The sequence below is a fragment of the Lonchura striata genome, chromosome 5 (genome assembly GCF_050655825.1).
Source record: "Lonchura striata isolate lonStrDom1 chromosome 5, ASM5065582v1, whole genome shotgun sequence".
NCBI lineage: Eukaryota > Metazoa > Chordata > Aves > Passeriformes > Estrildidae > Lonchura > Lonchura striata.
Genome location: NC_140707.1, coordinates 57853320 through 57974554, shown reverse-complemented (window position 1 = coordinate 57974554; position 121235 = coordinate 57853320). Strand labels below are relative to the sequence as shown.

Genomic DNA, 121235 nt, shown 5'->3' with positions numbered 1-121235 from the left:
TCAAACTGATACACAACTCATTCCAAATAATGGCTTGATCCAGGCAATACTCCCTAGAACACACAGAATGTGGGGCCTTCTGTCACTCAGTTCACCAGGGTCCAGATTTCACCAAAAAGCTAACATGTGCAGGCACACGTCCTATTTGGGTCCTGAAATTTTAGATTTTCAACAATATATATGAGAATGTTTCACATCTACTAATCATCTGAGAAAAAAACCAGAAAGCACTCTTGTTTATATAATTTATTGATAGTGTACATATTTTTATATAGTGCATTATAATACTGACTGTTATAATCTTTATAAATGCTGAGTTAACTATTTTTTAAAATTCTCACAACAAAAATAATCAAATATCATGCCAACATTTTGTAACAAATTATCACATTAAATCCATTTGGATTTCATGACATGTTTATCTGTACAATGGACCCCATATCACAGAGCATTCACAGTGCATAAGGTCACAGTCATTGAAAAAATAAGTAACATGAGAGATTTCTGTTATTTACAGTTTACAAACCCATCCCTTTCTGTTTTCAAAGTAAGCAGTTCTAGAAAGTATTATTTTCATAATATTTAAAGAGGTATTGCACCTCTTAAGGGTGCACTGCAAATGCCTGCAAGTATGAAACACAGGTTTTTAAAAGATTCAGAAGTTATTCTAGTGACCATAAATTATTTCAAAGAATTTCTTGCAATGGAAGAGATACCGTGAGCCAAATTCTATGCTCAGTTCCACCGATACTAATTTGTGCCAACTACCAGGACACTAAGGAACACTGGCACCACTCCCAAGAACATGAAGGCAAGAATTTGGTCATAACTTTGCTGCAGTAACAGCCATTTGAAACACAGGTGTTGCTGGGGAAGCAGATTTATAAGTTTTCTTTGCATACATAACTGGTATATGAATAAAGGCCATAATCTTTCTGCAAAAAACCTCTGAAAGGAAGCATCTCAGTTGTTCATAATCTTTCTAGAGATTATATTTGTCTGGTTTTCTCATGTTCTGATACCTTTAGAATTTGTTACCATGCCTAGTGCTACAAACCAATCTTTTTATTTGTCGTTCAAGTTTATCAAGACCATCTCAGTGATAGAACAGCAACGATTGCCTACATTCTTTGTGCAAGTGAAAAAAGAAAAACAGAATTAAATTCCAACTGGCAATTCTTCTACAAAAATATCCAAATGGCATTAATTTCCCATAATTATTCATTTCTTTCAGACAGTGCACAGTATGGGAGCAAGCAGAACCATGTGATGAACAAATTGCCACAATCACTACACATCCTGGCCTGTGGAGAAGCAGCCACACACATCTCACGTGTCAGGAGAGGCACGTACAGGACTTCACAGACTTCTCTGGGGATAAACCATCAGGACCTCACATGTGGGAAAATGTGAGAAAAGTGCTCAAGTTCTTCAAAAGGAGGCTTTTAAATATGTACATGGTAGGTCAGAAAGTGGAATGCACACATCAGTTGAATGACATTCCCTTCTTCAGCAGGACATTGATCACTTGCATACAGACTTTTCCAAATGGTTCAATGGAATAACAACAAGTTTGGTACAGAATTTCTGGAACTAAATACTGTCATTTACCTCTGTAATCATCACATAAATCCCACCATCTAGCAAAATGAAAAATGTGGCATTCAGACTCATGGAACTAGAAAGAAAATTGTGCAGCAAATGCACCAGCTGCAGATATTTTCTTTTGAATGTTTAAACACAAAAAACAGAGAGATCTGATGCTTGCAATGACAGAACATTATGCTCCAAGGTGATGTACTTCAATTCGGAAGATTCTTTGGTTTCACCTGGCTATCAAGAGTTATTTTAGTGTCTGTTTCATATTACATAACATCTGATTTTTCCTTGGCATGAATAACCAGACAGTAGTTCTACAGCTTAAACAACTTTACCAAAACCAACTAACAGTGGGTCACAAGTAAGTGGCATTAAAATTGCAAGAAATCCAAGAAAGGAAGACAATGAAATTCATGAGGCATTTGTACACCTAGAGCAAACATATAATAGGAACAAGCGTAATTAAAGCAGAGTCACAAGGGAAATCAAAGACAAAATAGAATCTTCTCTATAATTGCTAAGTATTAGATTAGTAAAGACCTTTGCCATTTGTTTACATGTTGACAGAAAGTTTACAAATATAATCTAAAACCAGGAGCTATCTTTGTTTGTTACAGCTGCAGCAAGCATATAAAAACAAAATAAAATTGGCACACCAAAGACTGAGCCAGGAGAAAGATGGTTGACTATGCTGTACCTGTTGGGAAGACTTCAGGTGTTCTTCCAGGCTAGACTCAGCCCAGAGAGAAGCCCTTAGACCATCAAAGAGACATTGGGATAACCATACCTGGAGCTTCTTAGATTTAGACATGCAGATCCTGAGCTTGAAATCTTTACTCAAGCAATACCTCATAATGCAGTACAATTATTATGGTAAATAAATGGAATCAAACACTGCTGAACATAATGGAAACATTCCCAGTTCCTTGCTGCAGACAGGATTACACTCATTGGTCTGTGTGGGACTGTGCTACTCCAGGGGAACTGCAGCTCAAAAGAGCTGCTAAAAGCCCTCCTTGGCCAGCTGTAACTCAGTTTTGATCTGCTCATGCACAAGGGCAGATGAACAGTTGAGAAGTCCGAGACAAGGAACAAGTTCTCTTATTTACAAGGGTGGAAATCTAAAGTAGTATCAGCAGAGTAGAAGTCCACAGATTCTGGTCAAACCTTTTAATTTGAGAAAGAAATAAAATCTTTAGACTACAAAAGCAATAGAACATGGAAAGAACTGACTATGATAAGAAACCCAGAAACCATGCTCCACTGTCATCTTAGGACACAATCCAGCAAGGCACTTGGATAGATGCTTAGCTTTAAAACAGAATCAAAGCTATTGAAGTTAAGCTTTGCTGGATATGGGATATCTTTTTCTGAGTTGTGTTACTTTTCAGTGTTAGTATGCTGGCAAATTTCAGATCACACTAACAGTTTTCTCTCTCACATACACCAGCTTTCTTTTCACTCTTGAGCTGAACATTAACTTACAGAACATTGTGACATACATTCCAAACTCAGCCAGCTAACTTTTGCAATGGTTAATGAAACAAAATACCTGCAAAATTTTATAGATACAATCCAAACAGCTGCACTATAGACCTGTGATAACAATGGAGAGCCAAGCACAATTAATTCCTTTTCTTGACTAGAAAATGGCAACATTTTAATAGCTTCCTGACCACACAAGCTCATGTTTGTTTGGTTGGTTTTTTGTTTTGTTTTTTTTTTTTTAATACATGTGAAAGGCACTCGTCTGCTATTACTCAGCAATAGCCTCCTGAATTACTGATACATTCTGATGTGGGTTTATCTGCAATCAAACAATTTGTCAATCATATATTTCTTGGACCATTCAGTTTACCCATGGCTTAGTGTATAACTATTTATTTTAGCATATGGACAAGGACTACTTAGGAGCTTCTTAAAAGTACTTCATATGATTATGTGTCACCAAAGCCCTGACACAGCATCTCATAATTCTTTGGCAAACAATACATCCTTGGTCATGTGGTAGTGTCAAAGGAGAATCCTACTAATGTTATCTATAATGATAAGCACGGCATGATACATGTCTCATAGCAGTAGATGCAGATGAGAACACCCCATGAAATGCAGCATTAGAATTCAATACAAATTGTCCTTAAGTGAGTTTATGTTTCAGGGAGAGCTGTAGATGACAGGAACCAGCCACATATTGTAAGGGTTGTTCTGGATTCTGAGACTTTTTCTGCTAAAATACAAGACTGGCTTTCTGGAGCAGGTGATATTCAGATTGTGATATTCAGATTCAGCAGGGGATAGGCAGAGTAATTTTAAATGATGTGTGAAAGATTTAGGGAATTAGCAAACAAAATTCGTGTATATTTGGGCAGAAAGTCAGCTGCTATGGAAAAAAAATGGTGCCCATACTCTTCTAATGTTTCCTGGCTCAGAAATATGAAGGTAAAATACAATTTTCTAGATCTGGCACTATAAACTTTGATGCCCTCATTCCTGCCAACTCAGTTGATCACTATGCATTCAAAACCAGACTTTGGAACTACTCTTCTATTAAGTAAAGACAATTGAGCTGCCTGAACTGTGCATAGGAGAGCAAATATTTGCTTGCAGAGAGTTCTCCAAGACCATAAAAACAGAATATAGGAAAAACTCAATTACTCAGCCTCCCTCTCTGCTCCTTTCAGTCCCATATTTAAGTCATCACCAGATTTTCAGCAGTAAACTGTCCTCCTGAAAGACAGCAAGGGAGAGAGGAATACTAGGGAGTGATATTCCTACAGTGGTGCAGCAGTATGCTGCATTTTCAAAGCCTTTCTGCAACAGAAGACTCCAAGGTGAACATGAATTTCATCTCCTCAGCTTTATACTGCACCAAAAACGTTGTGAATGCCTGGAAAAGGGGTCATTGGCATACTTGAGATAAAATGTGTTTACTGCCATTCTTGACTATTTAATAAAGCGTTTTAGCAATGCTGTCATTGTGTTAATCTTTAGTTCTTAGCTTAATCACATGAGCATTTAATTAAGGTAAGAAACCCTAAATGGATACTAATACTGACATTTGTAACAAAATGAAAAGCAAATAACAAATGTGTTGCTCTTTTTCTCTTTAGACTTACATTGAATGGACACAATTCTTAAAAAAAAAAAAAAAAAACAACACCAGCAGCAGCATACACTCTTTAATTTATTCTAAAATAATTTTAAAAATCATTTTAGTTGTAAACTCATTGCCTGGTGTAAACAGTATTCTGCATGTCAGCTGGCTAAACATAATTATTTGTCATATATGTCAAAAGAAGGAACTTTCTGAGTAAGTGCTTATTTGCTAAGTTTTTATAATATATTCTCAGTGACAATTTTTTATATTTAGTCTTAATGGAAAATATGAATACATTTAAAAACACATCAACTGTTAGTTGATAGGTTTGGTTTGGTTTATAAACATTAAAAAATTTTAAAAATCTAAGTATAAAGGTAACTGTGCTTCTTTAGAAACTTTATGTGATCATTCACATACAGCTTCAAAATATTTTTAAAGTTTAGTAGCAATTCAAAATATGCTGTCTCAGTGATTTACAATTATATCACTGCTAAATTGTGGAATGTTACCCGCCTATTCTAGTACTCTGGGCTGGATCTTTCTGTCAATTATAGCCAGAGTAATTATTTATTTCAGATTTGTGCTGGTGGAAAGGATATCAAAACTTGGCTTCTACTCAGGGTTAAAAAGAAGTACATCATGCTTCAAAATTTGCATGCAATCAAATCAAGGACCATATTCTCTTGACAGACTTGCTTTTTTCAGGGTGACTCTTATCTGCACTGCTCTGTGTCAGACATTCATCTTCATTAAGCTTCTGAGAATAAGAAAAAATGGTGAAGAATACACCAGCTTCTTGACTGATGAAATAAGTTTCTTCTTCTCACCAATCAAACTGAATCAAACCAAATCATAATCAGGGTGGGTTTTGTTGTCAGAAAGTCTGGATTATGTTCAGCTACTACTCCCAGCTGTTAACAATAACTGATAGTTACTGAGCACCCAGTTATATTTTATTTCTTTAGCTTCTTCTAAATGTACACAATGGGCTTACAACGGCCAATGAAAAGTTTTTTTTTTTTTTTTGTGGTGTAATATTCCACAAATGTCAGTTTATATCTATGTATACAGCATTCCTCATTAACAATAAAACATATTTTTCAAGTATGAATTTCTGCATGTAAATTCTCTTCTTCAATATGCAGTTACTCTGACTTCTAGTGTGCATCAACACAAGTGATACAACATACAACCATTTCCTCTTCTTTCTCTGCCACATTGTTCATTGAACAGAGTGATAAATATCCAACATTGCCATCAAAAACTGTCAGTGCAGCTTCTCTACAAGCAGAGCACTTGAAGGAGGAAATGATCCTCAACAGTGCATGCCATGATATGTGCCTTGGACTTTCTGGTCCTGTAGTTTAAATATTCTGACTGAGCCAAGAAAGGTTCTGAACTTGCCTCTTATCCTTCCATGGAAAGTAAATGTCAAAACCAAAAGAACTATAAAGATTTTTCTCCCATCCTCTTGCTAACCCTCGTGGTGGTGGTTGATTGTCTGCAGAAGGAGAAAGAAAGCCACAACAGAATTCCCAGAAATGGGTCCTTTTAGAGTTCTGTGTAAGATCCATGTAGCTTTATGATGGAGCAGCAATATCCAAAGATGAGGAAAATGCTTTGGTTGCCTTCAGCTAGCATGTTAAAAAAAAGGTATGCTCTCCTTCCATATAGGTAAAAGTGCTCGTTAGCTGATTAAGCAGGAATGACACTCAAATTATTGATGGAAAGAAGGCAAGAATCTGAAATGCCTCCTGTCATTTACAGCATGTGTCATCAGAAGAATTTCAGTGTCTCTCCTTGTGGTTTAAAGTTCTTCTCGGCACATAGGGAAGTTGACAAAGGTGAAGACATTGAACTCTATCATTATAGATAAACACAGGAAAATAGCATAAAGAAGCAATACGTAGATGCCTAACTTCCTGTCAAGTTTCCACTTATTTACATGGATTCCAAACACCTGCAAGCAAACAGAGTGTCAGTTAATAAAGTTCTGAAGGAGACTTTTGGAAACAACCATTATAAGCTAAAAATGAGAGTCTTTTGAATTAGAAGTCTTACAGGAAATAAAAAATATATTCTTAATATTTTATAGCTCAGAAGGCAACATACCCTGTTGACTTGGCTCTGAGTGGCAGTTGTCCTACGACTGTTTTACAAAATATTCAATGAACTAAACTAAGTGTTCCTCTGCAAATCCTGTATGTCCCAGTAGTACACCAGCACCTAATGCCCGTTCTTTCAACAGCTTCAAAAGAGGTGCTGTACCTGCTTATTTGCTGAGCTCCAGAACTAAGGGGTTACAAGTTACAGGTAGCAAAGCAACAAAGTCCTCATGAGGGCACCTGTTTTCCACAGTGTTTAGTGCCTCTGAATTATTATTTATTTTGCTCAAAACATTCCTCTGAGTTTGCTCAAAACTTTCCTCTGAGTTTGCTGTAGGAGGGTCTGTGCAAATCAGGGTACTCAGCAATAAAAAATGAGACTGTAAAAATGCCTCAAACTCAGGTGATCTGGCTTCTGCTAAGAAAAGACTCTTCAGAAAAGCTTGAAGGGCTAGCACAGTAATGCCTCTGCATAATCCTCCCACCTTTTCCCCAATGCACTGATTAACAATACGCATGCAGCAACACCAGATAACAAATGTGTACAGAACACCGGTGCTGCTTCACAGGCACTGTGCAGTAGGGCAGGCTGGGGATAAGGAATGAAAAGAACACGTTCTCACACCTTATAGATCAGATAGATTAGGAAGTTAGCAGCAGAGTGAACAGCCCTGGCCATTCCATCACTTAAGGCATGCACAGGTGATGTGAAGCTTTAAGGCTTAGTCATGCAACAGTGTGAAATCTCCAGTGGTAACCACCTCCTCTACAAAGCCTCCACAGGCAATCAGTGAAAGATGTTAGTGTAAGTGGATATTTTTATACCTTTTTGATTCCTTATACCTGATTTGATTCTTCCTACAGAGCGTTCCCTGGGAGTCAAGCAGGAACAAACCTTAAGTACCAGCAAAATTGACTTTTCAAACAGAATTATTGTTTCACCTTTACAAGTCATGTGTTAGAGGGGTGTCTTATACTGAGTCAGATTTAGCATGTCTCTTCCATGTCCTGGGGTTCAGTCCTCACAGACTAGTCTTCACTAAGTGTTTAGGCTACAGCACTTGATTTTGGCTGGTTTTGGAAACCAGAGACAAGGGCAAAGGTGATGAAGCACAACAGGTCTTGTCTCAGCCTAGAGACAGGCTGGGGGTATGGACACAGGACCACAGAAGTACTGTTGGATTCAAAAATTTCAACACTGCCACTGAAATCCATGGGACCTACACATATCCAACATCTTTTGCACCAAATGCTAGATTGCAGTCCTCACTGAGGATGATGGTAGCTCTTCCACTCATGGTATTGCTAGAAGAAATCAATGCAAAGTATTTCTATTTTATCCTTCTGTAACATGTAAATACCTAACAAGTATTTTCAAATTGAAATACTTGTAGATGCTCTAATACTTACAGTAAGTGCCACTGATCCTAGCAAAAGTGCAACTGAATAAACCAATCCTTTGCTGTTTATTCTAACCTGTGGAAATCAGAAAATACTTTTAAAAATGCTGGCCATATAACTGTACTTTGGAGATCAAGAATCAATTTACTGATTTAAAGTCCACCTTTATTAATTTAAAGTCCAGGCTTTGAACAGTGCCTTACATATTTTAAACTATGCAAATCCGTGACAGATGTATCCTAATGAAGAATGGGAAGATTAAGGAATCAAACCAAATGTAAAGTAATCCCATCTCCATTAAAAAAAGAAGTGAGCATTTATAACGGATTTCATGTAAAAAATCCTCAGAAGAGAGAGATATGCTGTTATTCTGGTCTTACAAAAATGCTAAGGTACATGGAGAGAAGTTTACTGTGTAGCAAGAAAACGAAAGAGCCATGAACCATCCATGGAATAATTTTCTGCTAAACAATGTAATGTACTCCAGCTGACAAACTGGAACTCTTTGCAGCTTGTGGAAGAATAATTGCTTTCTTAACTGGGTTCCTTGGTAAAGCAATAACCCCTTATTTAGCAACTAATAACATGATCAACAGGTTGGTTTTAAATTTGTTCTATTTGCATGCTTTCTTTTCAGGATTTTTTAAAAACAGAATAAAAGTGCAAATGTAAGATTTTCCAAGTATACATACAGTTGATCCATAATCAATCGCCATGGTCTGCAAACCCCATGGAACACCAAGTCCCACCAGAATGTCAAAGACATTGCTCCCAACTGTATTGGATACTGCCATGTCACCAAGGCCTGCAGAGAAAAAAAATCAAAAAACAACTCTTTGATAAAATCAAAGTATATGGCCATTACTCAGTGCACTGGAGGAAACTAAAGGGGAATGATCTGCATTGATCCAATCCTCCTTGAACTGGCCAGAATATCTGAGGTAGTGAGGTAGGGAGACAATTTTCATAACAATGGCCTGGCTTCTGAAAAAAAAGTGCAACAATTGCTCACTCCAACTACACCTTCCTTGTGCCTTGCAAAGCCTTTATAGGGTGTGTGGGAGCCATGCAGCACCCAAGGTCTATGCCAAAGTCTTGCTCTAGGTAGACTGCAGCCACAGGGAGCCTGAAGATTATGTACTGGATTTAGTATGTGGATATGTGACCTTTCTCTCATGTGAGTGAAAAGAGATCCTGAAAACAACCAACCAGATAATAGTCAAAGATCTTATGAACTTCCACGGGGCTTAATCAGTAATAATTTCACTTCAAAACCAGTAAAATACTACAGGAAAGGAAAAGAAAGGTAAATAGTGGCAAAGTAGTAAGTATTATTCAAAATCTACTTCTAATGTTCACCAGTGACTGGCATCTCATTCTGCACCAGTCTCAATGGATATGAGGAAGGCAAAATTCTTTCTGTCCCTGCTACCTTCCCTTAGACCTAACTGGCCTAACTATTCAATCACTTCCACTAAGTGACTACTGGAAAGGAAGGAAATGAAAAGGAAGAGGAACTCTGACATAAATGGAATGTGTCCCAAATATAGTTTCAGAGTAAACAGAGTAGAGACAGACAGTACCATACCATAAATACATGATCTATAAGGTAATGCTTTGGATCCAATGATGGTAGTGTCCATCTATACCTGTCTGTGAACAACTGTCCATTCTGTCTGTGAACAACTCTCTTGAATTCAAGCACTGCAGAGTCCCTGTACTGTCTTTAAGGGCATTGGACCCCTTTTTGTCAATCTAGTGTTTACATTAATTTTCAGAGCAAACAATTGTTGCAGTATTTTTGTCTAGTACAACAGAAGAACTAATCTAAAGAAGTAGTCTTTTAATTTAAAAATGTAACATTTTTCTCGTTCTTGAAAAAACTTTTCACTTAAATTAATACATATGCAAAATTAATTTAGTAGGAAGGTGGTTCCATAATAATTCTGAAGCTTTTGTTGTACTGTTTTTGTGAGAATATTCTGCACACAACAAATAATGAAACATGGAAAATTATATACTTCGAATATATAGCACTTTTCAAGCAAGCAACATTTAACAGCACTACTCCTATTTCAGATTACATTGAGTACTTATTTTATCATTGAAAAGCCCTTGTTGTTTGCCCAATGATGTCTGCAGGACATGTGGATGTCTGCTGATGTCTGTGGAGATCTGATTAAAAAAAAAAAAAAAGCTATAGGAATTGAAATAGTGGAAAAGAATAAAATTAGGTCTTTTTCTTATTCTACTGCTGGGCAGAGGATCACACTGTCAGCTCTAATGCTTTTCAACAACGGAAAGGGATGCTGCTACCGGTGTTTTACAAATAAAAAAATGAAACATAACAAAATATAAACAAAATTTAAAGATAAATAAGAAAGCCTTTGACAATTTCAAATGGACAGCTGAGGAGGATGTAGATGTCAGTAATCCAAAACTCTTTCCAGTGCAGCTATTCATATGTTCCAGTGGGAAAGAGATCTGCATTTGAATGAGAACTCTGCCTGGAGCAACAACACTTCTGCCAGATCCTCTCAAATCACTTCACTTCCTTGGATTTGAGAAGTCTTCTAGAAATCAGTACAAGTCCTACATAGAGAAGTGCTTGTCAGTATATATTCTTCAAAGTAGTTTTTATTAGCTGATATTCTAGTTTTGTCTATGACTTTTGTCTTTTTACCCTGACTCATACATTCCATGCATGGGACATCTGAGGCTGAATTACCTTCCAGAACACTAGAATGCCCCATCCCAATAAGCAAAAGATAGTTTTTGGTTCACAATAATTAGCAAACTGTTTTGGCTTTTAATGAGGTTCTGAAACAGTGAAAATTAAAATAAAATTATAAAATTGCATTGACAATCAGTGTGTATGAAGGAAGCAAATCACAGAGCAATATGTAACATTGCAGCTACGCTTCAGCAGACACAGTACCTTGCCTTGCTACTATCAAGCTGGCCATGCAGTCTGGGACACTTGTTCCTGCAGCCAGGAAAGTAATGCCCATGATCACATCTGGTATCCCAAGGGTGTATCCAATCACAGTCACCTGAACAAGGAGGAAGGCAGATTAGCTTATCATATTTGGAGAGTCTCCTCATTCCAATACAGTTGTGGCATACTCTTAACTTTGATTTCTGGTGTGACTCTAACAGGAATAGACTCAGAATACTTATCCATTTCTGCAAATTAAATACTTGTGGAATAACCAGCCTAAAACCAAGCCTGTGCAAAGGAAAAGTCTTTGGGTCTTATTATTCAACATTCTATGGACAAACAAAATCTCCATTTCCTGTTGTACTAACACGACATACTGCTGTTTTAAGAAGATACAGTAAAATCAGTGGATTTGGGTTTTTTTTGTTTCCACAAATAGCAAGATTCTCATTGGTTCTATTCTTAAAAGGACTGCAACCAATATTATATTGTAATAAAGTGGCAGAGATATAAAGAACTTATTATAACCTAACACATGAAGAAGGAACTAGTTTCTTATGTGACTTCTCATATAATCCTGAAGTGAGCATGTCTGGTTATACTGTCCCCTGATACTCCAGATGCATCTTGAAAAGAGTTTAAGAAATCTCTGAAGATTGCAGCAGAGCTCTTAGAAAGGACAGGGAACTGTATTTTAACTGTATCCAAAGAGGGCTGAAAAAACATCAAGAAAAGGCAGCTGAAAAGGAAACAGGCTTGTGAGAGTGAGAAGACTGAACCAGGGTCAGACAGTTGTTTCCCTGCTGAGACTGCTAAGGATGGAAGTCTTCTAGGCTATGTGCTGTTTTCTTGAAATAGTTTGCCATTCTATCACATGAGGGAAATTGGACCCTACACTTAAGAAAAGGTGTATTTTAGGAACTCAACTGACACACCTTATCTTCAGGGGCTAGCAGAGGCCCGGGAATAGAAGTCAGCATGATTCTCTTGCTCAGACTGGTAACAAGGTACTATGGCCCAGCTGCCTCTTAAAGCAGAATGGGCTGCACCCTTAATGAGCACTTCTCTCATTTGTGAAGGGAATATCTATATATGGAACCAAGCTACAGAGAATGACCTTCCAAAGGACATATAATATGATACAAATGTGTGGCTTTGGCTGGCAAATTAATTTCTTAGGCACGGTCTATGTTAGAGGATTGTTTTACAATGCAAAAAATATATAGAAAGTTGCAAAAAGTATACAGAAAGCACAGTCTTTCATGAGAGGAAACATAAAGTGATTTTCAAATGCCTGACAGGCAATTGAGAGAAGTAGAGATGTTCTCCACTACCTTCATGTACTGTATTGTGCCCTATACAGTAAAGACCCAATTATTTCTGCAGAAAAAAAAAAGGCAGCAAAAAGATAAAATTATAATAATCATTGTATGAGCTGGAGAGACTGCACTACAATTACATGCCTTTTTTTGACAAATACACAGAAGATTTTTACATACTTTGAGATGCACATTTCACTCAGTATGAAATCCTGCTACATACACTTACCATCCACACCATGAAGTAGGAGAACAAGGCAATCCAGAGAGTGGACAAGATGAATGTCAACATGAAGAACTTCTCCCAGCGTGGTTTGCTGCAGTTTGGAATTGTGGTAAACAGCAAGAATATCAATGGCCATGTCAAAAGCCATTTAATTTTGTTCACTATTCCATCTGCAGGACAAAGGAAAGAAACAGTTGAGCTTTCCCATCATTATCCCAGGCTCAGTTACACCTCTTTGAGCAGAGCAGATGATCCCAGAAGGATGTTCACAATTGTGCATGACAGCTCATTTTCCAGGGTACCTTTCAACTATACTTGGCCTTGTCACTTTCAGCCAAGTTCTGCATGCTCATCCAGAATCTTCTTATAGTTACGTCTGCCAAGATCTATGAAAATCCATGGAAGAATTACAATGATTTAAAATCACAGCTGATATTAAAAGCAAAATTAAGTCACGTTGTTGCTCTTTTAAATGTATTACTACAAATCCAGAATTTAAAAAAACCCCAACAACAAAACCAACCAACCAAAAAACCCTCTCATCTTAATAGAAATATCAAAATCCAAGTGGTGAAAATAACTTGTACATTCTGTGCAACAACAGAAAACAGAGGCACATGAACATGGCAATTTTTTTAATATGCCTTATTGTTCTAACTTGGACAGAAGTTGAAATAAACTGATGCTTAAAATATCTAGATATGTTTAGTCTATCTGCATATAACACCACCTTGAAATGGTAAAAGAAAACTTCTGGAAAAAGAAACAAGGGAGTGACCTCCCTTGTGCAGCTCTCCAATATCAACTGGTGCAAAATACCCAAGAACTGTCATTGCTGAAGACTGGTACACACCTTGTCATTTGTTTAAAATTTACAGTATTACAAAAGTAATCTCAATACATAAAACAGAATTATTTTATAACTGGGCCATAAGTAAATGAAATACTATTTATACAGTTAATGAAGCATCCTTCAAGCAGGATGACAAATTTGTCTATCAGGCTAAGTGAAAGTATCACAACCAACATCGTGGCCATTTTGGCTTGGGTTTTCTTTACATTGTGTTTCCATTCAAGTAGGGGTTTGCATCATTAACTCACGATGCTGTGCTTGATATCAACTAAAATATGCTGTTTTGAAAAAAATCATCGATCACATTGAAGGAAATCAACAGGTACATCTTCCAGGGAAGTTATTAGGTACGTTATAAAGAACAGTTACTAACCAGCTCCTATCAATTTCACCAGTAATTTTCTTTCAGCAAAGACTTTGGGATTTAAGATGTGTTTAACAGGAATTTTTGTTAGTGATTTTAATTGGATTGAACTCTTGACCAATGTGCACCAGGATGATATAAAATTTAATATTTAACATTTAAAAATCAAAAATACTTTTATAATTTATGAGGCTGCTTACTAGTCTAATTTAACTTGTTGAGTCTAAATATCTTTATTAATTAACTTTTGTATATATTCTAGAACTATATTTTCTTGCTTGGGTTAAGAAACAGCTTTCTAACTTGAGATTTTCTTGTGAATTTTGAGATGTCATCAACTCATCAGGAAATCTTAGACTAAGCTTTGCTCTTTAGTCCCATTTATAGCTTCTGGCTGTGGAATTTCTAATGCATAAAACTACTGAAGTGTCCCAGGGTCATTTCTAATTCTAGACTTTTACATGTCACTGAGGATCTATCACAGATTTTACAGGAAAGACCTTTTTCTCCCTGCTTACATATAGTTATCTTTCTACCTGTTCTGTCCAGGAAATTATACTTCTTGGCTCACTTCTCTCTTTAATTGTTAACAAGGCTGTAAATATTCTGTGAAACATCCTAGTAGTTTATGCCTCCTCCTGTTTAATTTGTTACAGTCTGGATTACTAAAAGATCCCTAGATAGTTAATTTTTACTCTGTGTACTGAAGTTGCTAAGCTTGGTTCATAGTCCAACAAGTCAGCATGGCCTAGGCCAGTAACATCTTCAGCACATAATCCCAAATGCAGGGTCAGTGGATGACTGAAAAAAATGTGGATCCAATTCTGATCTGTTTGGGTATAATCTGACTGACTTTGGTGCTGCTACACATAGGCAGTGCCATTTCTCTTTTCAGTAACATAAAGAAAAGAAACAGAATTGCCTTAAGAACAAATAGAGCCTCTGCTGGGGAATACATCTTGTCTGGGATCCTGTTTAGTATCCTGAATTACTCAAACAAATGCTTAACTGAGAATGCATAGTGCCATACCACTGGCGCAGCTATGTTTGTTCATTTCCAAGAAAACCTAATTACACGTGGAGGAGGGCTTGCCTTTCCATTATCTTTGATGAGTTTGAATGGATGTGTGTCAGATTAAAATTCCTGGCTCTATTAGTGGTGATGTTTTACCCACACAATGTCTGGAGTTGAAGCTGCTTAGTTAGATGGTTTGTGGGAGTGACATTTGTATTCATTACAGGCTTGAGACTTTGGGGAAGAGCCGTGTGTAATTCTGGGGTTTGCTGGGTTAACAAGAGAAGTCGAGTGGCCATTTGCAGTTAGCCTGGGATAGCTCTGAACCACCACGGCCAAAGCAGCTTACTTGACACATTCTACATGCTCTTCTGTTTTGTGTTTTCGCTTTCTAGCTTTTTATAAACTTTAATATAAAGCCTTAAGTACATCTGGCCTTGGTTTTACCTCAGGCCTTTTCATTCAGCTCCTACTCTTGTGGGTCATGGAACTTGTGTGACACGTAGGGCTAAAGAAGTCTACTCTTATGCTGTCACTTGGCAGTTTTTGAAGACTTTCAAATATATTTAGCAGCAACCTCAATAAAGTGAGACTTTATTTTCTCAGGAAACAGATGACTTTATTCATTTCACCTGGCTTAGATGAATGCACAATCAATACACAGCTAGAAGATGCAAAGTATTTTTTTTTATGTATTTTGAAAGTACTTTTGCTGTTCTGTTGTTTTGGTTTGGACCACCCATTCTAAAATAATAAAAATATTTAATGATAAAGATGTTACAGTTAAGTATGTTTATGGCTCATAACAAATTGTTTTACGACTGTTGAATAGCTCCCTAGTACCTCTACAAGGAAGAAAATTTTCATTCCCATTTAGGCCATTATTCAATACACAGCTGTTCTGTCCCATTACAAGAACCCAGTGCAGCTGTTTTAACAGTGGTACCACCCACTCCTGTGAGCCCTGGGTTTAAAGGCTCCTGCAGCAACCCACACAACCAAGGAAAGCTGTATTTTGCACAACCCCCTGCATAAATGAAAGTATATTGCTTTATTACAGAAAGCAACACTGGTCTACATTCTGTTCACAACACTCTACTGTAAAACGAGAAGATGTGGAGTTTTTTGCAAGGAGTTGTTTTCACTGCTTCATACATCCATTTTTTTCTGTTTCCACAGATATTTGGAAGCCAAGCACTCCAAGTATTTCAGAGAGGTATCATTACAAAAGAGCTTGATTACAATGTTTCTGAAAATGAAGTGGCAGCTCTACAACAAAGAGCTCTGCTAATTTTCAACACATTCCTGGGCTAGTCATCTTTCCAGATGTTATGTACAAATTAATTACTTTCACATACAGATAGTGTGTACTGATGAACAAAGCCAGCAACACATATTACAGCACTGAGAAGAAACAAGTATTTCCTTAAGGAGCTAAACAAAGCACTTCTTACAGAAAAAAGAGTCCTACTTGCAGCACTCTCAGAGGACTGAGGGGGGCTCAGTATAAAAGTGTGAAATGACATTTGTGTTTACCTTTAGATCAGAAGTGTATTCTTGAAGTAAAGGCACTGATTGACCTCACTTAGTGTTTTCTGGTTTGCAATTTTAGTCTGCAACATGAAGCAGCCTTGAATCACAGCAGTAACATTCCCTTGGTATAAAGCTGAACCAGAGGCACAAAATTAAAAGTGTTCCAAGTAATGATGGGCATTTTATCCATACGACCAAGCTAGAGCTAGTCTGAAACAGAACTTCTAAAGGCACATAGTGCAGACAGCCCACATGTCCTAGTAAATAAGCTGCATAGAAAACACTTTTTCAAGTTTAAACAGAGTGGAGTCTGTAACTACACCATCAAGAATCACACCTAAGTTGTTATAGTTAGTTAAATTTGACAGCTTTTCCACTTAGTTTTCCCTTTAAAAGCATGTCATCCAAGCACAGATCTCAGCTCCATACATTAGTTACTTCAGAACATGCCTAAACCTACCCAAGTGAAAGAAGAATCTCCTTACACAAAGCAATGACAATCTGACTGATCTAAAAAAAATTATAACATCCCTGGAAAGCATGAATCTAATTGGCACACAGGAGCCTCATAACTGTATCTTTGTGAATTCATATAAATCTCTTAAGGTAACTTGAAAACTGGGAAAAGTATTCTCTAACTGAAATGAGAAAGGCTTCCTGAAGTTTACTATCCATTGCTATTTTTCCAGGGATTTTTTGTTGATGGTAAACTTAGAGTAAAAATGAGTCACATCCAGGCTCACCTGAAAGATTATTGCTGCAAACATTTTTCATGCTTCACTTAATAATTGTTAAAGTTTTTTTAATTCCTTATTTATATTTTATAATATCTCTATCATTTTTCATTTGGGAAGGACAAAACTCAACCAACCAAACAAAAAAACCCAACTTGTTTTTTCTCCAATTAAAAATTACTTTCCAAACACCTGTCCCCTTGGTTCTAATTAATCTTTGTATTTACAAAGATGAATTTACACCCACGTATTATTATCAATATCAAGTCAATTCTCAACCCAAAAATGTTTAAAAGTAACACATATGCCTCTACACTAGGAACTTTGTAATAACCCATACAGGAAGTAAATTTCTTTTCATCAGAGTTCAGACTGATTGGAGAACTTCAATATAAGTAAATTAGACAATCTGAGAATTTAATTAATTTCTAGTAATTTCCAGTATCCAAAACACAACAGAGAAATACAATTTTTTTCACAAGTATGGTACACTATATAGAAAAAAAACTGAAACAGATACAACAAACTAGACCTATTGTGAATTTTCCATCAGAATGATTTTCCACAGAAAAATGTCTGTTGCAAAAGAATAAAAAAAACTGTTAGAAAATGGCTTTCAATTTTTCATTAGGAAAATTAACATAGCAGCTGACTCTCCACCTTCTTGGAAAATTCTTAGTGATTTCAGCTCTGCAAATTATCCTGTAAATTGTGGAAGCAAGAGATTCTCTGTATGAGCACTCTAGAAAAAGGCTATGCAGTGTGTAAAACAGTATCCAAAGAGGCTTAGTCTCTATCATCCTTCCAAGTGGGCAGCAGACAAAATATTTTTATTGCAGTTGTCCTGCAACAGACCTTCGGAAACCTTTTTTTCCTTTGGAAAATACCAAGGTTTTACTTCTCATCCTCATCCAAAACAGACTATTTTTCAACCTACTGATACTCTTCTCGGAAGTTTCATTTTCCATAATACAAGTTCCAAATTCCAGACCATGAAATCTGTCCAAAACAACTCAGATTTCTATTTTCAGCCTGTGCCTTTACCACACTTTGAATATTTGGATTTATGCCAATAATCTTCTCTTAAATACACATTTTTGGTACAGAGAATTTGCTCCAGTATGCAGAAACGAGCTTTTCTCTCAGAGTTACAATAGGTTTACACAAGACAACATTCAAGAAAAGTAAGATGTAACTGAACAGAGGTACTCCCCATATCTTGTTACACTTGGTTGGATTTTGGCCTGGTTTATTCTGTATGTTTTAATCTTGCTGTCTAACAAAGATCTACAGCCTGCTGAGTGTTCAAGTGGTGCACTGGGTTTGCCTTGTCCACCGTGTTTCCAATGAAGGAAGACATCAAGTGGAGTAGGAGCCAGGTTCAAAGTAAGTAAAAGGTTCTTCACAGAATCATGAAGCTCCTTCTCAAAGGATGTTATGGGTTCACTGATTCACTGACAATCAGACATTAGGATTAGGTTAATGAAGAAGAAACAAACTAAGGAACTTTAGATCAAAATTTTGCATCCAGACCAGGAAGCTCCTTGAGGAGAAAACAGCTGAACAATAACTTGTCCTGTCCCACTCTTCCCCAGGCTTCTTCATGAAATTGTGGCTGGAGTCAGAATATTGAGATAAATGTTTGTTTTGACCAAGTACAGACATTTTACATGGTTTTAGTAGATACTGTTCTTTTTTTTTTTTTTTTTTTTTTTGCTTCTATCCTACACGTTATCTTTGTATTTTGGATCCAAACAAAAATGGATAGGATTGCTAATCTCCTTTATTGCCATCTTATTTTAGCTCAAGGAATTATTATTCCTGTTTTAGCTAACACCATCATGACTTATATAAAGCAGCCATGCTCCAATTCTGTAAGAGAAGTAGTTCTTCATTCCTGTGAAATGATCAGGAGCTGAGATCACCGAGTATTTTAAAGGGTGCTGAACATGTGACAATGGAAGGGATTTAAGCATCCATTAAGAGCTGCACAGAAGTGTTTTTCTGAGTCTGGGCTCTAAAAGACCACTGAGCTATGCAAGGGCTTTAACACACCATTTTGTTGTCAACATATGCCTGCCCAGTTATGTCCTATTTTATTCTGATCTGTGGGGTGTTTTTTTAAACTTTAAGACCTGTTTTTAAACAACTGTAGAGTAATCAAATTGTAAAGCTTCAAATGAGCCTTTCTCCTGGGAGATGATCAAAAGTCTGAAGGTTAGGTCAGGAAAGACATTCCTCTTTTAAAAAGAATGTGTTTTTCCCACACAGAAACCAAAGGCAAAGGCTGTTTGAATGATATCATATGCAGCTCCCACAAAAACTGTATGTTGTCTCCTTTTTCAGGATGGGCCTGAACCACACCCACACTTGGGAGCAAATCTCTCTGGATGTCTGACAAAGGGGATATATGCTGAAACAGCTTGAGGCTGTTTTCATGTAACAACTATATTCTCTATTTCTGCTTGCTAAAGCCCTACACTTATTGCTGAGCACTCCTGTTGACAGAGGATAAAAAAAGAACAAAATGCAACAGATGCATTTTGAGATGACAAATAATAACTGTGAATCACTCAGAGATAAAACTTTATACTTCATTTACTTCTGTTTCAGAAAAAAAAACCCAAAGTTGTTCTTGCAAAAGTCTCTAGAATATGCAATCTCAAGAAAGAAAGTGAAATCCTGAATTAGGCTACAAAATGTGACTAGAAAAGAGCACAAAAAAGGGGGTTGGGCCAACTCACAGCCACTGCAGTTGCAGCTCCTAAAGTACAAGAGTGGATTTTTTTACCTAGGACGCCACAACCAATTGAATTGAAAAATCGTATTGAAAACTGAAAGCCTATTCTTCAGAGAACACTTTCTAGTACTGAAAAAATACATGATCTCCTGATCTTTAGAAAATGTATGTGCCTTATTCTCAGACTGAAAATAAATCAAAGAAAACCAAAGTGGATTCTTGGAAACTCTCTGCAAACTACCTTTTCCCTGAAGCCAGTTTTAAATGTCTGGATTTTTTTAGGCTATTGATTGTGCCACAGTACTTAAACAACAACAAAGCATGATGCTGGGTCCTCATATTTTCACCAAACTTATTAAAGGGGTGGTTTTGAAAACGTAATAAAAGAATTCTCAGTTAGAATATATGAGTTGAGCAATGAGAATCCAACCAGTCAACTCCAGACAACAGGAGTGACAATACCTGAAGGTAATTATGAGGATTTTATACAATCAGTTATTCACTTTTACATAGCTGTCTTGAGCTCATGTTGAACTTTTGCTCCATTCAGTATGAACTGAATGACCAGTGGTTCCACTCTGGCCTGTTAAACTTTATCTTTAAAGTCTTTTTCAAAAATGCAGAAAAAATGCATTTAAAGAAGACCAGTGACATAATTAATAACTCCCTCTTTAGTTCAAAGTATTTTATCTATTGTGAATGTCACACACTTAGGAAGCTATAATATGAAATTTACCTATGTTTTCTTCATAAAAAAGCTGCCTGGAAAGTAAGAAGAAATGCATGATTGCACTACCCTAATCAAAACTTGTATCCAAAAACTTGTATCCAAAAACCATCTCAGTTTAGAAGTCTTCTTTGCCAACACATGCAAGGGTAGTCAAGATTTGGAAGAGAGTGCTCGTGGAAGCAGTGGAATCACTGCCAATGGCAGCACAGATGTGGTGCTCAGTACCTTGGTTAGTGGTGGACATGGCAGTGTTGGGTTAACACCTGCACTAGATAATCTCAGAGATTTTTTCCAACCTTAATAATTCCAGGATTCAATTATGTTTAGATTGTTTGGGGAGACATTTTTCCTTTTTAGAAGTTGTTTATTAGTTTCTGTTGTTATTACTATTATTATTATTACTACTACTCTTGTCATTAACATGCTCAGGTGCACAAGCATATTGCTGACTTGGATCCTGCTAGTTTGCCACAAAATAAAAGTATTTTTTCACTATCTCATGAATGAACAGAAGCTCATCTAATGGGCCTATCTTCAGTGAATTAGTTTGCTTCCATTCCTCACTCCAATCCATAACTGGTGACTATAAGAAGCTAGCTAGGGGGAGCACACTAACACAGGAAAACATACATTATCATCTAGTCTTCACACAATATGCTTCAATGTTTGTTCAATCACAAACATCTCTTTTACAATGACAGCGAATGAAGAAATGGAATTGCTAAGAAGTTAGATATAACATGGAAAATGCTTCTTTTTCACTGGATGTGGTATTTATCCATGCCAAGCAATACTTAGGTTAAACAGTAATTATGTGACAAACCACATGTCTGTGAGGGCTGATCTAATCTCTGCTGTGTAATCTCCAAAGCATTTGGGCAGAAATCAACCTGCAATGTGCCAAGGGCACCAGCGTTGAGAGGTTGGTTATACATAGCCCTTTACACCAAAGAATTAAAAAAAAAAATTCCTTTACACCAAAAAATTTTAAAAGGTGAATACTATTGCATACAGCTATTCTAACAATTTTAAACACTCATTCTCTCTCTCCTTTTTGTCCAAGAAGCCTCCCCCACTACAGTCATTAAAACAATTTCAATGTACACCAACGTGCTTCTGGCTTAGCAATTTCCAGCAAGTCATTGTTAATTGTTGACTTCAAAATGACTTGTGCTGCAGTGCTCATGAGGTCATTCTGACATGTTTCAATATAAACTTCCCTTTCCTGTTTCCCTTCACCTCTGGCAAATCAGCACTTCTACCACGGCCGTCCATGATGACTGGAAAACACTTTCCTAAGATCTGCTTTTAGCCACCAAGCCTCCACCTCAGTTTTACTGCCAGCAAATCCACCCTTCAGACAGTCAAACCAATTCCTTTCCTCCTCTTTCCCCACAGGCTGTCTTTCTTACAACCCAGCATTTGGCATTTAAAATATCTTCTTTTTCAGTACTATAAACATCTAGAAAGTAGTAGTGCCTTACCTGGCACTGAAAATGGAGTTAGACTGTCCTGTTCATTTTCCTCCTCTTGGTTCCCCACAGGGATGTTTCCATTTTCAATATTCTCTTGTCTCCTGTTCTGAAGAGCTTTGCTTGAGCCATTGGCAGATTGGATTAACCGCTGGCGCTGCAGTGTCAAAACACAAAACTGCCATAGTTCAGGAAGTATTTACTTTGTGACATCTGAGTTTTGCTCTCTGTCCAGCCCCAGTGACATGAGCCATGAAGTTTCTCCTCAAAGTTTTCCTTTCAGTCAACAACAAACCTGTCAGTGGCCTACCTGTCTTCAGCAGGCATCAGCCTTCACCAGGTTAACCATCCACTTCAAAATTACTGGCAGGAGTCTTTCAAGCCATGATGGAGAATGTTGTAACACTTATTGTTCCACCCATGTTTGCACCAATGTGGTATTCTAAAGCACTTCTCACTCAACAGCTCCCACTCATACCAGCAATAGCACCATAATTAAATGGTAACACTCAAGACACCTCTGCACAATTAAGAGTTGGCTTATGAATGACTCATTATCTAGGAGCTCTCCTTCTCAGATCCAACTCTTCTCCCTCCCTCTCAACTCCATACACTGAGGTAAATTTGAACTTCCTATTTTTAATTTCAAAAGCAAGACTAATCCTTCTTGCCCTTGTCCAAGTATATGAAGCTCATAATTGGCCCTGCAGAAATGTATAAGAATTGCTGCAGTTCCAACACACAGTAAAACAATTACAAGTATAGGTTTTAAACATCAGTTTATATACCCACTCATGCACTGGAGAATGTTAGATGCAACAGTAAGTTCTTACTTTTATAAAAAAATAATTATTTTAATTCATTAGATGAGGTAATGCAGGGTTGGTAAGTGTTCTCTTTTCCTGACAAACTATCAACTCCTGAAAAGTGCTCTGAAACGCCTTGAAAAATAAGGTAACTGCACAAACTGCAAAAAAAAATTCTGAAAGTAGTATCAACATACTCTAGTGAAAAAGAGAAAAAAATCCTATGTGAATACTTTGCAAAACTTGTGAATATATAAGTGAGAATACGTAAGACCATATATCCAAAATGCTCAAGTTTAGAGAATGTTTTTTTGCAGATGTTGAAAGGGCCAAGTATCAGCTTCCTACCCACACAGCCATTAAGAATTTTTCACTGATCAATGAATTGACTTCAAGGATTACAGAGTCAACTGTTGCCATGTGCCTGGTCTGATCTTCTACTCCTGACCATAACATCTTTCACTATTCTACTGTCAAACTGAATTTTTGTTAAAAAGGTATTAATGGTGCTTGCTTTTATTATGGAATTCATAAGGCTGGCTAAACACATGAACTGTGTTATGATGTTGAAAACTATTTACTAGCTCTCAGATTTGATATTGCGGGAGCAAACTATAAAATTCTGCCTTCATAAAACCCAAGGTAGGTAGGCTAAAGATTTTACCCCTAGTGCTCCAGCAAGTTCGGAACAGCCACACTTGCCAAGTCACTTCAGCTGCAGGGTATGCAACAAGCAATATACGCTCATGACAATATATCAAGTAAGAGATAACTGAAACTGTCCAGGGCAAATTCCACTCATGACAATATTTTGGTCCATTTTTACTTTGAGTTGACAACTACAGTGAATACCAAATAGGAAGGCAAATCTCTGAAGGAATCCTGAAGTGTTAATAATACAAGAGCAGTTTTAAAAATTTTTGGTTGTCTTGTCAATTATCCTAACCACTTTTGTAATAATCCAAACCAATTACTCTGCTATAGATATAATCTAAATGTGCACATTTGCACACACACACACTGAAGTAAACATCTTCTGTCAGAGAGGTAAGGTAGTCCCTCCGATTTGACTGCCCTCCCGTTAAAACAGGCAACATCATCAGCTGGGAATCAATCTTCAAATCTGTTCTCATATAGCTGCTTGAGAAAGACATAGTTCTCTCCCAACCGTAGGAACATGGGAGAATCTAAATTCCAACATCACTATGAGCACAGCTCTTTGGTAACCCCTCTGCCTCATGGTCATTTTCTGTTTTCCTAATGAACGTACCTCATTAATGATGAGTCTGCTTGCCATCCGCATTCTGGTGCGTGGTCCAAACTTATTTGTGATCATAATCCGTAATCCAGCTTCAGGGAACCGGTATTTGGGAGGACTGGAGCAGATTATCTCATCCACCATCACAACACTGTTTTTGCCATACTGCTGGATCCCCTTCACTAATGATCACAAGGGACAGAGTTAGCAGTGCAACTGACCCACCATGTGTCCCACCATCCAGAGTCAGGTCTTTCCAGGCTCAGGTGGGGGAAACATTTATCTGAATGCCAGAATTTATGAGTGACTTTAATATTTCTGCAGCCTGGCAAATCTCCTCATCAGTTGTGCTCTGTGTTTAGATCACATGCTGGAAAAGGATTTCCCTCTACTAAGGCAGCCACCAAGTCACTGTCAGATTAGTGGGAGCAGTTTTCCCCCAGCTGTTCATGCTGTAGTACCAGTTGTCTTTGCTTATGTCCCACTAGAGTTTTGTACCCTTTTTCTAGAAGTTTGCACTGTGGCAGTGTAGAAAGCACTCCTGAAACCTCTAAAGCTATTCCATTGGATCAAGGTGCTGCACATTCAGAAGGCCCTAATGTTGTGCTCACTCCTGGAAATCTTCACTTTACCTTCACAGAATATTACCAGTATCTCCCACATGAAAACATTTGAAATTATGACAAGAATTTTCAAGAACAAATCTACGGTTCTAACTAACTAACAAAGTAAGCCTTTGTTAATATAAAGGATTCTGTACCAAGTTTAAGATTACAAAGTTAAAAAATTTCTACCATGTTAAGAACACGTAGAGACAAAATTTTATTGGGAATCAACACAAGTACAGGCAAGGACTTTAGGAGATCACCAACAAACCAATATTCTCACAAATGCTACAGACTACACATAGCAAGCACAGCAAGGCTCAGCAGACAGGAGACATACCCATGTGGTGTTAGAAAGCAGGGCAGGAAATACATACATGACCATAATAAATATTAATTATTACATATAATAATATGTACAGAAAAAAAAATCTTTACAGCTTGTTTTCTGCTTTGCTTAGCTTGGCCTCCCCCTCTCCCTCCCCTTTTGCATTGTTACTTACATTAGGAAGAGGAGGAGAATTTAGGAGGTAGAAGTGAAAGATAATTAGTGCATGGTTCCAGTCAGGAAGCAAAGGAAATCTAAGAAAACATTCAACTCAAACAATGGAATTAAAATGGATCTGTTCTAAACATACAGAAGCCTATATTGTTACTCTTTTGCATTGTTACAGTGTTGAATATTTTTGTTTTTCAGGAAGACTGGATTCCTGCATGCATCTAAGTCACATCATGCAATAAAGGCTTTGCCGTCTCAAGCATCTTCTAGCACATTTGCAGTTGAAGAAACACATTCTCCATAATGATTCAACAAGAAAAACCAGCAAGCCTGTAAATCACCAATAAACATCTGTAACTTTCACCCTTCCAAGCATTTGAGTGTCTTGCCTTGCTTCACTAAAATCTGTTCAGTGAGTACACTGGGGTCACCTGAAGTGTCATAAATGTAAGATCTCTGGTTTCACAAAGAAATGTGTCTTCCTCAAAGAATCCACTCTGGAGTCGTGCTTGCAGCTTATGATCTCTAATACAGAATAGAACTAACAGTATTTTTTTGCTAAATGTAAGGGAGCAATTATCCTCCTCTATTTCAACATCTAAACCAAATTAGCCTTGCTGAGTACTGTGGCTGATGATGCAAATAAGGAGCACATCCACTCCAGTGACTCTTGGAGTGTAGCAGCTTTTCTGTGCAGGAATATACAGCCAGACAGGTTTCCTAGTAATCAGCCCTCACAATCAGGACTCAACCACATAAACTTAACATTTGCTTTAGTTAAGGAAAAATAAATATTTGACAGCAATGGTAGTAAGGACAAAAAGGTTCCAGTCTCATCAGATTAACTGTTCCCAAGTGAGTTCCTCCAGAGAATTAACTAAAATGCTTCATCTTACAGTGACATGAAAAACATGGGAGCACTGAAGTTACTCGGAAACTGTTTTCTTAGAGCCCTATGAAGACAGTGAGCAAACAAACATTCAGCTTTGAGAAAAGTACCATAATAAAAAACTCAGCGCTGCTGTAGAATCCCTTGTACTAAATATGTATTTAAGTACTGCAGCTATTCTGACTTACTGTGGCACATTGCTCTTATTATTTTCATTATTTTCAGTTTGACTCCCTATGCCTGTAAAGAAACCCACATATCTTAGCCCCATATAGTATGGACCCCATCTAAAAGTTGTCTTAAGAAACGTGAAAAGGAGAAAAGCCTTTTACACTTCTACTTTGGACAATCCTTAAAAAAAAACTCTACTGACAACAGCTTTTCTTTCCAACAAACTCATTGCTCACTATCAAAGGTTCATCACCAACAACCCTGACAAAATCAACAGAAAGCTTTCGATGACTTTAGCTCTGAAACCCAGTCCTTCAGAAACCCACTTTTGCCCAAGTTTCTGGTTTCAGGCAGGGGTCAAACCATGCCACCTGGTGGAAATTTGGGTCAACACAATGAAAGTCAAGGGTAATACACATTTGTGCTTTGAAAATTGGAGCAGTATTTACAAAGTACATCTAGTTTGCCTTTACCTGTGTGTGCACAACTCATCCTTGAAATGAAATTTTTCTTATGGTGAAAATCTCTCCTTTTTCTTTCTGAAACTTGAGTGATGAAATGTTTTATATTGTACCACTGGAAGCTCTTGAAAGTCATGAACTTTGCAAGCATAAGGGAGGTTTTTTGGTGGATCCTAAAACTGCTAACCAGTGCAAGGCAGAGGCCAGCCCCAATTCTCTCCTTGCTGTTAGCAGTGCTCCTTTCTGAAAGCTGCTGCTGGGGGAAATGCAGCTCAGCTTGTGAAGCCAGCATGTGCCAACTAAGAGGGAGTCACTGATGGGTCATGGCATATTTTGAGAGAACAGGAGGGAAGAAGATGGAGGCAGCCATGTGATAGTTTTCTAGGACAGCATCTTGACACATAAAGCAGTCAGACTAACACTGCCATCCTCCCCTCCCACTGCTCACTCCAAATCCTTAATCTCTTCTTTCTGTACTTTTTCAGGCATGTTTGCCTGTGACAGTATCTACAGTATCTACACTCTGGCTCTTTGAGCAATTGTCCCTCCAATGCACGTATTTGTGTAATGGGTGCTGGAGAAGGCAAAGGGAATCTGACTGAAACTGCAGTATCAGTGCATCTTTGAGGCAAAATCAGAAAATAAATCTGACGTGGACAGTTGCTAGTGGAGCTTTATTGCTTCTTTTCTGCATGTTCTTCACAAGCATTCAATAATCTACACATTTCCTTGAAAAGGGAACAGATGGACAGGCAAGCAGCCTGTGCGATTGTGTCTTTACCACAAGGGCTAGAGAGGAGAGCCTGCTGGGAGATGACATCAGAACCCAACAAATTCCTTAAAACTAAAATCCACTAATATCAGTGGTGTTTAACTGGATTACCCTCTTCTCACTTGAATACAGGAAGTATCTGCAGAACCTTGCATGGACACAAATCCACATCCAAGTTACAGACCTCACTGTATCAGAGTCAATGCTCCCAAAAGTTCAGTATAAAATTAGATGGAAGTATTTCAAAGTCACCATCATTTAATCATGCTATAATGTCCTATGAGAAATAATTTTAAATGAGTATTGTCTAAACACCTTATCTAGGACCAGAGCAGCAGTATGCTGTCACTGAATAAACCTATACCTACAGGTATAGCTACCTGTATACCTGTAACTTAAAGAAATCCCAGCCTAAACACTAAAAGCAGAAAAGAGTGGGATTGTCTGAGTCTGTTCTAAATTCCTGTTTGGCATTATTTGTTATTACATGGGGGTCTTTCAAATGCTACTGACATTGCTGATGAGCTCAGCCTCCTAGAATGGGAGATGTGTGCAAAGAACAAAGTGAGGAGACCTCACTTATTAAGAGCAGCCCAACTGCTTACTAAATTACATGGTTTGTGCTTTGAAAGGGGAAGAATTTTACTCTACAGAGAAAAGGGAGAATGGAAGAGAAGAGAGGTAAGACAAATATAAAAACAGGCTTAGAAAGCAAGCCAAAAATACCCAGATATTTTTGCTTACTTTCAGTACCACAAGCTGGATATCATCTTCTTTCCTTTATGACAAAAACACAAATAGCAAAGAACCTGCATTTTTGAATTTTACATCTGTGTCTGGTGAGGTATACAGAGTATTTAGGCATGTGAAAACCAGTCTTCTGAGGATCTGAACTCAACATGTAACCCCTCGTGCCCACAGATCTGCCCATGTAATTCCCTTCAACATGCACATCTCAACTTCTCAATCCAAACTAATTTTTGAAGTGAAAATTGTTTTCTTCTTGGCAAAAAAACTGTATTTCTTTCACAATGTTGTAGATCATCACAGAACAGGAGATAAAAAGGGAGCAAAATTGCCAATGTGCAAAGCAGCTTTTTTCAGAATATAGAAAAAAAAAAAACAAAACTTTTTCTAATGTGGCAATCTGACTGCTGAATTATCAAGTTAACCCTGCTTACAATTGAATACTGACATTGTTTTGATCTGCATAAAATAAATAAAAAGGATATCCTGTGAACTACTGTTTTTCCAAGTCCTGTCTGCTCAGCCTTACCTTTCCATAGTAATGGAATGGATGGGTCATCACAACTAGAGGCATAACATTTATTACCATCTTCCAGCTCATTGTTGACTGTGTCACCATTTCCAACATTCTTGCTTTTAAGGCTGAAGAAATTTTGCATCCTCACATTGTACCTGAAAGTGCAAAGAAAAGGTCTCTAAAAAGGTTGGATTTTTATATTTTCTTCACAAACTTTCAAACTATCTGAGAACAACTTATGCAGGCAAGCAGGAAAGCCTAGATGCATGTTCTCTGACAATTAATAAGGAGTGAAGAGAAAGGACTGTCCAACTCAGTGGCAAGCTGATAGGAAAGCAAGGACTGCACCTATCTCTCATGACCTACAGCGAACTGTAAAAAGGCACTAGAGCAGATTTAGTGAAGGTAAAACAAGGGAGCTGTTGATTTTGGAGCCAGGACACTCACTATAGAGCAGCTTCTTTCCTCCTGCATCAGCTCACAATTCACCTTACTGTTTCCTTCAGTACTGTGTTCCCTGTGGGAGGGTTCTTGAGCATTTCTGAGACTGCTCACCATACCCTTCTAAAGACAGAATATATCTATTTTAGCACTAGGGTGGGATCGAAGAGGGCTGTCAATGAGCTCTGCTAAGACTTGATGTAGGAGAAAAGGGAGTTCCAACAGGGTGATTTGTGAGGGATATAAGTCTAAGCAACTTGCAATAGAAGGATGGACTCACAGACACTAGCAGTAACAGTCAGACCTCTGACTCTCCTGTCAGAGGCAGTGACACAACAGAAAAAGACATCAGTAAACAACTAAGATGAGATGGTCTGAAGATAAATACATGCTTAGCACTCTATCTAATGTTATTTGACCTCGTTCTCCAGGGAGTATATAATATGTGTAAGAGCTGACATGATAAGTGTTTACAATCCAAAGCGCCCTGCAAACTTTTTGTATACCTTTGTATAAATAAGATTTTTCTCAACTTTTTCTAAAAGCTACTTTACCTCTGTGCACTATGAAAAGGATGCATGAAAGTATTTGCTGCTGATTAAGCACAAACATAGAATTAAAGTGGTAAAGCATAAAAGTCAACAGATCTAACACAGAAACACGACTGGCTGTACTGCTCTCAGGGAGGAAGGCCAAGGACAAAACAAGACCAAAAGAATGATGGTTAGTTAACATCTAAAGGGTACAGCAAGGAGAAGTACTTACTTCATGATAAGTATGTAGAATGAATACATAATGATGAGTACAAGGCTTTCCCACCTCAAAAAGACAGAAAGAAGTGTTAGAAGGCCATTCAAACAGCTGTATGCTTTACAAGTTTTATGTAGGAGTGTGCCTTAAACATCTGGTACAAGTCACATTTGTGCACACAGGACTCACATCATTAAGATTAGATGGTGTCTCAGCAGTATGAGAGAGGAAGCAGACTCTCAAGTTTTGATAAACATGCAAATAAAATGCAATGCATGTATTTCAGAAATGTGCTATACAGACTGAAACCATAGCTACCCTCTGAGGATCATAACACCAAGGCCTTTTGCAATTCAGTGCTGAAGCACTGGCCAGGAACTTTGAGAGCACTGTTTCTAACAGTGCTGTGATCTTCCTCTAGGATTCACACTGGAGTGTTCATTGGAACACCTGGCATCTCATAAATGTTAAAAATCAGAATCCAAGCAGAAGAGTTTTGGTTACCCTCTCTGCACATGGGAATCTTCAGGCCTTACACAGAGCCTATGTACTTCCTTAATCTTTCCTGGCTCTTACATTTTCTTTTTGTTCTCTGTGACCATCATAAAAACTAAGCCCAAACAAAATACAGAGGATTTCAATCCAGCTCATACTCTCAGTGTGTAGAATGAAAGTCAATTGCACTGCAACTCTATTTTCTAGTGAGCCTTGTGGCAAATACAGGAGTGCATGGAATAATTTATACAACTTACCATTCTATTTTCTCATCATATATGAACTAGAAGAAGGAAAAAAAGGAAACATAAATTTCTCTGATCTATCTCAAAAACTGTCAAATTTCTTCAGAATATATCAGCCACATCTAGACAGACCTACCCAAGTTTTGACCCGTTCTAACCAGAACTTCCACTGTATGGACTGTGCCCCTCACAAAATACAAACCTTGTGAACAAGGTCTGGGTCTCTGCCAGTGGCTGTTTTAAGAACTATTAAGGAAAATGGTGCAAGCATGTTAAAGACAGGCAGATACGTACTAATATACCCACATGCTATCCTGTGCAAATGACAGTAAAGTCACTTATTCCAAAACAATTTAACTCTGGAGTCCTTTTAGCAGCTAGACTGGCTGTAGCAGAGCAGGCAGCCATTTTACTTCTTTTGGGTCAAGTGGTTATACACATTTTGTTCCACCCTGTGCAACTGCTGTTACTGAATACACAGCTAGTGATCCACTTGCATTACAAAATACAGACTAATGGATTTTTCCCTGCCTTGCCACCAGACACGTTAAATGTGTACATTCAACAACTACTACACTGCTCTTGATGAAGAAAGTGGTATCTCACCTGTGCTCTACCTGGAAAAACTTACCCAGAATTGAAAATAAAATTATTGTGTAGAAGCAAGAAACAGCCACCTTCTCTATTTAAAACAGATGTGTAGCTCAAAATTTTTCACTTCCACAACAAGCAGTCTCTTAGGTCTGAGGAGAGTGTTATCTGCACTGTGTATCTAGTATCCTACTCATCTGCAGACCTTTACAAACCCTAGGTACAAAATGAATGGACATTGATGGACATGGTGGGCACATATTCCATGGCGATGTATGAAATTTTCATATTTATACAACACTGTGGAGCTCAGTTCTCACTTCCAGATGCCACTAGAACTAGCTAGGAAAATAATTATTTGCCAGTTTGTATCAATAGTGAGCAGGCTGGTCCTCCAAAAATTCAAGCACTGAAACACAGTAAGTGATAAGAGAGCTACTTACCACAATAAGTACGATGACAGATATTGTGTAGTATACAGAATCCCGGAACACTGCCCACTGGGTGAGACAAACCACCTGAAAAACACCACACCTTCAGCCAAGAAAAATATGGGATTTCAAAAACAAACAAATAAAAAAGCCCCTATCTTAAAATAACTTAGGTATGTAAGCAGAGTAATTATTATTATTATTAGCAACAATTCTGAAACCAAATGCAGTTTCATGCTACCATGAAGATGTATCAGTCTGTTAGACAATGGATCTATAATAAACATCAGTAATAAAAATCATATAGAAACTTCCATTATTGAAATGCATTTCTTACTAATGATACTTGATTTGGTTATAATTTCAACTGTAAAGTAAAATTCATTGTACTGCAGCAAATCAATTGTTCCTTGTTCCTTTTATTTGTGGATATATTTGACTTACTACCTGAAAAGATATGATAAACAGTTTAACCATCTATTGAGTAAATGGAGCAAATCTCATGCTTGTGCCCCAGATTCATTGACTGTCATCAGTACCAGGAAGGATCAGCACATGCCAATGATCAGTTGACTATAAAGACATTATTGTATGAAGAGGAACCAGTTTCCTCTGTATGCTACATGTTCAGAGTGCTGACACTACAGCTGAACTTTTTGGAAACATTCACTGTTTGTAAAGCATTTGTAAATTCTTTCCAATCTTTGAAGTTTTTCACAATGTCATCTTTGTCTGTGATTTTGTCCTTTTTTTAAATATATGCTTATGGAAACCCCTAAATTGTAAGCAACTGAACTCTGTAAAGACAAGTATCTTACTAACCTGTCCTGCAAACAGTCCACAGACACCAACAATGCAGAGGATGTTGAAAACTGCTGAACCAACAATGGTTCCAACTCCTACATCTCCATGAGTGATAAATACACCTGCAGAGGGAGAAAATTATACATAACTACATCTGTCATTTAATTTAGGTCTACTCGTGAAGTAGAGATTGTTTCAAAGATTAGCCAAAACACATTTCATAATTAAGGCTCACTTCTCTGTGTATGAATTTGTGTTTTTAGTCTAGCTAACAGCTCCCCATCTGTGGATTAGAACCTCTACATATATAATTTTAGTAAATGATTTCTTAACTAGTTAGTTCAACAGTTTGACAGCTTAGTCTTCAGCTGTGTCACATCCCTCAGCCTGCTGGCCACACTGCTTCTGGTGCAGCCCAGGATATAGTTGGTTTTCTGGGCTGCAAGTGCACACTGGCTGCACAGTGACAGATCATGATGAGCTCATCATCCAACACCCCCAAGTCTTTCTCCTCAGGGCTGCTCTTAATCTATTTCCAAATATATTAAATTACTTCTCAAGGGACTTCAATAAATCTCTTCTTTTGTGTCCTGTGTTCAGAATCAGACATTCTGCTCTGTGTTTTGAGAAAAGACTCACAGTTTCATGAGATATTTTGAGTAGTTAATGATACCATGAACCACAGACTAGCTGACAGCTGCAATCGCTGATTATAAATTGTCAGAAGAATGGGTACCTGTGCTTGATCTGCTGCTGATTTTTTAACAGCAGATCTCAAAAAAGCTTGTGTGTGGGCTCCATACCTATAACAGATGCAAAGAGTTCTGGGGTGGAGCTCCCTGCTGCCATGAATGTGGCTCCAGCAACATCTTCACTCAAATGTAGTTTCTAGAAGAAAACAATTGGCAATTTCAGCACTGCTGTTGTATTTACATTGTGGAGCTCTACAGTTATATATGTAAATGAATAGCCAATTGTGGCTTACATGGAGCTGATTAAAGTATCTCTGCAGATTCAAAAGAATTGTAAACATCTCAAATTGTTTTAATTAATTTACTTCTGTAACTCTAAACACAGTCATTCAATTCCCCAACTCTTAGGGCTTCTAAGATTCAAAAATGAAAACCTGTAACAGAAAAATACAACCTTTGTGAATAAATCCTATGAACAGCAGGCTTGATTCTGGCTTCACTTTTCAACTGTGTTAATCAAAAGTGAGTCCGCTGACACAGATAAAATTAGTCCAGTTAGACACAGAGAGGGTGTGTGGTGGAGAGATCTATTTTTCTGATCTATTTTTATTATTAGAGCTATTAAGCTCTAATAGGATATAGGTAACTTAGAGTTCTCAGACCAGCAAAAACACGTGCAGGTCCACAAGTGGGTTGTATCAATTTAGCAGTCTGAAGATCTTTCCCTTGAACTATAAACATGGTTTTTTATGGAAGAGTTTTTTCCTTTTTGAGAGTCTCTAAGATCATCTTTAGTATACTATTTTTCTTTCAAGGATAGAAAATTAACTAGTGACAAAAGGAGAAGTAAAAAATCTTGTATTTTTCAAGCAGTTTGCCTGAAAACATTTTAAGCTGATAATAATGGCATCCTACACGTCTTGACAAAACATAAACACAAATATGATCTACTACCAGTCATACTGCTGCAGGAACTCAAACCTAAGTGTTCTGTCTGAACTCTTGGTAGCTGTTTAAATGTTCAGCAGGAATGTGAGATAAAATGCAAATATTTTATGAAGGATCAGTAACCAGTAATTGGTACAACCAACTGGTATAACTTAAATATAGTATCTAATGTGCATGCTGAATACTGAACATCTGGAAAGGGACAGAAAATATCCCAACTGAGTATTTAATTACTCCCTTATTATTCTATTTGTTCTGCTGATGAGTGTAAGCTTACAACTCTGAGTAACACCAACAGGTATTTAGTACATTTAGCAACAGGAAAAGAGACTTTTAAACTAGTTAGAGAAAAAAAAAAAAACAGGAGTTTTTCAGAAAATGTTCACTCTTATTTTTGTTTAAAAGCAAAGGAGATGAGATTTTCATTTCATGTTTAAAAAGGAGTTACAATCTACATTTGTATTATGTATTTATTTTGTTCACCAATATCATACTCACCACAACATTTACATGCCATGTATTAATTCTACTCTGTCACAATCAACTAAATTAGAATCCTAAATGCAATTTTGTAAAGCCTTCTCAAAAACTAAAGGCATTATGTTACTTTTTTTTTTGCATATAAAATCTGTATTCTGATTCCATATACAGGGTACATAATTTTCTTAAGGATTTTCTCTTTTTTTCATTTTATACTAGGATCACATATACTTCCTCTCTCCTGACACAGTGGTAGATGTGCAAGAAGATTTGCATAGCCACCACATTAATTTTTCTATCTATGGTATCTTTCCTCAAGTTACTTTTTAAAAAAGGAGTACAATAATAAATACAACTCATCCATAGCCCATACCTCTCCAATTACATGATTCAGGCATTTAAGAGTGGGCTTTGTCATCTGTCTCATTAAATCTTTGATTTTTTTTCTGCCAGAGGAACCAGTGTGCACAGACCACTGGTTCATTTTTTGATGGAAAATAATATCTCTAAACAATATTCTCTAAATAAATTTCTAAAAGAGTAATAATATTCATTAACATACCTCACAAATTTTCTCTAAGGATGGAACAAAGAAGTCATCACATACTATGGCCAAAGCGTAAAACATATAAAGAGCCTGTAAAGAAAACAAATTCAGGGAATACTTCAGATTTTTCCTGTATATGAAAAGAGGAAAAAAGGTAATGCTACCTTTATTCAACCTAGCAGAAATATATAGCTTCACTTTTTATTTAATTCCAAATAAAAGTCTCCCTGTTGAAAAATTTAGGACATAAAACCAGATTTTCGAATGTAAGATCTAATTTGGAACACTTGTCAGACCCTAAAATATGAAAGGTACCACACTTAAACAGAACAGGATGCCACAACAGATTTCATATAATGAGTTATGTAGTCATCCTCTATATTTTTAACTAATTATCAGACCAAGTAATTAAATAGAAAATAAAACTAGGCTGATTAACAATATTCAGGAAATATTTACACAGGAAATAAGTGGATTCTGGCCATGGATCACTGCACTAAAACACCTAGAAATTATTCTGGTTCCCTGCATACATGTGATTCTCCTACTGTTTTATGCAGCTTTATGTGCTGTGCCTATGCAGTGGGCTTAATCCTGCTGGTGTCTATCAAACAGAACTCCTTTATACTTTACTTTCCCTGAGCTGGGAATGAAAAACTGGAGCGTGCAGGCCTCACTTGCTTTGTTTTTTAATACAATAGAAAAAAAAATCCACATGATATTTTCTATATTTCTTTAAGGCTGGTTTGGGGTTTTTAAAATTATAATTACATCTATTGCATAGAGGCATAAAAGAAAAGAAAGAGACTCAAGAAACTTCCACATCATGCTCAATGTCATCAGTGTAGGAATTCTAAAATCTGACTATATAACATGAAATAAAATTCATGTGATCCATTCTGCCAGGATTTTATCTCCAAGAGAATGAATTCATAGGTTCTGCAAATTCAGACTTGCATCCTTTTCTTAAATCAGGGAGTCACAGAATCATTTAGGTTGGAAAAGACCCTTAAAATCATCAAGTTCAACTGTTAATCCAACAATACCAAGTCCACCACTATACCACATCCCCAGAGTGTTGCCTTTTAAGGAACTGTACTCATATTAGAAATATTCAAATCAAACTATTAAAAACTTGTTGATATATAGAGAACTCTACTTAGTAAGGTCACTATTATAATTAATAGCTTATTAAAAAATAAAAGTAGAATGAGTAACATAAATGAAAACAAAAATAAAGCACAGTAGAGAAAAACTTACAGCAATGATATGAAGCAGAATTCCTCCTTGCTGACGTTCTTTATTTGTAAATATATCTTCAGGAAACTCATTAATGGCTGAAAGAAAAACATTTATTTTTTTTAAAATGTACACAGCATGTATAAATGGAAGAATGAAAAATAGGGAAGCATCTGCAGAAACATATGACCAAACATAAGTGCCTCTTCTGATGTATTATATTACAGCTTGCCATTTCAGAATTTCTTTAGTGCTCTGTAGTTTTGAGACACTGTGTAATCACAGTTGACACTCTTACAGGAACACAGTACAGGATAATTCACAAACTACAGGTCAAGATGCAGCAATCTGCAATGCTTTTATCTATTTTATATGTCTTATAAACATTTTAAGATGCCAACAGAAGCATATATGCATGTAACAGCAAGTAGGTTCCTTGTAGTAATACACTGCTGTATATAATATCTACTATAATAAAATACTATTCCCTTCATGAGAGTAGAATATCTTCTGAAAGAATACTGAAATACTATCAACTTTAAGAACTTATTGTCAGTTACATCAGCTGACAAAAGCAAAAATTTTCAAAGTTATTCCCTACCATGAAATAATGTATGGTAAAAATTAGTAAGCACACAAGGCATGTGTTTTTTAATAAATTCTGTCTATTAAAAACTAATATTATCTGAGGTGATTAGTAACTAAAAATTCATTAAGAAAACTTCCTTAATGGAAGGGAAGTGGGAGAAAAGACCCAGATCTACAGATGCTTACACAATATGGTTGTTCTTAGATCACTGGTTGAAATACCATGCCCACATGGATGTATTCAGGACACACATACACCATTCACACTGCAACCCCCACTTTGTCCTCTGTGTCCTCCATTCAAGCTGTGAGAACACATATAGGACAGCAAAGAACAGAGCCTTGGCCTGAGTCTCTAGCAATGACAACAGCACCCTGCACATGAGGCAGATCTTTTCACATAATTGGATGCAAAGGTGTGCAGCTCCCATCACAGGCACTTTGTGCTACAAGTGCCACCCCCTTACAGCCACCACATGGCAGAAGGAATATATCCCTGTTCCCTATCTTGGCAACCTGGATGTGTCATCTGGGAAGCTATTACCTACCTGGTAATCTCATTCAGATGACTGTATAACATTTCACAGTGCAATGTTAAAAATTGATAAGTTAGTATAAACCAAAATTGTAAGAAGCATTAATAAAAATCACAATTTTTCTAATATTTCTAAGGTGACTTTACTTCTGTGAAGTTAATACCAAACAGGGAATGAGAAGTCCCGAGGACATCAAAGGTAAGAACCAGAAAATAAAAACGACTGTAGGCATCCAATCACAAAACAAAAGCAAAGCAGCATCACTGCAAACTGCCTTGCTTCATAGACAGTGATAACAGTATATTCTGGTGATAACAGCATTAGTAATAAATAACTACTTGTAATAAACACCTGCTTGTCTCACAGAGGTAATATTACATGAACTAACACAAAGACATCTTTTCTCAAAGATATTGCTCCTCTCTACAAAGAACTCATGGTGTGCAGTTTTTCTCACAGTGAGACATTTCAAAATCTTCTATAAAAGTCAGGGAAATTAAACAAAGCTCTGGAGCTTGGTAGGCAAGATTTCTTCTTTAATGAAGTGGACACCTACCAGTGAGTTCCAAGGTACAGTATAGAGTTTTACTGTATCAATATTTGCTGTCTTTATGGCTTTATTATCCAAATAATCACAGGTTTGGACTAACAATCATCTATAAATTCTGTATACCTTATCTACATGCACTGTTCTTTATTTACTAGCTGTATCATGGCTTTAGTATTTTAAACTATTTGTTTTTCTTACCTACTGCTGTGATAACCTGGTTTCTCAGGAAAAAGCTGTTTGGATTCCCTTGGGTCCTATTTTAGGCCTGGGAATTCAACAACACTTAACTAAGGGGGGCAATGGCATTCCCTCATCTGTATAAGCTGACAGAGGGAATATGACATTATCAGAGTCTGAGAGAGCAGTCTGCCCTCGTGGTACAATCTGATGTATGTGCACAGCAAGGCACTGCTCTGCTTCACACTGAGATATTTGCTCATGTATGGGAGATGGAGTTATCTGTCTGCCTGAGTGGGAGCTACATCTCCTTGGTTTCTACTGAAAAGAGACATAACAGATGGGAGAAGGAGATGAAATGAAGAGCAATGCATCTAATGGGGCTAACCTTTGCCAAAAAAAAAGGAGGGGAACATACACACATCATTTTAAAACCAGATAGAAATACAGAAATATTTATCCTGCTGGTACTGTTGCAAACTTATGGGTCCTGCAGCTCATCTTATCCAGCACGGATCTCAGCAGGAAGGGAGGACACCAAGAACGCCAAGTCTATATTGAAATTGGCATCAATCTCTAGCTTGTTCCCTCTCTCCAATCCTTAAATGAGTGGGGAAACAAAGGCACCTTATACCAGTTACGACTTGGAGCAGACGCCACCGCCTTTTTCTCTGAGTCATGGACATAAAAAAATCCTTGATTTTGGCATGACAGAAAGCATGATTCACCTTTGATAAAAAGCTCTGGCTGAGCTGCCTGTGGCTGAAGAGCTATACAAGGCATGCAAAGAGCATGGCTCAGAGCAGAATACAAGAGCAGCTGCACAGCCTAAGCTGCCTGCTTGGCTCTGGAGCAAAGAGCTGGCACGAAGCAGCTGGGGCAACCCCAGCATGCTGGTGACACCTGCCCTGACGTAGGCTGTTAGCAGATTAATTCTGGGTACCCTGAGAGCATTGTTCCCACATGCCCTACCCATACTCTGACAGGCAGGCTGCCAGTGGAGTGAAGTTTCAGAATCCCCTAAGCCTGACAACCATCTCAACAACCACGTGGATCTGTGGTTTTATAACCTGCCTTGACATGTGATTTCTTCACCTTATTAGCAGTTGATTTACTCACAACAAACATGCCAAGTCTTAACACCTGCTAAGCGTTCAAGCCAGCTACATCTCTTAAGGTTTTTCCTGACAGGGGAAACGGATCTGTAGATTTTTGAAGGCTATGTCCAATCAACTCTGCCTTTGCAGGACAGGGGTTAGGCACATGATGTACACAAAAGTTCAATGCCCCTTTTAATGCTTACATCTTGCTCCTCTGTCCCTCTGTCCCTTCATGCCCTGTTACAGCTACAGATTGCAATGCCTACCCCTTCACCCTGGCATTTAGGGACTGTTGATCATCAGACTCACCCAGAACTGATGTGTAAGGGGATGAAGGATAGACAGAAGGCACAATTACATACTTCCACTTTTAACCCCTCAATAACCATATTCACAAGCCAGTCTGAATACTTAAAGTTTGTGTAATTTGTTTAAGCACTGCAAACAGCTTTAGGCACCTCTGCACTAAAGTGTATTTCTGCTTGTGTGCAATTCCCTTCCCGTGTTCCAGATCCTCATTTTCCCCAGGCTTGGTGTTTTGTCCATCCACATGTACTTGTGCCTCAGTGGCAGTGAACAAACTCACCACTGTGTAGAAGTGAGCTTCTTTGTACCTGTCAAGCAAACGCATGCATCATTACCTGATGTCAGCAGCAAGATGTCAACAGTTTGTGTGACAGGAGCTGAACTTGCAACAACTTGCAAATTGTACTAATTCAGAACTCCGTACTCATCTGCTGCAAGATTTGATTGAAAGCTGGAAAATCATCATTCCTTCCAACTACATCTCCCTGAATGCAAGGGTCCTATATCAGCTGAGTTGCAATGAGTAGAATGTCTTTGAACTACTCTTGCTTTTAGAACATTTGTGACTTTAGCCCATACCGATCTTCAAACTCAGTGCACTGGGAAGATTTTTACAGAAAGACAGTTAGCAGCTTTGAAAGCATCCTCCCATATTCTCTTTACCATGAATGTCAAAAGGGTCAGTCCCCTGTCATGTTTCAGCTATTACTTCAGATGCTGACGTGGTACAGTCTCAGAAGGACAACAATGACCACAGTACATGTAGATAGTCTCAGGGAACAACATAATAAACTCAGCTAATCCTCCTGCACAACCTGTGTGCTGTAAATATTGTAACAGCAATTGTATACTTGAGAAAAGACTAGCAGGTAGCTCTTGCTCATAAAAAAGTATTGACTTCAGTGATGCAATGTAGTATTAATACCAGAAACAAAGTCAAACCCAAAGATCTTACCATCACAGTGAAACTAGTTTACTCAAATATAAAATGTGTCATATGAAAGTCCTCCTTTTTAATAATACTTCCTAAATTAAATGGATTTGAATAGTTAGTAGAAAATCATAAATATGCAATAGTACATTAAAGGTATATTTCTTTTCACGAGCTAACAGGCCCTTAACTCTAAATTGGCAGTGAAGAAAAACAGTACACTCAGCAAGCACATTTAAACATGAAAGCTGGTAACATACAAATCTTAAAAGGACCACAGAGGAAATAAAGAACAGTTCACTGATCATGTCAGATGCCCTCTGGAAAAAGTAGGAATTAGCAAGCTTTAAGCTCCTATTCCCATTAGACATCTGTTTCCAGTTTTCTGTAGCATGATGACTTGTGGATTTTTCCTATTTTTCTGCTGCATACTAACCTAGGCAGTGGTCTTACAGCAAATCAGGAATGTGCCATTCATAGAAATACACATTTATTTGAAAAATTCTGCAAGTACGCTTCTGTAGAGATAACTCTTTAGTAAACTTGTCTCATGAACCTGAGCAACAATAAGGCAACAATAACAATAACCCAAATGAAGTGCAATGAAATTATCTGAAACACCACCCAACTTCTTCAAGAGGCATTTGTGCATCCATATAAAACTGTGTGATGCCAAAAATCAAGCTTTCTATTTGCAGACAAAGTACCATCTGGCAAGAGGCACACTAAGCATACTCCTCCATACCCCTCACCTCATAAACAGTAGAATTATGAGCAAATTTTATCTCTGATATATAAATTCAATTTACATTGCTCAACCAAAAGAGGACTCCCAAGTGCGATCATATGGGCAGTGGAAAAGTGGCAGCTTATAAAGCAAATAACTAAGTCAACTCTCAACCATGAAATCCATTTTATATATGATTGTAAAGAATGGTATTTTGAAATAGCCTTGAAAATTCTCTTTCCATCAGTATGAAGTTATGAAAATATATATACAAAACTGGATTATCTACAATAAAAAGTAGAATACCTTATTAAATCCTAGACTTAGGATTTAATAAGAATCTTAGAAACTTGTATTTCTTCTCTCTTTTACAAAAAAAGAAAACTATTTTCACTCATTAAGTCAATGTCAAAAAAATAAAAAAACACATTAAGAATTATCTACCAACCAAAAAATTAAAAGGCATGATGAAATTCCAGTTCCTGATCTAGGGGACTCAATGAGGACACAAGAATATGCATCCGCATACCAGAGAGCAGCGTTTCATGAATTAACCTTTGTGTTACTCAAAAAAAAAAAACAAACTCTAAAAGGTTCCTAAGGTTTGGAATCATGTTTTGCTTGTTTTTTTCTCTCTGGCCTCCAGACCATTCACACAATATCTGAACTGTTTTAGCATCTTCTCTTATTAGGACACAAGTTTTCCACTAAGCATGAGTGTATTCTTCAAAATGCCACCTATGGACCCCAACCCTTTTATTTCACATGTCAGATTCCTAAACCAGGGTACTAAGAAATTTTTTACCTTCTCCCCTTTTTCACTTACTGACTCATACTCTGTTTACACTACTCTGAGCCAAGGCTAGCAAAGCAGTTCAAACACTGCCAGGGTCCAGCACTGGTGCAGCTTTTTCAGATATGACATGTCATTTCCAGGCTCTGGGGGAATAATTCTGGTTCTCAGCAGTGAATAAACACCATGGAATAATGTGAACAGTTTAAATTGTACTTCCTCTTGACTGTCCTATGAATTAACTACAGACACCAGTTACCTGTAAATAATTGTGTCTTCTACATGGAATTTGCCTCCACATGGAATTTCCCATTCTGAGCTTCACACGCTTGAGACTGTCTCCACCTTTCTGCCATTTTTTGCTTCCTGAAAGTCTATAGCTTCTCTGGTCTACAGCATCTTGATTCATTTGAAGGAGAGAGATCTTTGGCTGTGCTGGGTTTTGAACTCACTTTGGCTGTGTCCTTTTTAAATACAGATAAGAAGTGATGTCCCTGGCAAGATCACTACCTTTTGGAAAGAGGACAATGACTGGATTAACAACCAGTACTGTGACTCACATAAAAAGGACAGTTGTTAAAAGGTCAGGTTATTCCTTATGTTTTTCACAGGCAAGCCTTCCAGCTGCAAACAAGCTGGAGAGTCAAATATGTCACTACGAGGTTTTGGTATCCTCAGCTCAAGCTCAAAGAGGTCTTGTTTAGAATTTTTTTACTCCCAGTCAGACTCAAAAATCTCTTCCAGAATTAAAGGATGGAAAGTATTTATGCTAATTGTTACACCTAATCACTTATGAACTCAGTTTATTCACCTTACAATAACACCAAGAAGAGGCTGTTTTGTCTGACATGTCAATAGCATCTTCAAGGGGATTTCACTGCAGGTCTAGTCATAAAGTGTATTGCCAGGGGAAAAATGACAATCTGATTTCTGTAACAATGGGCTTTGAAATCAACCAGACAAGTTGTAGCACTTCACTGAAAAGATTATGAAAAGTGTAACGTAATTTTAAGATACTGTGGACTAGTGAACCCCTTTGAAATGACCCACTCCATTTGGCACAAAAGGACACTTTTACACATAGTGGGTACTAACTCCACAGTTAAAATCTTTTTTAAAATGTTTTAAAAAATATTTTTACTGAATATGCACTGGAGCTGCTCTTACATACGCTGTTGTATCATACCGAATGAATAGCAGAAAGCAGACCACTATCTCTTCCTTGGTTCCCAAAATTACTCTGTCAGCAGGCAGTAAACAAGGAACAACCACCACAGAAGCTGCCCGTGGCAGATTTCCTCACACCACAGAATTTCATAGCAGAGGAGAAAATCTTCCTTGTGCTGCTTGAATATGCAAGCAAGAGGGATCAGTTAAGTGAATTTGGTCCAAGGTAGAAATCTTCTTTTCTGAACATCTGAAGACTTCATTTGGCACAGGGATGCGTTATTAGTCCATTCCAACATTATCCCATTGATGCCACATGAACAATGGGATCAAAACTGCCCTTTGGAAAGTAAAAGTAAAATACCACAGCAGAGCTACTGGGAAAGATGATTATATTTAAGAGCAGATATAAATTAAGTGACAGGAAATAACATCTTTCTTTATAAAATATCACTCATCCTGTTCCATGAACACCTCTGCTTGCAAAATGACTACAAAAGTACTTTTCTGTACAACCAAGTTCCTTCTACCCTCCCTTCTTGAGTGAATAAAATTGCTACCTCCTTACATGTGTTGGCACAGGCCTCAAATAACACAGAATTTGGTCTGGCGGATACACCCTCAGTAGCAGTGACAGCCACATTCAAATGGCAAAATCACTGGCAAAACTGAGTGGATCCAAGTCAGACCACAGATTAAGTTTGAACTGCTAGTGGCCAGAAAAGCTACCAGGTTACTTGAAAACTGAACAGATCACATGTAGAAAACACTGAGAAGAAAGAACTAAGCAATGACAAGAGCTGCCACAGCAGCTATCATTCAGAACAGAAGTGCACTTTAAATGAAACTGTGCTATTGTGCCTTCAATACAGTGAATGCATAATAATAAGCTTTTGAATCCCTTCTACTTCAGTAAAAACTTCAGCACGGTTCATTTAAAAGCAGCTGTACTGGCACACACCATTCTTTTCTCCCAAATGCATAGAAAAGGAAACAAAATTTAATATTTAAAATATACCCATCCAAGCAGGAATTTTAACCATCTAGGAAAATTGTGATACGCTTCAAGTTAAAATAGCACAAAAACTATACATGGCTAAGATTCTACCAGGCTAAGATTAAGTTAAACAAATTGCTTTTCCAGAACCAAATGGGCATGAGATAGCAGAGCAACAGCAGACTTTAACTCAGGCCTACTAAGACCAGAGAGAGGTATACAATGAAGTCAGGCATGGGTATTGTTTAAAATTTTCTTACTTAGAAGCTTCTCTTTCTAGATATAAAAGGAAAATTATGGAAAGCAGTGGTAAAAACATCTAACTCAAACATTTATTCCACCACTGCCAATTTAGGTTTGTTTCCAACAGTGAGCTTTCCTGTACTTTGTCCAAAAACCTCCTTTAACCAAGAGGGAACCAGTGAAATTCAAAGATGCTACAATAAGGCAGAGGCCTTAAGGCCTCTTTGGTGACCTTACTGAGGCCAGAATATCCAAGAGAGTTCAGTACAATCAAACCAACATTTCCATGGAACTCAGATGCTCTATCCAGCCCCTAAAAAAAATCAGGCTGTTGATGCTACAAGCTGTGATCTGCTGGTTACTTCTCCAAATTTTGCTTTTCTCTTGGAAGGAAGTTGAATTTTTGAAAATTATTTTCAGTTGCACCAACTAAGCTCTTGAAAAACCCCTCCAACAGTAGTAAAAACCTGTGGATGAAGTCAGGCTTTAAAGTCAAGCATTCAGTATAATTTTTGGTTCCATGTACCCCTTGGTGCTTTGAAAGAATCATTTTCATATGGAAATCAGAAGCACAATAGTTCTTCCATGTGAGCCACGCTTATGTGGTATAGCCAAGTCTCATTACTTCTTTGTAAAACATGTAATATTTGGGTTTTAACTTTTTCTGAAACCATGGTCCTGAAATCATGCAATTATGTAAGAATATCAACTTTCACTTAAAACAAAAAAATCTGCCTCTAGCCTTTGTGTTTGTAGAAGAAGTAACAAACCCAAAAACCTAAAATAATTACAAAACCCAGAAGACAAACAAAAAAAGAGACCCAGACTTGTTGTTTGTCTTTTAAACAAGCATCACAATTTTGTGGGGCCAGGTTTACACTTTATGAAAACTAGCACTACTTCTCAGCTCATATATTTTAGCTCAAAGTCACAAACACATGAGAGTTCCAGTATGCAATTTCTGCTCAATAACAAAAAATGACATCAACACCTTTCTTATGCCACAGACGAACAATTTACTTCACCTTTTCCACATAGGAAATCCCATACAAAGACAACAAAGACAACCCTCCAGCTCCTCTGTCACAATTTGTTTACTGCATAAATAATTTTTCAAATGGCAGATTTGCACAGTCCTCCCTAGACAACATCCCTTGGAGCACTTTCTAATTAGTCTAAAAACTCAGTAAGAAGCTGTAAACAGCAATGCAGTACTTCATGAACAATCTCTTCTAACTTCTAGCCTCTACTACATACTTCAATGCCCTCATATTTTATATGAAATCTGTTAAGTAAAAAAATGCTTCTTAGAAGACCTGCAGACTTCCACATACTAGTATTGCCTACTAAGCAGCGCTGGAGATTTCAGGGAGGGAAACCGATTTATCTCCTAAATGCATAGCAATTATTCCAGAATAAAATTAATCTTGATGTAGTATAGAGGCAAACAGCAGGAGAGTCCACTAATGGAAAGTAGTAAGATAAACATTACAATAACTTCACAATCCAAAATTACAGTCCTTCTCACACTCTCTTCCATCACACAGAATGCTATTCCATGACTATTTAGTATCTGTAAATAAATGTTGCAATAAAGCTCATACCAATTCACAGAAAGAAGGAGACACAAACTCTACTTAGAGCAATACTACACAAAGGGAAATACAAGGCCAAAAGCCACTGAAGTAAAGTGAGCAAAGAAAATAAGGGGGAAAGGTACATCAATTTAGTAATGTCACAGCCCAATCATGAAAGATCTGTACAAGTTTTTTTCAGACCTTAGAAGTTAAGTGTAGAAGAAAGTACAGTTAAACACAACACACACCTCTCTTTAATCCAGCCAGCTCAGATACCACTAACAGGGGAACCACTGTCACATGAGCTTCAGCTCATATGGCACAAGCCCAGCTGGAAGCCTGTATATATAGGTCATAGCTGGAGCTCCTGCTTCACTGCTGCTGGTTCTACAAATAGCTCCTTTGAACTCAGGTATTCCTCCATTTCTGCACAAATTCTCAAGCTGCATGTCTGGAGTGTTGCTTTGTAAAACCAGGCATCCCACTGCCACTATCCTGCTGCATGTACTGCGTGCATGCACTTCTCATGCCCAAGTGGCCATCAGCAGTGCACACAATTTAAACAGTGCTAGCAGTTTCAATTTCTTTGCAAACGCCACTGCCTGACAAGCAAATTGATGACTTCTCTCCAGCTTATTCTGCACTGATTTACTACTCAGACTGCATACAGACTATGAGGTACCATGCTGCAGAAAATCCCAAACCAACACATCAAAAATATATTTGTACCTGATGGATGCTTGCAAAAGGCTTAGCAGGCACCAAACTATATTGTCCAGCCTTGAGAAGCACGAAAGGTACATCTACGTGGACCATCAGAAAGGCACCATGGGAAACAATCACTGTCTATAAATACCACTGAGGTAACTACAAAAATAAAGACAGGGAATTATGGAGTCTCAGAACATGGTAGGAAAAGAATCAGCATCTGAAAGCTAAGGAAGGCAGAAAAAAAAAACCTCAGTGAAGTATATGCACTAAATTCTCAACAAGAGCAGCTATAGGAAAATTACATACTTAACTAATCATACCATATTTAGGCCATGTATTATAAAGCACTTTCTGAAACCATATACATGAGATTAAAAAAACCTCTAAGAACAACATGAAAAATTTTCTTAAGAAACATCACACCAAGATGGTGCCCACAATGAAGAAATTGCTCATTCAAGGAATGTTTTTGAGACTGGTATAAATGAGGCAAGACTCACTCCTGTGTTACCCACATCACACTCTGCAGTGCCATTCAAGGAACCTAAACATTCAGCTGCAAGACATACAGATTACTTTCACTTCTGCCCATGTAGGAACAACACTGCACTACCCTTCTGTCTTAAAATAAGCTTGTATCATCTTCATCTCATCACATCACGTGGTTCAGAAACTGGTTTTGCTCTTTTAGATCTAGTTTAGGTGAATTGAAGAGGAAATCCTATCTTCCTAACATGTATTAGAAATACACAGAACACATATATATATGTATTCTGTTCATATCCTCTCTATATGCATCTATTTAGATTTTTCTGAAACAGTTAGGAGTAAAAACCCAACATGCACAAATAAGGTGGCTCCTTGTATTCCTGCTGTGCACCAGAAAACAGAGACATTTATAAAAAGAATCTGATAGAATATGGCTGCAGAAGCAGAAGTTGGCTGAAAGAGAAAATGAAGAAATGTGGACTAGGACAGTGAATCCTTAAAGACAGCATAGCCTCACCACAAACTTCACCTGCTTTCACCTGATGTAAGGCAAGCAGAGCTTTAAACTGCTGATCTGATCAATTATATCTCATCTGCTAGAGAGCCAGACCTAACATTTCAAAACTTCTTCATATGCCCATTTTGGGTTACTAAATCTATTAATTTAAGACAGCAAGCTGACTGACCTGTTTGTGCATTTCAATATACCTGGAATCAAGGGTTTGCAAAAACAAAGGACGCTACCAGATGAGTACCATTTTTCTAGTCTACTGTTCTGTGAAAATTCTTATTCTGCTACTTGAAAAACAACAAATACTGGGCATAAAATCTTGCACCTGGTCTGTGAAATAGGAAGGTGATAAACCATTATTGCTTAATAACAGATTATGCCTTTTAAACTCCTTGAGCGTGGCAGTACTTTGATTCCAGTTGGCTAGTCTGTCAGAAAGCACTGGTTACTGCTTACTTCAGCACCTCTCATCAGCCACTAACACAATCACTGCAGTCATTCAATCACTGAGTGAAGCTCTTGCATTATTTCCCAGCACAGTTTTTCCCATCGATGTTAAACTAATTTGAGACAGACCATTCAAATTCATCTTGCAGTGAAGACACAAGCTGACTGATAGAATATGATTTCCCCAAGTGCATGGTGTGATTAATGCCACAGTGGGAATGATATGTACCAGTTTGATTTCCAGCAGTTGTTCCATCCACTAGAATAACCTCTTCCCATTCTTACAGTGAAAGCATATATTGTGGTTTAATACAAGACTGGGCAGCTAACCAAGTAACAGCTTGTTTTTATCAGTTTGGTTTTTTTTCTTCCTAAATTTAACAGTTGGGAGACTTTGAAATGTGTCTACAGCTGAATCAACAGCTTAAATGGTTCAGTGAGCAAAATAATTGTATGGATTTTTTTTTGGTCAACGTGGGGATTTTAACATATTTGCACTTTGCAGACATAAATTAGAGTAAAACTCATTTCAATTTTGGTTCCCTTTAACTCTCATTTCCTAACCATATTTTTGCTGAAAAGCTAATATTGAAATTAAGAAGTATAGCTCTACAGAAGTTAATGGAGCTCTGCTGATTTACATCAGTTTGAGATTCCAGCCCACATATTTTGCTTTAATTAGAAAGGTTCAGAGGCATAAACAGTGCAAACATTGTAAGTGCAAGATGTCGCTCTCAAGTTTGACTTTAGAACTAGACAAAAGAATCCTGAAGTAGAAAAACTGTTTGGATTATACATTTCAAAAAAGAAAAAGTTTTTATGGTGCATCACAACTACATGGCACAAATCAAAGACTTAAGATTCCATAATGTGCTGAGTGCTCTATCTGAGTAAGGTCATCAGCATAAATCTAGCCCACCCATTACTGAAGTTCCTATTAATATTGGTCTCATTTGAATTAAACTTCTTGTTTTTAGAGTCAGTTTTCAACTACTCTGATAAAATTCCTGTGGAAAGACATATTTACCTTTGCAGTTTATTTCACTTATTTCACTTAAGATGGTTCCAGCTGTAACTAAACAGTAAAACTACATTCTGCTAGACAACAGCACTATTTACACTGAGAAATAACTATATGTTATACTAATGATATATTACATATATACCACTGGTAGGCAAAACAAAATTCTAAATATTGACATGTTGACAATTTAGCCATTATACTCAATGGCACTGGTTCCCTTTTTCCAATGGATTTACACCATTATGCAGCTACACCACTAGCACAGACTGTAGAATATAGCTGAGATAGTACACAGGCCATATGTTTGAAGCCACAACGTAAGGCTTTCTGCACAACTGAGGGGGAAAAGCACTGAGACATCAGTATCAGACTGGGCTCCTTATTCCAGCCTTTAACCTAGGCATGGTGGGCACTGTGCTCTGCTACCTGCATGGTGAAGCAGTAGCAGCCCTGGAATGCTCCAAATTACTCAGCCACTAATAAAATATGATGCCCCACCCAAGGCAGATGTCTCATAGAAAGCAACTGGAACTCGTCCCCTTCAGGAAGCAGGGATAACACCTGAGTGTTAGAGAATTTCAGCCATACCCAGTAACACACCGTGACAGCAGCCCAAGCTAGGCCTAACCCCTTCTACACAAAGGATGCTGCAGCACTTAAGAAAAATGATTGCCAGACTGAAATAAACTCCATCATTTGTGGAAGTATTTGGAACACAGGAGATCATCAGGGGACTCGGATGCAAGTAGTGTTTGACACTGGAAGAAGCCTGCCTGGTCTTTGTGTGTGACACACCACATTTAAGACTGGGTTGTGAATGATAAAAATGTAAGGAAATTGTACATTCTGACACACACAGTAATAACAGTAGACCTTTACAAGTACCATCAATGTTTGCAATGACAGAAAAGACTGCAGCTGAGGGAGAGTGATGGGGTACTGTCCACAGGGCTCCTCTGTCACCCCATCAAGCAGGAAGAAATTTGGTTGAAGACCTGAAGAAGGCACAGCCTCCAAGGAAAGGAGGGTGGCACAGCTGTGCCAGCAGCCTGAGAAGGTGTCAGTGGCAGCTGGAAGAAGCTGAGGAGCAGGTGGCAATTGCCTAAAATTAACATGTAAAGAGGGAACACTGTACTGTGAGTAACTGACATGAACAATCAAAGGATGAATAGAGCCTTTCCCTAATTATAAATACAGCCACATAAAGGCATCAGAACATTGAATAGTATTCCAAATAAAGCACTGGTATAGGTATTGACAGCAAGAGTGCTGTAGGAAAACTAGATATAGGATACAAAACAATGTTAATGCCTACAGAAAAAAAAGCCACACAAAACCACAGTCTTTACAAAGAAACACATTTGATATGCAATGATACATTTATTTTCCCACAAAATAACACAAACAAGAACAGCAAAAAAATTAAACAAAATAAACCAAAAAGGGAAAAATATAAAAACCAAAAACACAAAACAAAACAAATCACACCAAAAAAACCAAACCCAAAAAACCACCCCACTGACATAGCTCTAGGTTAAGGTACAAACTCTTCTTGAACTCTGTCAGGCTGGTGCTGTGACCGCTGCCCTGGGGAGCCTGTTCTGTGCCCAGCCACCCTCCAGGTGAAAAACCTTTCTCTGACACCCAACCTAAACTGCCCCTGACACAACTTCAGGCCATTCCCTCAGTCCTGTCACTGGTCACAAGAGAGAGGAGATCAGTGTCTGCCCCTCCTCTTCCCCTCACAAGGAAGTTGTAACTGCAGTGGGGTCTCCCCTCAGTCTCCCCCAGGCTGACCAGACCAAGTGACCTCAGCCACTCCTCACACGGCTTCCCCTCAGGGCCCTTCAAGGTCCTCCTGGCCCTCCTCTGGACACTCTCTAACAGCTTTGTAATTATTTTATGTCCTGGTGCCCAGAACTGCCCCCAGCACTGGAGGTGAGGCTGCCTGGGTGCAGAGCAGAGCAGGACAATCCCTCCCTTGCTGGGGCTGATGCACCCCAGGACATGGGTGGCCCTCCTGACTCATGTCCAACTTGCCATCAACCCCCAGGTCCCTTTCCACAGTGCTTGCTCTCCAGCATCTCGTTCCTCCATCTGTTTGTACATCCAGGGCTTTCAAAGAAGAAGAAATCAAAGACTTTTTATGAACCCACAAAGAGCTAAGAAAGAGAAGACCGAAACAAGTGCAGAATATACAGAGAGAAGTATAGAAAACTAAATGAGGAGTGGGAAATTACACAAAACATGCACAGTAAGGAATAATTACTAAGAGGCAAAATGCCGTTTTTGACTAAACATTCAGGGATGTGCTAATGAGACACAAGGACATCCAGGAAGAAAAGCCTAAAGATCTGAGAACAGAAAAACGTGTGAGAATCAGGCACAGATACATACACTTAGAAATTAACTATCAAAGAAGTGATGATTGAAACCAGCAGAGATGACAATGTTATAAAGAAAGCAACAGAAGTAAGAAACATGAATTATGCCAAAAGAGAAATAAAAAGGAGAGCAAGTAAACTATGAGTAAAGTGCAAGATATCCAACAGAGCGTGACACCAAAGATAAACAAAACGAGTAAGCAGAGTGAAAATAGTATCAGCAGAAATACACAGACAGATCAAGAACTGTCCCAGGGATCTCACTAAAGACACACAAAGAAATCACAAATACCCCATGTATTTCATTAGGAGTGAACCTATGGGGACCACAGATATTAAAAACATTTTAACCAAAACACCAATCCTGTAATTCCCATCAAAGAACCCACAAAAATAACTAACATGCAAGGAGTCTGACTGAACATCATCAGTCAGGTAAAACTTGCAGTTCAGCTCAGATGACCAGAAAGACTTCAGTAAATTCTAACAATGATTTCTAAAACACAATAAATTATATCCAGCAGTACTTAAACCAAATTATTTTTACAGTGGCTTTTCCATGAAACATGACTGTACATTTTGGCCTAACTCATCATTTTTCCTTAGACTTTAGAATATTTTCTCTGCCAAAATCTAAATTACTGGTTGGCTGACTTTTGAACAGTATTAATTAATAAACTGTAACAGTTTACTATTCTGTTCACAACTCAGGCAATACCTTGACATATTTTGAATGTCAAAAATGGTTTGAATAAACCATTTTGATTCAGATCATTCAGATCACCCATTTCATGTCTCACCATTTTGTCACTTTTGACGACAGAGATGCAAAGGGGTTTCACAACTGAAGACTTGGTAAATAATAGTGTCTACATTAAAGGAAGAGCTACAAAAATACCTTCCATGTTATTAAATATGTTTGTAAGAGTAAGGATTTTTCAAGACATCTACTAATGCAGGAGATTAGATCATTTAGACATTTGTTAGTTGGGTTTGCTATATCTTTAATTTTTATAAAAGCTCAGTTAATATTATCAAACGTGTGCTGACTGTGTTTTTCTATTTTTGCTAAATATGTCTATAACACTTTTATGTGTGCATTATTTAGGTGATTTTGATGAAAATATTTCAGACTGTAGTGATACCAAACATAACAGTCTCAAGACTTTTCCTCTTAAACAAAAATTCAGGAAAGGAAAATAAAACCACTCCAATGTAAGTATATGCTGCGCAGAGTCACAAAATAGCCATTGTGATCTCAGAGAAAATATTATTAGAAAATGTTACATTTCATGCTTCAAAGGTTTACACTCTATCAAGTTCAAGACTATCTGATCCTATTAGCATCTGCCTTCCCACTAGCAAAAAGAATCACTGAATTGCAGAGGCAGAAGAATACTGCTTTTAATCAGATGGATTGAAGCAGACTGACTACACCAAGTGAAAAATGGAGCTGGGTGAAGGGGAAGCATGCTCTTCTACCTAGGCTTCTCTGAATTGCATAGCCAGGTAAAACAGCACGTTAGCTCAGGTTTGAATCACCTGTGCTACCACATCCAAGTAATCCCCTACTTAACTTGATATATTAATATATTTTCCCTCTCCCATTCAACCATATAAATTATATAACCCTACTGCAGAGTGTAAAATAACTTGCATTCTAGCTTCTATTAAAACATAAAGAAGCAATATAATGGGGTGTCAGAGAATATTACAAGACTGTGCTGTGCTGAATGACAAATACTCCAGATCAACTCCAGATCACAATGAGAAAGAAAAAATACATAATTAAGGGTAGGGTGAACACTTTTAATAACTATCAAATACCACTTCCAAAGTCCTAATTATTAGAAATCTCACGATTATATTTACAATGAAACAGCCACTAAGCTCCATTTTAAGTCCATTATAAAACTTCTGGGTGGGGGTATGTGTGCTTGTTTTGCAGAGGGTACTGAGAGTGTTTTAAGATCTGATTCTCCTACATGAGTCTTTGCTCCACTTCTGTCCCAAAAACAAAGTCTAGATTACCCAAAACTTGACTTCCAGCCCTGTATTTCTGTGACTGGAGGTGTGGAAGATTTATCTGACTCATTTACTCAAATGCAGGTGCCCCAAAAGAAGTCAGCATCATGATTACAGATGCCTTTCTCTGGGTAATGATCCAACCTGATCATTTGCTGTTAATTCTTGAGCTCTGAATTTCACATTTCCATCTTGCCACCCTTGCTGACCTCAGCCTCCCACTCTCTTTGCACCAAACTTGCTCTCAGCCCTTTGGTATTTGCACTTCTAATCCACAGCCTTTCTGTCTCTCCAGCCCTCACAGGACCTTCTTTCATCTCAATCACTTTCCTACTTTTTTATTTTAGAGCGTCATCTTGGAAGCCACCTTAAAACATGGTTAAACTTGCTTTCTCTAGCAAGGATAGACATTAATGCATGATATTAAGCCAAAGTCTGGGGCTGTGCTTCAGATAGAAAGCTGGGGAAGGGCACAGGAATAAATATCTCTCTAGGTATCCTGTTGGACATCTTGTAAACTTACAGACCCCTAGAAGAAAAAAATCTTCAGAGAACAATATTCAGGTTGCTTTTAATTTACTTTACATATTTGAAAGTGGTTATGAAACAGAGCTGTAAGAAAGCTTAAAAAGACTGGGGGTTGGTTTAGGGCTTTTAATTTCAACAGATTGTTGGCCAGAGCAAGGGTATATAACATTTTCCTATATATTCTTCATAGTCTTTTCAATATATAGGTCTCTTTTATACTACAATATAGCCTCAGATATCTAACAGTTCCCCTTCACCACCTACTTCCACCTTTTAAATAATAATCTTTAGTCTGGTCACAACAGGATACAGAAGAACTGAGATGAACAGCTTTTGTCCCTGACAATGAAAAAAAACAAAACAATTAGGAAGCCAGAAGCATGATTCTTACCATTAAAAAACTGCAGGACAAAAGAGAAAAACCTAGTAGCAAAATAATGAAGATGCAAGTTTTCAAAGATAACTGGAGGATGTAGTCTTATTTTGACTTTATTGAAATTCTATATCCAAATCCCTTACTCGATTGTTTAAATTTCATCTGGGAATTTCAGAGTCCATGATATTAGAGGTAAAATGTCTAAAATCCTAATTTCCATGTGCACTGTAATGCAGGACACAACACTGTGGATCTAACAAGAAATTAAATTAAGACCATACTTTGAAAGTTTTCAAGTAACAATTCTAACATGCCAATTATCTCAGAATACAATTGAAAATGTCATGTAAAACAGAATAAATATCTCCAGCTAAGAAGCTGCCATACTGACAGTCTGAGAGTTTCAGCTCCCAGTATTGTACGTAAAGAACCAGAATCTCTGATACAAAAATCAAGATTAGTCTCTTACTACTTCTACCATTCTCTTTCAAAAGAAAATGGAATAAAAAATAAAGTGCCAATATACAGTTTATCTTCCAAAGGAAGCATTAACTCGCTAGGAATAAGAACTAAAAAGCTTATGTATTACAGCACCACCTGGTGTGGATTGCCATGGATACAGATTTTAAGCAGACAAAACCTACCAGGTCATTTAATTTACATGTCAGCCAGTGCAGAATACGTCACTGTAGCATACATTTTGTGCTTTTAATTCTGTTTATCACTTGCTCTGGAAGACATAATTCATATCTAATCAGATTTCTGAGCATTTAGAAGCAGCAAATAAAATTCCAGTCACAAGACTGACAGTTTTAATTAATAAGCTGTTCATAAACTCCACTTCATGATGACTGTCAAGCATGCAAGACAACATGCCACTATCTTCTTAGGAATATAACTTGATTAAGTGTTGCAAGCAGAAAAATGTGAAATCTCAATGTGAAAATGTAAGGTGGATTAGCAAAGATCAAGATACAAAGCATCATGACCCCTCAAATCCTATGAGAGAAGATCTTTTTATCAGGTGATGAAGGGGCATTCTGCTGAGATTACACAGAGGATTACACAACACACTTAATTGCATTGTGCTTACCTGTTAACATGCCTAGCTGCTTGGCAAGTCATGAAAGATAAATTAATACTTTAGTTATTCCATCAATATTAGGACATACAGCCTTAGCAAAGAAGATCAGGAACACACTAAAATGTCTTAAGTACCTGGTATACAGGGACCCAATGCACTGCTTTATAAAGTATTCCATTTCCCCTTAGCTTTCTCTGCTAAAAAAGAAGTTACTGTATGACACACATCATCCAAAAAGCAAAAGGCTTTATTTACGTCTTCTGTTGTCATAAATGACAAAGTGCATGAAATTAAATAGAATGTGAACTGCTATAGCTTAGCAGAAAACCTGTCCCAACAGCTTCTATTCCATTAACTAGACCAGTCTCTTGTCAAGGATGAGAAGTGAGTTGGTGTGCTCAGCTACATCAATTCTCTTTGTCCTGCACATATTTGAGGGCTTATGTTTATTTTTTGTCCAGAAATTTCTGGTAGGGAGGTGCATCTCTGGCTAGGCACAGAGCAAGCTGGCATCTGTCTAGTCAAAAAAATGTGCCAAAATTTAGTACAGAACACAAATCTTATTTATTCTTGTCAAATCTTGGTGTCTAAATGTTCTGTAAAATGGATTTTCCTGTACACAGTAATCCACTGTTCTCCATTCTGCAAGGGGAAGAGCATTCCTGACAACAAATACAATTTCCATGAATAAGCTGGTATATCTCACTAGAGATACAAACAAATGAAACTAACACTGAAGGATGCACGCAGCTGCTTTCTAAAACACTCAACAGTGATACTATCAATAGTCCTCCTGTCATTGTCAAAAGCTTGAACAAAGACCAAGCAACTTGCAGACAGGCCTTTCCTTAGAACCAGAAGCTTGCTAAGTTTCTAATTACCTCTCAAATTCTGCCATACACTTTTGGCAATTTTAAAATAGATTCTTTTGTAATTGCAATGCCTTCAAAAGTTACCTAAGTTAAACTCTTTTCCATAGGTTCCGCGTCTGCATGCAAAAATCTTGTGCACATACATCACCCACTGTCCTATAAGACGACCCCCCTAAAAACAGACTGAGCATAAACACTGTCACTCAAGCTGAAACAGTCTAAAGGTACCAGTAAATTTCCTTTAAAACAGTTTTCATTTTGGAGATCTGTTACACAAAAAACACCACCTGCCAAGTTTTTCTGAACTACAGAGGAGCATGTTTCAAAGGAAGAAAAATCATGAATGTTAGTCACAAATACACACTGCATTCAAGTGGCAATTCAAAATTCATTCTGCTGTTTACTTACCCCCTTCATGTCTAATTTTATGTCTATATAACTCATTACATTTTCCCTTGGGACCAGTCTATTCTTACTTTCTCAGCTTCCTTTCTTTGAGGTAGAAAGGATGTGTTGCCAGAACATCATCAGCAGCCAGCAATTAAATTAGGGAAAAGAATATCGAGCAATTTTGAAAATAATTTTCAAAGAAACTACTCCTCTGCAAGAAAATGAAGTGAGCAAATTATCTGTAAATCCTTCTCAGTATACTGAAAAAACAATTATGTCTATGCTTTTGATAAAGTAAGCTGACAAGAACCTTTCACCTCCCCTGTAAGATGCAATATGCCTTGGAAATTTTTTATTTTTCTTTTGCTATACAAAGCAAACAAAGAAAAAAGAGAAAATTAAAGATGAAGTGCTTCTGGACTTGTACCAATGTATATAATTATCCCAACCAGAGTACAAATTTTCTAAATCTAAACTTACAGTTTATCAATCAAAATTACCATAAAAATAACCCAAGAATGCTTTTTTACCAGGAATAGTACAAACTGCCTGAAAAGTGGTTAAAATTACAAATTCCATTCTACTTATCTATCAGTAGAATACAAACATTAACCTAAAAACATCAAGTATGTGCAAAATAGGTTTATGGATGTTTCATGGTTCTTGGGAACTGCATAGGAGGTGTTCAGCTTGCTGTGGTATAATGTTTTGCCTACTGATTTAAAGTCATCTGTATGGAACACCTTGGTCACTCTTAGCACACAGAGATTTTGGAAAAATGTCTTCCAGCGTAGCCATCACTACTTTTCATGTTAGAGAAAGTATTCCATTTAGTTTCATATAAGAATTACATGCTTCATTTGTGGGCAGTCCTGCTTCAGAAAGGCTGAAGTTTTTTTTTTAAAAAAACCCAAAAAATCTCAACTGCAGTCACATGTCAAAGAATCTGAAGACTCACCATCTTCAAAAAGAAAATGGCAGAGTGCCCATTTCCTCAGTTAATCTTAAATTTAGTTTTAGTGTATTTATATCAACTTTTAGTGTATTCTATATCAATTATCAAACACATGCAAAAATCAGTGAGGTGATATGCTAGTGTAAATTTCTATCACAGCAAATGCTTTTTTTTTTTTTTTTTTTTTTTTGTCCCTTTACCAATTACTCTTCAGAGACCTGCACATTTTGGAGCCAGAAAGGACCTTTGTAATCAGGTATCCTAATCTTCAATTTAGCCTACAGCAGGATAGGCTATGCCAAGAAACCCCACAAAATCATTTTTTTATTAATCCACTGGGGATTTAAAGACAGTACATTACATTGCTAAGTAATCTATTCTGAAGCTGGATTATGCTCATTGTTAAATCATTCATTTGCTTTTTACTATGAAATTATCATAGATTCTATGGTAATTTCTATTTCCTGCCAGATGAAAGAGCCAGTTTTTCAAAGACTTCAGGACATTTATACTCATTTCTATCAAGTCAGGATCTCATATCCCCGGGTATAGTTCTGCATCATTACTGCTTAAGACATGATGAGATATAAAACTGCAGGATTTTCAACAACTTCTCACATAAATTATTTCAAATTTCTTATAAACATATGCTTATTCAGGCATTCAGTTCTGGAAAAAAGAAAAAAAGAGATATTGAGCTATTTTGGTCAGGTATAGGTGTTCTTGTTCTCGTGAGTCACAGAAGCAGACACAAGCTTATCTCCATAAATAATTGTAAAAAAGCAAGTTCTAGTCCTGCTCTTGGAGGCCAATGCAGTATATCTGCATACTATAGACACAAACAGTATTGCATTTTAGTGCTATAAAATCTTATTACACTAGAATAACTTCGTTCCAGACCCATGCTTAAAGATCACTGCACAAACATAAAGCAATTAGCAAATGCAGCAAATTAATTTACTTGTTTTTTAGGCAAGATAACAGTTACCTAGGTTTATATACATGAAGCAGATAATTTTATCTGCATTCTTCTTTGTTATTTCACGAGGGAAACTGCCAGGTTCATATGCCCATACACTCCACACAGAGGAACACCTGTTCTGTTGAAAGCAGCATCCCACACATCTTTACAGAACACTCTCGAATACTCAGGTGGACAACTGCTTCTGATCTGCAGTTCAGACAAGGAGAGCAAGCACAGTGAAATGGGTGCAGTGACTAGGACTGGGAAGAGTCCATGGCTTGCAGCTTCCCCTGACAGGGAGTGCTGCTGCTGCTATGTGATCCCTGTCTGAGATGCTGAATGCCAGATGCACCACTCAGGTGTCACAATTGCAAAACAGCTTATACTGCACTGAATCCATATTGTGAAAATTGAAGAAAATAGCTGGATCCAAAAAACTTCTACAGTCAGAGTCATCTCAGGCTGGTGTGATAATGGCACATTTTAGAAGATCCTATTTTTAATAAAATGTCAAATTCTGCCATCAAACACATCAATAATTTTAATAAGGAAAATGTAGGCTATATTTTACATCATTAACAAACTTTATATTTTGAGAACAAGAATATTTCAGGAGTGAGGATTTCAATGTCAAGAGAAAAAATGAATCTGAATTAGCTAATAGTAGTTAATTACTATCCAATTATTAGTATGCATATGAATCAAAAACATGCCCATGTAACAGGTGACTGCTGTGTTTACATGTTTTAGCTGTTTTCTGTATCTGAAAATATGTGCTGAGAACAGTGCTGAAGTTGCAAGCATGAATGGTAACAAGCCCAGAGGGAATAGAGGAGGAATGAATCTTGGGAACAAAAGAAAGGATAAAATTTGGCAATATCATGCAAATGGTCAGATTCAGCAACTCATCACTTGTATCTGCATTAGTAGGGATATGAAAAGAGAGTGAAGAAAAACACTTGGGGATGGGGAGGGCGAAAAAGAACCACAGATTCGCTGAAAAATGTGCCTTCCAAACACACTTGCTGGCATGCTTACCTTCCCCATGCCCCACTTCTTATTGTTACCTAAGAATAATAATAATTTAAAAGATGTGTTTGGCTGCAAGCAATATGAGATGAAGCAATAAACTGTCTCTCTCCTGATCTCACCAAAGGTGACAGCCTTAGTGACCAACAGCAAAGTTTCCAACACTGTTGGAGAAGAGGTAACTTAGGAGCAGCTTCATTTTGATGACAATCAAGAAGCAACTCAAAAAGAAAGACATGAGAGCCACTGCCATAAATGGCAGTGAAGCAGTGAAGAGAAAAAAGAATACCAATGACAAACACCTAAGGGATCCCGAAGGATGACAGCCGTTAACAAATGACTTTAGAAAAAAACATGAATTAACAGTACTTCAAAACAAGCAAAAATGTAATTTACATGTTGTGAGAAGGCCCTTTAGTATGTGCTCTTAAAAGGGCAATAGGTGCAGAAATCCTGCTCTTCATTCCTCATGCACAGACACTCTTCCTAGTCTCTTCAGCTAGATGGATAGATGTACAGGAATTCTCTTTAAGTAATTCCAGAGAGTTCAGTGAGAAATAGGCACTACTGTAAAGACACCAACTGAGAAGTACTTATGGACCAGAGTGAGAAATATATAAGCTTGAAGAGCTACCAGAACATCTAAGCTAGATACCCATAGATTTAAAAGAGTTTAGAGAGCAGAGCATATATGCAGCACTGAAGTCCAGGTTATTCTAGAGATTAAAAATATTTCTAATTGCAGAGAGAACATGTATCAAGTAGACCAGCAGTTCTTATCATTGCAGTACCAGCATTCTACTAACAAAAAAGACCAAGCTGTTTCTTTAAACAAAATGTTTATTTTATGCACATACCTCTATTTCTACATACAATCAAAGAGTGAGAGCCACAGCATGGCCAACAGTGGTAAATCTAGTAACAAGACAACAAAATAAATCTCTAATGTTCTTTAGTTACAAAGTGAGTTTCACTTTAAAAGCCCAAAACCGCTACCACCACTGTCCTAAGGTCTGAGGTGTGAAAATAAAATCCACATCAAACCCTGGCTGAATGGAGAGTAGATTAGCCTTCCTAGGTGATGCTGCACTGTTGATGTAACCCACATGCAATTAAAAAGCCCCACCAAGTTTCAGGTGATGCCAAAGCTGGAGGAAGAAGTCCCTGTCTTGTACGTGCCCTGTCACTCCACTTTTTGCTTTTTTTCTCCCTACCATCCAAGCTGTGCATGACCTCTATTTTGAGATACCCTCAAATAAGGATAGCTCTTTACCTAGAACTTTACCTCAGCTGCCTTACAGCACAACAAAGGTAAAAGTGAATGGGAGCAACAAGTCTTAAACAAGAGGTCAAAGGTTAGGACTTCTTCAGTCAGTTTTATCACTCGAGCCAGCATCTTGCAGAAGGAGCTTTAAGATTTCACCTGCTTCCAGACAATTCCTACCACACCGCAATGCTCCAGAAGCAGCAGCCTAAGTGTACTACTCTTGCCTGAGGCCAGGTTCTGACAGATTGCCTGTACTGGCACATGGGAAGCTGTATAAATGCCCTTACTCACCCATACACACACAAATGCTATAAAAATAAATGTAGGCTCTGCTACAGATCTCCATATCTTCTTTTGTGAGGTTAGATGGATTTTCTTCTTTCATTCAGTTCTGTAATATCTCGTGTGTGGGGTGTAACTGTGTAATGGATGTGTGACATCCATGCACGTGTATGCAATTAATGTGCATTTCAGTAATTGGGAACTCCATTTGCTTTCATTACCAGCACTTCTGCTGCATATATGACCAGAAAGCACAATATGAACAGAATCAAAATACCCTCTTTATAAGCTGGAAAATATTATGTTGAGAACAAAATTTCACCTAAGTGCTTTAACATACTAAGACAGCACATCTAATAATCTGCAGTAGTAACAAACAGCAGGCATTATCTTGCTTGGAGTACAGCAGGTACTGTTTCAAGAGACATTTGGAAAATGGTTCACAATTACAATGGGGTTTTGATCAAAATGTACTCCCCAATTTCTTCTCTTTTAGCATGTGTTCACAGATTACTCAATTTTCTGACAAATACTTATTTAATACTTTTGCTTAACAGAAAGATCACTGAGAAAAACAAAAATACTGATGGGTGATCCCTAAAAAGGGTAAGGTACAAACTCTTCCAACTTTTTTTTTTTTCTTTCTGCAAGCTCCAAATGTTTGATTTATTGTCTGCTGACCAGTTCTGTAGATACTACATGATCTCTAGAAGGACTTAGCCAGGGGATCTGGCTGGAATAGCTGGAATGACATCAATAGTTCATGCAAGAAGAAACATCCAGCTTTGGCTGTAAACTCAGAACAGAAGAAATGAAGTGATGACATGATGTTCACTCCTTAGGATTAAAAGCACTGCTCTATGCTAATCTTGAGCATAATTCAATATATACATGAAATGTCTAATATTCAAAAGATAGACTGCTTGTTTAAGAAGAAACATCTTTCTTTTCAAGGGTACTGGTTCACCTTTCATTGGTTTGGGAAAGAGCATCCCTCTCCCACAGTAACAGTAGGTCAAATATAAACTATATTTTATCCAAGGCCTCTGTTTAGAGCACTTAAATCTTATACCTTCAGCAGACCCTGTTAACAACATGCTTAAATGCTTAAATGCTCTCCTGAATTAGGGCCATAATTTAATTATCTACTGCATGAAATCAAGCTGGTAGACGATTTTGAAATATTTCCTTGAAACATCCACGGATGTAGATTTATATAATTAAGCTCTTTTAGATTATTTAATGAGGTTGCAAAAATGCACTAATAGTAATTCATCACTTGGAAGCTTGTGCTGTTAGTCCAACAGCATGGTTACTAAGGCTGCCTGCTTAGTAGAACATGGAGACAGGAAAATACATATTTGAAAAAAATACCACCTTCTAAACATTTTACTTAAGGGTAATTTTGCTTTAATATCTAGAATAAACAAAACCAGAGTAGGATGCAGCATACTACACAGGCTTTATTTGTATCCACCTGGAATGACATCTATTACCCACCAGCAGATCCAAACACTACAAACACTAACAAAATGTTCACATGACAAAACACAACTCCATAGTCTGTTCCTGCATTCACCACACATGGATATTTTTGTGATAGCAGGCGTGTGACATACACTGCAGGATCTCCTGACTGGTCAAATCAGCCCTAAGGGATTTTAGACAATTATGTCAGAAGAACACAGAATTATAGAAACCTGGCTGGAAGTGAACCTGAAGGATCACCTGGTCCAACCTTTTTTGGCAAAAGCACAGTCCAAATAAGATATTCCAGCATCCTATCCAGACAAATCTTAAGTGTCCAACATTTGAGAATTCACCACTTCCCTGGAGAAATTCCAGTGGCTGATTGTTCTCAATGTGAAATATATTCCTCATGCATCCAATTAGCATCTCCTCAGGGGTAACCTTTACTCATTGCTCTCATCTTTTCCACATGACTCTTTGTATAAAGTGAGTCTGCATCTTCTTTCCAGCCACCCTTTAAATACTGGTGATAAAGTCTTCCCTAAGTCTTCTTTTCTCAAGGCTGAACCAACTCAGTTCTCTGCTCCTTTTCTCATATGACCAGATTCCCAGTCCCTGGATTACATTTGTGGCCTTTTTCTGGACCCTTTGCAGCCTGTGCACAGCTTTTTTATAGCTGAGATCAAAACTGAACAAACTATTCCCAGTGTTACCTGAGTACAGCAGGACAGTGACATCTTTATCTGTGTTGCTGATGCCTTTGTTGATGAAAACCAACATCCTGTTGTCTTTACTTTTCCACAGCAGTGCACTATTCACTCACAGAGAGCTTGTTCACCAGAATCCCCAGGTGCCATTCCATAGAGCTGCCTGCCATTTGGTTAGATCCCAGCCTGCACTGCACTCCTGGAAAATGTTTTCTCAAGTGCAAAAACCTAACACTTCTCCTTGTAGAACTTCCTAAGGTTCTTGTTAGTCCATGCTTCCAGCCTATCCAAGTCATCCTGCAGGGTGGCTCTCCTTTCTCATGTGTCCACTTCCCCACTGTTGGTATCATCAGCCATCTTCACCAGGGTGCACTTAATTCCATCTTCCAGTTCACTCATGAAGATACTAAAGTGTCGTCCCCAATACCCCAGGGGGGCCTCACTTGGGACAGGCTGCTGGTTTGAAAAGGAGCTACTTATCCCAACCCTGCTGCTGCCTGCCAGCCAGCTCCCCACCCACTGCAGGGAGCCCTTCTCTAGAGCCCAGCACACCAGCTCCTCTAGGGGGAGGCTGTGGAAAACCACAGTGAGAGCCTTGGAGAAATCCACGCAGACAGTGCCTGCCACAAGCCCCACATAATCCAAGCAGGTTACTCCTTTGTCACAGAAGATGATAGAATTTGTCAAGCACAATTTGCCCTTGACAATCCATGTTGTCTTTTCCCAATTGTGTGTTTCATCTGACTTGACAGCCTCCAGGAGGATTCATTCCACAATGTTCCCAAGAACTGAAGTAAGACTGGTGTGTCTGCAATTTCCTGGATCCTCTTCTAAGCCCTTCTTGTAGATGGGAGTGACCTTTGCCTTCTTCCAGTTTTCTGGGATGTCCCCTCATCTCCACAACTTCTCAAAGATTATGGAGAGTGACCTCACAATGACATCAGCTAGTTCCCTTAACATCCTCAGGCAGATACTGTCAGGGCCCATCAATTTGTAGGGGTGAAGCAATATGCCTTGCTCTTGCAATCTTGTCTCTCAGAGTTCAAAATACTGAGTTCTTTCCCTAAGAAATCCATATTTAACAAGTGCTTCAAGGCATACAATTTACATACAAGTGTCCAAAATCATAGAAGTGATGCTGACCACTGAGTGTCTGAAAAGGACAGGCTGTGTTGCTGTCCCAAAGGTAAGAGGACATAATGGAAATGCTCTCCTACAGCAGAAGAACATGGCTATAAGCACTGCTCTTGAATGTGTCTACTCAGGTACTGTATATTTCCTTTTTATTAGTTTGGCTGCTCAGATGAATTTCTACTTCCTGTGCTACAGTGCACCCATCTGACTGAGAGGAGATGAACTTGTTTTTCACAGAGGGGAGAACAGAGAACATTGTAGGGCTTTAAAAATTACAAAGAAAGGAAACAGTATTTAGCTTTTATGTTCAACAAACACATACACTTACGTTAAAAAAAACCCCATAATAATATTTGTTTTCCAGTCAAATATACTCCATCAGAACACCCATACTACTGAACAGACAGAACCATGCCAGTATTGATACATGTGTCTGGGAGGTGAGGGACATTGCCCCAAAAGGGATACGATAAATAATTGAACATGACGGGGGAGCTGTAAGTATAGAGGGAGAGATGCACAAAGGGCATCTTGTGATGGACCAATTTCCTTAGATTTCCCATAAAAACACTCTCTCAACTCCTCTAGTTAAAAAGATCCACACTAAAGTAAGTGCCCCAAGTTACTACAGTTCACATTCTTTGGATGGAAGAAGCATTACTATGTGTGCCTAAAAATTATGACATCTAATTACTACCTACTTAGCTGAAAAATACTTTGCAAGTGAAACCAGTAAGTAATGAAGCATGCAGAAAGCCTGCAGTCCACACAGGAGCTAGTGATAATGTACAATAAGAATATGACTGGAAATTATTTAAATACATAATTAAAAATACATAGCATGAATAAGATATATAATGCTGCTACTGACAGATCCCATGTGCATGCGCCAAAGAACAAGAAATCACTAAAAAAGCCACTCAAAGGTACCTGGTTATAGGATAACCAGTAAGATAATGGATAGTACAGTGTCTAAGGCACAGTCTCAGCTTCTGTAGACTTGGCCTCCTGAAGAACTGAGTCTTTCAGTGCAGGTTTCAATCACAAGGGAAGAGAACTGAGCTGCAGCTTGGGGCAGTGAGCAGAAGCACTGATGGATGGGCTGCCTGACTAAAGGAACCTGCATGACAGATTTGGTGATAAGTGGCATTTGAGGAGGGAGTAAGCAATGCCTTGGTGAGAAAAGTAGATTTGGAGCACTCTATATTAAGAATGCTTAGAAGATGAACTGCCACTCTGGAAGAGCAAGGAGAGAACAAGAGTCCTAAAATATTTCTAGTGTCCAATATGAGATTCAAATCCTGGCAGAAAACATCAGCTGCCATTTTTAAATCAAATTTTTCATATGCAGATGGTGACAGTATGCACAATATCCTAATTCTTACTTCCTAAACTTCCTCCTTCTACTATATATATGTAATCAATAAGAAATTAATAAATGAAATACCCAGGTATATGACATGTCTCTTGTCACTTTTTATGAGACAGATTACTGATTGCTGCAGCAACAAATGAGACAGCAAAACATCATTCTAAGTCAGATATACATAAATTCCTCTAAAAACATAGAAGAGTCTCTTGAAGAGAGCAACTCACAAAAACCTACAATAAGTCATGGACAAAATGTAAAGAAATACAATGCAACAGCAATTTAAGAAAGAAGTTGGTCATTTCTTTCTACCATCTTAGCTCAGCCATTACCAAAATGTACTTAGAACTGTGTCTCTGAAGATTGAATTTCATTCACACAACACATAACACACAAAGGATGCTTGTTTTAGAACAGAAAACTAAGACTCCAATTTCACCTATCAGTGTACAAGTCTTTTGGGATGCTTGTCTGCTGAGGATAAGTATGGTGGTCTACATGACCATCAGTCTCAATTTTGAACAGTTAATGTCACTTGCAAGCTACTCTTACCATAAACAACCAACATAATATGCACTACATGGAACCAAATTTTTAATGAGAAATGTTCACTACTGTCTAGAGAGCCAAATATTAAACAGGTAAGGAAAAAAATTCAACAACACTGTCATTACTATTTCTGAACATGGGAATATTATTTTAAATTTGCAGCTAAAATAACTATAGCATAAGATGTGGTATGTAATTTGAAAGGTCTCTAGTCATTAAGCATTTTCAGGGAGGAGTTATTTCAAATACAATGTTCTATTTGACAAACAATTTAAGTGTATCTTGGGTATAACATAACTGCTTAATATCAAGCCTTATGTGATTATGACTGGCTTTCTGTTGTAGTATTCTGCAGCTTCCATTACTGCAGGAAGTTTTCATGCCTAAAGCATGAAACTTCATTGTGCATTTGTGAGTCTTTTAGTCAAAGTCCACAAATGAGGCCTGAAAAATAGAGAATTAGATGAGCACAACCAAATTTTGGGCTAAACCAGGATTAATACAGAACTTGAGTAAATAGAGAAATGATCCAGAAAGTTTGCATTAGCAGATACCCGTCCCTGGAGGAAGCACAAATACAGCACCTCCCTATTTATCCTGCAGGTTCCCTAGGCACTTTCAGCTGCACAGAGCTGCTATCTTCATGTGGGGAAGAGACAGCTACGTTCCACCTGAGCAAAACTACACTCCAGCAGCAATGTGAAACAGCACTGAAACCTTCCAAAGCCCCCAGAGACAACATCAATTAGATGTATTTAAAGTACTCCTTACACACCACAGTAAGACTGAATCAGCACAAGCTACTATGGCCATTTTAATTTAAAAAGTAAAACTTAAATCCTACTGCTTCCAGACTAGTTTTCTCACACCTCACTGATCACTAACTCAAGGGAGTATCACTTCTCCTAAAAAAACCCAAAAGATACAGACTACAACTATGTCAACTACAGTCCTAAAGTTGATTCATACAGCAGAACACTTTTGCATCTTTGCACATTTACTAATAAGTCTGTCCAAAATGAATGAGAAAGAGTCGCTAGCAAGACAAAACAGCTCCACAGTTTCCAGCCCACCCCACAAGAAATGTTAACTTTTGAACATGAACATTTTCTACAGTCAGACTTTTGCTCTCTGCTGCTTTACTGTCCCCCTCTATTCCCCATCTATTCCTTGTATCTACTGTGAAAGATTCTGTAGAGAGGGCAACTCATCCCCTTGCCAAAAGCCCCTTTTGTGTTCAAAAGTCCTTACCATCTTTAGTGGACACACTGAAGATATAATTTGGGTTTGGAGGCCTACATAATTTCAGAAAGAAAACACAGTTCTTCTAAAATACAACAGAAAGTTTTATTTAACTTTCCCCCTACTGCTGAAGTGCCAAGGATGCACTTGGTGAGATTGCCAAAGATGTCCAACTCCACTGAAACCCAGAGAATTTACTCCAAAGACTTCACAGACAATCTGTCTATACCCAAGTATTGAGGTCCTGAAAATCCCACTCTACATCCCATTTCCCTTTCCTGTTCAAGGGAATTTTTATTACTTGCTTTTATGAGAATGGAATCTATTAGTTTTCAGTAATATACCCAGTTATTTCACTGTCAGAGATACAGTTTCTATGGACAGGGGTACAACTCACACTACAAGAACATTTTGCTTTATTACACTGCCAGTATCCATTCCATAGCTTTGGATGCACAGAAATAGGTAAAGAAATTAAACTTTAGGGATGACACAGTGCTTTCAGACCACGTAGAACACTTTCTAATGTCATCTGGCACTTTTCCACAGGCCAAGGACAACAAACAGCCTCTAACACAGAGATTAACAGTTTCTGTTTTACCACCCAAAGTCATCTAACAAGATTCAAGATACTTCTGAGCACTAGACAGCACAGTAAGATCACTTTTCATCATTTGAGAAGGAAACACTTCTAGCAATGGTTACTTTGCTTTCCACCAGACAAATTAGTTTCACTGTGATCTTTTCAGATGTATACCCATGAATTTTAAGTTGGTTGTAAAAGTCCACAGAAATGCAATTTAGCATCTTCCATCTTACAGATTTAAACACTGTTCTAAAACAGCAACTGTAATAGTTTTGAAATGTCCTTTCCCTTGGTTCTCTTCCTTCCTCCTCCTTATCTATCTATACACTAACAGTTTTGATGACACAGAGATATTTCAGTATTTAACAAAGAAATCGAGCATGTTCTATATAATTTCTCTATATAATTAATGGAGGAAATATAAACCCCTGACAGTAATTATGATTTTGTCTGACTTAATATCAGAGCAGCTTCACTACCTAAAATTCCTAATAGCCTTCACAGACTGCTATGTAGTCCTATTGTGAAAGAAAAAATATTTCACAGAAAATTATGAGAAAACTTTAACTTTTTTCTCTTTATAAGGCACATTACTAACATGAATAGAGAATAATGTCTGAGAATGCCAAAATAAAGGATATTTCTCCCAGTGGAATTAAGATTTTAATACTTTGCCTTTGATCTGAATTACACAGTATTCTTTAAATCCAAGAGCACAAAATTCCAGACTTCCGTAAATAACCTGAAGCCTGCTAGCACAAATCTGCCAACTAACAAATCCCTTTTCATCTCTCCAAAGGCTGCATTTTTAAAGGTCATTAGATGGTCAGCTCACACACTAGATTTACAGACCATGCAAATATAATAGACAAAAGACATATAAAATTTCCATTCCCCGTTTTCAGTAGCAGTGTTTCTTAAAAGCATATCATCCCTCACATAAATCAGAGAACCTGAGTGTAGGTAATAGTGACAGACAATAATAGTAAGATTCAGCCCAGTGCTGAATTTGCTGTGTTTTTAGGGGTCCTACTGACATGAACAGCAGCTTAGGCAGAGCACAACAGCAAAATATTCCTCTAAAGAAGAAAAAATCCCAACAAACTCAAAACCTTCAATTTCTGCCTGAGTCTAAGGCCCTGCTTTGTCTAAAACATGACTGATTCCAATGGATACTCAAGGTATTGGAAAGGTTCACAAGATCAACAACTTCAGGTCAACTATATGTTCAGCGTTAAAGTTCTGCATAAATGCTGTACTAAATCTGAATATTGGCTCTAGTGAGCCAAGTGAAATCATTAATTAAATCCATCTTACTTAAAAATCTGCCCTTCAAACCAAAATGAAGGCAGTGCAGTATGGAGTGTTGTAACAAATTTCCAGTTCCAGACAGCTTTGTCCTGAAGCAGAAATGGTCCCTCCAGCTACTGCAGTGTGTGTGCCAGAACCTCAATCCCAAACACTCCACTCCACAGCTTTTGTTTTCAAAAAGTAGATCAAGAAAATATAAACTGAACAGAAAAATAACCAAATACCCAAAGTAAATAAACACAAACATCAAACCCAGGCATACATTCAGATTAACTTTGCAAGATTGGACTATTCCCATAATACTGAAGTGTGACCATATTTGCATAGGTCATTTCACTTCAGCTCTGCCTCCAGCCTGTCCTCAACGCTATGTAGGAGGTTTGCACTAATCAGCTTTTTCTGAAATTTAAACTGCATCATCACATCAACAGCTGTTACACAACATCGAGAAATAGGAGCTTGTACTGATTTATGAAAGCCAACCCAGTGCTATTTTCAAGCCTCTGAATTAGCAGATATTTTTCCCTATAAAATTATTCAACATTATCAAGTTAAATATTTTAGTTAAGAACTAATAAATACAGTGATGCATGATGTTCTAAAAAGCCAGAGCTATTTAAAAGTTAGCATAAACTTACCAGCATTTAATACCTTACAACACTAGGATTTTTCTCACAGCTTTAATTATGTGTTTGTAACTTCATTTATTGGAGAGTGAACATTTTTCCAGAAGGGAGAAAAAGTACACTACCTTCCGAAGTTTGTTTTAAAGAAAAACAAACTATCCAAATTATCCTCTCGTAAAGCATACACTATATAGCTCAACAACCAGTAAAGCCAAATTCCAAATTTCTATTCTTGGATTTTGTTACTTTGCAGCTGTAAAGGTGTCTGGCACTCACAAGCAGCATTGAAGGAACACCTATGGCATTTAAGCCTTTTACATTCTTTAAAAATCCTTCAGACAACAGAATTTTTCTCTAAAGGAAAAATAGGGGGAAAAACCAAAAGAGAGAAAATGAAGTCAAAGATGTTTCTAGTCAAAACACACATGTATTCACGTATCAATCTTCGGGAAGAATCAAAACATAGTGTAACTCTTGTTAATCTCATAATTGCAAGAGGCTTTTACCCATGGCTGTTAAATAATACGATCCAAATGCCTCATCAAGATTAAGTATATAAAGTCACTGTGCAACTAAAATAGCAAGACATCAGAGAGTATGCTACACCATTTGCATAAAGAAGAGGAAGATTACTATTGTTTCCTTAATACTGAAGAACGTTTACTAGCAGAATATAAATGCATTCTTTGGGAACACAATGACTGTAACTTTGAATTTTTACTCCTGTAAGTGCCTAATCTGATTACATTACTTTAAAACAAACAATTTTTATATGAGAAAGCCATTTGCTTTTCTCATATAAAAGATTGATTTTACAGACAGAAAAGAAGGAAAGGTATTTTTGCAGAGGAAAAAAAGAAATAATCAGAGCAATGAACTGAATAATCTGAGGGCAAGAAACAGGTGCCTCATGACAAGCTACATCATATTTGCACTTATTCTAAATCAGAATTTATGTGTTGTGGCACCTAAGTAGCAGCAAATCTACTACTGGGAAATCCAAGATCATCTTCACTCTCTATGGAGAACAAGGCTTACTACTTTGAAAATGCTTTCCATGTTCAGAGGACAATCTAAATAGGTAATATTTGTAGAAGGAATAGAAGTCAAGGTTCTCCACTAGTGTTAAATTATATTTTCGCTCCCTGGGGAATAAAAAAAAAAAGTATTTTTTCTGGAGTAAAGGAATATAGGGTAAATTTCCACAGAAATTCACTGCTGTAGGCACATCTAGAGTTCAGGATTTTCTGGTCCCCATAACACAATGAAACATTGGATCTCAATCTCTTGCAGTAAAGACTGGTGAACCTTATACACCAATTTGCACGTGTAAGAAAGATGTTATATTGAAAAAGGAAAAGTTGACCATATCATATAAGCTTTTCTGGTTCTTAAAAAGTACTGTAGAAGTTTCTATATAAGCTCAGTGGCTTGTGAATTTTTTCAGATTTGGTGGAGTACATGAAATTATTTGCAAAACCTTTTGGTTTTGTTGAAGAATTTCAAAATTAGATGTCTTCTCCCTCATTCTACCTGTTGTTGGATTGAATACTACACAAATGCCACTAGCATTACTGTTATTCTGGGATGAAATTACAGGTGAGATGGGAATAATGATGTGTATACTCTATGCTTCTTACAAATAAAATGGTAATCTTCACAACTAAAATAAAGCTGAGTTGGGTGACCAGGCTTGGTGCTGTTCAGAAGATAACTGTGAACCAAGTTGACTAATTCCCCATCACCAGTCTGCTGTCTTGCAGAGAAAGCAGCCCAGCTCCAACCTTTAATTACCTAAGTAGTACTTACTAAACTTAGTTGCCCTAAATATCCACAGATTAAAGCAGTTCTGGAGATGATCCCAGATAGTCTTTCCAAGTAAGAACTCTCTCATCACGTGCTATTACTAAACAATCCTGTACAACCAAATAACTATAAAGTAGTAAACACGTACGGTATTGAAAAACACAATTGATTAACTGATTATCTTCAAATCTGAAGTGCATATTCTGCATTCAAAAGTCAATTGGCCTAAATAAACCCTCCCCTCATCCTCCATGAAATTAAGAAAAAAGAAATTTTCAAGGAGCTTTGAGTCAGGCACAAGCACAGGATTGTTCACACACAAGAAAATACTGCTGACCATTTTCTTTCAATTTTCAGCCTGCAAGCAGCAAGAGGTCCTCATTTTACTCCTGGTAGGGAACAAAGTGTTGGTGTTTTTCACAGTCCCTCTCCCACAGCAGTCCCAAAAAGCATTCCCCAGTGGTGGAAACATCACCACAGAGATTGCAACCTCCCTAGTCACAATTTTTTATCTCCATTCTCTGTAGAGAGCAGTTGGCCCAAAGATGGGTCAGCCAGGAATGTACTCACCCTCTTCTATGGAGCAACTAAAAAGATCTGTACATTCCAAGACTTCTCCCTCTACATGGAAAACATGAAACCACAAGTGCTCTGTAGAGCAGCATTGAGCCGCCAGTTTTACCTAGCTGGGAAGTTCTAATGCTTTACTTATTGTGAAAAGTTCCATCTTTCATTTTAATAAGCACAATGAAAGAGTCAAATCATGAGCTGATCAGGAAGGAGTGCTGATGGTGACATTGAGCTCCAGGCACAGTGAACTTAATATGGCTACAATTTATGATTATGGTGTGGGGGGAATGGAGCTACTGATCTTCTCTGCAGACTTTGGGTAAGTTACTTTGCCTTTTTTCATCTTCTTTGCCTTGTTCATTTTCATTAGGTACTCTTAGGGACTACCACTGCATCTCATAACAAGGACAGACAACACTATAGCTCTACAGGGACCTCCCACCCTCATCTAGCAAAAACATCACTGACACAGGAGTAATTAATATGCTAGCTTTGACTTCTCTCTCTAGCCAGTCCTGGCTGGCTAGTTTCTCAGAGCACCACAGTATTCATGGCTCCTGAAGTGAGATTCAAGAAAGGAGAGAGTGATAATATTCCAGATAAGTTTCTTTCACCTTCTGCTCTGGAAGTGTCTGCATAAAAATAACAAGAAAAGGTAAATGGACATTGGAAACATCTCAAAGTGTCAGCGCAGGTAAAGGAAGCAGACAAAGGATAGCAGCAACAGAGAAGAGCAACAAGCTACAGAAGGTAAGAAAAAGCCTTTAGGCAACAGCAGTCAAAGATCCTAGGGAAGGATTTACAAAAACATCACATAATCAAGTAAAGAATGTAACCTTTACAAAGGCGTGAAACGTAAAGGGAGAAAGTTCTTGTCGAAGAGCTAAACCAGAAATATCATTGCACCATCCAGCACTAAATCTGTAGGGCAGAGCATCAGCTGCTGGAAACTGCCATGGCTGTATTGATGGTAGAGTTAAGGGAGCACAGATATGCTCCCTGAGGCTCCCAACAACTGCCTCTCTCAAAGAGTCAGTTTTGGTCTAGGAGCTCACAAGCTGATTCACAGTAAATGGGGAGAGTCAGTACTAGATCTATTCTCCACATTTCAGTCAATTTAAACTTCTAAATATAAATTTCATTCAAAAATTTCATTCCAGAAGCTTAAATGTTTCCCACCATCTGTGAATATCTTACATCTTGCTATTAAAAGGTTTAAATACCTTTGAATAGCAATAGATTCAATCATATTTCCCTCAACCCACTAAACAACTGAATGCATCGTATGCAGGGGAAAAGTAATTAATCAGGTTTAGGCAATCTCCAAGAATTTTCCAACAAGCATGTATGGAAACTGAACAGACAAAGTCTAAATTATCATCTTCTTGCTTGCAGGAAGGCACATTTACCACTGTTCCTCACTATGGGTAGATAATGTCACCCATACGCATCGTTAATGCAGCACCTGTTATTAACATTAAACCATTAATCTCATATTGAAAAAAAATAAACAATTGGCTGACAACATACACATGGTAACCTGCATTCCATGTGAAGTGCTTGCTCTGCTGTACTTCAACTTAACAGTAGAGCTCCATCAGGAATTAATCTGACTCAGTTTCTAAGATTATTACAATTTCTACTAGAATGTCTTCAAAGCCTGTCAGCTTCAAAGAATAAAGAAAACCACCACTCTTGGTGGTTTTCCTCCCTGTAGAACAGGACTGATGCCAGTTGAATTTCTGCAGGTTCATGCAGTATTTTCAGCCTGCTAGGTGGGTAACCACATCTATTCTGTAAAATGTTATTGGCATAACAAATACGAAACTAAATATATATAATAAAATTTTGTAACTTCACAAAAAAACAATTATAAAGGTTCTTATCAGAAATATTAGCAGAACAAAGTTTAAAACTAATTTACTATAATTTCTTGCCCAACCAAAACCAAACCTCTCTCTACATTTTGATTTTTCACTCTATCACTTTCTCTGCTTACTATTCCCAGGGCCTACCTCTTTGCCTTGCAATTCCCAAGATTCTCCCATGGTTCACCACCCAAATTCAGTCTCCCTTCATTCACCTGTGTCTTTCATCTATCCTCCAACTCCAAGATGCCTGACAGGATAATCTCAGTCTTTCTACCACACAGTTACAACCCCTAAATTTCTCTATCCCCCTTGCAGCTTCTGGTGACAATCTTCTATCTTCAAGTGTTTTTCACACTCTACTTGCCTGCAGCTCAGCTCTGCACTTGTAGAGTTTTGTCTGAATCCTCCTTGGACACTGGTGGTCCAAGTGAGACTGATGAAACACCAAGTGCACAGAGATGCAGAAATGAATCCAGAGTTTTAGCATTCATCAAGAAACCCAGAATCTCATAAATACTGTGCCAGGCCAACCCCTGCAGTATGGATTAATGCTCACAGGCTGATTTACAAGGCCTTTCAACCCACTTCCTACAACAGCAAAGTCAGGTCTGGGAGCAGCTGCACATGATACCAGGGAAGACAGCAGTGATTTCAGTCTCAGCTGCAGTACAAGGTGACATAGAAATCAAAATTGCCATGGACAAGGACAGGTACATTTAAATACAGCTTTTATACCAACAGCACCATTTTCTAAATCGAAAATGGAGCACATATTTACAAAATGGGCTAACTCCCCAGGCATACCAGAGAAGAACATATCCAAATACACACACATTATCCCCCACTAAAGGTGGCTCAGTCAGCAATACCACGGAGAGCTGCATGTCCAAGTCTTATTAACTTTGATTTTGAAACCCCTAATTCAGGATTTCAAATATGTCCTGAGTGAAATGCAATTCATTTGCTTTCCACACCATATCACAGGACAACCCAGGATGAATGGAACTTCAGGAGGTCCAAACATCATTTTTCCAGGAGTCTAACACAAAACCGAGGTATCTGGATTTGATTCTGTCACATATTTCCTCTTTGACCTCAGGCCAATAATTTACACTGCTGCTCTTTGCCTGAGTTGTCTGCAGTTACAGAAAAAGAAACGTTGCACTATTACTACATTAACATCTGAGGAATGCTTAGGTAATGTGGTTTGAAATACAGGCAAATCAGATATCTGAATACTAGAACTGGGCTAATACAGGAAACTTGGGATCTTAGTTTAACACTCTAGAGCATTCAACCTGGTTGTTTCAAGTATGAACCTGTGTCCACAGACATTACATTTAATTCTGAAGTGGCTACATTTTAAAAATCTGGATTTTTGTTTCAGGCCTGCTTTGCAGATGCAAAGCAAAGACTTACCTTGTATAAGGCCTTACACACAGTGTGCTTCAAATGGACCCAAGCCAACTGTAAATAAATCTGAGTCATATGAAATAAATATTATATTAAGTAGTATTTTTTACTAGGTTTAAGAATATTCAATAACGGAAGAAAATACTATTTTATGTGTTTAATTTGCCTTTGTTTACTACATCTCTTCATGGCATTTTAGCCAGACCTTAATTTACTGTGTGTTAAATTGCTTCCAGCAAACTTGACACCTAAACCTGGCAAAATGGATAAATTACCCTGGAGTTCATTTTTGGTTCTCAGCTCTCCAGGGGATGCTGCTGGCAGGTTGAGTCAAAGCACAGAGAGATGTTTGTCTCATTTCTTTCTAGTATTTTGGATGCCAGTTTTAATATACTGTTAGAAAATGAACAGCTCAGAAAGAGGGATGATTATTTTTCAAATTTTATGTTTAGTCAAAGCACATTTCCTACACTGGTTCACAAAAAAAGCCCCAGAAACAAACAAAACAATAAACAAACAAACCAACCAACAAAAAAAAACCCAACACAAAGAATACCCCCACCACTTTTCCCAACTAACTTCAAGTACACCTACCTGCATAACCATTAATAGCCACACTCAAAGGCCATGCAAAGATGTCAGAAGTTTAATCTCAGCCTAGGTGTGAATTCTGATTTAGGAGACTTGGCAGTCAAATAAGAAAAAATTGTGATAACATGTTTGTCATTTGCCATCAACTACCCCACTAAAAGTGGTTTTAAACTGTCACACATCTATTTCCCCCGAATCAGAAGCCATACAAATGAGATCACAATCAATAAAGTTTACTACTCAGCATCTACAGGTACAAGAGGGAGTCTGGAATCACTGGGTGAAGAGGAATAACCCAAAGCAAATCCAAAACAAATAAAACCCCATCAGCATATGACAAGTGGCTACAGAAAGAAGCTACATGCCAGCTAATTATTAAGTCTTTCAACTACATAAATAAATACACATTCACAGGACACTGAACCTATAGGTTATGTGACTACTATATGCATAAAGCAACTAAGAAATTTTTTCTTAAACCTTTCTTCATTTTCATTTCCTTTTAGACCAACATGAAAATAGAATGTTTATGGCTGGTAACTTTCCTGATGTTTGAGGGCATAACACACTGAAGTAACAAAATATTTTAAATACATATGCATGCACTATGCATACACATATCAATAAATCTATCATACTACAATAGTTGCACATATTCTATGCATTAAGGGAGAGAGAAAGTCTGACTAATATGCATTGTGGAATATTTGCAAATAACAGAACACAATAATTGTCTCTAGTATCTGAATGAGACCATGGTCTTTCTGTGCTAAGTATTGTATGAATGCATAGTAAGAGCACATGCAGGTCATGCTGAGCTTACTAATTTAAGCTGTTCATGAAACTAAGGTTTACAGTGAAAATACTACTACTACATCCTTAAAAGTGGAGGTCTGAGGCATTTATCCCTGCTACAAAATGGAAGTTTAATCTAAGGAAGATCATGAGCACATTGTTTAAAGGAAATACATACATTATTTAAAGAAAACTTACATCAGCACAAAATTACATATTCCAGCAGCCTTTATTAGGCTAAATTTATGATCTTATACATTAAGGTGTCTATAAAGATTAAGGGAAAAAAGGATACACTAATCCAGCATGTTAAGAATTGTGCATTTAAATAAGCACTGTGTTTGTTAAATACAACTAATGCAAATCAATAGTTCCTATAGTGTCATTACTACAAGTGTACAAGAAATAATAGTTTCTGCCCCTTTGGAAAATTGCTTGGAAGAGTCAGTCCTGTCTTCTCTAGTCATCATTGATTTTTGTAGAAAAAAATACCAGGCTCTTGCTCTCTCTATGGTATGCTAACCAAACTGTATAAGACTTCTATGGTTTCTCTACAATGCATGACATCTTACATGAGTCCCCAAGGTTTTAACTAACAGTGTAAAATATACACAGACTTAATGACTTTGATCCTGACTCAGAACTCATTTATACACATGCTACTGGGAAACACTTTACTGTAGAGGACTGATTCTTTCTCTCTCACTGCAGCTACACAAAGCATTGCTACAACATGCCTTTTAATGCTGAACTGAACGTAGAATGGCTCAGGAAGAAATGCTAACCTTCTATTTCCCCCAGCCCACAATTCATCTTTACCCACTAACAGCAATGGAAGGAACACACCTGAACATATTTAAAATCAGTGTAGCTGATGAACTGTCCATGGCTGACAAACCACAGGCAAGAAAACCCCACTGCCTTTCGGTTTCAAGGCCGCTCCCTAACTAGTGTCAGAAGACAATGGAAATATATTCCCACTTCTAATTCACAGGGAAAAAAAAAATTCTACCCATATACAGAGATTACTTGAAAATATTCACAACAGCAAAGAGTCTGGATCAGTTGTTTAACAGCCTGACATGCCCCAGTGAAGGCACGTGGTAAGAAACATCATGACACCCAGTCACCCCACCTCGTATGTGCCCTGGAAACATTACTTGGAGTTCTGGAGGACATGGAGTCATAGGAACATCTTGAAACAAGAAGCAAGCCATTGGAGCAGAGAAACTACAAATGAGACTTTCTGGGCAGATGGCACTGCAAGCTAGCAAGCTGATGGCAGATGGAAGTGAGAGCTTGGATACGGCAAAAAAATCGGTTGCAAACTAATGAGGTATGTTAAGATGCTAGAAACAACTACTCCTGTTTTCTGATCTCTCTGCTTTAAGTGAGGGTCAGGTCAACTCCTCCTCCCACAGAAATCTACCCAGAGCCATGAAGAAAAGGTAGCTTGGTTTCTTTCCAAGAGGAAGCCATCCAGAGAGTTATTCAATACCAAATAAATATAAGATTCCTAATTCAAAAATCCCAGGCTTTTATGAAATTTCTGAAGTCCAAAGCCTTCTACATACAATCTATGAGCCCTCCAGCCTCCAGGATAATACAAAGATCAGTATCTTACCAAAGCAGAGAAGCTTTCAACAATGGGGAAGTTTAAAGCCAGGAATGGTCTTTAATAGAAAAATGCTACAGAACACGTTAACTGTGGTGAGGATTTGGTCTCAGTTCAGACTAGAACCAAGGCTGGCTTGGTGCTCCCAAGGCTCTACCTCCTTCCTGCAGCTGACCTACAGTTCCTTCGCTGCTATGGGATAAAGACAATCCATAACTCTTCATGATTGCAGAATATTACTTACTATCAGAAAAAATGTAGAGCACCTCTTAAGATATTCAGCTCTTATGATTATAATTTCTATGATACAAAAACCCCAACTTTTCTTTTCTAGTTACATACACACACATATATGTATTTTCTTGTCCTCTTTCAGACTCCCCTGGTTCTTTTTAAAGCAGCATTGCTGAGACTCAAGAATTTTTCCTCTTTGATAAAATGCCCCAGAAACATTATCAATGTTTCCAGAAGAACACAATACAAAATTATTCACTTCAGCAAATGAGACTAACCTGAAACAGTGTAGACTATGTGAGATGCTAGAAGATAGCAGCTCTCACAAGCTTCTAACATTACTTCTAGAAGCTTATGGAATTTTTATTCCCATGTATGTTACAAAGGATGAGCCTTTCTTGCCAGTGCCATGAAGTGCAGGGATCTCATGGTCTTATAAACTTATATAGCTGCCATATCTAAAGATTGGGATTTTTATTTTTTCCACTTACACATAAGTAGGAAAATTGAGTGAAGTGGTAAATATATTAACTTCATTGAAAGCCTTTGGAAAAAGGGAGGTAAAGCTGAAGATTTGTGTGGGATGCTAATGAAATGGGAGCACAGCAATAACACAAGGGATTAAAAGGCTCTCAGCAAGAACCTGCATTTCTCAAGGTACTATGAAATTCTTGTATCCTAAACACACATATAAAAACATCCACACAACAAAAGAAAACTGCAGTATACCATACACACAGCCATGCATCTGTACAGCCCCTCATGCTTAGAGCAGCCACAGAAATGACATAGGTGAGAGTAAGTACATCTCATAAAGGAGCCCACAGGGAGTCAGCTGAAAATCCACTCTCTCGCCAATCTTCTATGCAATCTCCGCCAAGTCTCTTGACCTTTCCTGGGACTTCTCTCTCTGTAGTCATGTGATTACACAAGCTACATTCTCACAGAGATGAGCTATATTACTTGCTACTTTTTTGGTAGGTGTTCCTTCATTGCTATCTTCTCGTTATATGACAAATCTCAATCCCCGGCTACCAGACAAGAATAAAAAAATAAATAGAAAAAAAGCAAGTCAACATCACATACACTGAAAAAGAAAATAACAAAAAACAAAGCCAACAAAGAACACTACCCCAATCTACAGAAGCAATAACAATAATGAGCTCTTACGGACTCACTCCAGCCCCACAAACACCAGCTTCAACTATGTTCAGATGTTCCCCTTATTTGCAGCTTACATCTAGTCACTCCCACAGCATCTCAATTCCCCTTTCAGCTGCAGAAGATACACAGTGATAAGCAGTACAGAACTGCAGAATAACAGGAAGTGATTAAAAATGCTACAACTGCAATCCTGTGACAGATTTGATCTGTAAATCTGTGTTCTAACTGGAGAAACACTTTTTAAAAGAAAGGCTACTACCATTACTGTGACTAGAAATATTTAATTTAATGCAAGTTTTGTGATACTTTTCTTAAACCTCAATATCCTGAGGCATATTTGGGCCTCCCTTGTGTCCATCTCTTGTGGTTAAGGAGAAAAGGGCACCTCAGAGACTTGAATTTCAGAAATTATCCAGCTGTATTTATCTATTTCAATTGTTCTTAAACTAATGTTATGACTTTAGAAGAATGGAGGAAGCTGAACTATTTGTTTTGAACATGTGCAGAAGTCAGTATTGCTTCTGGAATTCCAATTCACCTGCAAGCATGTTTTTGCCTTGGTCGTTTTATCATATCATCGTGAAAAAGTTCTCATTCATGCTAAATAGAAGTCTCCACCAGAACTTTGACAGGTATCTTTCTGATCTAGCTTCTATAATTTTGTGGCCTCCACTGCCTTGACTCCAAGTGTCCTGACAAGTATGTGCTCAGACATGATCACATTGATGCATCCACATATATGGAGGAAAATGAAAGAGGAGTGGGAAAGATTAGTATTTTCCAACTATTCATCAAGAATCATTATGGGTTTCCAAAAGGTCCTTTCCATATTCTTTCTTGTTTGCTAACAACTTTGACAGACAGATCAAGAGCATCATAATGTTACAGATACAGAACACAGCAAACCAGCCCACAAAGTTCTTAACAAAAGCATGGAGAAGCTCTTGGACGTCAAGAGGATACAGCTAAAACTTTTGGATGCACATACTTTGAGCTATGTTCTTCCATTCCTCTCTCAGGAATGTGTAAGCACACTAGTGATCCTATAGAACTGGCACCTCAGTATCACAACAAACATGTAAGTGAGGCCAGGAACACTATTCCAAACTCTTCTAGTACCTGGGGCCAGCAGCATCCCAGAACTCAAGTTGACACTGTTGGTGAGAAGGCACACACTCCATTGCTACCACAGAGTTTATCAAAGAGTCACATTAAAAAAAATAAATCTGAACTTTAAATTAACTTGGCTAGTGCCATTGGCAAAATGTCTCATCTCCCACACACCATAAACTACAGAGAGGCAAGGAGAGAGAAAGGAAATACAGATACTGGAAAGACAGATGGGAAGATGAAAGCATTGTGAACTAACACTGATACTAAAATGCATCATCTATTCCTGCCCTCAATCAATTCTTTTTGCTTGGCCGAGATAGACATCCTGAACTAAAATGGATTCCAGGGTTTCCATATCACTTACCTTATCAACCTCCTCCACACAACATAAATTCCTACTCTGAATACATAGTTTATCACTAAACTAGCAAACCATGATTAACTGTGTAACAGTAATGAACACAAATCACTGAGCTCAGATGTCATCTAAAACGCTGCATATTTAGCTACCCATAGTTTTAAAAGGAGCACACCTCTCATGACTTGTGCAATGCACACATATCAGCTGGACAGAAATGAATAATCACCACAGAACAAAGATACAGAAATTGAATTGTCAGCATTATCTCACAATGACCCTAAAGATGCTTTTATCTGAACATTACCGTTTGCCTTTGATACATAAAAACATGTCATTATGTAACACAATAAACCTTATTTCTACACAGAATAGTGTTGGTTTGTTGGGGTTTTTGAAGTTTAACACTGATGTTTACATATCACTGCAGCTTGGTCATGACAAAACTACCCAATACATCTCAAGAGTTTATAAGACATTACAAAGTATTCCCATCTTACCTGGCTCTGTACAGTTCTTCTCTTCATGTGTCCCGTTAGGTGATGCCATCAACTTTCTATTCCTCCATATTCCTGATACAATGCTTCTGTCTGCAACAGCTGATTCTTGGCCTATAGTAAATAAAAATACATTATGTCCACTAGTACCAATTTTTTTTTTGCATCACCCCAGTTGGACTACACGTGCCCACTAACAAGGAGCACGGACAGACCATCAGAATGCAAAGAGGGCAAAATCCAAGGTGTGACTGAAGCACATGCCAACAGCCATGTGCTAGGTGCTCCTAGCTCCAAAGTGTGCACCCAGGCTCCATATCCGAGCTGTTGGTATGTTCTGGCTATCGGAGCTATCGGAACACTTGGCTGTGACCCACAGCAGGAAAATATTCTGCAGCAAGCAAATGCTGAAGCCTGTACCTGTGAAAGTCAACACTTGCAGCTCCTATAGATGAAACCAGCCCAGCTATGCTGACATGAGCAAAAATCACACTTCCATTTAGTCATCTGTACTTACACATATTATATTACTGCTTTCATGAAAAAAAATAAAAATGCATATGGATATGTTCCAGTTACATTTTAGTTTATTCTGAACTTTTCAGTCTTGGGTATGCTTAATAATATCAAACCATTCATAACTTGTCAAAGAAAATGGAAATCACAATGAATTCTCATAAGTCTTAAAAAAATCAAAACTTTTTTAGAAGGCAATGGATATTTCAGAAGCATTCTCAAGAAGACCTGTTAAATAGAGTACAGGAGCACTTGCGTATGTGCTGTATGCAATTAAAATAATCAAAGAAAGAATAGAATCCCTTATTTAAATCCCTTCCACCTCAATCTTATCCATTTCAAATGAATACATTATAATAACAAAACTTCTTCCTTGGCCAATTTTAGAGTTTATATTGTCTTCATGTAATGCCTGTGTTTTCTTAGTGACTCCTGGAAAAAAAGAAATCTTGTTCAGAAGTTAGTTTTTCCAGAATAAAATATTCTGAGCCACAATGATAAGAAACATAGACAACAGATGGTCAGTGTTTATAGATAATATGTACTGTAAATTAGCCAGCTGGGGGAAAAAAAACCTACCTGATGCAGCATACTATCAAAAATTAGGTTATGAGGGATTTAGCTGATAACCTGGGAGATTAAAAACTTTCATTAGTCATGACATTTTTCATGAAAACCTAAAAAAGTTGTGGAAAACAGCAACTGCAACAAAAAAAATCCTTCAAGCTATGGAAACATATTCATGCCCCCATTACTTGTTTCCTAGTTGAAAGTTTTAAGATGAGCAATATGTTAATATGGTCTAAGACACCAAATTCTTACATGGATGGCTTGTTGCCATCCTAGATACAGCTCAAACAAGCCAGGCAATAATTTGAGCACAAGAGCATTACAAACTATGACAAGTTCCAGCAGACTTTTTTTCCCTAAAGCACACCCTTGAACTTCAGCTTTAATTTAAGCACATGACCCATCCTAACTGTGCTGAAATCTGAGTTTCTAACATTAAATGTAGATGCTTAGTGATGGACTTAGTCAATTTTGTTCTTAAATCTTTGAGGACCGTTGGCAGCCCTACCTAGAGACTCAAGTGCTGTCCCAGCAACCTTAGATTTTGTATTTGAAGGATGTGAAGCATATTTCAGGATGAGGGCCTGAAGCTGCATATAGCCCAAGCTGTGCCAGCAGGCAGAGGAACAAATGAGAAATAAATAGTTAATTATAAATGCACCAGTTTACCAATACAGCACATACACAAATGATGCAAAAGACTCTGTTATAATACTCTCTCTATAAAATGTAGGATTAGCACCGTTCCTAGCCTAACACTCAGAATTTTCTGTCAAATCTATACTGTAACAGGGGAGAGGTGTTGGGGGTGCGTGTGAAATTGAGAAAATAAGCAGCTATAGCTGATGGAGATTTACAGCCTAAGGACAAAACGAAAGGCATCCCGAAGTTGTAGGGGGGACCACAGGCGGCTGGAGAGAACTCCTCCCTGATGTAACAGCAGGGGGAAACTCCTTCAGGGCCGTTCGCAGGCACAGAGCTGCCCTGTGATGCCCTGTCGGCTCCCGACCCGAGGGGCGCGGCGGGCTCGGCACCGGGGAGCGCCGGACGAGCAGGCGCCAGCGGCGCAGCTTCCCCCGTGCCCGGGCAGCTTCCCCCGTGCCCGGGCAGCTCCCCCCGTGCCCGGGCAGCTCCCCCCCTGCCCGGGCAGCTTCCCCCGTGCCCGGGCAGCTTCCCTCTCACCCCGGGCTGCAGCCGCGCATCCGCCCGGCGCGGGGATTTCTCCCGAGGAACCCGCGCTGCTCCCCCTCCTCGCCCGCTCGCCGGGGCATTTCCAGAGGGAGACCCCAAACGGGAACAATCACCGCCGCTTGACCCCGCCAAACCCCGGCAGCCCCGGGGCGGCTGCAGCCCCCGGGCCGCCCCGGCCGGCCCTGCCGGGTCCGCCGGTCCCGCCGCCGCCACTCACCCGCGCGGGAGAGCAGGCTGGACATGCACCAGGCGAAGAAGAGGATGGCGCAGATGAAGCCCAGCTGCTGCAGCAGCATCTCCCGCCTCTTGCGAACTTTCCTCAGCATAACCAGCATGGTCTTCGGAGGGGCGAGCGGCGTCTCCTCCAGCTCCATCGGAGCGAGCGCGGGCGCCGAGGGGGCGGCCAGTGGGTCGGTGGGAAAGCGGGGATCACTCCCGGCGGCTTCCCGCGGACGGCTCCATTTCGGTCGGGCTGCAGCGCCAAGAGAAGCCGACAGCCAGGGCCTCAGGTCGGCAGCGGCGCAGCGGAGGGAGAGGCAGGTGGCGGCGGGCGGGGAGGCGGCGGCAGCCCGGAGCGGGGGGAGGCGGCGCGCTCAGGGGCCGGGCTGCGCCCCGCGCCCCATGGCCGGCGGCGGAGGGAGCGGCGCGGCGGCGCTCCGCGCTCCCCGGGCAGCGGCCGCCCCGCAGCGCGCCGCGGGCTGCGAGTCAGCGCCGAGGGACGGGCACATCCATGCGGCTCCCTACCCGCCCGGCCAAGTTTGAAGTTTATCCCTCTCCTGCCTCCCTCCCCCGCCGCCAGCCGTAGGCGGCAGGTGGGCGGCTCAGCCGCCGCGGTGACAGCAGCCGCCGGCGGGCTCTCAGCGCGGTGCCGGGCGGGCTCTCGGCCCCGGCGGGCGGCTCGGCGCCTTCTCCCCGCCCCTCTCCCGCAACTTTCTGGGTGCTCCTCCGGCACCCATAGCAACGCGCATGTTCCCTCCCCCACCGCCGGGCCGGGGGGACGGAATTAAGTGGCGAAATTAATCCTTTCCCCTGCCCGGCGCAGGAATGCCCGGCTCTCGGTGTCGCGCTTGGCGTCCCAGCGCGGAGGGGAGCGGGCAGCGGTAGGTGCCGCGGGGCAGAGGCGCGGGCCGGGGCCGGGGCCGGGTCTTCTGAGGGGCCGCAGCGTGCTGGAACGCGAGCAGCGCCCCGGGGCTGGTCAGGAGCACCGATGGCTCGGGGCTCTTCCACCTGTCTCAGGAGATGCGCTTCAAGATGGGCTTCCGTGGGGAGAATGGCGCTTCTTTGCGCTGCAACGAACGCGGGGTGTTTAGGATGACAAATTAATGACCCATTTTGTGAAATGGTGGTTAGTTCTATGCTGTGCCACCGCGATTTTATTCCTTTTTTTTTTTTTAACTAAAATTGTATGTTTACATTAATTAAGTGGTTACTGTTAGCCAATGAGTCGTGGGAACTTCCTCGGATAGCGCACCCATCGGTTCTGTATTCATCACAGAAACACATGAGGAAACACATGTAGACAAAACGGGATTAACTCACCTGATCTTCCTTTTGATTTGGTTTGCAACAGAAGGCCTTTCAGGTGGCTCCCTCTGGATCATTGTCTATATTCTTCAGAAAATACAACAGGTATCTGGTATTGTTTGTCATGGTTTCATAATTATAATACAAATAGCCCACATAAACAAATTATCACTAATAAAATATCACCAATTCTGTTTTCCCATTGTTCAAATGTGTTTTCTGTTTTTGCTTGTGAATTCTATTCACTATAGTAAGATGCAGAGGCACAATGCTCAGGATGCTCTGGTACACACTGCATGTGAAATTGCTCTGGATTCATGCTGAAGATGGCCAATTGTCTCAAGTGCAAAAGGCATTACTTGAGCTGGAGAGCCAAAGAGGAGCTTTGGTGGTGGCGTTGTTGCTTCTTTACATGCACGTAGCTACAGAAACTTGTGTTTCTTAACTGTCCAAGCTCCATGGGCATCTAGGCTCTGGTGGGTTTTTGACTTTGTGATTTACATTAAAGCAGCAAAATGTGTTAGAAGAACAACACTGAGACATGCTCCAGTCTCCTCTTTTTCATTCCCTTTATAGCTGCTGAGAGAGAAACAGTAACTGTGAGATCTCTTACCTACTACACAAAAAGGTAATAGAGAAGATTGCAAATCAGGTTATGTCACTTGATTTCTCTCCATGGCCAGATAGAAAATCTCAAAGTCGAACCCAGAACAGTGAAAGCTATCCCTGACCAAAAGAATTTACTGGCTAATTAGACACAGAGGCAATGGAAGCTGGATAAAGGCAACAGAAGGTCTTTAGATCAGCACCTTTATAGTGGAATTTTTTTTTTTTTCATTGAAGATCTTTAAGCTCCACTGAAGGTATTTGTTGGCCATGTCAGTAGAGACGCCTCTTTATACCCTAACAGCTGTTGTAATAGATGGGAGCTAATTCTTCACATGGTTTTCCATCACCTCTTTTCTGGGATTAAGGCCTCTCCATCCACTCAAAGTGGCAAGGCAAATATTAATCTGCCATCCCCTTTGTGTGTGTTTAATGAGAGTTGCAGTGCTGACAAGATTGTAGTTTTCTGTATTAAGATTTTATCTAGCAATATAAGGATGGTGACACTGGAGGAGATTGCAGAGATTTGTTTGATTTTCAGTAAAATAAGTTTATAATCTGCTTAGAATAATAGAATCATTAAGATTGTAAAAGGCCTGTAAAATCATCAGTTCTTACCTACACATTTTTTGAACACTTCCAGGGTTTGTGATTCCACCACTTCCCAGGGCAGCTCATTCCAATGCCTGACCATTCTTCATTTATAAGGGCTTCAAATAAGCTGTTCTAATGGTTGAGTCTCTTCCCACAACTGATGAAAGTTGCTTGTGATTTTTATGTTTACTGTGTTTATTTACTTATTTACTCTTTACACTAAAGATATTTTCAAAGCCATGAAACCCCTGATCTGAAGAGGTACTGATATTAAGACATGCAATTACAAGTTTGCAACAACTGAGGTTGTGTCTGGAGTTGAGGCTCTCATTCACAGATACTCCATATTTGTGTCAATGTGTAGTTTACTATTGTTAGAAGTCCTGAGTTTCACATGTGAGGGATTTTCATAATTCTGTTAGATCCTATGAAAATCACATGGATCAAACGAAAGCACATGGTTAGTATCAGGAATGCAGTTACAATATTGCCTATTTTGACACAGAACTTTTCCTTTTCTTGGCTGTTATAAAGTTGTCTGGTCTAAAGTTAACAGTTAGTGACTATACAAATCCTGTGGCCTTTCCTGTGAACCACTGAAAACAAGAAACAAGGACCAAAACAGTGAGGAGTGCCTTTGTGAATTCCTTACAGAGGAGAAATCTGCTGCTGTGAAAGCAGTTCTCAGTGTGATGGTGTGTGTCTCTCCCTTTCCTGTGTACACAAATGAGGCAGATCAAAGTTCAGACAGTACTAATCTCCTAATCATACAAGCTTCTGATTAGCATTTTTAATCAGTCTGGTAGGCTCAGGGCAGCCTTAAAGTTGTTCTCGAATACGAAACTTTCAGAACAGAATTCCAAATCACTTTTATTTTGCTAAGGGCTTTTTTGAGAAATGTGTCAGGTAATTCTTTGTGTAGAATGTCTCAAAAGGAAAAGGTGTGCTGCAGAATTCAGCTCCAGTTACCTCTCACTAGGAGGGTCTATTTGAGCCATTTACAGGGAGGTTGTTACTGGAACAATGTCCAGTACTGGAACTTTGATCTGATTTAAGACATCCATGCTGTGTGTGAGAGTATAGTGATACATTTTGGGGGAGCAAAAAAGAAGCAAATATCTTCTGCATAGGATGACATTAGAGAAATTTGCATTTATTTTTAAAATCTTAAATTATTGCTATCTCTTACTGCAAGAAGAACAACTGTACATAAATTCAATGAAGCCTTCCATTAATAGTATCAAAAAAAGAAAAAAACAGACACACATGGTTTTCTGAGTGATACGTTCACAGCGAGTGGTTTGGTGATACTTCAGATGTTCTGTTTCCAGTATAATCAGAACAAAATGTTTTCCAGACTAGGTCTAGGATTGCTGAAATAATTATGTTTTGAAAATTAAAGGTATTTGAGAAACATTGTCAAAACAAAGTGTAGAGGAAGAAAATATTAAATTGCACTTGTCTTTAAGACAAACACAAGAAACAAATCTTCTTTCTTACTGCTGTGTTTATCATGGTGATAATTTAACTTTTGTGTGTGTCCCATGCCAAAATGTCTCACTAGAAGCACATACTAATGTTAGTTTCATTTAGCACTGCCAAATGTGCTTGTTTTTCATCTCAAGCACAATTAGTATCCTGAGCTGAGAAACAGCCAAAAAGCTTTGAATTAGGGAAGTGTCTCACAGGAGATCCATGAAAGCAGCTCATCTGAGAAGAAAATATTGATGCTGCTGAGAGTTGAAGGAGAAGTATGTTTGGATTAATATTCTATGGCACCCCCTAAAAGGAGCAGAAAAAGCGGCAGCATGGCACCGTTACTGGAAGGTGAGGCCCTGTTAGTTGGCCATGAAGATTGTTCCAGCACAGAAGAGCTGGGAAGCTCTGTATGATTAGAAGGTGATTATTTGTGACAGCCCTAGAAGCCTTTTCAAGTCTGACTTCTCTGACTGATACAACTGGCATCCCAATATTGACCCCTCTGTCCCTTCTGCAAGGTCAAGAGGTAATATCAAAGAAAAGCCAACAATGTTTCCTTAAGAAAGGACCCAAAAATCTCCCATAAGTCATAAAAATTTAACTGCAAGGAAAGGCATGGAGAAAACTGGTGAGAAAAGAGACTGGGATCCTGCCTTTGCTAGTTGGCCCAGGTGGTCCATGTAAGGGAGCCACAGAGAGAACCTTAGCTTGGCACTGTCCACAATCACCTGACTGTCAAGGAAAAAGCAATCCTGTGTATATTTAGGACCACATCCCTGGCAAAGGAGGGCACACAAATATGACTTTGCAATACAAGCTTGGAGAAAGCAATTCAATATCTAAATGTTGAACTGTAACTCCAGGCACCCTACCTCCTTAGGTGTGTATATATATATATATATATCCAGATGGTTCTTTAAGCACTGGTGGAAGGTGCTTTCCTGAACCATACTTGAAATACAGAAAGCAGTTCCGTTGTTTGCATAAGCACTGTGGGTTCAGCCAAAGCTTCTGTGATGGGTAAACCCAGGACTGGGACCACTGTATTACAGAGAAGCTCCAGCTGCAGTACTCAGGACTTATCCATGTGCTGAGATCCTCCATGTCTTTCTAAGCATTCTCAGATTTTTGTCTCCTAGTTCTAGTGGACAGTTGCCACTTGTGTTATCACATAGTACTTCAGCATGCTTCAGAGGCAGAAGTATTCCTTAATGAAGTGTTATTTCTATAGTTTAACTCAGACCTTTGTTTTGCTTTCAAGGCTGCAAATAACTGAATGGTGAGCTGAAATTTAAATGCTATGAAGAAGTCAGTCTCACACTGTAACATGGAACCACATTTTCCTTTCACTTGCCCAACTCCTCCCTTGTGTTTTATGTCATGCAGTTTTCCTACTGCTGTTTTCTCTTTAATAATCTTGGGTAATACTACTTTGTATTTCTGATGAGTATCTGTGGTTACACCCCACATTCAACATTATCTAGGACCCACACACTCACCAAGACCCTACTTGGAAGTTTAACAGTATGCAGGGATGCTACAAGCAGGAGTTTCTCATATCCATGCCATGGACAACCTCACATAAGCACAGGAAGGAGGTCAAGCTGATGCATATAATCTTCCTGCCATACAGTAAGTGAAAATGGTATCAACCAGATCTATACACTTGATGTGACCTTTAAAGTACAAGAAAATAAGATCAGTTGACTCTATCTACCACATGTGCTGTTAACACTGTTTAGGTACATCAGCTCTCTTCATTTCTTCAAGCCCACCAAAATGTCTTCTTGCAGGACAGCAGGAGAGACATTATGAATCTCAGTGGTATTCAATGTGTCCTTCTGCTCATAAGGTTTCAATCAACATGAAGCTAAAAAAAGGATTTTTTTAGAAAAACCTCAGTATTTGCACCCTTAAATCAATATTATCTAAGCCCTCCAAATTCATCACAGCATCTATGTTTAAAGCCCTCTAGATTTCTCAGGGATATAGGCATGTGATTAAATCCTTGCCAGATTTGAAGAACTCATGCATGTGCATAAAGCTATACTGAAATGGGGGTTTAATTGCAGGGACTGTTACAAAGCATATGCTCTCCACACACATACTGCCTTTCTCAGTTTCTCGAGTTTGCTGTCTGCAGTGAATTCCACTGTCAATTAACTTTACTATGTTTTCATTTTGCCACTGGTTTTCTATTCCTCTCTGCTCTCACGGTCACTTTCTCTTCTGCCTATTTCTTTGCTTCCCTTATGCTTTCCCTCTGTTTGCTACACAACTTCGTTCCCCACTTCTTGATTTTCTAGGCCCAGTGCAAATTTTTCATTTCTTCCTCTCTCTAAAAACAGAAGTCTTTTCACCTCTTCAAATCTACACATGGGTTCAAGCTTAGTATTGATTCTAAGCCCTGCTCCCAGAGGACTGGGGAAGTTTGACTGTGCTTACCCTTAACTGTGAAGAATGAGGTTAGCTGACATCATGCTAAACACAAGGGACTGGGGCTAATCACAGCACTTTTTTCCATCACTAGACAACACATTTTTTTGCTCTTCATAATCTCATTTCACTCCCAGATAAAGAAACTAAATTCAGCTCCATAAAATGCTCTTTTTCCTTTTTTTTTCTTTTTGGAAGTTTTATATGTCTGAAATAAGTGAAATTCAAAACAGCTACTGAGGAGACATCTTCACAGACCTCAATGAAACACACTTTTATTTAGCTTTCATACCTACTGGGAATTCTTCCCAAAACCCTTTGCTAGTCCCTCAGAATGAAAAGGATCATTAACTAAGCAAAAATTGATTCATTACAGTGAGAAAAATTTTCAACAGCTATGTGTTGTTAGCCCAAACCACAGGCTGCTGTGTTCTTATGAATACACAGGAGGAAGCATCCTGTGTATTTGGAGAATTCTCTCACCAAAAAAAAGCCTCAGGTGGTGTCAGTGCTTGAAAGCCCAAAGGCCAAAGAGGTCCACTGAAATACCTGTTGGGGTAGCTTGGAGAGATGTGACAGGGCAGCTCCTTTCCATCATTAGATTAGAAAGAGAAGAGCAAATATTCATCCTTAGTGAATATGGAAAAAAACAAGTGCAAACTACAAACGCTGTATGAGTGCAGGGGCATGAGTCCTGACAGCTGATGTCCTTGAAACAGCAATACTGGAAAGGTGAGAACTGTGACTTGTAGAACACATGCTTGAAGGAACCTGGAAAGGTCATCTTGTTAATTCCCTTTTCCTGAGGCAGCACCAACTCTCCCTAATGTTGAGTGGGCTTGTTCTGAAACTTAATACCCATTTTTATACTGAAATTGCCGTTTGACTGCCTATCAAATCTTTTAAAATAAAATTATGGTGAAAAATGTTAAGAAAATTTACACCTCCTACTTTGGCTGGCATCTTTTTTTAACATTGCTAGTGAACAGAGCTTGGGTAGTTCTGGGAATTTTCCTCCTCATATGACCACAGATTTTCAAAAACAAAGGTTTGTTCTATTAAAAGCCTCTAATGTTAAAGATAAAAGGAATTGTACCTGTCAATCAGAGAAGGGGAAGAATATTCTTACCATTTATTTCTGTAAAGTTAGTAAAAATCTGGTTCTTTTATAGGCAGTAGGAAGAAAACAACCTTATCCTAGGAAAATAAATTCAGCATATAAAATAATGTAAAATGATAGTCTAGAGGGAATGCCAGTCAGAGAAATCAAGTGAGTGGGAATAGTGCTCAATGGAGTGTTTTGTATGAGGAATTTAGGGCATTTATTTCAGTGTTGTTTCATGCTGTCTCGCATGGAAAAGATAAGAAAGGGGGGTTAATTTGCTCCCCACTATGTTCAGACAAGAGAGGAGAAAACTGAGAAGACTGGTATGAAATTCAGGTTCAGAACAGGAAGGAGAAAAGTTTTTGTCTAAAGAGGCATTTAATGGAAGGAAGGGAGAGCTTTGGTACTCAAGAGCAGGAGATGGTTCTAAGCCAGTGGGCTGGGCACAGTCACCAGTGGGAGCGGGCAGAGGGAACCTGAATCAAAGTGGATCAGAAGGGTGAGTGAAACAAAGTAGACTGGGGAAACGAGCACCACTACATCTGCTTTGAAGCTCCAGTCTTTACTGTGCATTTGAAAAGGGTTGGTGTAGCAGGAGAGAGACATCACTTAGCTGCAGCACATTAAGAATCCTCCACAGACGTTCCCTTTAAGTTTATAAAAATGGCCACATCTGCAGCACAGCCCACTCCAAAGCCAGATAACTGATGTTTGTTACCATTAGTGAAAAGACACGGTCAAAGCAAATGTTGGTGTATTTTCAAACATTGGCAGGAATGATTTTACAGTTATTTCCGTGTTAGCTTCCTAACAGATTTTACAGCAAAATACCAAGAAAATTTGCAGTTATTGCCAATTTTAACAAGAAATGTTTATCACTGGCAAATAATAAATACAGCACTCCTGTAAATTAACTTTTTTGCTGTTCCTAACTCCTTGCAGAGTTTAGCAGCAGGACCTTTTAGCCAGACTTGGTCATAAGCATGCTCAGCATGAGGATAGCCCAGGTTCAGGACAACTCCTAAGAGCTGGCTGCTGTTTTCAACTTGTAGTAGGAAAACAAAAAAGGTAGCGCTACCCCATAGTCCAATTTACTAGCAGATATCGTGGGTGCCACCTGCCTGTAAGGTCTGACTCACTCCACCATTTTTCTGTTGTTTTCATTTAATATTTAAACACTCAGATATTCCAGCCACTTTACATCTCATCTTCTCAGAAAGAAGCAATGTTTCAGAGGTGTTACCATGGAAACAATGGAGTGAGGAAGGAGCTAAACATAAAAGTCATCTATCAGTAAAACCAGAGACATGCTTTGGGGCAACTCGAAATTATAAAATGGATAATTAATTGGGCTGTTGCTGAGCATCTGTTTGTCCTTATTGCTTTCTTCTAAGTGAGAACAGTTCACCTTTTAGCATGTGACAAGAAAATAAAACTTCCCCCTACAATCTTTTCAGTAGCTGAAGTCCTTTCTGACATGAGATAATACCACACTTTGGAGATGACCACTGGAGTTACTTTGTCAGCAGGTGAGGCAGTTGAAATGGTATTGTTAAGGGTCAGCAACACCCAGGTTCCTGGAACAAATCAAAACTCCCTCCTGATAGCAGTGTGAGCATTGGAGGGCTGTGATACAAGATGCTTGCAAAGTTTAATCAGACCATGGGAAAAACAACATTAGTGTTACTGGAAGTGAAAATGCAGCTAGATATGTCAGGACCCTTCCAATTATGCAAATGAATACACAGAGTAGTTCTGCTTAGAAGTGGGTATTAAATTATACTTGTGGATAAATATAAAAGTGTACCTTTGTCCATCTGTCACTATATATTCTGAAATACCATAATTACCTCTCTCAAGCATGGGAAGGAACAACTCGTGCCTTTTGCCTATGCTAACATCATCAAACCCTTCCCTGTGACTTTACTCAGCCTTAGCTTTACTGAACTCTGTTTCCTGTAGTGAAGGTTACAAAGGAAAATCCAATGTTTCAACTGTGTTCTGGGCAAGAAAACTCAAATAAGCCTTTGTAATGAATATCATATTCACTTCGGGCATCAGAAAATTGACCACAGAAACACTTAATACATTTAAATATTCCATACAAAATGTTCTGTTCAGAACAGGTTCAGAAACAAAGCATTGGAGACTTTTATTTGATCTTTATAGCCTTTTAAACCATGTTTAAGAGCATAAAATTTTCATTTGTGGGCAAAGGAAATGTCCTGGGAGATGTCTAAAACCTCTTCCTAGTGCTAGAAATTGTCTTGACGACTAAAAGAATAACCATTCTTACCATCAGCGGCCGCTGCAATTTTATAATTGCAGACTGTAGAGTGGGATGCACCTCTAGCAAACCACAGCTTTGGTTTGACTTGCACACTGAGCACCTTGTAGTGGTGGCCAGGGTGGCCTGAAGGACCCACTCCAGAGCTGCCTTCCCCAAGAAAGGTGCCAAAACACACTCAAAATGTCACCTTTGGTGTTGCCTGGGACCGACTGAGATTTTTACTGACTTTCAGTTCTTCCAAGGTCCAAGGAGATGGAAGAGTGACTGGTGGACCTTCTTGCTCAGAGCTGTCAGTATTTTCTGTTCAGGCAAACAGCTGCCACTGCACATTAGGAAAACCTGGAGGTGAAGGAGAGCAGACCAGATCCTACAAGCCCGAAACACTGATTTGACCATGCAGTATTGAGAGCACCTTTCTCCTGGAGGGTCACACAGAGGGCCAGATGGTAAATGAGATCTCCACACAGCTCACAGCCTCAGTCAGCTGTGAGTGGGGGAACTGGTCTACTGAGACTTGGAACACCGCCGAGACCTTGCTACCGGCAAACCCCGAGGAACAGATCCTACCCATACCCAGCTGGCTTGGAGGCACAGAGAAGCTAACAGCCAGGCCATTGGCAGAGCCACTGGCTGCCAGGGCACCATGGCATCAGACCGGTTGTAATGATCCTCATAAAATACATTCATACCACAGCTTTGGAGACAAACGAAAAAATTATACATTTCTATGCATACATATCTTCAATAATAACATAAAAATACCACAGAATAAATATTTATCTGGAGAAAAGTGATCTTCTGTCCCTTTCACAATGATTTTAAAAAGTTGAATTTAGCCTTGGGACTGATGGAGTCTCACAGAATTGGTTATGCTGTTGGCATTGACTGTGAAAAAGAAAAGAGAGGTGGGGTGGTGTTTTATACAATATTTTGTTCTTGCTGTTGGAAATCTATTGTAATTTTCCTGCCCAAGCTATCAAGATGGTTGATAAGCTGGAAATAAATCAGATCATTGAGGTGAATGTTTCATAGCAAGCTATTGTATAGCTGAACTGTTTCCTATGTTAGCCTTCCAAACACTAATAAATTAATCTTTTTTTAACAGGCAAGAATTCTGGAAGATTTAACTAGCCTGAAAATTTGTTTTCAGTTTTTAAGTTAACCCTAATTAATGAATTTTTAATTATATGCAGAGCAAACCCACAAAATCTCCAGCGGCTTAGCCAAGAAAACCAAGTGAAAGGGCACAGCTTTGTTTTAGTTGTTTTTGTCCCCCCAGAAGAGATCAGAGACTTCAAAAGCCAGACTGCCTCCTGCTTTCCTTTTGCTCCATGCCTGGCACAGCCTACTCTGCCATGTGCCACGGCTGTGTGAGCTGCCATGAGAGACATCCTGTAATGCCATTTGGTGGAGGTGGGAATGCAGCAAGGCACAGCTTTCAGGATTTGCGCTGCTGCACCGTTTGTGGTGGTCAGGAAGCCAATAAGCACAAACACCTCTCTTTCCCTAGTAATGAACCTGGACTAAGTCCTAGGAAAAATAACTCTTCCAGCTCATTGTCAAAACTCTGAGTAAGCCAGTCATCCAGAAAAAAATATACTTAAAAGTCACGCACACAAAATAAAAATCATGCTCAGGGCCTGATACCTTTTCCACATTTGAACAGGCAGGTGAGTAGAGTTACATGAAATCCAGACCATTTTGCTGTCCCCGAGACAGTGCCCCTGACTCAGGGCTTTGTGGAGGGGATCACACTGAGTTACCTGTGACTAACAGACACCGAGCATTTGCATGCTCACCAGTGATTTTCAAATGCTAACTTACAACAGGTAAGTGTCCTAACTACTATTTTTCTTACTTACAGCCTGTTGAAAAAGCCTCCACCAGAAATCATTGCAACAGAATCCAAACCACTAAAAATCTTTTCCTTGCCTTGATAAAATATCTGGCTAGAATGAATAGTCATGATTCCTCTGTTGAATTCAAGGGTACTAAGGCATCCTCACACTTTTAAAAATTTAATGCTATTTAGCAAGTAAAATATTTTACAGTCTCAGACTTCACTGAGAAACATACTTTGAGGGAGGGAGAGAAAATGTTTTAGATCTAGCTCAGGAGTACTTTTAAACTTCTCAGTCGTATTTCTTTTGCTACCTGAGGAATGTTAAAGAAGTGAAATCAAATGTCTGTCAGATTTTAGGTGATGTGCAATATTTATTCTGAAGGCTCAGACAGCTTCTTTCACTCTTGAATTATTTACAACATGCACACAGTGTCATGTCTCAATAGACCACTCTATAACTTCATTAAGTAAAATGAGAGCAATTGCACATTTTATATATGTATGTGTGTTTGTATGTAAAGGCTTAGTAAGAATCAGTATCAATGATCATCCATACACACAAAGGACTAAATAATTTTTTGAAGATAGAGAGAGGCTTTGCTGATGAAAACAAATAAAAAAGCCAGCTAGTCCACCATGTATCTTGGGCACCAATTAGTACTGGAGGTTGCAAAACAAGGCTGACAAGATTGAGTCTCAAAAAGAAGACTTGTTTTAATGCCAGATAGCTGGAGACTAGTTTAAATGCTGATACTTAGAGGAGTTTGATCTGTCAGTACATTTTGTTTGTTTATAAAAAAGAAAGTATGAAGAAACCATTTTACCTTTTCAATCATCTTATTTCCTTTTGCTGGGCTAGGCCAGTTGTGCTAAAAAAAAAGAAAAACAAAGAATAGCCTCAAGGCAAATGTATTAGTCTCTGCATCAGTATCAGTTTTTCTGTTTCTCCAAAAGTGATTTCACAGTAGGAATTCCAGTAGGAATTAAAACACTTTCCCACAAAAGACAAATAGAGAATGAGAGCTATGTGCTGCAGAATACAGATGGGACTCAGTCCCTAACAAGGCTGATAATTTTCTTTGTCCCATACCATTATGTATACACAACCATAAAACCAAAAAAAGCTCTCATTAGCAGCAAAACACTGAAACTTTGAATACCTCCCAACATTATCGTACAAAATTTTTGAAGAACATAAAATGTGAGGATTCACTTGTCAGTTAGTCAACTATTACAGCTCTCAGCATTCAAACTGTTTTTGTATTGTATAATGCACTAATTTTTGTGATCAGGACCCAACAAAGTTATGACTAAAACAGGTCACAGAAACTGAATAAGAACCTAGTGAAATCAATGCAATTTTTTTTTTTTTTTAAATAGGAATCAGATCTTTTCCGTACACCATAGTGAGCCATAGAAAATAGATGACCATGCAGAAAATAAGAATAATAAATGAATTCTGCCCAACCATCATTATTCAACTATTCCTTATAGTCATTCCAGCAATAGCTGCTTTGGATCAATTTGGAAACTGCTGTCTCAGGACAAGCTAAGAGAGATGAAAGGAAGGGCTCTGTGATGTTAGCTGTCAGCTGATGTTAACAAATGTGATGGATCCAGGCTTCTGCAATTACTATCTGATTAGATAAACTTGTGTGCAGGGCAACAGAAGAAATCAAAGATAATATGCCTCACTAAGCCTTCCCAGAGCATTTTTAAGCTTGTATAACAAGACTATTTCAGAGAAGTAGAAATTAAGGAAAACCTTTACGTAGAGCCCTGGGAACATACTTCTGGGTAATAACCCAGTATTGAAATTTGATGTTTTGTTTGGAGAAACCCCAGCAAAACCAATAGACAATTCATGGAGAGAAATTGCAGAGTTTTGTTCTCTTTGTATATCTGAGGAGCTCCCAGATAAAGAGTTGTTTCATGTCTTCATAACAAGATACTGCATGTTTATACAATGGGTTTCCCTATGCACCTCTGAGATGCTTGTTTAATAATCTAAGAAAGCAGAAGTTTAATAAAGGTAATATTTTGGAAACAAAAAAACAGAAATCACATTGAGATAAGCTTAGCTACAAAGGTACCAGAACAACTGCTAGAGAGCTTACACAGTAGGGATTGAAAGTCATATCATTCTGGCAAAGGTAAATGGAAAAAAGTGCTTAAACCAGTGATATCACTGCAGCCACTGTTGTGAATGATTTACAAAATGAACTGAATTTTTTAATTAAAAAAAAAGAAAAAAATAATTATAAAGAATGAGCTGGGACACATATAACATGAGTCTATATTTTAGAAGGAGCCTTAAAGGAAATTTAGCAATTCCCCTGAAAACTGGATCCCATTTATAGGATATGCCACTAAGTCAGTAACTATGATGCATGAAGGGAACACGACTTGCCCAGTTGTGTATATATAAACAGCAAGAGAAAAGGAATTCTCTTTGGAAAGCACATCAGTTTCTGTTTCTCCATTCCAGCAAGAGTTATTAAAAGAGTAAGATATATTTTAAAACCCTAGAAAATTATCAGCATGCACCAGTGTGCTCAGGCTCAGCAGTGCAGAAAACACTTGACAATTCTCTAATTACCAGGGCATGCCTAGCAGGTTAACCTTTTGTATTCATATGCTGACTTATCAGGCAGTAGGTAGGTCCATGGAAATATGGGTTGTATGAGTACAAAGTGAGAACAGTGTACCATCTGTCTATCTAATACTATCCATGCAGCAAGCACATCACTATTTTAAGCCTCAAATTTCTCAGTACTGAGGAGGCAAAAGACAAGTGTTGCCATTACATTGTAGTTATATTTATGATGTGTGTACATTTTGCTTGAGACTGAAAATTCAAGATTAACAACCAGAAATATTTGAAGAGTTATCACAGTACTGGCACATTTGACTTTTCACTACACCAGATGATACCTCATTGTCCCAGAAAGAGCTAAATTGTTACATAAAGCTGGCATATTTACAAAATGTAAAATACAGAAAAATTATTTTCTATGTCTATGAAGACTGAGTTAAGGAAGGAACACCAGTAAGAATAGCCCAGTGGCTAAATGTCACCTGCATAAGAAGCCAGAAAGCAACCCCTATCATCTGTCACCACACCCTATGCTGGGTTGCTAAGAGCATCCAGTGCTCAAAAGATAGAGAAGGAACATCTCCCCACACTGAAATCAAGAATGGCATTTACTAGAATGTAAACAGAAAAACTAAATCTGAGAGTCGTGTCTATGAAAGGAGTTAATCAATTCATATAGTGATCATTCCATGAATGTGCATCATGAGGCATATTCTGTACTCATATATATCTGTATCTGCTATGAAAAAAAAGCCCTGACTTCCCTTAGCAACAGAGTATGTTTTCCTCTTATTTAGAACAGTAGCTCTTTCATGCTTTATTACCAGGTAGTTTTCCAGAGAAGTTACTTGTGGCAAGAGTGCATGTCTCCAGGAAATGCAGGACATGCCTGGCAGTTGTTCTTGCCATTGCAGTTCAGGTTTGAGTGCTCCATCCAACAGTTGTTGTTAGATCTGTCTTTTCTAAGAATAAATGCTCAAATCTTAAGATTTGAATATTTTACCATCTTTCAATATTGGGATTTTGCCTCATGTTTGTACTGACTGTACATGTTCATGTCCCCATGAAATAAAAGTCTGCCCTTTTTGCCCCAAAACAGTTACATCCTTATATGACCTCACAGTACTCAGAGTTCTTAAGTTTGCTGATTGGCAATTCCATTCTTGTGAGCTGGAGTAGTGCTGGTACTGCAATCCCAGTTGCAGTATCAGACATTGTGAAAAGTTACTTTTACCTAGAACTATTCCAAATATTCTATCTGGGAACAACTTAGTGCCCTTTTTCTTTGCTTTTTTCAGACCTCTTTTAAACTCATAGATAATTTAACTGTCAGTTGATCTTTGCACATTCTTGTAAGGGTTTTTTTTTTTCCTGATTCATCTTATGCAATTAAAGATGCCTTAATATTGTGTCAGATGTCCATAACTAGCATGTTATATCTCTGCATGGCTCTGTGCTCATCTTATTTCAGTTAAGAACTGCCCTCTTTTTCCAGTTACCATTGTACCAATGTACCTGAAAATTGATAATCTCATTTTCTAAGTATCAGTGTTTGGATGATTTGCAGGTATTTGAAATAATGACCTGGGTGTGAAGAGTCATCTGTATTTGTACAGATGTTGTGCTTATCTCACTGGTTAATTGATGTTTCACAAGAAAGAGGTGTCTGTATTGTTTGCATTGTTTATTTTCTGTTGCTGCCTTTTTATACTAGAAGGCTACTTCTAGCTAAGGCAACAGTTGTCTGTCTGCCCACCTGTCATTCTCTTTCTTGTAATGCAGAGCAGATTTGCAGTTTACCAAAAATATTTTGGGTTCCCCATGGCAGCACTGAAGGGCTTTGAATTTCTCCACGTCCTCAGATTTTTGAATCTAAGTCCTCCCATATCCTTACAGTCTTTACACTATTGCAGGACACCCTCCATTATGTCAATGGTGTTTTTATTCTGTTGGCAATAGAGAACCTGATGTCTACATTTTTCTGCTGAGATCACATGAGATTATGAGCATTCCTAAGAGATTGCTTTTACTTGATTTTGACGTGAAAGCTGCCCATCTTTATTCAAACTCTATCATGCTTGGTTCTCTCTATTACATGACATTTTGATGGGTGATCCAGTTTCTCCTCCTGATCACAAAGGAACTGTGCACTCTCTTTTGATGTTACGCTACTTGTGTATTCCTGTCTGATCTCTGCAGTTAAGGCCAGTCAGATGTTTGAAAACTATTTAGCTTCTATCATGTCATAGACATAACCAATCTCACATATACATTTGCTGCTTTTTGCTTTATTATAGTGCTATTTATTTTTCATTTTATTTGTTTGCAAACTCTGCAACAATTGTTGCATGTGACCAAAAACACAAAACATTTTCCATTCTCCATCACTCACCATCATATCTTCATGTTTTTCATTATATTCAGTTTGTTGCCTCTGCCATTTGCATTTGCACAAGTATTGGTGAATTTTCTATGCTTTTCATGAGCAAACTAATTACATGAGTCTCTTCACCACCTATGTCCTGCATTTGCAGAAGAATGTTTTCACATGTGCATGTCTATGGCTGTTAGTAGTTAATGTCAGCTCCTTGAACAGGCTTAGTAAAGCACATTTTTGTTTTCCTATAATTTCTGACACTTTCACCTCTTTAGAGATGACAGCGCAGGAGCTGACTGTTTTGTGATATACTGCTTTATTGTTTTTCCAGATCTTCTCTCACAAAGAAATCTTTTATTTATGACATCTTTTTAATGATTAAATTATTTTTAAAGCATCTCTGAGATTTTATGGTTTGTCTTGTTTCAATGCTCCTGCTAACATATGTAGCTGCTTTTAGCAGTTGCAGCTGATGATGTGGCTGAGTTTACACTGATTAAGATTATGTCTATAGACAAGTGCTACTAAACTGATCCTCCCTTAAGTCCAGCATTGAAAGGATAGAAAATGAACAGTGATGCTATAAAAATGTTTCTTTGATTTTAATTATTTTCTTCTTTTCCTGTATGCTATTTAGTATTATGAAAGACAGACATCCCACACAATGCAACAGGCAAGTCCTTTCTCCAGTTACTTTGTCCACTCATCTAGCACTTCCAGAAAGTAGAATTCCTTGAGCTTTGAAGTATAATCATTCAACAGCTTCACCTATATGGAGTAATGTCTATTGAAAACCTCTATCAGTGCTCTGCTCAGTTCTAAACTTCCTGCATGACCCTTGAGGGTTCACTCATCTCATCTGTCCAAGATGACTAAATATTTAATTGTTGTATTTATGTCAAAAAGGACTGGTCTATAGCAATAAAACTGCACAGGGATTGTTATGAGGTCGATAAAGTTTGCAGCAGAAAAGTCACCAGTGTCTTGCCCCTCAAGCTGCAATAGACCCATTGCAGGACAGGAAAAAAAAATCTTCCCATTTTTTTCCCCTTCTTCCTCCTCAAGGTTACACATACATCAAGCCAGTTTTGCTCCCTATTATGTTAAAGGTATTTTCAAAACAATCCTTATAAAGCTTCAGCCATTCTACAATGCTGTCCCTGTGTAGATATATATATAAGAATGTTCCATACATATGGGATTGTGCTGGCACATTGTGTGCTCTTACCTGGCTGATGACGCCAACATAAGTATTGCAGTCCTTCCCTCCCTCTTCAGTAAAAACACTTCTGCCTTGAACTGTAGCCACTCTGAAGTAATGACATGATGACATGATAATAACTTTTCTGTAAACAAGGTATGAGCTCCTGTCATAGCAAGATCAATGAAGAATGACCAAGAGGGGTGACACTGTAAAAGATTGGTGACAATTGGTCCAGAATCCAGGTCTACACATGAACTGCCACCCCAAAACAGAATGAAAAGGATAAATGTTCACCTATAGCTAAAAGTACCAGACCAAGTTTTGTGGATGAGCTGTATTTTAGGCTTAGTTTTATATGAAAGAGCTTGATTGGCTACATTCAAAGAATTTTCACCTGGCTAGTATTCATTTTCAGGGTTTAAGCCTAAGCAATGCACAGACATCTTGAGCAAAACCATGCACCAATTTGTCCTTGCAAGTCTTTTCAAGTACCAGCAGGGATAAACAATGTACAAGAACTTTCCAAGCAGCCAAATACACAAGGAGCTCTCTTCCCCTTGGCAGCTTTACAAACCTAAACTAACTTAAATCTAGTGGAAAATTGACAGGTTTTAGGCACTTGTGTGGGATTTGCAGCAATCTCAGAAAAATCGCAACGTGACGGGATGAGGATCAACTCATACTCAGTCAGCCAGATAGATAATCATGACCCACATGGAAAATCATTTCATTAACCAGGCAAGTAGAACTCAGAAGATTTTTTTTTTTTCTCAGAAGGGAAAGCAATTCTCTTTTATAGAACATTTTCTTAAATATGCAAGAGAAGTTGAAAGGCACTGAAAATGTAGTTTTGGGTGACATCTAGCTTGTAGGTCACATTTCATTTTAAAGTGAGTAGCAAACACGATCCTGTCTCCAGATGGTGTTAACAGTGTTAACCAGACTGACAATTCTCTATCGTGTTACCTTTAGATTGCTTCAATTCAATCAGGATTTGTGCTCATATTCATACTCTTATCAAGCTGACTGACTAGATATGAATTAAATTACCTCCAAGTTTGTATCCAAAGATTTGCTGGCCCTCGGCCATTAGAGAGAAAAAGCTACCACCCAAATGAAAGGTCAAGTTAGCAGCACTTTACAGAAGCACGTTGCACAGGTGAAGGATACATGACATTTGTTTGTTCAGTGACACAACAAAGACATCAATATTGCTTAAAATGCTGACCTCTACATCTGGGTATTTGTCTCAGGGATCACATAAGACAGGTAAATTGGACTGAGAAGAGATGAGGAGTTTTTAGACAGAAGAGCAAGACTCAGGTGGCAGGTAAATGGGACTCTGTCAGAACTGCAGAATGATGAGATTTTCAACTGTACAGACACCCACCAAGAAGCCAAATGAGTACATCAAAGAGATAATGCACATGGACAGTAGGGTCACTGTTAGAATAAGAGCTACAAAATAAAGAGCATGTCACCTTTTCTGAAAGATTTATATTCATGTGGCTCTCTGTAATGGTAATTTGTTACTGACAATAGCTCTTTCATATGTTCCAGACAGTTGTTTCATTGAGACCATCAGCAGTAAAGAATCTTTGTCCTTCATTAACTTCTCATGCAAGCATTAATTATCCCACAGATTCTAGTAATAATAGGCTTATGAAACTGATGTTTGAATGTACCAATAATGTCTTCAGTGAGCTGTCCCATCCATCAGCAAATCCAGCAAAGTACTCTGGGAAGGGAATATACTTAGAAACTTTCTACAAAGACCCTGTTTCCTCCTTTCGGGACAATTGGAAAATGGAATGAGGAAACCTGTTTTCATTTTCCAGGCTCGTCTTTTCCTTCAGTGGCTTCTAATCACTATGAAACTTAGTTTTTCCTGTCTCTGGAGTCAGATTCCAGATATTTGGTGTGTATTGCTATGCAGTTTTTTTGAAACAGCACCAAGCACAGAAGGTGCTGTTCCCTCGTGCCTGTTTCTGTTACTTCTGTTAATCTGTGGTCAGTTTGTGCTGGAACTTTTGGTGTTGGGAACTATTAAACACCAACCATCAAAGCTGCCAGCCCCTAGGAGCCAGAGACAGCTGGAGAGACACACCCAGAGAGCAGAGACCAGGGACCACTGAAGCAGCAGGAGTCAGTATGACAAGCACTGGTTCTAGCAGATGAGTAGACCCAACTCCTCACCTGATTACTGATGGCCCTGATCCTTGGAAAGTGCTCTGTACGTGTGGATGCTGCATGTACAAGGTGGCCACTGAGCCTGCTGGAGCCTTGTGCAGACACTGTGGTTTTCCCACAGGGAGCACCTTCCAAGGTCAAGTTGTATGAATGCATAAAAATGTAGAAAATCTCCCTAGTCTCCCCGTGGCCTTTAAGTAGCAAATTGTCACGTAGCTAAAGGAGATACTTCCTTGGGTTGGGAGGGCTGGGAGAGTGCTAAGGGTGTTTATTTTGTGTGATTGCACTCTTGGGTAGGCCCTCAGGCCCCAAGCCATCTCCCCTGTAGCTGGAAAACCTACCAGCATGCATCTTCTAGAAAGAGAAGCCCAGAAGAGTGTTCAGCAAATTGTTCCTCCCCACATGTGGGTATTTATTAGAGTGGCTGTCAGATGCCATAAACTTGAAAGAGCAACACCTTATGCTGGGAAGCATGGATTAGCATGTAGTCTTTTATGCCAGCTCTCCTATTTCTAGAATTCTCATCATAACACAAATTAAAAATACCTGAAGAACCAGGGCCTGTCTAATTTTCTGTGTGAGAAGTGAATTCTCTGTCAGCACCACACAACAATGAAACCTGCATTGTACTTCCTTCCGTGTGCTACCTGGCCTTCTGGGATACAGACACTAATGAACTGTAACCTGGGAAACCACTGCAAGTCTTTTGGCTTAATGCATGTGAGATGTTTGGCTAGATTAAGGTATCTTTCAGAATGGAAACTGAAGAGATCTTCAGCCCCCACAGCTTCATGGTCTTCAAGGCTGCTCCTTTGGAGTAGCAAAGTTCCTTGAAACTCCAGAACCTAGTTTTGGTGGGGTTTTTCTTCTACCTGCAATGAAGCAATAGCAGATGTCTGGAAGTCACCAAATTAAGTTGTGAAAGGAAGATTGTATTTTCTAGATTTGAGTAAATAATATTTTGCACTTAGATAACAGAATAATGAAGAGATTTCTAAGCACTATACATGTATCAGTTAAATCTCTTACCATCCAATTAACACTACCTTTGTCTTATACAGGTAGCTGAATGACAGGGACTGGATTTGGACTAAGAGTCCTCAACCTCTTCTGGCCCTCTGTCCATAAAAATGCTGCCCTCTCTCACCTGCACCTGCCTTTCACTTACATGCAAATCTGTCAGTCTGATAGCTGCTTATGTGATACCTAACGCAGAGTCAACATCTGTCCCATCATCTCTCCTTTTATTTTTTTTCTCCAGCTCACTTGGGAAACACTGCTAGCCTTTCACCCCTGCCATGCTGTGTCTTATCTTCTGTCTCTGTGGCCAAGAGACATTTCAGTCTGACAGGTTGTTTTTACCAGTATCCCCACTATATATTTGTCTCATTCAAAATCCTTCTAGAAAATTATTTTCCTGTGATGCTATTTGGATTCTTCACTTTTTCCTCTCCTTGAATGGCATGAATGTATTTTCTTTCTCATCTTTTCACTCCCAGCTCTTCAAGCCTCTACCTCTGTCTAGCTCTTGTCTTCTAGTTATTCTCACAGGGATTAAAATACGCTTCTAAACAGACTGTGGCAGGGGCTCCATTTGGAGCACTCATTTGAAGCCCTAAAACATGTCTTTTTTCTTTACCTTGCCCTCACGGGACATGAGTGGTCAATTAAGTTCCGTAGACGTGCTTATGTGTACCCTCAAACATTTCTTAAAATCTCTTTGGCCATAATGTCACCAAAATGTTACCAGCTAGCCAGGCTGCTGGTAGCTGGAGCAACCTGCCTCTGAAGTGAGCATAATGCCTCCACTGGATCCCACATATTCCTATTAAGCTGTCTGCACCTTGCTGGGTTGTATCTTATTCTTAGATGGCAGGCTTGGGGTTAGAGGCAGAAATTGCCTTTTTGTTCTGTGTTTGCAGAGTGCCTATCACACTGGGAACTGAGTCCATCATTCCTGATTCTTTGACATTAAGGTGACAAGTAAGAAATTACAGTCACAAAATAGTCACAGGCACCACTGAGAACAGAGCAGCAGCACCATGTCTCCTTGCTGTTTGTGCCTCACTATTCACTGGAGTACCTTTGTGATTCTGCACCTGCATACGTGCAGCCACTGGAGCAGTAGGATTTGTCACTATCTCAAAGTCTCCTGCAAATTAGATGTGTAAGATCACATGGCTTTCTGCCAACCAAATAGTTGTAAGCTCTTCATTTACAAGAAGCTTTCACTTGAACTTAGCCTCCACAATCCAATTTGCTCAATTTCAGTGAGGTTTAAATTGTTCTCCCTGCTCTTTCTACACTAGCAGCCCCAGAATAGTATGTTAAGAAGATATAGGTAACACATCTGGGAGAGATTTTCAATTGTGTTAAAATCTTCCCCTTTTGCCCCTAAAAATGTACTAGCAAGAGAAAATTTCTGGTTTCAGACACGTGTTCCTGTCATATTTCTCAGCAACCAAGCTAAGCTGATTTGCAGCCTTGAGCACTAACCATCACTCTACTTTCAGGTTGCTGAGGACTTGATTTATAAACATACCAAAATCGAGGATGCTCAAAAAATAGAATATGCTTTAGGATTCAGCATAGTTAAAGCAGAACATTAAGGTGAAAAAGCAAAGAGCTGATCATATTTGGAGTGGAGTGTAACAGCATACTCGAAAGAAAGTAAGTCACCTGAATGTTGTATAAGAGGAGATCACTTGGATTTAATGAAGATGAGGGGACCAAAGGAGAGGCAGAACTGAGACTTAACTGGTTATATATGGGATAGGAAAAAGAAGTGCATTTTCCCAGTTTGTAGGATATGCCATAGTTGTTAAATGGCCTCTCAAGCCTAAGCAGACTTAACAGTTGATGAATATTTTCTTTTGATGTTTCTTCATGTAGGGCGCTGGCCATGATAAACCTCTTAAATTTCAAGTGCTATTTTTATGGCCTCTGTATGATTGGAGTAACCTCACTTAAAGGATTACAGGGGTTACTTCATGTCTTTGTCGCCAAATGCATTCTGGTAAAGATGAGATTGATCTGAAGTCAGCTGTTATCTTTAGCTTTGATTGTTAATCATTCCCAAGACCTTTGTTCTTTGATTGTCACTAGGGAAACCTAAGTGCAGGGTATGTTAACTAGCACCTGGCTTATCAGCAAATGTGCATCATCAATTACAAGAAGTATATCCCTGATATTGTTAGGAAAAGTATTTGAAAGTATATTTTAAATAATAGTATTCACCTTATGATCCCCACAATATTTTGCTGGTTTGACTTTAGTATTTGCAACCATTTTATAGCTGAGGTATTTTAAAGGGAAGACAAGCAGTGCTCTCTATTTTAAAAGGGATGAATGCTCTCTAAACATTCATCTACGAGAATTCACAGCCTAGAGTTAAGCATTTAGACAAACTAAAGTCAAATTAACAGTTTGATATATTTGTGATGTTATTCAATGCCAGTCTATAGTAGAAATTATGCATACTTTCATATTAAATAGCATGTTCCAGCTCATCGTGATGAACATCGGAAAACACCATAGTGATTGATTACAGTCTTGCAGTGATTGATTAAGCTTAACAGAGCTTCTCAATGAAAATAGAACTATACAGAGTGTGCTTTGAAAGGCACAGTCCAAGTACTGTGTGATGAGACCTTTCATTGTGTAAAGAATGACTTGGTGCCTGTGTACAGCTCTGCTCTCTCTGAGACTGCCTCACAGCACCTTGTACTTGGGCCTGCCTGCTCACCTCTGCCTGAGAGTCACCTCTTGCTGAATTGCTTCACACTGTTTACATTTGAAGAAGGATGCAAGCAAGATCCCCAGTACTGTTTTCATGTTGCCCAAGCCAAAGGGTGTATTCACAGGAAGTTGTAGGTGGTGAAGGAGGAACATGAATGATGTGAAAGCTGGCACCCAGATATACTCAGGTTTATCTGCCACATCTATTTTTAGAAATTCTTCCTGTGGGTCCTTGTTTTAATCCCAAAGGTCTCAGAGAAAGGATTCCTTTTAATACACTCTAGCTCAAATTATTTGATTTCAGAAAAGAATTGCACCAAGAAATTGTTCTCATACATTACATTAGCTAGAGCAAAGACATTCAGTATTAAATTTGAGTGACAAGGTCATTCTCAACCTTACAGTCTGTAACAGGAAAAGATCACAGAATCACAGAATGATTGAGGTCGGAAGGCACCTCTGAAGGTCATCTAGTCCAACCCTCTGCTAAAGGAGGGTCACCTAAAGCAAGTTGCCAAGGACTGAATCTACAGAACTCTTTAGTATCTCCAAGGATGGAGACTCCACAGTATCTCTGGCCAACCTGTGCCAGTATTCAGTCATCCTCACACGGAAAAGATATCTTCTGATGTTCAGAAGGAACCTTCTGCATTTCAGTTTGTGCCTATCTGCCTTTGGTGGGCTCCAGGTATGGCCTCACCAGTGCTGAGCAGAAGGCCAGGATCAATTTCGTCATTGTGCTGGCAAGGCTTTGCCTAATGGTCCCAGGATACCATTAGCCCTTATTTCCAAGGGCACATTGCTGGCTCCTGTTCAATTTAGCAGATCCACCAGATTGTCCAGGTTCTTTTCTTCCAAGCTGCTTTCCAGCTGGGGGGTCCCCAGGGTGCAGGATTTTGCTCTTCTTGTTGAACTTGAAGATGTTCCTGTCAGCCTATTTTTTCAGCCTGTCAAGGTCCCTTTGGATGACAGCATAACCCTCTGTTATATCAGCCACTCTTCCCAGTTTGCTGAGGGTATACTCTGCTCTATCATCTATTAATAAAAAAGTCAAATGGGACTGGAAGAATACTGCTTTCCATCTTGAGGATAACCCTAGTGCCAGTGCCAGTCATCACCTTCTTCCCTGGCATTCCAGATCACTGGCACAATTTGAAAAATAAGTTAAGTTGTTAATTCCAGGAGCTCGGAGATAACTGGAGCTTTATGTTTTAAAGAATAGGAGGAATTACAGAAATGTAGCCCTGGTATGTGAAATCTGTAGGAAGTAAATGGCCTGAGCATTTTTCTGGCCAACCTATTGCTGCGTTTTGGACTGGACAGTGGTAAGTGAAAAAAGTAAGAAACTGGTATGTTCCATACTGGATACCAAGAGCTGGGTAAGTGCTGCTTAAAAGTGAATAAAATTCTGCTTACCTGCTGTTTACCCTCATCTCCAGGAAAGTCTCTAAGGGGTAATTATCCAAGCCTTTCTCATGTGAGCTGAACAGATTTAAAGCTGCTCAAGCTCCAGAGAGGAAAAATCAGGCACATACCCACAAAGCAATGAGACAGGACAGGGACTGAATGGGGCAGGGACCAAGGCAGGCTGAGACACGAAGCACAGAGCAGTGCCAGCAGGCACAGGCTCATAGCCACAGAGATCTGGCTACACCCTCTTCATTCAGTTAAAGCATTTCCTCTGCTGCTTACTAAACTTATTATTGATTGTTTTTAACAAAGTTATTACTTTGATCTTAGGCTCAATACAAAGGAAATAAAATAGCAAAACAGTTACTATGAGAAAAAATAAAATATTGGAGCATTTGAAAATGTAAATGTTTCTTTTTCCTTGTGTTTAATTAGGAGTTGTTTCAAACAGAGGTTCCTACACAAACAGTACACTGAGAGTAAATAAGATAGTAATTGTATCTATTTAAATAATGAATTTAAATCATCCTAACTGCACTTTCCAGGTACTCAAGCTGTGTTTACAATGTGTCACTGAAGAGCAGAGTGAAGGCTCCTGGTTTCCTGTTGTTATTAGTATGAGAATCAACAATTCTTAACCTCAATTCAAAACCATTAGCTCTACTTCATTAGGCAGGACTTGGGCACAGCTCTGCACCCTGATGACCTTTCTCTGCCTCTTATTCACCACACCTTCTCTATGGCAGCCACACTGGAGTTCTCTGCTGCAGGTTTCCATCACTTATTTGGGGTAAAAGCATTGTCTAGTGTGGTGAGAACTAAATCTCTGACATCCAAGAACAGCATCTAAGAACTAATGCTTAAATCAGAAGAAGATTTAATACCATCCTTTTAAGATATGAGTAAAATTACAAAGAAGTTTATGCATACATAAGGAGTACATGGTTAGGCAAGGTGAACAGTATTGTCACAGGCTTAATTTTTCAGAGGAAATTCCAATCTCTAGAGGCTCCACTCTGCCATTTGATATATAATTACCATTACAGCCTAAGGCAGTTAACAACATCCACAAGCTTCATGTGGATGTGCCTAAGAAATTTTCAATCTACTGAAATTTTCAGACCAATAACAGAAGTTTTCAACCAAGCCAGAGATGGAGAGGATGGAAGAGAAATGTTGCTATCACTTGAATCAAATTTGTGTTTCTACAAGATAGGTATAACTCTTACTTTCTCGGTATCAACTAAAAATGCAGTGGCTCTAAGTTACCTTCAAGGAAGGTACAGCCAAACAAAATAAATATAAACAAAGCATTTCAACTGTGAAGATTCATTCCAGTTTATTTCTGTCTTTCAAGATAATTCAACTAAAACAAAAGTTTACTTCACCAAATTAATGTTACAGAGGTTTTTTTTTTCTCTGAAATTAGAAGAGATCAGAACTTTGAGCTAACAATCTGGAAGAGGGGCATTTGCTTATGTAGGAGCACGTGGGCCTGATCAGAGTCAAGCAAAAGAGTACAGTGACTTCAGAACAGGCATACGAACCATCAGGACAGTTTACATTGTAGGAAATATTACTAGATTCATTAGAGAAAATTTGCTGAATTCTTCAATACTGTGCATTCCCAGTGAGACAGACTGAAGCCATACTCAAAACCTGAGAATAAAGTTTTCAATAAGATGTAGTACTGCTGAGAAAGAATGACAGCAGAGATGGACCAGCTGCTTGGGCCTATCTGATCTGTCACCAGTGACTGAAAAGTAATGTTGTATTTTGCATTGGTTTTTACCTAATCTCTCCAAGTTTATAGGTACAGAGAGCCATTCCTGCTGAAAGTACAGAGAACTCAAAACTTTATATTCTATGACATTTTTTAGTATCTGAACAATTGATAATTTCTAAAAAGACAATTTGAAAAATTAATATGAAGAGGCCATAAGTAGTACCTAGGACTCCGATTCTATTTTCCAGCAGCATTTCCAGCAGTGGTAGCTGCTTTTTTGTCCAGCTCTTCATGACTCAGAGAAAATCACAGAAAATAGACACTTATTATTCCACCTAATGGAGTACAATTAACAACTAAACCAGACTAAGGAACTTGGAACTAAGGCATGAAGAATTTAAAAAAATCAGCCAAAGCCCCCAAACAAGCTTTTCAGGTAGAACATGACCATATCCTCGCCAGACTTGACTTCACAACTGATCAAAGATAAAACTGAGATCTTAACAGCCCACACTGTAGAGCTTCACAGAAACCCATGATTTATACCTTCAGAAGAGTACTGCTGGGCTTGTCTGACTGGAGAGGAAAGCAGCCACATATGGCTACTCTGCAGGAAGAACTTGTCCAGTTTAACCCTTCCACATACAACACAGCCTTTTCCCAGACAAAGTGCTTCTCTCTACGTGATTGTGAGTAAATGCTATAATACATTGAGCTAATTAAGTAGAGGTATTTCCCATTATAGCCATGGCAAAAGTAGTTTATTAGCATATTTTGTCTACAGGGGAAATTTAGACTGAATGTTCAGAGGTATTTTTTTACAAGAGGGTGGTTGTGGGAAGAGTAGTCTATCCTCTGCAACAGGTGGTCACACACTGAAACAGAATTCCTGCCTCTAGTCAGTGTGTATAAGAAGCATTTGGACAGTTCCATTATTAACATGCCATCAAGTGGTCAAACAGCTGGACTAGATGATCATTGTAGTTTCCTTCTGTCAGGAGCAATTGAAACCATTCTATTCTATGTTTTATTTTCCAGTAGTGATGGTAATAGAAAAGAAAAATCTGCCTTTTCTCCATGAAAAAACAATTGATCAGATAGTGCCCAGAGTATTGAAATGCAGCAAGGTTAGCAGAATCTTGTTGGGATTATGAAGAGCACGAGCCTCTTGACTTTTTAAATCAAGGGATGTTTGGATTAGCAGAGGAAGAGAGGAGTCTGTTAGATCTCTGAAGAAGTTTGTCTCAGATTTGTTTAGCTCAGACATGCAGTCTCCAACCTGCCCCTGTGCAACATCCAAAGTTAGAGGATACAACACACTAATGTTCCACCTTTCTAGAGACCTTTTTTAAAAATTAGGATCAATCACAAAGTAGACAAATTTGTTACTTGGACCTGAGAGCTAAATCCAAAGGGGACCTGAGTTTGTCAGAGCCCAAGAGAGCTCACAGATCTGGGCAGGGTGTTTGGAACTCCCCAGGCAATGCCACAGGCCAGCAGAAAGGGGAACTGGCTTGGCTGAAAATGGGCACACCAAGCAAAGGGCTGCAGAGCCAAGCCAACAGGGAAAGCCACCAAGGAGAAGATGCAGTTGTGTCTGCTTACAAATGTCCACTGTGAGCCCATTTCTGAAATTGGCTGTTCAAAGCCAGAGAGAAACATGTCCAGCTAACAGTTAGATAACGCCAAATCATTATTTTGGGCGATTTGGAGCAAGGAATTCAACTCTGTGATGCAAGCAAGCCTTCATGATCCATTTGAGCTCTGGAGACCTGCTGCATGCCAGAGATACTTTAGGAAATTCACTTAAAAGTGAATAAAATTCTGAAAACAGAATCTTTTTTCATCAAATAATTTCCATACACTACTGGCCCTCAAACTAAAGACTGACATGCTTGAATCCCCAAGAAACAAAAAGGGAGTCAATCTCTGTGGTCCCTCAGATCCTGATTCCTGCTCCATGGGCTGTTTATACATTTTCTCCAATGACATATGGACATTAAACAATTTGTCAGGACAGTAGCCAGCACCAGCCTTTCAAGTCAGTTCACCACTTACTCTTCCCTACTATCTCTGTTCCAGCCAACACTTAATATTTTTTTTTCCCCAAATCACAGCTATAACAAGGAAGTAAGAAAGCCAGAGTATTACACAGCCAAGAGGGCAGGGTGGTAAAAATTTGATTTCTTTTATGAAGAGAAAGGGGCTGACAGTGTGTAATAGGAAAACACTCCACACAAGAGCAATCATTTGAGAAAAGATATGTTCTATATTTGTATTTTGAATGTGCTTCAAGGATGCTACTTCTGGTGGGTTAGCTTTGGCTGATAGTCAAACTCCCATCCAGCTGCTCATTCTCCACCGTCACACACCCAATAGCATGGGGTAGAAAACAGGAAAAAAAAAAACAGGAACAAGAAAGCTCATGTGTTGAGAAAAAGACAGGGAGATCACTTAGCAATGCCTGTATTTGGCAAAACAGATTCCAGTCTGGGTAGGAGGTGGAAGACGGGCACAAAAGTTGTCACGGGGCTGAGAGAGCTGGGGTTGCTCAACCTGGAGAGACATTGTAACTGCTTTTAATAAAGGGAGTCTATACAAGAGATGGAGAAATGCTCTTTACCAGAGCCTGTAGTGACATGATGAGGGGCAGCAGTTTTAAATTATAAGCAGTTAGATTTAGGTTAGCAATAAGACAAAAAAATATCTGTTATGAAGGTGGTGAGACACTGGAACACATTGCCTGGAGAACCTGTAGATGCCCCATTCCTGGAGGTGTTCAAGGCCAGTTTGGAAATGGCTTTAAGCAAACAGACCCTACATGACTCTGTAGATAGAGTGCTTAGTCATCAGTGAATATTTGTCTAAATGCAATAAAACTTCAGGCAGTGGCAGGCAGTGGATTTGCTATCCCAGCAAAGCTTAGGGCAGAAGTTCTTGCAGGTGAGGCTCAGAAAAGGTGGCAGAACTGTGTTGAGAAGAGTAGCTGAGTTTTGCTTAGCCTCATGTAGTGCATCTCACCGTGGTGGAAGCACCCATCACACTCCCTGCTCCTGCCCAGGGCCTCCACAGAGGAAGGTGCAGTGCTGGACCAGGAGGCTTTGGTATCATGTCTGAGCTACAAAAAGACCATCTTTGCATCCATGCATAACCCCAATGTCCTGAGGAAACCTCTGCCTCTCACAGTCCTTTCTGGATTTTTTTCTGAGAGCTTGGAAAGCTTTGTGGCTGTTAGCAAAACCTAGAGAGGAAGGTTGTGAATGTGCAAAAGCCTAACTAAAAATGAAACTTAATCCTTCTTCGTGGGTGAAATGGAGAGCTATTACTTTCTATGCTCCTGCAGGATGCATTTCAGAAAAGATCTGCATTGTCCTAAACGCTTGCAAATAAATTGCTCTATTCCAGGTTTTATTATAGTCCTGAGGGTCAGTAGGAAGCTACTAAAATATTTGAGTAATGATGATTAAAACTAGTAAGTGAACCTAGAGGAATTCAGAGTCAAAATGAACATCACATAAATATTACTTTCAATTTCATAAAACAAGCAAAAGAAGAGCACTGGCTTCTGCTGGGGCATTATGGTTCAGAGGGAATGAGCTACTGATGTATCTACACAACAAAGAATGCTGGGCACACCAGAGTGCCCTGCTGAGCCTGCCACTGGGCTGGCTGTAAACTCCTGCAGAATCAGTATCACAGGATACTCAGCACAGGAATACAGGTGTCATTGAGGCTATCTCCTGCAGCTCTTCCCACTGGGATCCCTTTAAAGAAATGCCATGCACAAGGAGAAGGGGAGGACAAGCAGGCCAGTGCAAAACAAGAACAGAGAAAATGCTTGCTCAGCCTGTGGGCAAACAACCATATCTCATAGTTATAATCTGATTCTCCTCATCAGTGGATCTTTTCTGCAAACATGATCATCCACTGTCCTATACTGGAGACAAGGATAAGGAGTTTAAAAATTTGAATTGGTTAAGAAGGGCCTTTAGGGCTGCCCAGCATTGCAGTATTAGCACACAGTGAGCTGCTAGCTCTGCATTCATTAGTTGGTAACACTCTTCATAATTTCCAGCTGTTAGAGCCTAAGGCTAGTGGCTTACTGAAAATTCCAGACTCATGCCTCCTAGCGAGCCTTGGGATATGCAGCCACTGGGGCTTGGTACAGGTTGTGATCTACAAATGTCACTTCTGGCTGGCTTGTAAAACCTGTCACCTCAGATTTGCTGTTAACACGCTGCAGACACAAACACCCAACTCTTGACTGTACTACCAGGTACACCACAGCTTAGTTCCTGAGCCTGACTTCAGTAGCTCTTTTTTGAAACACTGAAAGTTTGAAGCACTACACTATTTTGTCCCTTCTGCTTTTATTGCACCATTTATATCTGTGTTCTAAAAATAACAATAGAAAACAGTAATCACTTGTTTCTACTCAGCAACTGCAGTTATAAGGAGCACAAACCACAGAATTTAGAGGACATGTCTGACCAAAAAGTACTTCCCATTTTCTATTTCTGAGGGGGAAAAGCCTTGCAGACTTGCAACAGAAATAACTTTGGTTTTTGTTTTGTTTGGTTTTTGTTATTTTGACAGATTCTAATATCTGATAGATAAATTCACATCTGTTATCAAGTTCATTCACTCTAGCTTTATTCTAGTGGTCAGTGTCAGACTTCAGAGAGGTGTCAAATGTGCAGAAATTTCCAGTGGGCACAGCTTCTGCATTTAAGCCTTGCGTAGAAAAAAGAGGAAAAAAGCAAAACAGGCTTAGTGTGTCAACTTTCCCCAGAAGTCCTAGCCCAAAGGGGAGAGTCATTCATCCATGTGTAGTTATCCACCTGATTTCAGGGTGTGCTTTATTTACTAGGATTTAAAGACCTTTTAGAAACGTAAAATAGGACACATAAATCATGTGACTTTTGCCCTAGACTATAGGCTGGAGACCTGAACAAACAGCACAGATAAATCCCAACAGACAGAGGCTGTTTCGACCTTCTTTTCAGGGGAACACTTTTTGGCTGCACTATCAGCTTCAATAAATCCCAAAATGACATTACTTTTGGCTCAAAAAAGAGCTTTTTGCCAGTGCCTCTGTGTTGCAGATCTCTTCCCCATTTTCCTGAACACCAGGAATGCAGATCTTACAGTCAGCAGTCCTGTCATTTGCCCTTCCCCCACAGAGGTGCCTGGCTCCAGACCTCCAGCCTCTCTGCCTAAATAACAACAGGACTGAAACTGGGGCCAAGTGAACCACAGTGGGTCATAGAATCATAAGACCCTTTAGGTTGGAAGGGACTTTAAAGATGATCTCATTCCATCTCTGCTGCCATGGGCCACACCTTTCACTAGACCAGGTTGCTCAAAGTCCCATCTAACCTGGCCTTGAATGCTTTCAGGGATGGGGCATCCACAGCTTCTCTGGAGAACCTATTCCAGGGCCACACTATCCTCACAATAAAGAATTTCTTCCTAATATCTAATCCAAACCTACCCTCCTCCAGTTTGAAGCCATTGCCCCCTGTCCTGTTGCTGCATGCCCTTATAAAAAGTCTCTCTCCATCTTTCTTGAGCCCCATTAGGTACTAGAAGGTGGCTTCTCTTCTTCAGACTGAACAACCCTGATTCTCTCAGCTTCTCTGCACAGGAGAAGTGTTTCAGCCTCCTGTTCATCTTTGCATCCACACTGCATAGACCAGATCATAATGTCTTCTGCAGCTTTGCGTCCTTAAGAATTGGGACAGGGGATGCTGTTTAATTCAAAAGGCCTGAAATAACATGACTTAAACATATTATGTGATTTCAGCAGAGTGATAATTTTACAGCAAGTGCAAGTGAAGTATCTGTGCCTTGCAGCAAGGCATAAGGGCATTGCGGGAGTGCTGGAGGAAGCAAGGCTGCTGGAACATGTCAGGGGACAGAGGAGGGGTCAGACACTGCACTGTATTTTCCATCCTGCCTGTGAGGGATGGTCTCTGGAGCATCATCTTCCCTTAGCCATGCCAACTACCAACTGGCATAGCCCAGCCACAGACAGCAGTAACCTGTCAACTAAGTGACGTGGATAATTACTGTCCAGTGCTTAAGCTCACTACCAGATGTTGGGGTATTTAGCTATGTGGACAGAGTCTTATACCCAAACACCCTCCCAGAAAAGGACTGTATGTCAGCAAAAGAGGGACTAACTCTAAAAGTGCAGATAACCTTTTAACCCCAAGAACCCAGTCTTACAGATATTTTTGCCCCTTCTCCCTCCCTCCCTCAACTTCCTATCAGCAAAAAGTGAATAATAGCAAATAAGGGATGAAGCAATCAATTCACTGCAGTCCACAGAGCATGGAGAGGACAATAAGCACTAGGAAAAAGCTTGTCCATAAAACACCAGTTCTGCTTTCAGAGGGGATTCAAAGAGCACACAGGAAATCCTGCTGCAAACCCTACTGTGAATAACAAGAGCAGCCTCCAACACGAGACTGGGCCTTGTGCTCTGTGATGCTGTTTTTAACTCCACTCCAGATGGACAAAGGGCAAGGGGCAGTAACCTGGATTCATCCCACCACACTTCTGTATTCAGACATGTAACTTAAGCTACACAATTTATGAGCTCTGCCACCCCTGGATTCTACTGCCAACAGAGATAAATGAGATACAATTTTGTAAGATCCCCTAAAACCTCAGTTAGGGTAGTTACCTTCTATGTAGAAGGATGAATCTACAAGTTGATTTTGCAGTGGAAATTATCCCATCTAAATGTTTTTCTGACAAGGACCATAGCTGAATTAAGCAGAACCAGCAGCATGCTGTACATAAATGCACCAGTGGATATGGCCCTGTAAAGAAATGAGGCCACAGACAGGCTGTTTCAAAAAAATTTAAAAATTGATCCAATTTTTTTTCCAGGCAAAATTTAAAAGATAATCAGAGGAAAGGAAGTGAAAGTTTCTTATAAAATCCCATTTTTTGTAATTTGAGAAACTATTAGAGATTGTAGGCAAATAAGGCATTTACAAAACCCACCACTGTTTCCTTGATTAAAAAAAAAAAAAAAAGTTAATGAGTAGCTTTTGCAAAAAGTTTTGAGCAGTCCTTTACTTAGGACCACAAAGCAGAGCTAAGTAGGTTGCTCTGTTGCAGGTTGGCACAGATTCCTTCACCTGGTGTCACCTATAAAAAGACCAAAAGCGGTATTAACAGAGAATAATACATGTGGATGTTCCCCGTTATCTTTTTGATACTGTTCATACAAAAAGGTTTCTAGAAAACAACAGAAATCTTTTCAGATGCCATCTCCACTGAACTGGGGCACTGAGGAGCTAATGGCTGTGAGAAAAATCAGGGAGGCAGAGCAGCACTTTGTGTGTGAAGGTTTTTTACATTTTTATTTTTCTCCAAATGTTCTCAACAGGTCTGTGATGGATTTAAAAAATTAATTACCACAAGATGATGCAGGAAGAAGAGTAAAACAATTACTTCAATTATCATAAACAAGCCATAATTTGCTAGGAAAAATATCTAGCTACTAAATTTGTTTTGAAATATATGTAAATGTCTTCAAGGTGTTTGTTTGAGTATCTGTTTATCTATTCAAAGATCAGCTGCAGAAAATGCCCTTGTTTGAGATCAGCGATGCAAGACCTTCATCTCCAGCGACATCACAACTCAACAAAGACAGGATTATTGAGATTCCATAAGCTAAATGTGTCCTTTCTCGCTAAGTGACATAATACAAACATTACATAGCTCACTGAAGAGAGAAGCTGACCTCATGGCTTTCTTACTGACTTCCTCTGGACTAGATTAAGGATGTCAAAGCAGTTCCCAAGAACACAAAGATGCCACAAATGTCCCAAGAAGCAGGTACATATTGTCTCTGCATGGAGAAATAAACCTTTAGATAGTGTTGAGAAGACAAGACAAACTGTGTGTGCTGTTACTGTGTGTGCAGGGTACAAGCCCTGCAGAGAGAAATTGCCTGCAGAAGGGCCCTGGGGAGATCTAACCAAGTAAACGTGCTGCCAGGCCAAGTCAGGGGCTGCTTTGAGAGCAGGAGAACATCAACACCCTGGGAATCACTGTGCTGGGCTCTCTTTGTGCAGGTTGGATTCCTGTACTGAGTACAAGGCAGCCTGACACTCGGGTTCTGGGTTTCCATCCCCCAGGCAGCCTGCTTGCCTTTGGAGAGGCAGTACTGGCTATATACAGCACAGGAGATGTGCTCTGGTTACATGCAAAGCTGCCACACTCCAGGAACAACCAAGTCAAAAATATTCAGTGAAAAAGCAGCAACTTTCAGAAACACTGGAGGAAAAAGGTCATTTGCAGCATGACTACAATCTGCATTTCACTTGGTTTGAGGCAGCAGACCAGCTGCAATGCTGATTACAAAGATTGAGGCTGGCCAGAAATTTTATTCCAAAACTTATAAAACAGAAAGCATATACTTTATATGAAAGATTTATATGATCTAAAGAGAAACTAGAGCTTGTTTCAGTCAAATACTTTTCTGAGCACTCTTTTTTTAAAAAATAAAATATTTTTGAAAGTAATAATATTTATATATTTGGCTAAGGTGAGTTTTCTGGAGTTCATTTGCTAAGAATGGAAAAAAATCTCACTGATGTTTATGAATTTTATTTTTAATCAGCATTTTCCATGTAGAAAAAATAAGACTTCACCACATCTAAGTTGGCATTCACTTACCCAGCAGCCGTCTGGTCCTGTTCTCTCCAGTATAGCCCTACTTTCTCTTCATATCCACAGCTCAAGTTGTCACATAAAATTGTAGAGAGTAAAGACCAGTAAGAGACTTAAGTGGGGATTTTCCTCTGAGAAGCCATGTGTGACCAAAATTAATACTGCAAATAACAAGAATAATGGGAAAAGAAGGAAAAGTACTTGCTTTGGTCCACATTTCTTACATGCCTCCCTGTTATCAAGAATCACCATGCTGAACTTTCCTAGGCCATGTATCTATTTGCAGCTAGAAACATTGCAGTTCCCCAGGTTCCTGGTGCATACATCTAACTTCCATTTCTATAATTACCATTTTCAGGATCTGTGAAGGCATTCTGGCACAGCTTCAGCTCTCAAAAGTGTAAGTACAGGGAGCACTTCAAGTTTTTTTTCAAGGATTCAAACAGCGAAAACTATATTAAATAGAAAGGATTTAAAATTCTGCAGCAGTTGAAAATATGCAGAAAGTTAAAAAGTGCCTCTGGGGCTAAATATTATTCAGATGACAAAACACATGTACAGCAGTTTACCTAATT

The 121235-nt window shown here is 38.8% G+C and overlaps 1 protein-coding gene across 3 annotated transcripts; it reads right to left on the bottom strand.

Annotated features, from left to right (window-relative positions):
* Positions 1-231: 231 nt before the first annotated feature.
* Positions 232-85440, bottom strand: SLC24A4 (solute carrier family 24 member 4). Of its 3 annotated transcripts, none has more exons than XM_021531951.4 (17): positions 85066-85432; positions 82575-82685; positions 36542-36618; positions 35297-35371; positions 33418-33502; positions 32633-32736; positions 31823-31897; positions 30801-30826; positions 30064-30117; positions 28927-29012; positions 24209-24378; positions 22145-22289; positions 12695-12861; positions 11144-11258; positions 8898-9010; positions 8215-8280; positions 232-6659 (listed from the first exon to the last, which is right to left on the bottom strand). In XM_021531951.4, the coding sequence occupies exons 1-17, from the start codon at positions 85220-85222 to the stop codon at positions 6507-6509; spliced, it is 1779 nt and encodes a 592-aa protein (XP_021387626.1). In that variant the 5' UTR covers positions 85223-85432; the 3' UTR covers positions 232-6506. The 3 variants fall into 3 exon arrangements, with proteins under 3 accessions (XP_021387626.1, XP_085438407.1, XP_085438406.1); XM_085582281.1 differs by having other exon boundaries at positions 28870-29012; positions 85066-85425; XM_085582280.1 differs by having other exon boundaries at positions 6601-7676; positions 28870-29012; positions 85066-85440.
* Positions 85441-121235: the final 35795 nt, after the last annotated feature.

Bases quoted from the DNA above. Each gene is read 5' to 3' on its own strand.
- SLC24A4 (XM_085582281.1), bottom strand. From the start codon at position 85,222: ATGGAGCTGGAGGAGACGCCGCTCGCCCCTCCGAAGACCATGCTGGTT. The intron at 30,118-30,800 runs GTAAGTTGTATA...TGTCTTTTTGAG, and splicing joins TATGATGAGAAAATAGAATG to GTGGGAAAGCCTTGTACTCA. The intron at 24,379-28,869 runs GTAAGGCTGAGC...TGTGATCATTAG, and splicing joins CATTCCATTACTATGGAAAG to TGAAGGGGATCCAGCAGTAT.